We start from the raw sequence: 130,322 nt of genomic DNA, 5'->3' as shown, positions 1-130,322 counted from the left end.
ATCACAGGACACAGCCTTTACAGTACGACCTGTATCACAGGACACAGTCTTTACAGTACAGTACGACCTGTATCACAGGACACAGTCTTTACAGTACAGTACGACCTGTATCACAGGACACAGCCTTTGCAGTATGACCTGTATCACGGGACACAGCCTTTGCAGTACGATCTGTATCACAGGACATGGCCTTTGCGGTCACTGTTCTAAGTCTACATCATTTGACTGCCATAGCCATCAGTGTATGTGCTAGGAATGGGAAACTGCTCTGGCTTGCCATAAACAAGGCTGCATTCAGCACCAGTGTCACCCAGGGCCATTACTCTTTGTACACTAGCTAGTGACCAGTGAATTGCAAGTTCTACATGGGGCCTCTAGTCCCTGTTTGGGCTCAGGAGGGTGCCTTGATCTGAGCCCTACTCAAAGTGAAAAAGGGCGTCATCTAAAGGTACATCTTGGGTGCATGTAATCTTCTAACCGAACCACCTATATCTCTTGCTGTGGGTGTTTCCCGAACTTGGTAAACTTCTCCTTCAGTCTCAGTTGCCTCCATAGCTCTCTGGGCTATCAGTTTTATTTCTGTCAACTCCTGCTACTAGCAGATCAGCCCACATTTGCATTCTCATCACCTGGGTGGGGCTGTTATCAGTTTGGGCCCTTTTCAGGGTCCTCACACTTCTAATCCCATGTGCCTGTGGCCATCCCTCTATTTCTCCCAAGCTAGCCACCGTTGAGGTCACCGCATAGATGGGACGTCGCACATAGGGTACAAGAATAGCAGTCAGGGGTCCAAAGTGGTAGATGGGGCATTGTTCAAAATGGCATCTCGAATGCCACCAGTAAAATGCTCATCATCTAGGCCTCAGCATTTGGGTTAGATAGCTACTGCATCATGCCCAGTTCTCTCACCACTTGGGTCAACTCGGCATAGGTATGCCTCTTAGAGTATCCGGAGCGCTCCCGCATTCGACCACATGGTACAGATGGCAGCGTTAATCCATTCCATCAGGGTGTGTGCTTGGTTAGGCGCACCCTGCATGAGCCACCTAGCCTTCTGTAGCCTTTGTCTCAATGAGGGGTGAGTAGTTATAGATGCCAGCTGTTCTACCTTGTGCTTGGAACACAAGATACCGTCTACCCTGGTGTCCCCGAGTTGCAAAAGCCATCCATACTGCCAAGGGTTCCCTGTGCGTTTGCTGAAACTGCTTACCCAAGTCAACCAGCTTGACCTGAGTATACGGTGGATACCTCATTAACTCAGTCACATTGGAGCCCACTTGAGGATGCCCCCAGCCCAGGTCACAGACCGCTCATGCTTCCCTTTCTGCCGCACAACGGGCCTCACTGCCAAGTGGAGACCCGCAGTCTCACAGCGTGCATCACCACTGTCACTTAACGCCTTGCTGTCAGAAATGCTGGGTTCCCCGGGGCCACGGGGTTCTTGCCGCAATGCCAGTACACCTCTCCCAAGCATCTCTGCGTATTGCACACCGGTGTGGCATCATGGAGAGCACGCTCCATATTGGCCTTCAAGGCAGCCAGGAGGATCCACTGTATGGTGCCAGTGGCAGTCCGTGCCGCCTTGCGCAGCGGAGGGGAACTCACCGCCTGTTCGCCTTTTCAGTGCTGTCCAGGGAACTGCCCACCACTTCGCGGTCTTCCACTGGAGCCCACACCAAGAGGATCGCAGCCACACAGTACCACGTGCTATGAGATGGCCCCTGTCTTCCCCCATCCAGTGGAGCCTCAGGCTCTTCTCCCTTCTGGGTACCCTGCTGCCTCTTCTTAGGTGGAGCCTCAGGCTCCTCTCCCTGCTGGGTATTCTGCCAACTACACCAGTTTGTTGCTCTTCATCCTGTTCCTGACACCAGTTGTCTTGCTGTTCACACTGTCTTCACTGTTTGCTGCACCCAGGGTAGGCAAGGCATGAGCTAAGAGCCTGGAGGGAGACTCGAGGAGCTGTAGGAACTGCAGACATGTTTATTCTCCCCTGGCTGGCACAGCAGCCATAACACAGCCTCTCTCCTGGCTGATGCAGCAGCCGTAGCAGCCACAACATAACCATAGTGTAACCGTAACAGACTCACATAACATAATCATGACGTTGCTCCAGTGTAGCCCCAGTGCAGCAGCAGGCAGGGCTTTTATGGTGAAACTCACACAGCTGTACCACACACGCTAGCTCGCAACCAAGTGAGTACCTTGTGACGTGCATGCACAGGGCTATAAGTGATCTCAGCCATTGCACAACCACGTAAAGTCATTGTTTACAGAACGCGGGGCGAGGGGGTGAGAGCAGCGGGTGAGAGAGCCTGACTGGGGCCATCTTGTTAGTTTCCCCACGGTGGCAAAATATGACTGGAACATACTGTTGAAACTCTTTGTGTCTTTATCCTTTTTAAAAAATATTAATTAATTTATTTTAATTGGAGGCTAATTACTTTACAATATTGTATTAGTTTCGCCATACATTGACATGAATCAGCCATGGGTGTCCATGTGTTCCCCATCCTGAACCCCCCTCCCACCTTCCTCCCCATCCCATCCCTCTGGGTCATCCCAGTGCACCAGCCCTGAGCACCCTGTCTCATGCATTGAACCTGGACTGGCGATCCATTTCACATATGATAATACACATGTTTCAATGCCATTCTCGCAAATCATCCCACCCTCTCCCACTCTCACAGAGTCCAAAAGACTGTTCTATACACTTGTGTCTCTTTTGCTGTCTCACATACAGGGTAATCTTTACCATCTTTCTAAGTCCCATATACATGCGTTAGTATACTATATTGGTGTTTTTCTTTCTGGCTTACTTCCCTCTGTATAATAGGCTCCAGTTTCGTCCACCTCATTAGAACTGTCTTTATCCTAACTAGTGTAAATATCCATGGTTCGGTGCAGCAGTAGTAAAGCATTTGGTTACAGTGTACTGACCCAGACTCTATGTGATGTGTACTTTTACCTTTCCAAAGTCTAGAAAATTTTCTGAATTTTGAAATGCATCTGGGCCCAAGGAGTTTTAATAAACAGACTATGGTCTTACCTCTGTTTACTGGGTCAGCATCAGAGGGAACAAGAGGCTAAGTGGTGTGCCCCAGTGTCCATGCCGCAGAAGTAGGAGGTGGGGTTTGAATCCAGGCTGTCTGGCTCCATAAGTGCCTACTGCACTCTAGCCTGCGGCAGAGTGGGCACTGCGTTTAGCCATTGCAGCGTGTTTCTCCATCCAGCCTAAGTGGAGATGGGCATATGGAAACTGGGATGTCTTACCCTTGTTTGTTTTAGTCAGCTGATTACACAGAGGCTGAGGAGTTCCCTGGAAAAAGAACTTAGAACAATGTTATTTTTCATATTTAGGTTCATATTTAGATACACACATAAGTGGAATATCCACTTCCAGTGGTATTCCAAGAATATTCTTGCCTGGAGAATTCCATGGACAGAGGAGTCTGGCGGGCTACAGTCCAGGGGTTTGCAAGAGTCAGACACGACTTGGTGACTAAACCACCACCACAAGTGGAATAGAAAGACATGGCAATCCAAATTTCATGGGATTGTGTGACCTGGGGTATAAGCCACTTTGAGCAAAGGAATGTATATTGGACTCTCATCAAGGCCTGAGGGCTGAATGGTTCTAGGTACCAGTGTTGGTTTTTCCATGTCCTCAGATCTGGGGGGAGAGGAGCTTCCCAGGTTGCACAGTGGTAAAGAATCTGCCTGCCAGTGCAGGAGAGACATGAGTTTGATCTCTGGGTCGGGAAGATCCCCTGGAGAAGGAAATGGCAACCACTCCAGCATTCTTGCCTGAGAATTCCATGGACAGAGGAGTCTCGTAGGCTGTTGCCCATGGAGTTGCAGAGTTCACATATGCACGTGTGACTGAGCACATATGCACACAGAAATAGGGAGGCTGTATCCCAAGAAGTCCTTCTGTGACCCTTCTAAAGAGCTAATGACTCCAGGAGTAAGAGCCCTTTTGACTTCATACTGGAATGATGGAAATATGTCATTGATGGCAGAACTTCAGGCAGAGTTATGAGAAATGGATAGAACTGACTTGTGATAGTAGTGTGACATTCCTTTTGACCCTTCAGAGATATTAGATGGACCTTACCTGCCTCCTGAGAAATCTCTATAAAGGTCAAGAAGCAACAGTTAGAACTGGACATGGAACAACAGACTGGTTCCAGATAGGAAAAGGAGTACGTCAAGGCTGTATATTGTCACCCTGTATTTAACTTATATGCAGAGTACATCATGAGAAATGCTGGCTGGATGAAGCACAAACTGGAATCAGAATGTGAGGAGAAATATTAATAACCTCAGATATGCAGATGACACCACCTTTATGGCAGAAAGTGAAGAGGAACTAAAGAACCTCTTGATGAAAGTGAAAGAGGAGAGTGAAAAAGCTGGCTTAAAACTCAACACTCAAAAAACAAAGATCATGGCATCTGGTCCCATCACTTCATGGGAAATAGATGGGGAAACAATGGAAACAGTCACAGATTTTATTTTCTTAGGCTCCAGAATCATTGCAGATGGTGACTGCAGCCATGAAATTAAAAGATGTGTGCTCCTTGGAAAAAAAGCTATGACCAACCTAGACAGCAAAGCAGAGACATTACTTTGCCAACAAAGGTTTTTCCAGTGGTCATGTATGGATGTGAGAGTTGGACCATAAAGAAAGCTGAGTGCTGAAGAATTGATGCTTTTGAACTGTGGTTTTGGAGGAGACTCTTGAGAGTTCCTTGGACTGCAAGGAGATCAAACCAGTCAATCCTAAAGGAAGTCAGTCCTGAATATACATTGGAAAGACTGATGCTGAAGCTCCAATACTTTGGCCACCTGATGCAAAGAATTGACTCATTTGAAAAGACCCTGATACTGGGGTCATCATTCTAGTGGCTTTTAACAGAAGATTTTGTAATATTCTTTGTTCAAAGTTTGACCCTCTGTAAATGTCCTGCAAAAATACTTCACCTAAGTGCTGAAAGTCCATGTTTAAAGATATTCCTACATCACTGTAATAGCAACAGTAAAAAATTACACACAGTGTTGATCAGTAGGGGACTGACTAAACCATAATTGAGAATGAACAACTGTTAAAAATAAGTGGGTAGCATGAGTGTGCAATTGGCAAAATGCATACTAGGAAATATAGTCAAGGCTATGGTTTTTCCAGTGGTCATGTATGGATGTGAGAGTTGGACTGTGAAGAAGGCTGAGTGCTGAAGAATTGATGCTTTTGAACTGTGGTGTTGGAGAAGACTCTTGAGAGTCCCTTGGACTGCAAGGAGATCCAACCAGTCCATTCTGAAGGAGATCAGTCCTGGGTGTTCTTTGGAAGGAATGATGCTAAAACTGAAACTCCAGTACTTTAGCCACCTCACCTCCAATGAGAGTTGACTCATTGGAAAAGACTGGTGCTGGGAGGGATCAGGGGCAGGAGGAGAAGGGGACGACAGAGGATGAGATGGGTGGATGGCATCACTGACTCAATGGACGTGAGTCTGAGTGAACTCCGGGAGTTGGTGATGGAGAGGGAGGCCTGGCGTGCTGCAATTCATGGGGTCGCAAAGAGTCAGACAAGACTGAGCGACTGAACTGAACTGAACTGAAATGCTCTTCTCCCTCCCCCACAACAAACAGTAGAGGAAACAAAGGGATGGAGGCTGAACCTGAGATTTTAAGACTCAAAAGATACACCCACTTTTAAAAAATGAACAGATGACGTTAATGAATGTATATTTTGTGTTTATCATAGAAACCAAGGCAGTTGTTACTTTTGAAGGGAAGGAGGAGTCTGTGATCAGGCTGGGGCAAGTGAAGCTTGCTAGATAACAGAGTTTGGGATAGGTTTTAGTCTGGTAACTAGTAGTTAGCCTGTTAGTGTTCCATGGATGCTGGGAAAAGATATGAAACTCTTGAGTTAGAGATAGAGAACATCATTATTAGTGACCCAGCGAGCAGCGTTGAGCTTCAGGTTAGTTCTGGTTCCCCTTGCTCCCCAAGCCCCATGGGTGGCAAAAGGCCCAAATGAATGAGTTCATATGCAGTGAACTGCATTACAAGACAGTGGTCCTGAATTTGGGGAAACCTGCCAGTCTGTAACATGCTGTAAGCAAGCTACTGTCTGTCCCAGAGGGACACTACCTTTTCTTCAGTTTTTCTCACAGCAAATACAGCTCTGAAAAATGACCCAGGAGCAGAGCAGTCAGGCCCTTGGATACATGACATATAGCAATAAAGTGCAGGGAAACCTCAGGACCCACAGTGGATGGCTTCTCCCAACAGCCAGTCAGGTCACTGCAGGTGTAATTAGTTAAAACGAGGTCATACCGGAGTAGGAATTACTGGAGTAATTCAGTATCGCTTGTCCTTATGTTGTCCTCATTGTTGTTCAGTTACTACGTCATGTCCTACTCTTTGCGTCCCCGTGGACTGCAGCACGCCAGGCTTCTCTGTCCTCCACTTGTCCTTATATAAAGGAAAATTTGGAGATATACACAGGAGAATGCCATGTGAATATTGGAGTTATGCTGTGACAAGCCAAGGACTTACCAGAGGCTAGGAGAGAGGCCTAGAACAGGTCCTTCCCTAGCGACTTCAGAGGAGGTTTGGTCCTGCTGACAGCTTGATCTCAGCCTTCTAGCCTCCACACAGTAAATTTCTGTTTAAGCCTAGACTTAGTCTGTGGAGCTTTGTTACAACAGCCCTAGTAAAGGAATATAGTTGCTGTGTTACACTTGTCAAAATTAAGAACATTGCAATATTAGTGTTAGTATTAATTTTGGACTTCGTTTGGATTTCACCAGTTTTTCTGTTAATTTTCTATTGCAGAATCCAGTCCAGGATATCACCTGGCTTTTCTTTGTTGTGTCTTCTTAGTCTTCCAATTTGTGTACTTTATCAGTCTTTCCTTATTTTTCATGACCATGGCAGTTAGGAGGAACACTGTCTGGTAGCCTGTAGAATAGTCTCTAATCTTGGCTTGCATCTATTGTTGCTATTTGTTTTTTTAATAACTAGACTACAGTTAAAAGTTTTTGGAAAGAATATTACAAAGGAAAGCCACCTTCTCATCACATATCAGGGACTATCTGAGGGTTTTGACATATGGCATCCTCATGACAGCTGGTGATGCTGACCTTTATCAGATAGTTAAGGTGGTATTTGTCAGTAGCTCAGCTGGTAAAGAATCTACCTGCAATGCCGGAGACCCCGGTTCGATTCCTGGGTCAGGAAGATCCGCTGGTGAAGGGATAGGCTACCCACTCCAGTATTCTTGGGCTTCCTTGGTGGCTCAGCTGGTAAAGAATCCGCCTGCAATGTGGAAGACCTGGGTTCAATCCCTGGGTTGGGAAGATCCTCTGGAGAAGAGAAAGGCTATCCCCTCCAGTTGTACAGTCCATGGGATCACAAAGAGTTGGACATGACTGAGCAACTTTCACTGCTTTCTGAAGTTACTGTTTTTTTCCCTTTTCTACTCTGTATTTGGAAGCATGTCAGTAAGTTCAGCTCACACTCGGAAGGTGAGGGGGACTATGCTTTACCTTCTGGAAGGTGGATTTCAATAAATTATTTAAATTCTTCTGAGGGTGAGATCATCTCATCTCTCCCATTGATTTTTAAAAAAAATATTTATTCCATTTTTATTTGGCTGCATGGGGTCTTAAGTTGTGGTACACAGGATCTTTGATCTTTATTGTGGCATCCCAGATTTTTAGTTGTGGCTTGTGAACTCTTAGTTGCAGTATTTAGTATCTAGTTCCCTAACCAGCTTTGCAAGAAATGTTCCCTTGGTATCTCTAATTTTCTTGAAGAGATCTTTAGTCTTTCCCAGGAATGGTATGGACCTAATAGAAGCAGAAGATATTAAAAAGAGGTGGCAAGAATACACAGAAGAACTATACAAAAAAGATCTTAATGACTCAGACAACCATGATGGTGTGATCACTCAACTAGAGCCAGACATCCTGGAATGTGAAGTCAAGTGGGCTTTAGGAATCATCACTACAAACAAAGCTCGTGGAGGTGTGGCATTCCAGTTAGCTCTTTCAAATCCTAAAATACGATGCTGTGAAAGTGCTGCACTCAATATGTCAGCAAATCTTGAAAACCCAGCAGGGGCCACAAGACTGGAAAAGATCAGTTTTCATTCCAATCCCAAAGAAAGGCAATGCCAAAGAATACTCAAACTACACAATTGCGTTCATTTCACATGCTAGTAAAGTAATGCTCAAAATTCTCCAAAGTAGTCTTCAATAGTATGTGAACCGTGAACTTCCAGATGTTCAAGCTGGACTTAGAAAAGGCAGAGGAACCAGCAGTCAAATTGCCAACATCCATTGGATCATCAAAAAAGCAAGAGAATTCCAGAAAAATATCTCCTTTGCTTTATTGACTATGCCAAAGCCTTTTACTATGTGGATCACAACAAATTGTGGAAAATTCTTCAAGGGAAGGGAGTACAAGACCACCTGACCTGCCTCTTGAGAAATCTGTATGCAGGTCAGGAAGCAAGTTAGAACTGGACATGGAACAACAGACTGGTTCCAAATTGGGAAAGGAGTACATCAAGGCTGTATATTGTCACCCTGCTTGTTTAACTTATATGCAGAGTACATCAGGCAAAATGCCGGGCTGGATGAAGCACAAGCTGGGATCAAGATTGCTGGGAGAAATATCAATAACCTCAGATATGCAAATGACACCACCCGTATGGCAGAAAACAAAAAGGAACTAAAGAGCCTCTTGATGAAAGTGAGAGTGAGAAAGCTGGCTTAAAACTCAACATTCATAAAACTAAGACCATGGCATCTGGTCCCATCACTTCATGGCAAATAGATAGGAAAGCAATGGAAACAGTAACAGACTATTTTTCTGGGCTCCAAAATCACTGCAGATAATGACTACATCCATGAAATTAAAAGACACTTGCTCCTTGAAAGAAAAGCTATGACCAACCTAGCAGCATATTAAAAAGCAGAGACATTACTTTGCTGACAAAGGTCCGTCTAGTCAAAGCTATGGTTTTTCCAGAAGTCATGTATGGATGTGAGAGTTGGACTATAAAGAAACCTGAGCGCCAAAGAATTGATGCTTTTGAACTGTGGTGTTGGAGAAGACTCTTGAGAGTCCCTTGGACTGCAAGGAGATCCAACCAGTCCATCCTAAAGGAGATCAGTCCTGAATATTCATTGGACGGACTGATGCTGAAGCTGAAACTGCAGTACTTTGCGAGGTATCTTTTTATCAGTATATTCTTTTGTTCATCACGCTTTAATGTTGTAGCCCATTAATCCTTAATGTTTGGAAGGCACTGTGAGTCATAGACCAAGGGTGTGGTCCTCATAAGTGCTCCTGTCCTTTCTCTGGGGATGGGCTGCCCTTCCCTCCCTCACTTTTCCTTTGACTCCTGTTCCTTTTCTCCAACTAAACACTTAGGTCAGGAGGCTGTGGTTTTGAAATGCTTCTCCCTTTGGATTAAGGTTCTTATTTTGTAAACCTCCATCCTATTTCCCCACTGTGGAAGGGCTCCCCTAGAACAAGGTTTTGAAGTCCTTTCTCTTTCCCCTGCAGATTTAGCCTTTTGCTCTGTTTGTAAGATGAGGGAAAGGAATTTAGCTGTGCCTGATGTTTCCCACCCCCAGCCACCACCACACCGGGGAGCTTTCTCTAGTCTTCCCTGGGAGAACCTGATTGGTTTCCAGGAGGAAAAGCCAGCAAGAGTAAGGACCTCCCCACCCCCCTCACCCCCTGCCATCGGGAACTTCATACTATCAATTTGCCCACACTTGACCTCTCAGTTCAGTTCAGTTGCTCAGTCATATCTGACTCTTTGCAACCCCATGGACTGCAGCATGCCAGGGTTCCCTGTCCATTACCAACTCCTGCAGCTTGCTCAAACTCATGTCCATTGAGTCGGTGACTTGACCTCTAGCAAATCATTAGACATTCTAGTTAATCTTCCTTAGGGCTTCTGCCTGAGGTAAGCAAATATACTGGTCCTATACCTTCCTGAAGGCACCTCTCTCTCCAGACTTTATTATGGGACTGTGTGCCCTCTGATCTCCTGTATCTGATTGAGTCCATCAAAAGCACTTAATTTGCAGTCTCTTCACCCTTTTTTCTGTTAGAAGGTCAGGAGGTGCATCTTTTCAGTCTCAGCATCTCTGAGCTGAAACCAAATAATAGTCTTAAGATTGTCTCTGATATTAGGTGGTAATTTATGTTGTTGTTCAGTGAAACTTTTTTTTTTTTTTTTTGGACTGGCAAGTCTGACTTGGTTTAAGTAAAAAAGAAATTTAGTGTGGAGAGAGATGAAAGTTTATTAATACTTGTATGCAGCATGTTGTATAATATGAAAACTTTTATCTGTTTTACTTTAAAATTTAGAGTGATGTAGGTATCTGAAAACTGCAACTTTTTTGGTCTACCATCCGTTTTTTTGTCTGAGTAAGGGTTTAATCAAGGAAGTAGAACCACCGAGTACCGAAGGGGAGCAAAATTCGCCACCCCAAGATGTGACACTTGCCTCACTCAGCGTGGTGTCTGAGGCCCTTCTGGTTGTTGTTTAGTCACTTGGTCGGGTCTGACTCTATGACCCCATGGACTATATATAGCTCATCAGGCTCCTCTGTCTGTGGGATTTCCCAGGCAAGAATACTGGAGTGGGTTGCCATTTCCTCCTCCAGGAGATCTTCCCAATCCAGAGATCGAACCCGAGTCTCCTGCCTGGGCAGATGGATTCTTTACCACTGAACTGCCTGGGAAGCCTGGGTGAGGCCCTAAGAGGTTATGTATTAGGCATGTTCTTCTCTACTACTGTATATGATCTTGAGATTACAAGACACTTTTTCTGCCTACTTTCCTGTCATTTTCTCAATCAGCCTTTATTCCACTCCTGTTAAACATCTTAATATTACCAGATATTCATTGTTCATGTTTCAGCATGTGCTACTCTCCAGGATTTTCACTCCTTTTTTTCCTAGAGTACATCAAGGTCCAGCTCAAATATCATTGTTTTTTCTTTTTTCCAAGTTGTTGGTAGCTACTATAGTCAGAATTACTTGCCCTCTGTATTCATCTTTGATTTCCAAGTACCTAACATATTGCTTGGTATACAGTAATACAGATTTAAGAGTTATTTCATAGTCTAAGAAATTCTAGGACTGGGTTCTAATCAATTCACTAAGTTCACTCGAATAAAAATGAAGAGGTTTAAGAGGTATATATCTTTTTTGGAATTGTTTACCTACACTGTGTAAAGAACTTTAAGACACTTTGTCAGATGTACCAAGTTGTCCGTTTGATTAGCTGCTCTTAACATTGTGTGAAAGATTTGCATTTAATGTATGATGTTGATGTTGACTTGTGACAAAAACTTAATGAATTGTATCCTAAAGTTATTCTTTGTTTACACAGAAAATGTCTAATCACACAGATACAGCAGCAGAAGTCTTGTTGGAAAGAAAAGGTTGTGCAGGAGTGATAACACTAAACAGACCAAGGTTTCTGAATACACTGACTCTTGGTATGATCCGGCAGATTTACGCACAGCTAAAGGTTTGTCATTTTCTTGAAGCAGTCATATGGATCCTTTTAAAAGTGTGTCTTTATAGAACTTTCCTAGTGTTTTCTCCCACAGAATCGCTTCAGTGTATGGGCGCAGTGCCCAAGGCCCATTGCTTCTGGAGTCCTCAGTTCTTTCCTCAGTGGTTGTCCTGGAGCATCCCTAGTGACGGGGAGTTCATTGCTGCATGAGACACTCTATTCCACTTGAACATGGCTCCAGGTTCTGGTGGCTCAGATGGTAAAGAATCTGCCTGCAATGCAGAAGACCTGAGTTCGATCCCTGGGCTGGGAAGATCCCCTGGAGGAGGGCATGGCAACCCACTCCAGTATTCTTGCCTGGAGCTTCTCCATGGACAGAGGAGCCTGATGGGCTACATTCCATGGGGTCACAAAGAGACACGACTGAGTGACTAAGCACACCGCAAGTTTCTTCTTACATTCTGCCGCTCTTCATTTTTCCAACCTTTTGACCAGTAATGTTGGTTCTACCTCTTGGGTCATGAGTATACACATATAGTCTGCTTCTACATGACAGCTTTTTTGGTTGGAAGATGACTGTTTTTGAAGTACTTGTCCAGCCTTTTCTTGGAGAAGGCCTTAAGCTTTCCTATTCTAAGAAAACTGCATGGTGTAGTGGAAAAACATGACTTAGTCACACTACCTGGGTTTGAAATTTTGAATTTCTATTTATTAACTGTGTAGATTGGAAATGTTACTCTGTCTGTGTTCCATTTTCCTCAGCTGTGAAACAGGGATGGTAATTCATAGAATTGTTGTAAAGATGAAGTGAAATAGTATACCTGGTACACTTGGCCACAGAGGGGTTGAAGATGAGTTCTCCCCTGCTCACCAGTTCCTTACTTCTTCATTTGATGAGTCTTCTGTTCTTTATCTGTTTGGGCCACCTTATAATATGTACTTAAGTGTGATATAGAGGAATAAACCAGGTGTTCCAGATTAAAGTGGAAGAAAAGTAGAAACTTCCATGTTAGAATACCGTATTTCTATTAATGTAATCCAGTGTTGCGTTAACCTGTTGGACAACCACCTCTTCCCAGGTACATCTCTTCTTTATCTTGTATATTTTTATTCTCTAGTGTAGAATTCATGGAACCCTGGTTAATTCTTCTGACTCTGGGAAACTAATTTTTTATTTAGTCCATTGTTCTAGCCTTTTCAATATCCATTGGCTCTTGATTCTTTCATCCTGCTTATTTATTAGCTGTCCTTACCAACCCCAAAACACTTCTGGATTTGATCAGAAGTGTTTCCACTCTGTTATTTACAAATTTGTCAGTAGGACAGAGCCTTTATCACCACAGTAGAAAGATTACTGCTATTTATCTGCAATCTTTGGGCTGATTTGTTTATCAGATTTGTAAGCTTATGTAATATAAAAGGCCCGTATTTTTTTCACCGTGGTATCAAAGTTGTCATTATCAAATATGGATCACAAAATGTACTCATTTAGCAACTTTGGAATAGCTTCTAATTTATGTCAGAAAAGAAAATGAAGTTAGAATCCATTCTTCTGGATATGCTTTATAAAGCTTATGCTTTGCATATATCCATATATGTCTATATATACACATATGTGTTTATATGTATATGGATATATATCATTCATTTTTGTAATTTATTTTTTTTATTGACGAATAATTGCTTTACACAATTTTTGGTTTTCTGTCAAACCTCAATGTGAATCAGCCACAGGTTATGAGTTTCTATTTATAATATGCTTATACCATCTTCTTTTACATTTGACTAGAAGTGGGAAAAAGATCCGGAAACTTTCCTGATCATCATAAAGGGAGCTGGTGAAAAGGCTTTCTGTGCTGGAGGTGATATCAGAGGTAAAAACATTGCTCCCTTTCACCTAAATACTTTATTTCCCTGAATCATCTTGAATTTATGGTATGTGAATTCACTTTTTATTTTTGAATAGCTGTTATTAACAGCTCAGTTTATCACAGGCATGCATGCGTGCGTGCTCAGTCGCTCAGTTGTGTCTGACTCTGCGACCCCATGGACTCACCAGGCTTCTCTGTCCATGGGATTCTCCAGGCAAGAATACTGGATTGGATTGCCATGCCCTCCTCCAGGGGATCTTCCTTACCCAGGGACTGAACCCATATCTCCTGCATTGGAAGGCAGATTCTTTACCACTGAGCCACCTGGGAAGACTTTTCTTTAGGCAGTTTACCACAAATGCTTCCTGGTTATAGCTCAGTTTCCTCTCCCTAAACATTCATAGGCCTGACAATCTGGCTATGTTGAGTACTTGCCATTCTCCAGATATAACTTATTCTTACATATATCTATGACTTCGTCTGTGCTTTCCCACTGTTCATGATCCCAAAGCAAGAATGCACTTAATATAGTATTTATCCTGTTTATATTATCAATGTTTTTATGTTTAAATGCACATGTTGGGATAGTCAAAAAGGTTAATTTTCCTTATCTTGCTAATTATTTAGGTCACTCTGTACATATTTAACAGTTAAAGACAAAAGAGAGAAGAAATGTTGAGCTTGTAGGCTCCTGGGATTTTTTTTTTTCTTTTTAGTGTTTTATTTTTTATATTTGATTTTTTTGTATTGTGTTAAGATGATGTTAGGGTTATTCTGTTTACTAAATCTATAATTTTATGTAAACCATTACATTTGGAATAGAAAGAAACAATCTCTATTCAGGACATAATTTCAAATATCTGTTAAAAGAACTGAATCTTAAAATCTCACTTTAAAATTTTCAGCTGCTTAGGCTTTATCTTTGGCTGTGCTGGGTCTTTCTTGCTGTGGGCTCTCTCCAGTTGCAGTGAGCAGGGGCTGCTCTAGTTGTGGTGCTTGGGCTTCTTACTGCCGTGGCGTCTCTCGTTGCAGAGCATGAGTGCCCGGGCATGTGGGCTTCGGTAGTTGCTGCACACGGGCTCAGTAATTGCGGTTCTTGGGCTCTAGAGCACAGTCTCGATAGTTGTGGCACTGGCTTAGCTGTCCCACTGCACATGGGCTCTTCCCAGACCAGAGATCAAACTGACGTCCTTTCATAGAGAAAGTGTTAGTCACTCAGTCATGTCCGACTCTTTGTGACCCTATGGACTGTAGCCCAGCAGGCTCCTCTGTCTGTAGAATTCTCCAGGCAAGAATACTGGAGTGGGTAGCCCTTCCCTTTTCCAGGGGATCTTCCTGACCCAGCGATAGAACCTAGGTCTCTCCTACACTGTAGGCAGATTCTTTACTGTCTGAACCATCAGAGAAGCCCTAGCCTGACTTGTTAATTGAATTGTTTTTGAATTTATTTTTTTGCCTACAACTGAAATATTTTTAAAACACTGTTTTTCAGCCTAGAATTAACTTTTGCTCTAGAGTTGGGCCTTTGATCCTGTCAGTTTACAAATGAGCAGAGCCTTATGTGTTGATTTTAGCATCTTCTATTTTGGCATATGAGTTTTAACTTTATATTGCTGTTTGGGAATACATTTAAAAATTCTAGAATTATTCTCATTTACATGTATTAAGTAACAGATCTCAATTCCAAGAAATTTAGTTTCTTTAAACATAGTCTGAGATAGTAAGTAAGTACTCTGAAAAATAATTTAAATGATATTACTAAAACATCATTTAATTTATATGGAACTATTAATAATTGATTAGAATAAGATTAGAAGGCAATCTCAGAGGATTTCTGAAGTAAAAGAGATTTATTTCACCAGCAATACAATTTGTACTCCTCTTCTTTTAGAATTGGTAAGAAATGAAAAAAGATAATAGATAATAGTTTTAGGGATTTTATCAGTGAAAGCCTCAGAATGAGGCTCAATATCAAACCTTTTAAAAAATTTTTATGTTTTTAATTTCACTTTTATCACTATTAAATTCACTTTTAATTAATTAATTTGGCTGCACTACATGGCCTGTGGGTAGTTCTCTGACTAGGGATTGGACCTGGGCCATGACAGTGAACTCTGATTCCTAATCACTGGACCACCAGGGAGTTCCCAATCTTTTTTTTAAAAAAAAAAACAGGAAAAGAAGTCAATATTTGGTTGGAACATTTTGAAGGAAGCTGTATCAGTTCTGAAGTTTGTCTAAAAATCCAATAGTCACCAATTTTTATGCAGCTCTTTCCCATAAAAGGAGAAACATGTATATATATTTAGTTTATATTTTAGCAGGTAATTCTCATGGAGTAGGAAATGGCAACCCACAGCAGTATTCTTCTCTAGAGAATCCTGTGGACAGAGGAGCCTGGTGGGCTGCTGTCCATAGGGTCGCACAGAGTTGGACATAACTGAAGTGACTTAGCATGCATGCGTGCATTGGAGAAGGAAATGGCCATCCACTCCAGTGTTCTTGCCTGGAGAATCCCAGGGACAGAGGAGCCTGGTGGGCTGCTGCCCATGGGGGTTGCACAGAGTCGGACATGACTGAAGCAACTTAGCAGCAGCAGGTAATTTTCATAGGACTTAAAGACAGGAAAAGTATATGCACTTAGTAGTATATGGAAGAGAGTTTTAATGGCAGTTTTGACATTGACTATAGTAAGAGTGTAGTGGATGTGAACTCTGGATAACAGAAATGAAACCATTTGATTTTAACATCCTTATTTATTAATATCCATGAAAATATAATAAGAATATTACCATCTCATTTACCTCTCGAGCGTCACCTTTTACCATTCTCCTTTAGTCTTTTAGAACTACTTTTTCTTTACTTATTTCTTGATTTTATTCTTTCTTGCTGTTTGCCATTGTAGGTACTCCTGTCTACTCAGAGCCCCCAACCCCTCACTGCCATCATTTTCTAGGAAACCCTTACCTGTTGTTCACATTTGGCTCAGATGTCTCTCTTCTGGAAAGCCTTCTTTTAATCATACCTCTTCTGCTTCGATTCTTGTCGCATCCCAACCTTAGAGTGGGCATGGCACAGGGAGTATATTTTAATAGTCTGTCTTACTAGTCTGAACTCCAGGCAGCTGTCTTATAACAGCACTGAAAATAGCACACGGTACCTAGTAGATGCTCAACAAATGTTCCATGAAATGAATATGACAGACGTATTTAACTAGTCAGAATATATAGAACTCTGTGTGTGCATGCCCACATGTGTGCATTTATTCTTTGTGTGCATTTGTATAAGGTACTCTTTTTGGTTTTCTGGCCATGCTGCACAGCTTGTGGGATCTTAGTTCCACCACCAGGGACTGTGCCCCCTGCAGTGGAAATGTGAGTCCTAACCACTGGACTGCCAGGGAATTCCCTGTATAACGTATTTGTGTTAAGATATGATGCCAAAGAAAACATGTATACAGCAAATGTTTATTCAGGTGCTATAGAAAATAGTCAAAATAATATGTATTTGGTACCAATATATAACTTACAATTTGTAACACCTTGTAAGTTGTTCTAAATAAGCATTTTTGCCTTGAAGTTTTGACATTGAACTATGGATTTGGGGCTGACTATACTATGTCTGTGGTATGGGCGACTTCAGAACCTTAAGAAACCATTCTAGACTTTCCCCTTGGTGCTTTCTCTCATGGTATTTTAAATTTATCTGACTGTATTCACTGGAAAACACTTTTTTATATTTGTAATCCTTTTTTTTTCTTTTCTCATATTTTAGCACTCTCAGAAGCTAGAAATACAAACCAGAAAATGCTTCAAGATTTATTCCGAGAGGAATATATTCTGAACAACGCCATTGGTATGTGTGCTCTGCTGACAGCTTTGAAAATAGAATGAAGACAAAAGCTGCATCAGTTCAGTTCAGTTCAATTCAGTCGCTCAGTCGTGTCCGACTCTTTGCGACCCCATGAATCGCAGCACGCCAGGCCTCCCTGTCCATCACCAACTCCTGGAGTTCACTCAAACTCATGTCCATAGAGTCAGTGATGCCAGCCAGCCATCTCATCCTCTGTTGTCCCCTTCTCCTCCTGCCCCCAATCCCTCCCACCATCAGAGTCTTTTCCAATGAGTCAACTCTTCGCATGAGGTGACCAAAGTACTGGAGTTTCAGCTTTAGCATCATTCCTTCCAAAGAACACCCAGGGCTGATCTCCTTTAGAATGGGCTGGTTGGATCTCCTTGAAGTCCAAGGGACTCTCAAAAGTCTCCTCCAACACCACAGTTCAAAAGCATCAATTCTTCGGTGCTCAGCTTTCTTGACAGTCCAACTCTCACATTCATAATGACCAGTGGAAAAACCATAGCCTTGACTAGACGGACCTTTGTTGGCAAAGTGATGTCTCTGCTTTTCATTATGTTATCTAGGTTGGTCATAACTTTTCTTCCAAGGAGTAAGCGTCTTTTAATTTCATGGCTGCAGTCACCATCTGCAGTGATTTTGGAGCCCAGAAAAATAAAGTCTGACACTGTTTCTACTGTTTCCCCATCTGTTTCCCATGAAGTGATGGGACCAGATGCCATGATCTTCGTTTTCTGTATGTTGAGCTTTAAGCCAACTTTTTCACTCTCCTCTTTCACTTTCATCAAGAAGCTTTTTAGTTCCTCTTCACTTTCTGCCATAAGTTTGGTGTCATCTGCATATCTGAGGTTATTGATATTTCTCTCGCCAATCTTGATTCCAGCTTGTGCTTCTCCCAGCCCAGCGTTTCTCATGAGTCAACACGCTTTATTTAGTCTTTTATATACTTTGTGACAGAAATGAACTCAATTAGCCTGGCTGCTCAGTTCAGTCACTCAGTTGTGTCCGACTCTTTGTGACCACATAGACTGCGTCACACCAGGCTTCCCTGTCCATCACCAGCTCCTGGAGCTTGCTCAAACTCATGTCCGTTGACTTGATGATGCAGTGTAACCATCTCATCCTCTGTCGTCCCCTTCTCTTCCTGCTTTCAATCTTTCCCAGCATCAAGGTCTTCTCCATGGAGCCAGTTCTTTGCATCAGGTGGTCAATGTATTGCAGGCTCAGCTTCAGCATCAGTCCCTCCAGTGAATATTCAGGGTTGATTTCCTTTAGGATTGACTGGTTTGATCTCCTTGCAGTCCAAGGGACTCTCAAGAGTCTTCTCCAACTTTACAGTTCAAAAGCATCAATTCTTCAGCATTCAGCTTTCTTTATGATCCAACTCTCATATCCGTACATGACTACTGGAAAAACCATAGCTTTGACTAGATGGGCCTTTCTTGGCAAAGTAATCACAAACAAAGCTAGTGGAGATGATGGAATTCCAGATGAGCTATTTCAGATCCTAAAAGAGGATGCTGATAAAGTGCTGCACTCAATATGCCAGCAAATTTGGAAAACTTGGCAGTGGCCACACGACTGGAAAAGGTCAGTTTTCATTCCAGTTTCAAAGACGGGCAATGCCAAAGAATGCTCAAACTACTGCACAAATGCACTCATCTCACACACTAGCAAAGTATTGCTCAAAATTCTCTAAGGTAGGCTTCAACGGTGTGTGAACTATGAACTTCCAGATGTTCAAGCTGGATTTACAAAAGGCAGAGGAATCAAAGATCAAATTGCCAACATCTGTTGGATTATCAAAAAAGCAAGAGAATTCCAGAAAAACATCTACTTCTGCTTTAATGATTACTCCAAAGCCTTTGACTGTGTAGATCACAACAAACTGTGGAAAAATCTGAAAGAGATGGGAATACCAGACCACCTTATCTGCCTCCTGAGAAATCTGTATGCAGGTCAATAAGCAACAGTTAGAACTGGACATGGGACAACAGACTGGTTTCAAATTGGGAAAGGAGTACATCAAGGCTGTATATTGTCACCCTGCTTATTTAACTTAATATGTAGAATACATCATGCAAAATGCTGGGCTGGATGAAGCACAAGCTGGGATCAAGATTGCTGGGAGAATTATCAATAACCTCAGATATGCAGATGACACCCCCCTTATGGCAGAAAGCAAAGAGGAACTAAAGAGCTTCTTTATGAAAGTGAAAGAGGAGAGTGAAAAAGCCGGCTTAAAACTCAACATTCAAAAAACTAAGATCATGGCATCTGGTCCCATCACTTTATGGCAAATAGATGGGTAAACAGTGGAAACAGTGAGAGACTTTATTTTGGGGGGTTCCAAAATCACTGCAGTTAGTTACTCTAGCCATGAAATTGTCTTTTAATGCTTTCTCCTTGGAAGCAAGCATTGCTCCTTGGAAGAAAGGCTATGACCAACCTAGACAGCATATTAAAAAGAAGAGACATTACTTGGCTGACAAAGTCTGACTGCTCATTCCAGAACAATTCACACTTTATTATTAAATAGGCTTCCCTGTGGCTCAGATGATGAAGAATCTGCGTGCAATGATGGAGACCCAGGTTCTGTCCCTAGTTTGGGAAGATCCCCTGGAGAAGGGAATGGCTACCCACTCCAGTATTCTTGCCTGGCAAATTCCATGGACAGAGGAGCCTCATGGACTACAGTCAGGTTTAACTACTGTTTGCCCTATAACCAACATGGAATCATGGATTCTGATCATATGGTTGGGTTTCTTGGAAAACAAAAACATAGGGTCCCAGTTTTCTCTATAAAATGAAGTATCATTTCCTAATTCCTGAGAAACTCTGGGATGAAATTTCTTTATAGTTATCATTCCAGATTTCATTGGAAGTGAAGTAGTAGTTACTTTTATCAAGCATGTGTTTCAAAAGTTAAATTATAGTGGATAATACAGTGAATACTTGTATACCCACCAGCTCAGAGTGAATAAACCTCTATATTTTATTTCTGTTTGATGTTTTGAAACTTATTTAAATTAAATAGAATACTATGAATTTTTAAAATTACTGTCCAGTCTACTCTGTTGCTTGCTTCAGTGCCATTTCTTTCTCCAGAAGCAGCCTGATCCCTCCTCAGAAGAAACCATTGTCATTAATTTTTAGCACATTTGATTAGGCAGTACTTTATATTTTTACTATACATTTATGAACAAAAGTAGTATTCGTGTTTTTGAAATTTTCATAAGTACTTTCTTACTGCATATGCCAAAAGTTGTTTTTTTAATAGCATTGAATGTAACTGTTCTATATTATTCAGCTACCCAGTATTACTTATCTGTTTGACATTAATGGATATTTTAGATTATTTCAAATTTTTATTAATACAGATTGTTACATCCTTACATATAAATCCTTGGTGCCCATGTGCAAAAGTTTCTAGAAATAATAGAAGCCAAATGGATGGATCATAGTTTATACCTCTTCAGTATGTTTCCATATTCCTCTCCAAAGTACAAGACTGTATTTTCTGCATATCATTGCTATCACTTGTTTGGTTTTAAAGTTTGCATACTTGATATCTGATTGTGGTTTAATTTGTGCTTCATTGTAAGTGCATGAGGTAGAAGGTGTTTTATGTTAATCATTTAGATTTTCTTTTCAGTTTCGTCCTTTGTTTTTCTTTCTTATGGATCATTTTTTTCTTGATTGATTTTATAGGTCTTTATGTAAACACACTTCTCTCAGTCTGCTACTTTATCTTTTCTTATTTTTTGTTTGAGATGAAATGTATGGATTCTTTTCCTTTATGATTTGCATTCTTTTCACTAAAAGAAAAGAAAAACAATAACATGGGAGGGTTTAAGATGTTCTTTTACATTTTCATTTAATAATTTGTTTTTTATACTCTAAGTCCTTAATGTACTTGGACTTTTTTTGCATGTGACATAATCTTTTATTTTCTTTTTAGAAAACTAGATGTGTAATGTTTTTGACTGAATAGGCCTTGTCTTCCTCACTGGTTTTAAGGATACTTCTATCATATATCGAGTTCTTCTTTGTGGTCAGATCTGTTTCCGGACAACTTTATTCACTGGTCTATTTGTACTTATGATGAAACTATAGTGTTAAAATTATTATGGCTTTAAGATACATCTCTTTGTGGTAGGACAAGTTACCCTTGTTTTCTTTTAGGATTGTCTTGGCTACTCTTGGACTTGATTTTCCAGAAGGATCTTAAAATTATTTTGATGTTTAGTAAACTTATGCAGACATCACCATAAACCAGTTTTAGCACATTTTCATGAGATTGACTTTCATGTCCTTTCATGTTTTGTAATTTTCTCTATAAAGATCTTGCTGATAAAAATATGTTTTAAAGTGTTATTCTTAAATAGCTTATGTTTTGTTGCTTGTTACATTTCCTAATTGACTATTTCTAGCATATAGAAATATTTTTTATTTTAGTATTTTGTTTTTATAACCAGCAACCCTGCTGAAATTTGTTGTTAGTTTTAAAGATGTTTCTGTAGATAATCTTGGCTTTTCTATATAGGTAATTCTACCCTTTGCACGTGACTTTTCCCCATCTATTTCCAGTCCTTATATTTATGACTTTTCTTGTTATATTTGGTTAGAACCTCTGTTATAATACTGAATGATTGTAGTGTTGTCTTATTTCTGATATACATGGGAAAGCTTTTAAGATTTCATTCTTTAGTATAATCTTTTTGTAGATGCTTTTTTACCAAGTTACAGACATTATTTCTATTCCAAAGTTGTTCGGGGTACTTTCTTTTGTTTGTTCAGTTGCAATGGTCCAGTACTTGAGCATCCAATTTTTCTGACTTTTTGCGAATTTTTCCTCTTCTCTCCTGGGCGGGGACTTAGTCCCAGTATCAGCAGATAGAGTTTTCCTAGCTATATTTCACAAACCACATAGCTCTTATTACTATAAGGCTTTATGTAGGTAGCTCATTGCATGTTCTGTGTGGCCTAGAATTTGTTCCTGACTCAGAACAGATACACACACCCTTGCTCATAATCTTTGGCTGTAGCTTCCACACAGCTATTAGCTTTGAGTTTCTTGTATGTTTCTGGCACTTGGGGATTTCCCTTGTTTGGCTTTGAACTCGGATATACATTGAAAAAATCTTTTTTTCTAGAATTTCAGTGTCTTTGAAGTAGCAGTGGGGAAAAGAGGCTGTTTCCCAATTTAAGTGAGCCACTTTTAGTGGAGAGCTCTCATTTCTTTCATAATCTGTAAAATTATACAGATCAGATTCACTTAGAATGTTTTATTCATTCTAAAACTTCTTACCAGCACTGTCCAACAGTACTTCCTGGAATGATGAAAGTATTCTGCTTCTGTGCTGGGTAATGTGGCCACTGCTAGTCACACGTGACTGACGAGCACTTGGAATGGGGCTACTTGTGATCAGTAAGCTTAACTTTACCTTTGTTTAATTATAATTAATCTAACTATATTTGGCTGTTGGCTGGTATATTAGTGCAATTCTATACTAAATGAAAGAGGGGAGAAAACCTCTAGTTTGAAAAGAGTTTGGTAAAATGTTAATATACAAGAGAAAGCCTTCCAGACATAAATTTCTGTACATTATAATGACCTATCTTAATCATTAAGGAATTTGACAAATTTTGGCCTTGTGTTCTGTATCAGTTAGCTTTTAATACTTTATAACTAAAATATATGCATCTGTAGCTGAAACGGTGAATTTGTATTTATCTCCACCACAATCAATAGAGACAGTTTCTGTTGTTTCTAGGGAATTATAATTAAAAATTGAGGGCTGTGGACATGCTTGTGTATGTGAAGTTAGAATTGTACTTTGGTGGTTCATTTGGCAGGTTGGGAATATTTACAGAATTGCTAGATGGATCAAACCTGAAGTTTTATATTGGTCTTTGGTAAGGAAGTTATACTGGCCACAAGCTGTAGTAGAAGTACAGTGATGGATATGTTTATATTGTGGGTGACTCCCTTTCTCAGAGGAAGGAAAAACGAAAAAGGGAAAGGAGCAGAGTAAAAGTATGCAGAATTTTTGAGCTGAAAGGAACTTCTGAAGCAAGTCTCATTTAATAGATGAGAAAATGTATCTATGTATCATATACATGATATACACATGTATGATAGGCATATATACATATAGCTTACGTGTGTATATATGTATACAAATGTGTACATATATGGAAATGCCAGTATATAAGTAGAGACATCACCTTGCCAACAAAGGCCCATATAGTCAAAGCTGTGGTTTTTCCAGTAGTCATGTATGGATATGAGAGCTGGACCATGAAGGCTGAGAGCTGAAGAATTGATGCTTTTGAACTATAGTGCTGAAAGACTCTTGAGAGTCCCTTGGACAGGAGGAGATCAAACCAGTCTATCCTAAAGGAAGCCAACCCTGAATGTTCATTGGAAGGACTGATGTTGAAGCTGAAGCTCCAATACTTTGGCCACCTGATGTGAAGAGCCAGCTCATTGGAAAAGACCCTGATTCTGGGAAAGATTGAGAGAAGGAGAAGGGGGTAGCAGAGGATGAGATGGTTCAGTTCGTGTCTGACTCTTTGTGACCTCATGTGCTGCAACTTGCCAAGCTTCCCTGTCCATCACCAACTCCCAGAGCTTGCTCAAACTCATGTCCATTGAATAGGTGATGCCATCCAACCATCCCATCCTCTGTCGTCCCCTTCTCCTCCTACCTTCCATCTTTCCCAGCATGAGGGTCTTTTCCAAAGAGTCAGTTCTTCGCATCAGGTGGCCAGAGTATTGGAGCTTCATCATCAGTCCTTCCAATGAATATTTAGGACTGATTTCCTTTAGGATAGACTGGTTGGATCTCCTTGCAGTCCAAGGGACTCTGAAGAGTCTCCTCCAACACCACAGTTCAAAAGCATCAATTCTTCAGTGCTCAGCTTTTTTTGGGGTCCAACTCTCACATCTGTACATGACTAATGGAAAAACCATAGCTTTGCCTAGACAGACTGTCGGCAAAGTAATGTCTCTGCTTTTTAGTATGCTGTCTAGGTTGGTCATAGCTTTTCTTCCAAGAACCAAGCATCTTTTAATTTCACTGATGTAGTCACCATTTGCAGTGATTTTGGAGCCCAAGAAAATAAAATCTTTCATTGTTTCCCTTGTTTCCCATCTATTTGCCATGAAGTGATTGGACCGGATGCCGTCATCTTTGTTTTTTGGATGTTGACTTTAAGCCAGCTTTTTCACTCTCCTCTTTCACTTTCATCAAAAGGCTCTTTAGTTCCTTTTTGCTTTCTGCCATAGGGGGGTGTCATCTGCATATCTGAGGTTATTGATATTTTTCCTGGCATCTTGATTCCGGCTTGGGATTCATCCAGCCCAGCATTTCGTATGATGTTCTCTGCCTATAAGTTAAATAAGCAGGGTGACAATATACAGACTTAACATACTGCTTTACCAATTTGGAACCAGTCCATTTTTCCATGTCTGGTTCTAACTGTTGCTTATTGACCTGCATATAGATTTCTCAGGAGGCAGATAAGGTGGTCTGGTATTCCTATCTTTTGAAGAATTTTCCAGAGTGTTGTGATTAACACAGTCAAAGGCTCTAGCTTAGTCAATGAGGCAAAAGTAGATGTTTTTCTGGAACTCTCTTGCTTTTTCAATGATCCAGCAGATGTTGGCAATTTGACCTCTGGTTCCACTGCCTTTTCTAAAGCCAGCTTGAACATCTGGAAGTTCTTGGTTCACGTACTGTTGAAGCCTAGCTTGGAGAATTTTGAGCATTATTTTGCTAGCGTATGAGATGAGTACAACTGAGTGCTAGTTTGAATATTCTTTGGCATTGCTTTTCTTTGGTATTGGAATGAAAACTGACCTTTTCCAGTCCTGTGGTGACTGCTGAGTTTTCCAAGTTTGCTGGCATATTGAGTATAGCACTTTCACAGCATCATCTTTTATGCCTTGAAATAACTCAGCTGGAATTCCATCACCTCCACTACCTTTGTTCATAGTGATGCTTCCTAAGGCCCACTTGACCTCGTACTCCAGGATGTCTGGCTCTAGATGAGTGATCATACCATCATGATTATCTTGGTCATAAAGATCTTTTTTGTACAGTTCTTCTGTGTATTCTTGCCACCTCTTCTTAATATCTTCTGCTTCTGTTTGGTCCATACCGTTTCTGTCTTTTATTGATCCCATCTTTGCGTGAAATATTCCCTTGGTATCTGTAATTTTCTTGAAGAGATCTCTAGTCTTTCCCATTCTTTTGTTTTCCTCTATTTTTATGCATTGATCACTGAGGAAGGCTTTCTTATCTCTCCTTGCTATTCCTTGAAACTCTGCATTCAGATGGATGTATCTTTCCTTTTCTCCTTTGCCTTTTGCTTGTCTTCTTTTCTTAGCTATTTGTAAGGCCTCCTCAGACAACCATTTTGCCTTTTTGCATTTCTTTTTCTTGGGGATGGTTTTGATCACAGCCTCCTGTACAATGTCATGAACCTCTCTCCCATAGTTCTTCAGGCACTCTGTCTATCAGATCTAATCCCTTGAATCTATTTGTCACTTCCAGTGTGTAATCATAAGGGATTTGATTTAGGTTATACCTGAATGGCCTAGTGGTTTTCACTACTTTCTTCAATTTAAATCTGAATTTTGCAATAAGGAGTTTATGATCTGAGCCACAGTCAGCTCCCAGTCTTGTTTTTGCTGACTGTATAGAGCTTCTCCATCTTGGCTGCAAAGAATATAATCAATCTGGTTTCGGTATTGACCATCTGGTGATGTCCATATGGAGAGTTGTCTCTTGTGTGGGGAAGAAGGTGTTTGCTATGACCAGTGGATTCTCCTAGCAAAACTCTGTTAACCTTTGCCCTGCTTCGTTTTGTACTCCAAGGCCAAACTTGCCTGCTGCTCCAGGTGTCTCTTGACCACCTACTTTTGCATTCCAGTCACCTATGATGAAAAGCACCCCTTGTCTGTGCTCCAGGTATCTCTTGACCGCCTCCTTTTGCATTCCAGTTCCCTATGATGAATAGGACATCTTTTTTTTGGTGTTAGTTCTAGAAGGTCTTGTAGGTCTGTATAGAACTGTTCAGCTTCTTCAGCGTTTGTGGTTGGGGCATAGACTTGGATTACTGTGATATTGAATGGTTTGGCTTGGAAACAGAGATCATTCTGTCATTTTTGAGTTTTCACTAAAGCACTAAATTTTGTCTCTTGTTGACTATGAGGACTATTCCATATCTTTTAAGGGATTCTTGCCCATAGTTCATCTTCAAGTGTCATATATTTTTGCCTTTTCATACTGTTTTTGGGGTTCTCAAGGGAAGAAGACTGAAATGGTTTGCCATTCCCTTCTTGAGTGGACCACATTTTGTCCCTGGAGAGATGATTAGATAACATCATTAAATCAATGTACATGAGTTTGAGCAAACTCTGGGAGACAGTGAAGGACAGGGAAACCTGGCATGCTGCAGTTCATGGGGTTGCTAGAGTTGGACAGGACTTAGCGACTGAACAACAACAGCAATAAGTATTTAATACCAACATATATATTGAATATTGTTGAACTGCCAGTTAATGACAAAGCAGAGACTACAATTTGGGTCTTCTCACTCTCAGTCCATGCTTTTTCCTATATGCTGCACTTCTCTTTATATCCAGATGCTTCTTTAGATGCATAAAACAAATTATGTTCTTTAAAATACAGCTGTGTTAGATAAACATTCATGACTTATAAGGGAAACATTGTTTTTCTCAATAGCTGAATTATATGGCCTTTCATTTGTTTCAAATTGAGGTATTGAGTTATTTAATAACAGTGACTAGCTGATTAGGACTGTATATGAATTGATGTTTTAAAAAACATGTTTGTATTATAAGCTGTATATTTAATCTACCTGATATTTCATAGTTCATGTAACTTGTGATTTTTGGAAAAAGCAAATGTATTTTAAACATTGTAACTAATTACAACTCCATGTCTTTTAGATTCTTGCCAGAAACCATATATTGCACTTATTCATGGAATTACAATGGGTGGGGTAAGTAGCCTGCTCTCTCTCATCATTGTTATGTGAGTGGTATTAAAAAAAAAGTTGATTATTAAACAGAAGTGAGATGATGAATGTAATACAATAGAACTTGTTGAAACAAAATCATATTTGGAGCCTTGCAGGTTTGGGATTTAATATTTGCTTCTCTCAGAAGACTATGTTATATGCTATTTCTCCTTCTTCAATTAGTAATTTTTTTTAGCTGACAAATGGGCTTCCCTGATAGCTCATTTGATAAAGAATACCTGCAATGCAGGAGACCTGTGTTTGATTCCTGGGTCAGGAAGATCCACTGGAGAAGGGATAGGGTACCCACTCCAATATTCTTGGGCTTCCCTTGTGGCTCAGCTGCTAAAGAGTCCACCAGCAATGCGGGAGACCTGGGTTCAGTCCCTGGTTTAGGAAGATCTCTTGGAGAAGGGAAAGGCTGTCCACTCCAGAATTCTGGCCTAGAGAATTCCATGGACTGTATAGTCCATGGGGTCGCAAAGAGTGGGACACGACTGAGTAACTTTCACTTCACTTTAGCTGACAAAAATGATTGAGTCTTTTTTCTTTTGTAGAGCCCTTTTTCTACTTACAAGTGAACTGATTGTTTTCACCAGTTTCATGAAAGAAACTGGAATGTTGAGGTTTTTTTAGACTCTGTATAGGATGTGGTTACCTAAATTATATCTACTGCACAAAATCTCACCTTAGTGAAAGTGTGTGGATACTTTGTAAAGTTCTCTAAAAGTACATTTCTGTCAATTGACAAACCTTTTAATAACACAGATGCAAAATAAATAAGTCTTAGATGTCACTAGCCTTGAACAGCTTTATAAGGAGTTGGAGAAAACATGAAATAGTTACAGAAGAACTGTTCAAATGTAGACACTGACAAAGACAAACTTTTAAAGTGAGAAATCACAGTGGGTCTTTATGGCAGGAAAAGATAGGATTTAAGAAGGTAGTAGGAAGCTGAAGGGTGAAATTTCAGTGTCTGAACTTGTTAAGTGTTTCAAAGATTTTGTCAATGGGAAAAGTCTCCCTTCTTCTAGGAAGACCACACACTAGATGAGGTCTCTTGGGCACTTGGAATTGCTTAGATTTAAAAAAAAAAAATTATTTTTTTTGAAGCATAGTTGAAGTATACTGTGTTAATTTCTGCTGTACAGCAGAGTGATTCAGTTACACATATATGTACATTCTTTTTCATATTGTTTTCCATTATGGTTTATCACAGGATATTGAGTATAGTTACTGTACTGTACAGTAGAACCTTTTTGTATATCCATTCTGCATGTAATAGTTTGTATCTGCTAGTCACAAACTCCCTATCCATTGAAATTGCTTAGATTCGGCACATGATTTTGGAAAAGGGCTTCCATTAGCACATGTAGTTAGGAACAGGATCAAGGGCAATCTACATCTTTGTTAGTGGCAGGTATTAAGCCTGAGTTGATTATGCCTTTTTTGTCAATGAAGTGTTACCATGGGAAAAATGAGAAGTCCCTGAAAGAATTCTGCAGAACAAGAGGAAGGAGCATAATTGGAAGCACTGAAGAAAGAGCCCCCTGTGAATGTGAAATGAACTAGGAAAAAATGAAAACAAACAAAAAACCATTGGGCATACTTAATAACGTGCAAAATGATGTGGCTTCAATAAAATGGGAAAGATAGTCTGTAGGGAGACAACAGACTCAGATGAAAGGGCAGCAGTTTACACAGGGGAGCAGCTAACAGAAGGAAGGCTGACTGGAAACTAAAACACAATAGCAGAACCTGACATTCCACTTTGAAGGCCATAGATTAGGAGTCGAATTTAACATTACAGATAAGAAGTTGTGTCTGTGGAGGACAAACTTGACAAGCTCTCACCAAGAAAGGACAAGGATAAGAATGATGAGACCGAATGTTGTGAGGTAATGAATATGAAAGAAAGATAACTGGGAAACCAACAAAGAAATGATAACTATTCAGTGGGAAGTAAATCAAACAAATGGTCATCTATGACTAAAGATTACTTTCTTTTACTTAATTAAAAACATCAACAAACCCCTCTCTAACCTAAGATGTGTATAATCAAAGGAAAAACAGCTTTTCAGGTTAAAAAAAAAAAACAAAACACAAAACCTGTGAAAAGAGATCCACACCTAGATAAAAACGCAGGTAAGGTTTTTAGAATTGTATACTTTAGGAAACAATGCAAGTGTTCAGGCCAAGCACTGCTGCTGATGCCTGGGTGGTTAGTGGATATAGGTTATGTATTGGGTTGGCCAAAAATTGTGTTCAGTTTTTCCCATATGATGTTATGGAAAAACCCAAATGAAAATTTTGGCCAATCCTATACAAAGGAGTGTAAATCATTCTGGTTTTAGACTTTCTTGCACCAAGTGCCAGAAGTCAGTAGACAGAAAGTTGTGAAATAAAGTGATTGAGACCCAAGAATTTTCTACCCAACCAAATTATCGTTTTGTATAAAAGAAAAATTCTCAGAAATGAAAGGAAAATGTATTGCTAATATACCACTGTTGAAAATATATCAATAAATATGTGGTCTAGGTGACTGAGAGACTGCTCAAATTGAATAACACAAGGCTAGTTTTGATAAGAAAGGATTGGTGAACTGCCCCCCCCCCCTTTTTTTTTTTGCTATCAATGGACAGAACTTCCTTCTTTTCATAGGAACCTGAGAAAAATTGTCTTGGCATACCACATGTAAATGAATTCGCCATGCCTTTTGGCCTCTGTGACATGTATAGATTGGTATAGTGTTTGCATACATTCCTAGTTAACAGCCAAGAATATTCCATTTATTTGCAAAGAGAAGACTGCAGTAAAACAGACCAAAATTTTGTTGTCCTGAATAGAGGGAGTAAGCGGGATGGTACTTCTTCCTATGGGTCTTTGTTTTCTGTATTTATTTTGAGGAGTATAAATGCCTTTCAAAATGAAAATATACTTTATATTGGCTTTTCTTAACCAGAAACCACCATATAATTAAATTTTACTGCCCTGAGGCAAGAATTGTCAAGGCCTTAACCCTGTACCAACAGTATCAGTAGCATAGAATTTCTTAAAATGCAAAATTTTTTTTTTTTTTTCCTTCTGTGTAGCATAAGGGATCTTAACTCCTCAACCAGGGTCGAACCTGTGCCTCCTGCATTGGAAGCATGGAATGTTATCCACTGGATCACAGGGAAGTCCCAAAATACAAGTTCTTGAGGCCTACCCCCAGAGTCAAACTCCAAGGGTGGAGCCCAGCAGTATGTGTCTTGATAAATCATCTAAGTGATTCTGAGTCGTGTTAAGTGGGAACTAGTACCCAAGCCATCGATTGTATGTAGTGACTTAACTTCCCTCCTTCTGACTTCCCAGGTGGTGCTAGTGGTAAAGAATCTGCCTGCCAGTGCAGGAGACACAAGAGATGTGGGTTTGATCCCTGGGTCAGGAAGATTCCCTGCAGTAGGAAATGGCAACCCACTCCAGTTGCCTGGAAAATTCCATGGACAGAGGAGCCTGGCGGGCTATGGTCCATGGGGCCACAAAGAGTCAGTCATGACTGAGCGACTTAGCACACACAACTGCATTCCTATTTCTGCCTTTTAATTCTAGAATGGTACAAGTTATATACCATCCTTGGGAAAATTGAGAAAATAGTTAAGTCATTTGTAATTATCTGTGGTTCAGATGAGGAACCTCTCAAAGGGACTGAGGGTCCCCAGGGAATCTGACTTTAAAGGACAACGGGATTTGATTACAGAACTTCCACAGGACTAGGGGAAACAGAGGCTCTTTGAAGGCAAAAATAAAATCTTGTGCCCACCAGGACCCAGGGGAAAGGAGCAGTGACAGCACAAGAGACTGAGCCAGATCTGCCTGTCAGTATTGAGGACCTCCTTCAGAGGCATGGGTTGGAAGTGGCCTGCCACAGGGACAGGGGCACTGGCAGCAGCAGTCCTGGGAGGCTGTGTTGGCCCAAGTCCTTTTTAGAGGTCACCAGTAGCCCTACCATAGAGCCTGTAGACTCCTGGACTGTAGACTCCTCAGGCCAAACAACTAACAGGGAGCAAGCACAGCCCAACTTATCAGCAGGCGATTGGATTAAAGATTTACTGAGCATGGCCCCAAAGAAAGGCAATGCCAAAGAATGCTCAAACTACCGAACAATTGCACTCATCTCATATGCTAGTAAAGTAATGCTCAAAATTCTCCAAGCCAGGCTTCAACAATATGTGAACTGTGAACTTCCTGATGTTCAAGCTGGTTTTAGAAAAGGCAGAGGAACCAGAGATCAAATTGCCAACATCTGCTGGATCATCAAAAAAGCAAGAGAGTTCCAGAAAAACATCTATTTCTGCTTTATTGACTATGCCAAAGCCTTTGTGTGGATCACAATAAACTGTAGAAAATTCTGAAAGAGATGGGAATACTAGACCACCTGAGCTGCCTCTTGAGAAATCTGTATGCAGGTCAGGAAGCAACAGTTAGAACTGGACATGGAACAACACTGGTTCCAAATAGGAAAAGGACTGCATCAAGGCTGTATATTGTCACCCTGCTTATTTAACTTATATGCAGAGTACATCACGAGAAACGCTGGACTGGAAGAAACACAAGCTGGAATCAAGATTGCCAGGAGAAATATCAATAATCTCAGATATGCAGATGACACCACCCTTATGGCAGAAAGTGAAGAGGAACTAAAAAGCCTCTTGATGAAAGTGAAAGAGGAGAGTGAAAAAGTTGGCTTAAAGCTCAACATTCAGAAAACTAAGATCATGGCATCCGGTCCCATCACTTTATGGGAAATAGATGGGGAAACAGTGGAAACAGTGTCAGACTTTATTTTTGGGGGGCTCCAAAATCACTGCAGATGGTGACTGCAGCCATGAAATTAAAAGATGCTTACTCCTTGGAAGAAAAGTTATGAGCAACCTAGATAGCATAATGAAAAGCAGAGACATTACTTTGCCGATTAAGGTCCTTCTAGTCAAGGCTGTGGTTTTTCCAGTGGTCATGTATGGATGTGAGAGTTGGACTGTGAAGAAGGCTGAGTGCAGAAGAATTGATGCTTTTGAAGTGTGGTGTTGGAGAAGACTCTTGAGAGTCCCTTGGACTGCAAGGAGATCCAACCAGTCCATTCTAAAGGAGGTCAGCCCTGGGATTTCTTTGGAAGGAATGATGCTAAAGCTGAAACTCCAGTACTTTGGCCACCTCATGCGAAGAGTTGACTCATTGGAACAGACTCTGATGCTGGGAGGGATTAGGGGCAGGAGGAGAAGGGGACGACAGAGGATGAGACGGCTGGATGGCATCACTGACTCGATGGACGTGAGTCTGAGTGAACTCCAGGAGTTGGTGATGGACAGGGAGGCCTGGCGAGCTGGGATTCATGGGGTCACAAAGAGTCGGACACGACTGAGCGACTGAACTGAACTGAACTGAGCGTGGTCTTGCCCACCAGAGCAAGACCCAGTTTTCCCCACAACCAGTTCCTCCCAACAAGAAGCTGGCACAAGCCTCTTTTTCTCATCCATCAGAGGGCAGAACAGAAGAAGCAAGAGCTATAATCCCATAGTCTCTAGAATAAAAACCACAATCACAGAAAACTAACCAAAAGTGATTGCATGCATCACAACCTTGTATAACTCAGTGAAGCTATGAGCCATGCCATGCACTCAAGACGGATGGGTCATGGTGAAGAGTTCTGACGAAATGTGGTCCACTGAAGAAGTGACTGGCAAACTGCTTTAGTATTCTTCTTGAGAACCCAATGAACAGTATGAAAAGACAAAAAGATATGGCACTGAAAGATGAACCTCCCCAGGTCAGTAGGTGTCCAATTGCTACTGGGGAGGAGCACAGAAATAGCTCCAGAAATAATGAAGAGGCTGAGCCAAAGCAGAAACAATGCTCAGTTGTGGATGTGTCTAGTGGTGAAAGTAAAGTCTGATACTGTAAAGAACAATATTGCATAGGAACCTGGAATGGTAGGTCTTTGAATCAAAGTGAATTGGATGTGGTCAACAGGAGATGGCAAGAGTGAACATTGACATCCAATTATGGGGGATCGGGATGCAAAAGTAGAAAGTCAGAAGATACCTGAAGTAACAGGCAAGTTTGGCCTTGGAGTACAAAATCAAGCAGGGAAAAGGCTAACAGAGTTTTGCCAAGAGATTGTACTGGTCATAGCAAACATCCTCTTACAAAAACACAACAGACAACTCTACACATAGATTTCAGCAGGTGGTCAATACAGAAATCAGATTTATTATATTCTTTGCAGCCAAGATGGAGAAGCTCTCTACAGTCAGCAAAAACAAGACTGGAAGCTGATTGTGGCTCAGCTTATGAGCTTATTGCAAAATTCAGGCTTAAATTGAAGACGGTAGGGAAAACCACTAGATCATTCAGGTATGACCTAAATCAAATCCCTTATAATTATACAGTGGAGGGGACAAACAGATTCAGGGGATTAAATCTGGTAGAGTGCCTGAAGAACTATGGACAAAGGTTTATAGCATTGTAAAAGAAGTGGTGATCAAAACCATCCCCAGGAAAAAGAAATCCAGGAAGGCAAAGTGTCTGAGGAGGCCTTACAAACAGCTGAGAAGAGAAGTGAGACAAAGGAGAAAGGGAAAGATACACCCAACTGAATGCATAGTTCCAGAGAATAACAAGAAGAGATAAGAAAGGAACAAGGAGAAGAAATAGAGGAGATCAATAGAATGAAAAAGACTAGAGATCTTTTCAAGAAAATTGGATATACCAAGGGAACATTTCATGTAAAGATGAGCATGATGAAGGACTGAAATGGCAAGGAAATGACAAGGACCTAACAGAAGCAGAAGAGACTAAGAAGAGGTGGCAAAAATACACAGAAGAACTGTACAAAAGGGTCTTAATGACTTGGATAACCACAATGATATGGTCTCTCAATTAAAGCCAGATATCCTGGAGTGTGAAATCAAGTGGACCTTAGGAAGCATTACTATAAACAGAGCTAGTGGAAATAATGGAATTTCAGGTGAGCTCTTTGAAATCCTAAAAGACAGTGCTGTTAAAATGCTGCACTCAATATTCCAGCAAATTTGGAAAACTCAGCAGTGGCCACAGGACTGGAAAAGGTCAATTTTCATTCCAGTCCCAAAGAATGTTCAAACTACTATACAACTGGACTCACTTCACATGCTAGCAAGGAAATGCTCAAAATCCTTCAAGCTAGGCTTCAATAGTACATGAACAGAGAACATCTACATGTACAAACTGGATTTAGAAAAGGCAGAGGAGAAGATGGCAGGGAGACCACTTTCTCCCCCACAAATTCATCAAAAGAACATTTGAACACTGAGCAAACTCCACAAGACAACTTCTGAACACTGGCAGAGGACATCAGGCACCCAGAAAAGCAGCCCATTGTCTTCGAAAGGAGGTAGGACAAAATATAAAAGATAAAAAGAGAGACAAAAGAGTTAGGGATGGAGATCCGTCTAGGGAAGAGAGTCTTAATAGAGGAGAAGTTTCCAAACACCAGGAAACCCTCTCACTGGTGGGTCTGGGGGGAGTTTTGGAATCTCAGAGGGCAACATAACCAGGAGGAAAAATAAATAAAACCCACAGATTATGTGCCTAACGGCAACTCCCAGCAGTGATGTACCCCGGAGGCTCGCATCTGCCACCAGCAAGTGGGGGCTGAATGGAGAGGAGTGGGCTGCATTGTTTAGAGTAAGGACCAGGCCTGAATGCCCTGAGGGCAATCTGAGGGAGCTAACGTGAGATAGCAACCCAAACTGTGGGATAGCCAGAGAGAGAGAGAAAGAGCTATCCCACGAAAAGCCCTAACCTAACACACTGCCAGCCCGCTCACAGAACAAAGGACTGAGCGAATACCAGAGGGGAGCTATCCGGCTGCAGACTGGCCCATCCCCCACTGGACGCAGGGGCAGGCGGTGCCGGCCAGAGCCGGAAAGGGTCAAACTCAGCCCCAGAAACGGCGTCCTCTACCAAACTGCGAACAGGCTTCCAGTTTCTAACCAAGACTTCCTGAGATTCTGGGCGGTTGACATCCGCCTGCAGGGTTGCAGCCAGAGATTAGCTCCCCAGAGGAGACACACGGCACACAGGAGATGGTGCTCCCACTGCCACTCCAGAAACCAAGCGGCTGGGACTGGGGAGGTGATAAGACACACTGCACCTGGGGAGAGTGCAATCGCCAAGCACCTCGTCACACAAAACGCAGGCCCAACCAAGTCTGCGACTTTGTGGAGTACCCGAGAAACTGAACCTGAGTGGCTTAGTCCTGGGAAGTGCACACAGCCCAGGGCTCACTCTCTGCAGAGCAACCTGGAGGCTGAGCTGTGTAGACTGGGAAAGCACACACACTGTGAGCGGGGGCAAACCCAGTGTGGCTGAGACACTGTGAGCATTCCCCACACACGCCAGTGATATTTGTTTACAGTGTTCCTCCCTCCCACAGCATGGCTGAACAAGTGAGCTGAAACAAGAGACCACCTTCACCCCCTTGTGTCAGGGTGGAAATTAGACACTGAAGAGACCTGCAAACAGAACAAGCCAAATAGAGGGAACCGCTTTGGAAGTGACAGGTGCCACAGGTTAAAATCCCTGCAGTTAACACTGACTGCATTGGAAGGGGCCTATAGATCTTGAGAAGTATAAGCTGGAACAAGAAACTGTCTGAAACTGAACTGACCCCACACTGCCTGCAACAGCTCCAGAGAAATTCCTAGATATATTTTTTACTATTATCATTTTTTAATTAAATTTTTTTTCTTTTTTTAAGGCCTCTATTACTCCTTTAATTTTCATTTTTATAACCTACTAACATTTGCAAAAAAAAAAGACCCTATTTTTAAAGCAAACTTCATATATATTTCTTGTACTTGTGATTTTGTTGTTGTTTTTTTTAATACTGTATTTTTGAGAGTCTAACCTCTACTCTAGATTTTTAATATTTGCTTTTTGGTATTTGTTATCAATTTTGTACATTTAAGAATCCAGTCTTCAGTACCCATTCTTACTTGGGAGTGTGATTACTGCCTTGATTACTCTCTCCCCCTTTTGACTCTCCTTTTTCTCCCCCAGGTCACCTCTATCTCCTCCCTCCCCCTTCTCTTCTCAACCCAACTCTGTGAATCTCTGTGTGTTCTGGGCTGTGGAGAACACCTAGGAAATAGAGTACAGCCTAGATCTATCTCTCTCCTTTTGATTCCCCCTCTTCTCCACCTGCTCACCTCTATTTCCTGCCTCCTTCTTCTCTTCTCTATGTAACTCTGTGAACCTCTCTGAGGGTTCCAGACTGTGGAAAGGACATAGGGAGTTGATTACAGGCTAGCTTGCTCTCTCCTCTTTTGATTCCCCCTCTTCTCATCCTGGTCACCTCTATCTCCCTCCTCTCTCTTCTCTTCTCCATGTAACTCTGTGAACCTCTCTGGGTGTGCCTCACTGTGGAGAATCTTTTCACCATTAACTTACAAGTTTTATCATCAGTGCTGTATGGATGGAGATGTCTTGAGGCTACTGTAAGAATAAGACTGAAGTCCAGAGGCAGGAGGCTTAAGCCCCAAACCTGAGAACACCAGAGAACTCCTGACTCCAGGGAACATTAATTGATAAGAGATCATCTAAAAGCCTCCATACCTACACTGAAACCAAGCAACACCCAAGAACCAGTAAGTTCCAGAGCAAGACATACCATGCAAATTCTCTAGCAACGCAGGCACATAGCCCTGAGCTTCAATATACAGGCTGCCCAAAGTCACACCAAACCCACAGACATTTCAGAACTCATTACGGAACACTTTATTGCACTCCAGAGAGAAGAAATTAAGCCCCACCCACCAGAACAACAACACAAGCTTCCCTAACCAGGAAACCTTGACAAGCCACTCGTCCAACACCACCCACGGGGAGGAACCTCCACAATAAAGAGGAACCAAAACTACCAGAATACAGAAAGGCCACCCCAAACACAGCAATCTAAACAAGATGAAAAGGCATAGGAATACTCACCAGGTAAAGGAACATGATAAATGCCCACCAAACTGAACAAAAGCAGAGGAGATAGGGAGTCTACCTGAAAAAGAATTCAGAATAATGATAGTAAAAATGATTCAAAATCTTGAAAACAAAATGGAATCACAGATAAATAGGCTGGAGACAACGACTGAGAAGATTCAAGAAATGTTTAACAAGGACCTAGAAGAAATAAAAAAGAGTCAATTAATAATGAATAATGCAATAAATGAGATCAAAAGCACTCTGGAGGGAACTAACAGTAGAATAATGGAGGCAGAAGATAGGATAAGTGAGGTAGAAGATAGATGGTAGAAGTGAATGAAGCATAGAGGAAAAAAGAAAAAAGAATTAAAAGAAATGAGGACGACCTCAGGGATTTCTGGGACAATGTGAAATACCCCAACATTTGTATCATAGGAGTCCCAGAAGAAGAAGACAAAAAGAAAGACCATGAGAAAATACTTGAGGAGATAATAGTTGAAAACAAGTCCAAGAAACCCAGAGAGTCCCAAACAGGATAAACCCAAGGTGAAACCCCCCAAGACAATATTAATCAAATTAACAAAAATTAAACACAAAGAACAAATATTAAAAGCAGCAAGGGATAAACAACAACACAGAAGGGGATTCCCATAAGGATAACAGCTGATCTTTCAATAGAAACTCTCAGGCCAGAAGGGATTGGCAGGACAGACTTAAAGTGATGAAAGAGAAAAACCTACAACCCATATTACTGTACCCAGCAAGGAACTCGTTCAAATATGAAGGAGAAATCAAAAGCTTTACAGACAAGCAAAAGCTGAGAGAATTCAACAGCACCAAACCAGCTCTTCAACAAATGCTAAAGGATCTTCTTTAGACAGAAACACAGAAAGGGTGTATAAACTCAAACCCAAAACAACAAAGTAAATGGTAATGGGATCATGCTTGTCAGTAATTACCTTAAATGTAAATGGGTTGAATGTCCCAACCAAAAGACAAAAACTGGCTGAATGGATACAAAAACAAGACCTCTATATATGCTGTTTACAAGAGACCTGCCTCAAAACAAGGGACATATACAGACTGAAAGTGAAGGGCTGGAAAAAGATATTTCACACAAATGGAGACCAAAAAAAAAAGCAGGAGTAGCAATACTCATATCAGGTAAAATAGACTTTAAAATAAAGTCTGTGAAAAGAGACAAAGGACACTACATAATGATCAAAGGATCAATCCAAGAAGAAGATATAACAATTATAAATATATATGCACTCAACATAGGAGCACCACAATATGTAAAGCAAATGGTAACAAGTATGAAAGGGGAAATTAACAATAACACAATAATATTGGGAGGCTTTAATACCCCACTCACACCTATGGATAGATCAACTAAACAGAAAGTTAACAAGGAAAAACAAACTTTAAATGACACAATGGACCAGGTAGACCTAATTGATATCTATAGGACATTTCACACCCAAACAATGAATTTCACCTTTTTCTCAAGTGCACACGGAACCTTCTCCAGGCTAGATCACATCCTGGGCCATAAATCTAGTCTTGGTAAATTTTAAAAAATTAACATCATTCCAAGCATCTTTTCTGACCACAATGTAGTAAGATTAGATATCAGTTACAGGAAGAAAACTTAAAAATTCCAACATATGGAGGCTGAACAACATGCTTCTGAATAACCAACAGATTATTGAAGAAATAAATCAAAATATGTATAGAAACGAATGAAAATGAAAACACAACAACTCAAAACCTATGGGACACTGTAAAAGGAGTGCTAAGGGGAAGGTTCATAGTAATACATTCTTATTCCTTATTCCTCAAGAAACAAACAAACAAAAAAAGTCAAATAAATAACTGAACTCTACACCTAAAGCAACTAGAAAAGGAAGAAATGAAGAACCCCAGGGTTAGTAGAAGGAAAGAAATCTTTAAAATTAGGGTAAAAATAAATGCAAAAGAAACAAAAGATACCATAGCAAAAATCAATAAAGCTAAAAGCTGGTTCTTTGAGAAGATGAATAAAATTGACAAACTATTAGCCAGACTCATCAAGAAACAAAGTGAGAAGAATCAAATCAACGAAATTAGAAATGAAAATGGAGAAATCACAATAGACAACACAGAAATACAAAGGATCATAAGAGACTACTATCAGCAACTATATGCCAATAAAATGGACAACTTGGAAGAAATGGACAAATTCTTAGAAAAGTATAACTTTCCAAAACTGGACCAGGAAGAAATAGAAAATCTTAACAGACCATCAAAAGCATGGAAATCAAAGCTATAATCAGAAATCTTCCAGCAGCGAAAAGCCCAGGACCAGACAGCTTCACAGCTGAATTCTACCAAAAATTTAGAAAAGAGCTAAAGCCTATATTACTCAAACTCTTCCAGAAAATTGCAGAGGAAGGTAAAGATCCAAACTCATTCTATGAGGCCACCATCACCCTAATACCAAAACCTGACAAAGATGCCACACACACAAAAAAGAAAACTACAGGCCAATATCACCAATGAACTTAGATGCAAAAATCCTTAACAAAATTCTAGCAAACAGAATCCAACAACATATTTAAAAGATCATACATCATGACCAAGTGGGCTTTAGCCCAGGGATGCAAGGATTCTTTAATATCCACAAATCAATCAGTGTAATACATGACATTAACAAATTGAAAGATAAAAACCATATGGTTATCTCAATATATGTAGAGAAAGCCTTTGAAAAATTCAACATCCATTTATAACTCTCCAGAACACAGGAATAGAAGGAACATACCTCAACATAATAAAAGCTATATATGACAAACCCACAGCGAACACTATCCTCAATGGTGAAAAATTGAAAGCATTTCCCATAAAGTCAGGAACAAGTCAAGGGTGCCCACTCTCACCACTACTATTCAACATAGTTCTGGAAGTTTTGGCCGCAACAATCAGAGCAGAAAAAGAAATGAAATACAGATTGGAAAAGAAGAAGGAAAACTCTCAGTGTTTGCAGATGACATGATCCTCTACATAGAAAACCCTAAAGATCTACCAGAAAATTACTAGAGCTAATCAATGAATATAGTAAAGTTGCAGGATATAAAATTAACACTCAGAAATATTTTGCATTCCTATACACTAACAATGAGAAAACAGAAAGAGAAATTAAGGAAACAATTCCATTCACCATTGCAATGAAAAGAATAAAATACTTAGGAATATATCTTCCTAAAGAAAGAAAAGACCTGTAGAAAATGATAAAACATTGATGAAAGAAATCAGAGGACACAAATAGATGGAGAAATATACCATATTCATGGGTCAGAAGAATCAATATAGTGAAAATGAGTATAGTACTCAAAGCAATCTGTAGATTCAGTGCAATCCCTATCAAGCTATTAACAGTATTTTTCAGGGAACTAAAGCAAATAATTTCACAATTTGTATGGAAATACAAAAAACCTCAAGTAGCCAAGGCAATCTTGAGAAAGAGGAATGGAACTGGAGGAATCAACCTGCCTGACCTCAGGCTCTACTACAAAGCAACAGTCATCAAGACAGTATGTTACTGGCACAAAGATAGAAATATAGATCAATGAAACAAAATAGAAAGCCCAGAGATAAATCCATGCACCTATGGATATCTTATCTTTGACAAAGGAGGCAAAAATATACAATGAAGAAAAGAGAATCTCTTTAAAAAGTGGTGCTGGGAAAACTGGCCAACCACTTGTAAAAGAATGAAACTAGAACACTTTCTAACACCATACATGAGAATAAAATGGATTAAAGATCTAAACGTAAGACCAGAAACTATAAAACTCCTAGAGAAAAACATAGGCAAAACACTCTCTGACATAAATCACAGCAGGATCCTCTATGACCCACCTCCCAGAGTAATGGAAATAAAAGCAAAAATAAACAAATGGGACCTAATTAAACTTAAAAGCTTTTGCATAATGAAGCAAATTATAAGTAAGGTGACAGGCTTCAGAATGGGAGAAAATAATAGCAAACGAAGCAACTGACAAAGAATTAATCTCAAAAATAACAAGCAACTCCTGCAGCTCAATTCCAGAAAAATAAACGACCCAATCAAAAAATGGGCCAAAGAGTTAAACAGACATTTCTCCAAAGAAGTCATATAGATGGCTAACAAACACATGAAAAGATGCTCAACATCACTCATTATCAGAGAATTGCAAATCAAAACCACAATGAGGTACCATCTCATGCTGGTCAGAATGGCTGCTATCAAAAAGTCTACAAACAATAAATATTGGAGAGGGTGCAAAGAAAAGGGAACCCTTTTACACTGTTGGTGGGAATGCAAACTAGTACAGCAACTGTGGGGAACACTGTGGAGATTCCTTAAAAGCTGGAAATAGAACTGCCATATGACCCAGCAATCCCACTACTGAGCATACACACCGAGGAAACCAGAACTGAAAGTGACACATGTACCCCACTGTTCACAGCACTGTTTACAATAGCCAGGACATGGAAGCAACCTAGATGTCCATCAGCAGACGAATGGTACATATACAAAATGGAATATTCAGTTCAGTTCAGTTGCTCAGTCATGTCCGACTCTTTGCAACCCCATCAGTTGCAGCACACCAGGCCTCCCTGTCCATCACCGACTCCCGGAGTTCACCCAAACTCATGTGCATTGAGTCGATGATGCCATCCAGGCATCTCATCCTCTGTTGTCCCTTTCTCCTCCTGCCCCCAATCTCTCCCAGCATCAGGGTCTTTTCCAATGAGTGAACTCTTTGCATGAGATGGCCGAAGTATTGGAGTTTCAGCCTCAGCATCAGTCCTTCCAATGAACACCCAAGACTGGTCTTCTTTAGGATGGACTGTTTGGATCTCCTTGCAGTCCAAGGGACTCTCAAGAGTCTTTTCAGCACCACAGTTCAAAAGCATCAGTTCTTCAGTGCTCAGCTTTCTTCACAGTCCAACTCTCACATCCATACATGACTACTGGAAAAACCATAGCATTGACTAGACGGACCTTTGTTGGCAAAGTAATGTCTCTGCTTTTGAATATGCTATCTAGGTTGGTCATAACTTTCCTTCCAAGGAGTAAGCGTCTTTTAATTTCATGGCTGCAGTCACCATCTGCAGTGATTTTGGAGCCCCCCAAAATAAAGTCTGACACTGTTTCCACTGTTTCCCCATCTATTTCCCATGAAGTGATGGGACCGGATGCCATGATCTTAGTTTTCTGAATGTTGAGCTTTAAGCCAACTTTTTCACTCTCCTCTTTCACTTTCATCAAGAAGCTTTTTAGTTCCTCTTCACTTTCTGCCATAAGGGTAGTGTCATCTGCATATCTGAGGTTATTGATAATTCTCCCAGCAATCTTGATTCCAGCTTGTGCTTCAACCAGTCCAGGATTTCTCATGATGTACTCTGCATATAAGTTAAATAAGCAGGGTGACAATATACAGCCTTGATGTACTCCCTTTCCTATTTGTAACCAGTCTGTTGTTCCATGTCCAGTTCTAACTGTTGCTTACTGACCTGCATATAGGTTTCTCAAGAGGCAGGTCAGGTGGTCTGGTATTCCCATTTCTTTCAGAATTTTCCACAGTTTATTGTGATCCACACAGTCAAAGGCTTTGGCATAGTCAATAAAGCAGAAATAGATGTTTTTCTGGAACTCTCTTGCTTTTTCGATGATCCAGCAGATGTTGGCAATTTGATCTCTGGTTCCTCTGCCTTTTCTAAAACCAGCTTATTACTCAGCCATTAAAAAGAATACATTTGAATCAGTTCTATTGGGGTGGATGAAACTGGAGCCTATTATACAGAGTGAAGTAAGCCAGAAAGAAAAACACCAATACAGTATATTAACACATATATATGGAATTTAGAAAGATGGTAATGATAACTCTATATGCAAGACAGCAAAAGAGACACAGGTGTATAGAACAGTCTTTTGGACTCTGTGGGAGAAGGCCAGGGTGTGATGATCTGAGAGAATAGCACTGAAACATGTATATTATCATATGTGAAACAGATTGACAGTCCAGGTTCGATGCATGAGACAGGGTGCTCTGGGCTGGTGCACTGGGATGACCCTGAGGGATGGGATGCGGAGGGAGGTGGGAGGGGGTTCACGATGGGGAACACATATAAGCCCATGGCTGATTCATGTCAGTGTATGGCAAAAACCACTACAATATTGTAAAGTAATTTGCCTCCAATTAAAGTAAACAAAAAAATGCAAAAAGGCAGAAGAACTAGAGATGAAATTGTGAACATCTATTGGATTATAGAAAAAGCAAGGGAATTCCAAAAAACCATGTACTTCTGCTTCATTGGCTAAGCTAAAGCCTTTGACTGTGTAGATCACAACAAACTGTGGAAATTTCTTCAAGAGATGGGAATACCAGACCACCTTACCTGTCTCTGAGAAATCTGTATGCAGGCCAAGAAGCAACAGAACCAAACGTGGAACAATAGACTAGTTTCAAATAGAAAAAGCAGTATATCAAGGCTGTATATTGTCATCCTGCTCATTTAATTTCTATAAAGAGTACATCATGTGAAATGATGGTCAGGATGAACCTCAGGCTGGAATCAAGATTGTGGGGAGAAATATCAATAACCTCAGATATGCAGATAATACCACTGTAATGGCAGAAATTGAAGAGGAACTAAAGAGCTTCCTGATGAAGGTGAAAAATCGGGCTTAAAACTCAGTATTCAAAAAATGAAGATCATGGCAACCAGTCCTATTACTTCATGGCAAATAGATGGAGGGAAAGTAGAAACAGTGACAGTTTTGATTTTCTTGGGCTCCCAAATCACTGCAGACCCTGACTGCAGCCACAAAGTTAAAAGATGCTTGCTCCTTGGAAAGAAAGATCTGACAAGCCTAGACAGCATATTAAAAAGCAGAGATATCACTTTGCTAACAAAGGTCTGTATAGTCAAAGCTATGGTTTTTCCAGTAGTCATATGTAGAGGTGAGAGTTGAACCATAAAGAAGGCCAAGTGCTCGAGAACTGATGTCTTCAAACTGTGGTGCTGGAGAAGAGTCTTGAGAATTCCTTGGATAGCAAGGAGATCAAACCAGTCAATCCTAAAGGAAATCAACCCTGAATATTCATTGGAAGGACTGATGCTGAAGCTTCAGTGTTTAGGCTACCTGATGCAAAGAGCCAACTCACTGGAAAAGACCCTGATCCTGGGAAAGACTGAAGAGAGGAGAAGGGGATGGCAGAAGACGAGATGATTGGATGCCATTACTAAGTCAAAGGACATGAGTTTTGAGCAAACTCCAGAGATAGTGAAGGACAAGGAAGCCTGGCGTGCTGCTGTCCATGGGTTCGCAAAAAGTTGGACATAACTTCACAGCTGAACAACAGCAACATATTGTCAGCCCTGCCCCTTTAAAACAAAGGAACAAAAACATCTCTTTTCTTCTATCACGTCTGCTAACTACAGTGCCCCATATCTACTCTACTTATAATTCATCCTTAAAGACTGCAGTTCTACCCTATCTTTTTTAAGTCTTTTTTTTTTCTTTTTTAAGTCTTAAATACCACTGTGGTTTGATGTGATTTCTTTCTTCATTGACTTGGTTCATTCAAACTTTACTGCAAATATGGCATTTATTCTTGTTGTCAGTTATTATGAAATGTACCTAAGTATGTTAGATGGTTTATAAAGGCAACAACTACTTTTTAACATTTCCATAGCAACTAGTGAATACACAGTAAATATTTAACAAATTATTTATTGAAAATTTTACTTTAGATAATAAACATCTTATAGCCTTTGAAAGAGTAAAATTTATAGACTCGACACGAAGCAGTTCTTCTTGTAATAGGATTTTGTATGTATCTTGGTTTTGAAAGCTAACTGTTGTATTTTTTCACATTTCAAATAATGTCAAATTATTTAATCTATGATTTTGGTTGAAAATAATAATACAGAGTTAAAATCATGTCAAGGAAATAAACTAGGTATTAAACGTTGCATTGAAAGGGCATTTTGTTATTCTTAACATGGCAGTGTTCTCAAAATAAAATTACATTAGAAGTCCTCCAGCCTGGTCACACTTTGGACCTTACCTGTAACTGGTGGGGGTCCTTACTCTGGTACTCCATGGCTTACTAACATCAGACATCATGTTTGTATACCCTGAGAGGTGTGAAACTGAAATCCTTGCTCTCTGGTCCACTTTTCCATCCGAGTTAGTGATAAAAAGGTCATTGGCACCCTGCCTGCTGCCTGACCTGAACTGAGAACCAAATGCGCGTGCAGTGTTCTCAGTCTGTTGTTCTAGTCTCTACGTCTTTCTGAGGATCTTTCTGGCTCACTAAATTGTGAGATGGAATCTGAAAGCTTGTTGAGGACTCTTTTTTTTTCTGTTGTTCCTTCTGGCTATGCTTTTTCTTGAAGGCTAACTGTTCATGTCTCATTTACAAACATTGCTTAACCTAAGACTCCGTGAACTTTAACTTTTGAAAATGTAACCCCCTAGATCTGTGGCTCTCAACTTTGGCTGCCTTTTAGAATCACCTTAGAGATTTTCAGAAACCCCAGTGCTCGGGCTTTACTTATCTCCCAGGACCATTAATCGGATATTGGAGCAGGTCTGATGCATTTTTAAAGCTCTCTGGTAATTCCAGCATGAAGCATAAGGTAATGAACTGCTGATGTACTAGTGATTCCTGACTAGTAGTTCAGTGTTAGCTGTGGACTTTTTTCAGAATTCCCTGAAGGCAGTGGTTCTTACAAGTTGCCGCTGTTGCTGTTTAGTTGCTCAGTTTTGTCCAACTCTTTTGCAACCCCATTGCTCACTTTTATCCAACTCTTTTGCAACCCTATGGACTGTAGCCCACCAGGCTCCTCTGTCCATAGGAATTTCCAGGCAAGAATACTGGAGTGGGTTGCCATTTCCTTCTCTAGGGGATCTTCTTGACCCAGGGATTGAACCCATGTCTTTTGCATTGGCAGGCAGATTCTTCTTTTTTTTTTTTTTAATTTATTTATTTTTGACTGGAGGATAATTGCTTTCAATATTCTTTTGGTTTCTGCCATATATCAACATGAGTCCGTCATGAATATATATGTCTCCTTCTTCTTGAACCTCTCTCGCATGTCCTGCCCCATCCCCCAAACCCCCCAGGTTGTCACAGAGCACCAGATTTGAGCTCCCTGTGTCATATAGCATATTTACACTGGCTCTCTAATTTTACATATGGCACTGTATATGTTTCAGTGCTACTCTTTCAGTCCATCCCACCCTCTCCTTCCCTTCTGTGTCCACAAGTCTGTTCTCTATCTCTGTGTCTCTATTGCTGCCCTGCAGATAGGTTCATCAGTACCATCTTTCTAGATTTGCATTCCCACCAACAATACAATAGTGTTCTTTTCCTCCTCACCCTCTCCAGTGTTTATTGTTGATTTTTTGATGATGGCTATTCTGACTGTGAGGTGATACCTTATTGTAGTTTGATTTCCATTTCTCTAATAATGAGTGATGTTGAGCATCTTTTCATGTGTTTATTCGCGATCAGTTTGTCTTCTTCAGAGAAATGTCTGTTTAGGTCTTCTGGTGGGTGGATTCTTTACCACATCAAAATCCAAGGACTTGTTAAAAGGTAGATTTCCCATTCCAAATTCCAGTTTAGTCAGTTTGAAGGATGGCCTAAGAATTTGCATTTCTAGACGACCCAGACGATGCTGCTGCTGGTGACAGTGAGCCTGCCTCACTTTTGGAGCTGCTGCCTTAAAGTGTTGAGAGCGCATAGTTTTTATGCAAAGGGCCTTTTTATTTTCAGAATGTTTAGTAGAATTTTAGTATTATATGTAGTTGTTTTATGGATATGTTTTAAATCCTAATATAAAAGTATGAGAATAAGATAGGGGAAATGTAGCTTAAAAAAAAAAAGGTAGCCAAATAGTTTTGTCTCTGTCTTTATCTTGAGTCTGATCAATAAATTGTTTCCTGTAAGAATGAATTACAAGAAAACTTGAACAGTCCAAAAGATGGCTCCGTAGAGCTTGATTTTTAGTTTTTTCTTTTTACTATAGAAAAAAAAATTTTTTTTCAGTAAGGAGAATGACAGTTTTACAGTCTCTTAATGTTTACCATGAAGAGTAGAGAGGATGTCCTATGTAGAGAGGATGACTAAATTCTATTATGTTTCAGCTTTTGGAAATTCACAGTTTATTTGATATTTTGATATGCAGTAAAATAAAATGTTTCTGAGTGGTTTTCTACTTGGTTAATCAAAACTATGTAAGATTATATCTTTACAATGTTTCTGAAATATACCAAATTATTCTGAATAGCAATTTGAAAGAATAATTTATTCTGTTTCCAGGAAGAAAGAATTTTAAGTTCCTTTACCTTTTATTTTAAATATCTAAAGTCATATTTTCTTAAGTTAATATATAACAGGAAGGCAAACTTACTTTAAAATTAAAATTAATTTTAAATATATATAGAAGAGAAAAAAATCATTTCTATTTTGTATGTGTAAATGTACCTGCATTTCCTTCCCAACTGAATTGAATTTAAAGAACTTTTGATTCTTTTCTTTCTTTGTCCCTTTCTCTCTCCCTTCCTCCCTTTTCTCTTCCCACCAATGCATTTTACCATAGAAACAAAATTAGTTCCCCCAACTCAAAATATGTATACAATATGGTATTGTTTTTGTGTTTCTTAAAGTGTCCTGTAGATGCTGCCAGCAGAAGGATTTGTGATCAGTATAAATGGAAAATTAAGGTTTCAAGGCATACTTTAGAAGGGGCATATTCTGATGAATAGACAAAAAGTGGGAACTGGGTTGGAAGCACTGAGCATATACAGTCTCCGAAAGGCTTTCTGGGCCACAAACCAGACCCATGGAAAACTGACTAGTGCTCAGTTAAGTGGGACCTGCTGAGTCAGATTAAGTTGAGCCACTGATTAATGTCACTAAGACATGTTCTTGTGAAAAGAATTAATAGTCTCATAGATTGAATTAGCTTGATGTACTGCAAAGGTCTGTAAGACATCTTTGTTCTGTTTTATTTATTTTTTTCTTGCATTGCTTTTTTAAAAAAATAAATTTATTTATTTTAATTGGAGGTTAATTACATTGGAGGTTTCACCATACATTGACATGAATCAGCCATGGGTGTACATGTGTTCCCCATCCTGAACCCCTCTCCCACCTCCCTCCTCATCTCATCCTTCAGGGTCATCCCAGTGTACCAGCCCTGAGCACCCTGTCTCATGCATTGAACCTGGACTGGCAATTTGTTTCACATATGATAATATACATGTTTCAATGCCATTCTCCCAAATCATCCCACCCTTGCCCTCTCCCACATAGTCCAAAAGTCTGTCCTTTATATCTGTGTCTCTTTTGCTGTCTCATGTATAGGGTCATTGTTATCATCTTTCTAAATTCCATATATATGCATTAATATACTATATTGGTGTTTTTCTTTCTGACTTACTTCACTCTGTATAATAGGCTCCAGTCTCATCTGCCTCATTAGAACTGATTCAAATATATTCTTTTTAATGGCTGAGTAATATTCCATTGTGTATATGTACCACAGCTTTCTTATCCATTTGTCTGCTGATGGACATCTGGGTTGCTTCCATGTCCTGGCTATTATAAAGAGTGCTGTGATGAACATTGGGGTACATGTGTCTCTTGCAATTCTGGTTTCCTCTGTGTGTATGCCTAGCAGTGGGATTGCTGGGTCATATGGCAGTTCTATTTCCAGTTTTTTAAGGAATCTCCACACTGTTCTCCATCGTGGCTGTACTAGTTTGCATTCCCACCAACAGTGTAAGAGGGTTCCTTTTTCTACACACCCTCTCCATTTATTGTTTTAGAACTTTTTGATAGCAGCCATTCTAACCGGCGTGAGATGGTACCTCATTGTGGTTTTGATTTGCATTTCTGTGATAATGAGTGATGTTGAGCATCTTTTCATGTGTATATTAGTCATCTGTATGTCTTCTTTATTAACTATGTTAAAGAAGATTTTTAAAGAAGCTTTTAACTTTGGTATACCTATCCCCCCATGCCATTTAAATATCTTGATTACAAAACATTTTTATAATACTCTTTAATGTGTGTACATTGTAGTATGATGAGAACAGTGAGACTTTCATGGGCCATGCCATTTTTAAATGAGAAACCAGCCAAGAAGCTTTCAAAAGATCAGATATTATTAAGTCATTAACACAGCCTGGAAAACATTCTAAATTTACATTTTAGCCATTTCAGTTGCTCATGCTTGAGACTTTCATTGTGAAGGCTGTATTCCACCAACCAAAGAATGTTCTTTTTCATGCAATAAAGATAGAAAGGGCTATGCATAGAAAATCAATCATGTATTTGCTCCTGCACACCATTTATTAGTGATGTTTTGTTTGAAGACTAATTGAGAGGCCTAGCCATGTTACAAAAAAAGAGTTTAGAATGACCAACCTTCCTCCAGTGAAATGAAAATCATAATAATTCTTACAACTAGAATGAGGTGTAATTGATAGGTAAATTGCAACTGAAGTATGTAACTTGCTGATATAAATACATTGTGAAGGGAATATATTATGAAAGGATCCTCTGATCTTATTCATCTGATAACTTTTGTCTTTTTTGTCTCTTTTGTTTGTGTCTGTTAAACAATGTCTTCATATTTTCCCCACTGCCGAGTCCTGGCAACCTCAGTTCAAGGCTCTGAGTGTATGAATCATACTTTTTGTTGTAGTTGTTCCTCAAAATAAGTGATATTACCCAGTATTTGTCTTTCTCCTCTGGCTTATTTCACTTAGCATAACACCCTCCAGGGTTATCTGTATTATTGCAAATGGCAGAATTTCCTTTTTTAAGATTGAATGATATTCCAATTTTATATATATATGTAATTTATACTATGTGTATATTACATAATCACTATATATAATATGCTATATATTCATATTATATATGTGTGTGAATACACACACACCACATTTTCTTTATCCATTTATCTATGGACAGGCATATAGGTTGTTTCACGTTTCACGTCTTGACTATTGTGAATAATGCTGCAGCAAACATGGGAGTACAGATAACTCTTCAAGACAATGACTTCATTTTCTTTAGATGTATACCCAGAAGTGGAATTTCTAGATAACATGGTTAAGTTCAGTTCAGTCGCTCAGTTGTGTCTGACTCTTTATGACCCCATGAACTGCAGCACGCCAGGCCTCACTGTCCATCACCACCTCCTGGAGTCCACCCTGCTTTTAATTTCTTGAAGAATCTCCATACTATATTACATAGGGGCTGTACCATTTTTCATTGCCACCAACAGTACAAGTGTTCCCTTTTCTCTACATCCTTGCTAGTGTTTATCATTTGTCTCTTTAATGATAGACATCTTAACAGATGTGAGGTGATACCTCATTGTGCTATTGACAGATGTTGAATGCCTTTTCATGTACCTGTTGGCTATTTTATATACCTTCTTTGGAGTAATGCTCAGGTCTTGTGCCCACTTTTCAATTGGATTGTTTTTTTGCTATTGAGTTGTGTGAATTTTTTGTATACAGTTGCCCCTTTGGAGAAGGAAATGGCAACCCACTCCAGTGTTCTTGCCTGGAGAATCCCAGGGACGGGGGAGCCTGGTGGGCTGCCGTCTATGGGGTTGCACAGAGTCGGACATGACTGACGCGACTTAGCAGCAGCCCCTTTGTATCCACAGGGGATTGCTTCCAAGACAATGCCCCCTCCCCTCTGCCATGGATAATAAAATCTGTGGATGCTCACTGATGCATAGGTGGTTCAGTGGTAGAGTTCTCGCTTGCCACACGGGAGGCCTGGGTTTGATTTCCAGCCCAGGCAGCTTCAGTGTCCCCTTTGGGTCCTCTGTTGGCTCAGATGGGAATGAAGCTGCCTTCAGTGTTGGAGACCCAGTTTCCATCCCTGGGTTGGGAAGATCCCCTAGAGAAGGGAATGGAAACCCACTTCAATATTCTTGTCTGGAGAATTCCATGGACAGAGGAGCTTGGTGGGCTATAGTCTGTGGGATCACAGAGAGTCACAACTGAGCGGCTAGTCCCTCACATAAATGGCATAGTATTTGCATATAACCTATGCATATCTTCTCATAAACTTTGAATTATCTCTAGGTTACTTATACCTAATATAATGTAAATGCTGTGTAAATACAATGTTAATAGTTGATGTTGCACAGCAAAATTCAAATTTTGCTTTTTGGAACTTTTGGAAATTTTTTCTTCCAAATATTTTCAATTCAGTTGGTTGAATCTGCAGGTATGGAGAGCTAAGTGTATTCTGGATATTAACCCCTTATCAGTTATATGATATTTCTCCCATTTCAGATGGTAGATGATTTCAGGTCTCCATTCTAGTCTTTAATCCATTTTGAGCTGATTTTTGTGTGTGGTGTGAGGGACTTAGTTTCATTTTTTCCCATTCCAGTTTTCACAACACCATGTATTAAAGAGTTTGTTCTTTCCCCATTGTAGATTCTTGACTTTTTTGTTGAAAATTAATCAACCACATTGTATGGCTTTATTAATATTTATAGGCTCCCTTTACTTTTTTTTTTTTGAGTGGGGTTCCATTGATATGTGCATCTGTTTTTATGCCAATACCATAGTGTTTGGATGACTATAGCTTTGTAATATGATTTGAAGTCACAAAGTGTCATCCTTCTAGCTTTTGTTTTTCTTTCTCAAGATTGCTTTGGCTGTTTGGGGTCTTTTGTGGTTCCATACAATTTTTTTTTTTTGTTGTTGTTGTTTTTTTAATTATTATTTATTTATTTATTTATTTTACTTTACAATACTGTATTGGTTTTGCCATACATTGACATGAATCTGCCATGGGTGTACATAAGTTCCCAATCCTGAACCCCCCTCCCACCACCTTCCCCATACAATTTTTAAGATTATTCTATTTCTGTGAAAAATGCCAATGGAATTTTAAGAGATTATGTTGACTCTGTAGCTGCTTTGGGTATATGGACATCTAAACAATGTTAATTCTTTCAATTCATGAGCACAGAATATCTTTCCATGATATGTGTCTTCTTCAGTTTCCTTCATCAGTGTCTTATAGTTGTGTAAATGCAGCTCTTTCACCTCCTTGGTTAAATTTATTCTTAGGTAGTTTTTGTTGATTCAGTTGTAAATGGGATTGTTTTTTAGTTTCTTTTTCTGAAAGTTATTTGTATACAGAAACACAACTGACTTTTGTGTATTGATTTTGTATTCTGCAACTTTATTTATTGAATTTGCTAGTTTGAACAGTTTTTTGGTGGCATCTTTAGGCTTTCCTATATATAAGATCATGTCATCTTCACAGATATTTTACTTCCTTTCTGCTTTAGATCCTTTTATTTCTTTTTCTTGACTAATTGCTTGGAGTAGATTTTCTATGGTGAATAAAAGTGGTGAGAGTGGGCATCTTTATCTTATTCCTGATCATAAGAGGAAAGGCTTTCAGCTTTTCACTATTGAGTATGATATTAGCTGTGGGCTTGTCATATATGGACTTTATTATGTTGAGGTACATTTCATCTCTATTTAACTTGTTGAGGGTTTTTATCATAAAAAAATGTCAAATTTTGTCAAATGCTTTTTCTGCATCTATTGAGATGATCATGTGATTTTTATCCTTCATTTTGTTAATGTTGTATATCACGTTGATTGCATATGTTGACCATTCTTGCATCTCAGGAATAAATCCTACTTGATCATGATATATGGTTCTTTTATTGTTGAATTTGGTTTCCTGATATTTTGTTTCTCACATGTGTGTTCATCAGGAATATTGTCCTGTAATTTTCTTTTCCTATAGTGTTTTTGTCTAATAAAAATGATAGACATTTTTATTGCTAAGCCTATTTGTGTAGATCAAGGTTACCTGATTTCAGACACATAAATCTGAGACAAGTATGCATTGAACTATGATTGACCTTTATGGGCTTAGGGTGGAAGCAGTCAGTTGCAAGTATGATGGAACTAGACTTGAATGTGCAAGGATAAAGGATGATCAGTCAGAGGCTAAAGGAAGGTATTGCAGTGCATTTGCCCTGGGAAGTTAAAAGAACTGTATTGACAGGCAAAGTTGTCTTATGGAAAAAACGTAAAGTATATTAAGAGAGGGAGAATAATCAGACAAAAAAGGATATGGGGAATTCCCTCGTGGTCCAGTGGTTAAGACTAGGTGCATTCACTGCCACGACCCGAGTTTGAGCCCTGCTCAGGGAATTAAAATCCCACAAGCTGCATGGCATGACCAAAAAAAGAGAAAAAGAGCCTTTTAAAAGAATGAAGATTGGTAACATGGCAGGATCTATGAAAGGAAGAATAGAGAGGAAATTTTCCTTGGATTTCTAAGTGTTTAGAATAAACTGTACATTCATTTTCATTTGTGTTCACTAATGAAATTTTTTCAAAGAGATGAAGATCTTTTTCTTGATAGAGAGGGTTAAGTTCCTATCCTCCCCCCATAGGATTCTCTCTACTTATATTTTGTTCTGCTATTTTAGGAGAGAGTAAAGATTGCTTTTATTTGCAGAATTTCTCATAATAGATTTTTAAGGTTATCTCATTTCTCAGCAAGCCTTTTTCATAGGTAAGCATGGGGTTCTGTTTTTCAATATATGATGGATTACCCTCTAACAAATGTTTCTCCATCGTTTAACCCCGTGTCACCCATTGTCTGTCTTATTAGATAGGGCCTTTTAGTCTGTCCTTTCCTCTACTCTTTTTCACCCTGGCTTTTAGCCCAGACATATCTAGTACAGAATTGGGGAGTGCTTCCATTTACTAACCAGGAATTTCGCTTTACTGCTTGGGGCTTGCCCTCTGCTCAATCCCTATCCTCATTTTAAGGTACTGATTTCTGGGAAGTAGGAGTTTTAACTTTCCATGTATGTGGGTATTCTTGGCAACTTTTGTAGACTTGCAGATTCTCAGATCTACAGGGAATTCTTTTCCTTTTTCCTTGGCCATTCCCTGTGGTCCGAATGGTCAGGATTTTCATTCATTTCCCTTTTAACTGTGAAAGTGTTAGTCACTCAGTCGTGTCTGACTCTTTGTGACACCATGGACTGTAGCCTGCCAGGATCCTCTGTCCATGGGATTCTCCAGGCAAGAATACTGGAGTGAGTTGCCATTCCCTTCTCCAGGGGATCTTCCTGACCCAGGGATCGAACCCTGTTCTCCCACATTGTGGGCAGACTCTTTACTGTCTGAGCCACCAGGGAAGCATACTAGGTCTTGGTCTGTGCCATTCTCATCCTGCCTCTATTTTACCCCCATGATGCAGAGTTGGATGATTTGTGGTCTAGAGGGCTTTGTGCCTTATTCATGCTTCAGATTATTTCACAGAGAAGAAAGGGATAGAGGAGCTCCACTTGCCAATAAAATGAGCTCATTCTCCTAAGGTATATGGACACAGGAGGTTTAAGACTAACTGGAGGTTCATTTTGATTTTAGGCATAATGTGAGGTTTCTCTCAGCTGTTTGAACAACTAGCAAAAGTTATTGGATGTACTGGTTAGGCTCTGGTGATAAGATACTGAGCAAGATAAATCTGTTTTCTTTCCTTATGGAGCTTACTGTCTTGTAGGCGGGTATAAGGTGGTCTGGAAATACATGAGTACCAGCCTTAACTGTGTATGTATGTGCAAGCACTTTAGTAATGGGGATGGTGTAGGGAAAGGATACTGGAAGAAGTTTTATTTAAGCTGAGACTTAAAGAAAAGTCAACCAGGAACAAACAAGTTGGGAGAGTGGAGAAATGTGATATAGTTGATGTAGGTGTGTTAAAAGGTTGATGGAGTATAGAAGATAGTGTGTAAGAAGACAATATTAATAGTATATGTGAAGCTGAGAAAATTCATGTTTGGGAAAAGTTAAGTGTGCCTAGATTTGAGGTTGTGAAGGAGAAAGTGGTTCAGTTCTTTGGTTAGAGAGGAAGGCAAGAAGCTAGATCAGTCCTCTTATATAAGATATATTAAGTTTATCCTGATATCAAGAGGGAGAGCCATTTTTAAGTGCTTTTAGCCAGGGAAATGGCTTGAATGGTGAATTTTAGACAGAACTTTCTCATGGGAAGAACAGGTGTAAGGGGCATGGATAGGATTGGATGTAAAGAGATTATTCAGGAAGCTATTGCAGGGATCCAGGTGAGTGATTGTGGTGATGTTGAGCTAAGGTAGAGATAATGAAGGGGGAGAAAATTAGGTTTAAGGGAGATACTTAGGAGGAGACTTGTGGGATTCAGTGATGTATTGGGTGTGAGAGATAATGGGAAGAAAAAGGCAAGGATTAATTCCAGATTTTTAGACTGGGCAGTGGGATGAACAATGGACTATTTAAGATTTGGGAGGAAGTATGATTTGGGGAGTGGGTTGGAGAGAGAGTGAAGGGAGATGAATTTAATTGGGGCCTTGTTAGCAGTGGCACCCTACTCCAGTACTCTTGCCTGGAAAATCCCATGGATGGAGGAGCCTGGTAGGCTCCAGTCCATGGGGTCGCTAAGAGTCGGGCACGACTGAGCGACTTCACTTTGACTTTTCACTTTCATGCACTGGAGAAGGAAATGGCAACCCACTCCAGTGTTCTTGCCTGGAGAATCCCAGGGACAGAGGAGCCTGATGGGCTGCCGTCTGTGGGGTCGCACAGAGTCGGACACGACTGAAGCGACTTAGCAACAGCAGCAGCAGGTGTGAAATGCCTGTGGGCTTATCTGTGTGGGAGGGTGTTGTCTGAACAGCAGTGTTTCATCAGTTCTGCAGGTCTGGAGCTCAGGGTGAAAAGGCTATGGGTTTATCCGTGTGGGAGGGTGTTGTCTGAACAACAGTGTTTCATCAGTTCTGCAGGTCTGGAGCTCAGGGTGCTGCCTAGGTAGGAAGTGTAAGTTGAGGACTCAGGCACAGTATGCTTCATGTATGCTTCTGCAACATGAATTAAGTCATAAGTGATTGGTAATGGGAAACTGATATTAGGACAACGCAAAGATTAGATTGGTCCGAGTGCCGTTTTTTTCCTCTTCCCCTAGGCAAGGAGAGAGAGGATAGGCAGCAGATGTGTGATCATCTAGTGGAGCTTCCCTGGTGGTTTAGACGGTCAAGAGCCTGTCTGCAATGTGGGAGGGAGACCCGAGTTCCATCCCTGGGTCAGGGAAGATCCCCTGGAGAAGGAAGTGGCAACCCACTGCAATATTCTTGCCTGGAGAATTCCACTGACAGAGGAGCCTGGTGGGCTACAGTCCACAGGGTCTCAAAGAGATGGACACGACTTAGCAACCAACATTTCAGACAGGAAAAGAGCACTTAAGTAGCTCACTCATTGTACTGTGAACAGGAATTTTCTTGTCTGTATTTTAAGAAAAAAAAAAAGAAAAACCCACAGAGACAAATGCCTGTAGCTCGGGGTGGGGGACCTCCTCCATTAGGCGCAACCCCAATTTCTGGCACTTGGTGTTTAATGGCAGTTCCACTGGCTCATAGCTACACTTCAACCACTTTGTCTCAGTATCTGCCAGTCCTGCTCTGATTAAAGTATTGTCATTCTTTCCACTTTATTTTTGTGCATTTTAAATATTGCTGTGGCATTCTTTATTCATAGTGAGCTGGCGGTCCTAATCAGGTCCCTGGGACCATTTATACTTTCTTTTAGCCCTCAGATTACAAAGCTGTGTAGGTTTTGAGCAGACTGCTGAAACTATTTTTCTTATAAGATCTGCCCAGTTTTGTAGAACCTGAGGATTTTTTCAGTAACTCATGTTATAGCAGAGATACTTGTGTTGAAAATTTGTCAGTAGAAAAGATTGTGCAAGGAAATGTGACAAAATAGAGTGAGAGCCAAAATAAGTCCAGACTGGAATACAAACGTTTATTGGCCAGAGGCAGAACAAGGAGCCTAAAAAGACATTGAAAAAAGGGGAGCTCAGAAGATTGGGGCAAACCAGAAGGATGGACTTGTCCTGGAAACCTTCATGTTGGTTTCTGTACCCCCAGAAACCTTTGATAGTGTGCTTTGTGGTAAAGAACCGTATTCCAGGATTCACCAGAGTTAGAAATCAGCTGTTTTTCCAAGGATGGTTAGCAATTATATTCTTCGTCGTTGGTGTTTAGTCACCAAGTCGTGTCCAGCTCTTTTGCAACCCCATGGACTGTAGCCCGCCAGGCTCCTGTGTCCTGGGATCTCCCAGGCACGAATACTGGAGTGGGTTGCCATTTCCTTCTCCAGGAAGATACCCTGCATTGCAGGCAGATTCTTTACCACTGAGCCACCAGGCTGGCCCCAGTAATAGCCTGGGCACTCGTTAAGTTTGTAATTGTTTTCTAGGCTTTTTTTTTTTTAAATTTATTTTTTATTTTACTTTACAATTCTGTATTGGTTTTGCCATACATTGATATGAATCCACCATGGGTGTACATGCGTTCCCAAAGAGAACTTAGAATGTGTTTTGTTTTTAAGAGAAAAATAGATCCTAAATTGAATACTTCCTATTCAAATTTAGATTCTTAACTCCTTTGATATTTGTATCTTTCTTCCCATATATGTTGAATATCTTGTTTTTTTTAAAAAAATAACATTTATATGGCTGAGTCTCTCTGCTGTGTACCTGAAACTGTCACAACATGGTTAATCAGCTATACTCCCAATATAAAATAAAAAGTTAGAAATAACATTGTGACAAATTTGCTTTGTCCTAATGTGTGTAGTAGTTTCAGAATAACAATATCAACGTTATTATGAAGAATAGTCACTTGAGATAATTGCTATCTTTGCCCTATACCAGTTTATTTTAGTAACTTAGCTTTTTCATATTTTCCCAGAGTGTTTGATTCTCATGGAACAATTATTTATTTATGACTGTTATTTGGTAAACTCTGAACTCAATAGATCAGAGAGGTGAAAGTCGCTCAGTCGTGTCCAACTCTTTGTGACCCCATGGATTATACAGTCCATGGAATTCTCCAGGCCAGAATACTGCAGTTACTTTTCCCTTCTTCTCCAAGGGATCTTCCCCACCCAGGGATTGAACGCAGGTCTCCTGCCTTGTGGGTGGATTCTTTACCAGCTGAGCTGCAAGGGAAGCCCAAGAATACTGGAGTGAGTAGCCTATCCCTTCTCTAGGGGATCTTCCCAACCCAGGAATTGAACCCGGGTCTCCTGCATTGCAGGCAGATTGTTTACCGACTGAGCTATCAGGGAAGCCCTGTATCAGGCATATCAGAGAGTAGCTTTCAGGATGCAAATATGGATATTAGTTAATGTTTTGTGGAGTTAGTAGAAATCTTTGGTAAATCTGAGGTCTATTAAGAGTTCCTCTAAAATAGCCCTTCTTGTTTGAATATATGATATAAGGCAGTGGTTTCTTAGAGCCTCTCTTTTTAAGCATCTATTAAATATATAGGGGCTTCTCTGGTGGCTCAGACAATGAAGAGTCTCCCTGGAATGCAGGAGACCTGAGTTTGACCCCTGGGTGGAAAAGATCCTCTGGAGGAGGAAATGGCCACCCACTCCAGTATTCTTGCCTGGAGAATCCCATGGACAGAGGAGCCTGGCAGGCGACAGTCCATGCAGTCACAAATACAGACGTTTAAATATAATATGTGATAATGTTATATTGGGAGAATGTGGTTATTGGGGTAAAAACCTCGAGTATGAATTTAGGAGGCATGTGTAAGAGTTATTTCTAATTTATGTTTTAAAGTATGATGTACCAAAATTCATATTTCTACTCACTGGCTTTTTTATTGTGACATAATTGATGTATAATTAGTTTTAGATGTACAGCATAGTAGTTTGATGTATGTATATGTTGTAAAACAATGTTAATACTCATCACTACACATACTTGAAAAAAGTGTTTTTTTCTTTTGATGAAGACTTTTAAGATTTATTCTCTTAGCAACTTTCACATCTCTCCTTTTCTTTTAAAGCAGAACTGTACCTCCAAGGATGTTAGACTGTTAATTCATAAATAAGTTAAATATTTCTACCTCAATTATTTGTTTCTGTTGAATGTGTTTTGTCTAAACATAGCATGAACTATGTGCATCCAAAGCAGAATAAAAAAATATGTTTGGTGTTAATCTCTGTAGTCTATCAGTATACATTAATGTTACATAATCAATATGTTAATATCACTAATATGCAGTATTAGCCTGTTAATATTAACGTGAGAAGTATAATAATTAGTCATTGTTTTTACTGTGTAGGCTGCTAATTTAAAGCATGTGGACCTGAAGATACATTATGAAACTTATGATATTAACTTTCATACCATAGTGAGATACTGTGTGATGAAAAATCTATTTGAATTTCTAACAAAAATATCTAATTTCAAAACACCATTTATAATCGTGAATGATGGTGATGGAAGACTCCCTCACATACTCTCTGATACCGTGATGCACTGTTCATTCTGGACAGGCGCTTGCTCATTCTCTCTGATTGTAATTTAAATTCATGACTTTGTGTGTGAGCATTAGTCACATCACCCCATTGTATGCCTTTCTGACTTTGTTGTTTTCTTTACTGTGGTTGTTGGTGCTGGTTATGCTGGAACATTTATTTTTATTTTCATTTTGGTTAAAATGACTGTTTTATTGTGAAACAACTGTCAAACTTACAGAAAAGTTGCAAAAGTAGTACAGAGAACTCTGATGTATCTTTCATCCACATTCCCTGTTATTTCCACAGTTGCTTTATTTTCTCTTCTCTCTGAAATGTGTCTAGTTTCTGAACCATTTGGGAGAATGTTGAAGACATGATAATCCTCTGTTTCTAAATTATTCACTATGTATTGCCTTGGAATAAGGACACCAAAATCAGGAACTTTAATACTGAAATATCTGAAACATGTCTTTTTCAGCTACCAAACTAAATTGTTCTACATGTGGTTTGTTTGTTTTGTGTTGGGGGATTAATCTTGTCTTTAGTAGAAATTATGGAACAATTGACTGTATTAAATTAACTTTAAATACCTGTATAATTTTCAGTTTTTAAAAGTTAATATTGCTTTTTTGTCTAGAATAGCAATATTGAAATACAGAAGTGATGCTTATTTTTTCTAAAGCATCAGATAAACCGATTTGCATTTTGAAGGCTTTAATTTGGGGCTTCCGTGGTGGCTCAGTGATAAAGAATCCACCTGCCAATGTGAGAGATGCAGGTTCGATCCCTGGATTGAGAAGATACCCTGGAGAAGGAAATGGCAGTCCAGTACTCCTGCATAGAAAATCAAAGGACACAGGAGCCTGGTGGGCTGTAGTCCATGGGGCTGCAAAAGAGTTGGACACAACTTAGTGATTAAACAACAACAAAATTTTGCTTTCTAAAGTAATTCTAATGAGATCTTCTTTAAAAGCCTTAAAGCTATACCAGCCTTTCCCATCTATTAAACAGTCTGGAAACTCACCTACCTACGTCTCTTAATTTAAAAAAAGTTTTAGATTGCCTAAGTTTTGCCTTTAAGAATGTGAAACTTAAAGTAGGTTACAAGTTTGCCTACATTCATATATTCAGTTATTCATGCTTATCCACATTAGTATTCTCTATATGAGATTATAAATATGGATCAGACTCATTTTACTTTGTCTGCACAATGTTCATACAGTATTGCAATTAAAATTATTTAATAATAATCCAACTAAAAAGCAATGTCAGAATGCTTGCAATATCATAATTGTAAGACCCAGAAAGATTAAATGTAAAATAATAGGAAAAGATACTATACCAATACAAAATAAAGCCAATAGTTATTTTTATATCAAATAAGGGATGTGCTTGCATGTGTGCTAAGTTGCTTCTGCTGTTTCTGACTCTTTGCCACCCCATGGACTGTAGCCCGCCAGGCTCCCCAGTTCATGGAATTCTCCAGGCAAGAACACTGGAGTGGGTTGCCATGCCCTCCTCCAGGGGATCTTCCCTACTCAGGGATCGAGCCCACATCTCTTTTGTGTCCTGTATTGGCAAATGGGTTCTTTAGCACTAGTGCCACCTGGGAAGCCCCCAAAAAGGTACATTTTATGGCAAAAACTTGTACTTGGTTTAGAAGAACATTTCACAGTTATAAAAAGTTAGGTATAACAAATCTAAATTTGTATGTCTTGTGAATCTTTCTATTGTATATTTTTCTTATTAGGCTTTAGTCATGTGGTCTTATGTTGGATTATTTCTAATCAAGTGCTGGTTATTTATGATTGGGTTATTTCTACTTCAGTATTATTTGAGCCTTAAGATATAATCTCCTGACCTTTGTATCTAGTAGTCTTTAGGCTAAGGGCTCTAGCATCCCAGATCATCTCAATTCAGTCAGGAATGAGAGGCTTTGAAGCTGATCTTCATTTCATGTGAAGGATTATTTGAGTCCAGGCCACGGTAACTCATAATGTGTAACATTTGGGGGCTCAATTCAGCAAGCCCTAAATTTCAGCTCTTGTTCTCTCAGCAGGTAGGACTTAGTTCAGTTCATTGAAAATTGTTCAGCCTTTCTCCTTAAGATCAGTGCGATTACATTCTGAAAGTAATCTTATTGATTATAATCAACTATAGAAAGATATTTTATAAATATTGTGTAAAACTGTTTCTAGCAATGAAGCAGAACAGAATTACTTAATGAGTTTTGTAACATATGACACTGAGAAACAGTGGGAACAAGCCTCTGCTTCTTTGAGATAACTCTGCTGGTATGATATTTTCAAACATTTAAAAATGTGTGGTCTTTCAAAAAACTGGAAAGTCCTTGAAGGAGAAATAGACAAAATCACAATCCTAGGAGAAGATTTGAATATACTAATTTCAATAACAGATGAAACAGTTAAACAGTATATATATGTATGTACACGATCATTTTACATACACACACATGATTTGAACATTGTTCAGTAATCTTGATCCAGTTAATATGTAATCAGTAACTTTCATGTTCATTTCATATGTGCATGGAGCATTTACCGAAATTGGCCATAGAGTTAGTCTCAGCATATTTCAAAGGATTAATCTGATAGGCTGTTCTCTGGCCCCAAAGGAATTAAGCTAGTTTTCAATAACAAGTGAAAGTGTTAATCTCTCAGTTATGTAAGACTCTTTGCAACCCCTTGGACTATGGCTCACCAGGCTCCTCTGTCCATAGAATTCTGCAGGCAAGAACAAGCCCTAAGTGGGCCTTAGGAAGCATTGCTACAAACAAAGCTAGTGGAGGTGGTGGAATTCCAGCTGAGCTATTTCAAATCCTAAAAAATGATGCTATGAAAGTGCACTCAATATGCCAGCAAATTTGGAAAACTCAGCAGTGGCCACAGAACTGGAAAAGGTCAGTTTTCATTCCAATCTCTAAGAAAGGCAATGCCAAAGAATGTTCAAACTACTGCACAATTGGACTCATCTCACACACTAGTAAAGTAATGCTCAAAATTCTCCAAGCCAGGCTTCAACAGTATATTGAACCATGAACTTCCAGATGTTCAAGCTGGTTTTAGAAAAGGCAGAGGAACCAGAGATCAAATTGCCAACATCTGTTGGATCATCGGAAAAGCAAGAGAATTCCAGAAAAACATCTCCTTTGCTTCATTGACTATGCCAAAGCCTTTGACTGTGTGGATCACAACAAACTGTGGAAAATTCTTAAAGAGATGGAAATACTGGAGCACCTTACCTGCCTCCTGAGGAATCTGTATGCAGGTCAAGAAGCAACAATTAGAACCGGACATGAAACAATGAACTGGTTCAAAATTGGGGAAGGAAAACATCAAGGCTGTATATTGTCACCCTGCTTATTTAGCTTATATGCTGGGGTGGATGACTCACAAGCTGGAGTCAGGATTGTGGGGAGAAATATGAATAACCTCAGATATGCAGATGATATCGCCCTCATGGCAGAAAGTTAAGAGGAACTAAAGAGCCCCTTTATGAGGGTGAAAGAGGAGAGTGAAAAACCTGGCTTAAAACTCAATATTCAGAAAACTAAGATCATGGCATCTAGTCCCATCACTTCATGGCAAATAGTTGGGGAAAGAATGGTAATAGTGACAAACTTTATTTTCTTGGGTTCCAGAATCACTGCAGATGGTGACTACAGCCATGAAATTAAAAGAGCCTTGCTCCTTGGAAGAAAAGCTATGCAAACCTACACAGCATATTGAAAAGCAGAGACTTCACTTTGTTGACAAAGGTCCGTATAGTCAAAGCTATGTTTTTTCCAGTAGTCACTTTTCCAGACTTCACTTTGTTGACAAAGATCCGTATAGTCAAAGCTGTGTTTCTTCCAGAGTTGGACCATAAATAAAGCTGAGCACCGAAGAATTGATGCTTTCAGACTGTGGTGCTGGAGAAGACTCTTGAAAATCCCTCGGACAGCAAGGAGATCAAATCAGTAAATCCTAAAGGAAATCAGTCCTGAATATTCACTGGGAAGACTGATGCTGAAGCTGAAGCTCCAACACTTTGGTCACCTGATGCGAAGAGCCGAGTCGTTCGAAAAGACCTGATGCTGGGAAAGATTGAGGGCAGAGGAGAAGGGGACGACAGAAGATGAGATGGTTGGATGGCATCATCAACTTAATGAACATGAGTTTGAACAAACCCTGGGAGATAGTGAAGGACAGGGAAGCCTCACGTGCTGCAGTCCATGGGGTTGCAAAGAGCTGGACAAGACTGAGCAACTGAATGACAACAAAAACATTGTGATAGACAAAAGTGCAGAGTAGAATGTGAGGCAAGGGTTCTTACAATAATACAAAAAATTATTAATAAAACGTGCATGTGTGCGTGCCAGTTCGTTTCACTCATGTCCAACTCTTTGTGACCCCATGAACTGTAGCCTGCCAGGCTCCACTCTCCATGGGGTTCTCCAGGCCAGAATACTGGAGTGGGTAGCTGTTCCCTTCCTTCAGGGCATTTCCCAACCCAGGGATTGAACCAAGGTCTCCCACACTGCAGGCAGATACTTTACCATCTGAGCCACCAGGGAAGCCAGAGATAGAATTCACTGGTTCAAAAGGACTAAGAATGAGTAGATGTTTTGAATATTGTGAAAAGAACATAACATAGGAAATGTATGTCACAATGTGAGCATTGATACAAACTTGGATTCTTTGTAATCACGTGTATACCTCTTATTTTATTCAAATATGTCTGTTTATTCCAGAGATGTCTCTTAAGTTTGTCCTTTTCAGTGTATTTATCAAATCAGAAAAGAATTTCAGCCAAATCTTTTTATTTTGTAAAACTTTTGCTTACTAACCAATTTTAAGAGTTAAACAGTTCCTAAGTGGTATGTCTGAGAAAAGTGTTGCTAATTTTATTTGATGGAATAATGTGAATAAATAAAATGTGTGACTGTTCTATTTAAGGCCACTAAAATTTGCTAGAATAGCTTGGTTATGCTTTTTTGATGATCTGTCCCACTGAGAACAGCCAGTGGTTCTGGGAATAGTCAGTACTCTGAAATGCTGAGTCTAGTTTGAAATGAGAAGGAACTGGGGGAGAGGATATGAAGCAGAAGACAGGACACTGATGAAAGGTGGCTTGCTGCTAAAACAAATCTCTTCCATATATCAGGGATACCCATGTATCTTTTTGCTTAGTAAGTTCTGAAATTGTGCGGTTTAGGTTTTCCCTCTCATCTGTCTCCTGAAATTTCCTTTAAAGATATGCTTTATGAGGAGTTATATGTAATACATATTACATATATCTTTATATATAATATTTAGGGATAATTTACTTGGCTTTTAATGTTTATAAATGTGAGAGTTTAATTGTTTTTTTTTACCCCCACATTATTTTTAAGTAATTTTTTGCCTTTTTCCTAGGGAGTTGGTGTCTCAGTTCATGGGCAATTCCGAGTGGCTACTGAAAAGTCTGTTTTTGCGATGCCAGAAACAGCAATAGGTAAACTAAAACAAAAACTACCACAATAATTACTTTTAGAATGATCATATTTTGATCCTTTTCAAATTACATTGTTATTAAGGGAATTGATGGAATTTTGTGTGAGCTACAGCAAAGAAAGAACTTTTAAAACAAAATTATTATAGGAAGATACCTGAGAGTTTATATTAGCTCATAGGTTTATCTGAAAACACAAAAGAAAGCATATTTAACTGGAAACACTAGCACATTGTAGTTGATTTTATTTATTTATTCTTATTGAAGTGTAGTTGATTACAGTGCTGTGCTAAGTTCTGCTGTACATATATTTAATTTTAGATAAAAAATTATTAGAGGAAATATTCTTACATTCAGATCTAGTCTCAATTTGGAATAAACTTTTTATGTGGTGTGAGGTGTGGGTCAAAGGTATAGATCAAAGTTTAGGTCACAGGTATAGATCAAAGTTTATTATTTGCTTACGGAGATTAAAGCATTCCCACATTATTTTTTGGAAAAGCTAGTGTTTCTCCACTGATTGCCTTTATGCCTTTGTAAGTGCCGATCATGGTGCCAATGCCCTGCTGTTTTGATTACTGTTGCTTTACAGTAAGTCCTGATCAAGTACTGATAATCCTCTTAATTTTGTTCTGTTTTTTCCCCTCCCAAATTGTTTTGGCTATACAGATCATTTGTATTTCTATATGAATTTTAGAGTTGTCAGGCGAGTGTATTCTCCTCGGTTCTGTCTCATCACAACAAAGATTTGGAGTGACGGACATTAAAGCCCTCGGCGCGTCACAGCTCTTGGGTCTTGAACAGACCGTGTTATTGCTCTTAGACAGATCAGTGTTACAGCTCCGTGTTACAGCTCTATTTTATTTAGAAAATAGCAGGAAAATCCATCCTTGAGGCGTGAGGGCATGCCAACCGGAAGACGCGAAGAGACGAGAGTGGGGGAACGCGTCAGTGCGCGGGAGAGAGACCTAGCCCTTTGGCTCTTCTTTTTATATGTTTTTTCCTCCCCCTGGGTCTGTGCTATGTAAATTGGGCTAGCCAGGAGTGCTGTTTGTTCTACCTGAGGCCCTCACTCTGGTCCTCGGACCTTCCTTTGACCTTCCTTTGTTCTATTTTCGTGGGCTTTTCCTTTCCTTGTCTTTTAGCCACCGCCATTTTGGACTCCTGTTTCCTATTCTAACTACCTAACAGAGTGATTTTGTAAGTTTCAACAAGAAAACCTATTAGAATTTTTATTTGGCTTGTCTATGATCTATCAATTTAGGCAGAATTGACGTCTTAACAATATTGAGTCTTTAAACTTGTGAGCAAGGTATATCTTTCCATTTATTTAGATCTTTAATTTCTTGAAGCCAAATTTTGTAGTTTTCAATTTCTTATACATCCTTTGTCAGGTTTTTCCTTAAGAATTTAATATTGTTCAATGATATTATAAATGATATTTAAAAAAATCTAGTTCTGATTGTTAGTTATGGATATATAGAAATTGACTTTTGTACTTTGTATCCTGGGAGAAGGAAAAGGCAGCCCACTCCAATATTCTTGTCTAGAGAATCTCCATGGACAGAGGTGCCTGGAAGGCTCCAGTCCATGAGGCCGCAACAGTCAGACACGACTTTGCAACTACGCCACCACCACCACCTCATATCCTGCAATGATACATTCACTTATTATTCTAGTAGATTTTTTGTAGATTGAATTGGAGTTTCTAAATATAGTTATGTTCTTTACAAGTAAAGTATGTTTTACTTTTTTTCTTTCTCATCTGGATACTTTTTATTTTTTCTTGTCTAGGGTAGAACCTCCAATACAGTGTTGAACAGATATGTTGAGAGTGGACCTTCAAACATTCAGTCTTCACCAATTAAGTATAATGTTAGGTATAGGTTTTTCATAGATGCCCTTTATGGAGGATGAGGAACTTTCCTTCTATTGCTTGATTTCTGGGGGATTTTATTAGGAACGGATTTTAGATTTTGTCTTTTTTTCCCTGCATCTGTTCATATGACCACTGGTTTTGTTTTTGTTTTTTTTTAGTTTTTCTTTTTTAGTTTATTGTTAATGGTGAATTACTTGATTGTTTTTTCAACATTAAACTAACTCTGCATGCTGGAATAAATCTCACTCTAGTATGTTGTGTTCTACTTTTTATATGTTGTTGGGTTTGGTTCACTGAAATTTTACTTGGAATTTCTGCATCTGTGTTCATGAGGTATATTGGTCTATAGTTTTCTAGTAATATCCTTGCTTCATTTTGATGCAGGATAATGCTGGCTTCATTTCTTGAAAAGTTTTTGTAGAATTGGTTCTTTTTATTTTTCTTCCCCCACTGGTTTGGTAGAATTCACCAGTGAAACCATCTAGGCTTGGCATTTCCTTCTCTAGGCCTGGTAAGGTTTTTAGCTCAAATTAAAATCTTTAATAGATGTAGAATTTTCAAGTTGTCTATTTCTTCTTGCACAAGATTTGGTCATTTGAGTCTTTTAAAAAGTTTGTCTACTTACTAGCCTAAAGTTAATTTCCTTATTATCTTTTCAGTATCTATAGAACCAATATCTGGGTCTCTCATTCTTGATATTAGTAATTGTGTCTTCTATTTTTTTCTGATCAATCTAATTAGCATTTTGTTAATTTTATTGATCTCAACCTTTTTTAAATTTATTTTCTATTTTATTGATTTCTCCTCTGATATTTATTACTTCTTTCTACTTTCAGTTTCACCTCTTTCTCTAGTCCCCTAAGGTTAAACCTGAGGTTAGGTATAGAATTCTGTTCTGACGTTTAAATGTGATCTTACCCTTATCTTTGTTCCTCTGTGGGTTTTTTTTTTTTTTTTTTTTTTACTTTCTATGGCTGCTCTTAAAATTTTCTATTGGTCATTTGATGATGCTGTACCTTTGTGTAGCTTTCTTCATGTTTCTTATGTTTGTGTGTATATGCTTTTTAATGCTTGTGTTTGTCTAGTTGTGTTTATAGTTTTTGTCAGATTTGGAGATTTTGACATTATTTCTTCAAATATTTTTGTGTTCCACTGTTTCCTTTTCAGGAACTCCATTTAAACTTTTCTTAGGCTCACTCATGCATCGTTCATTTTTAAAAATTTTCTATTTTTCACCTTGTTGTTCATTCGCTAAGTCGTGATACTTGCTATTCCTATATCTTCAAGTTCACTAATCCTTTCTTTTACAAAGTTAAAATTGCTCTTAATCCCATTTAGATATTTTTTTAGCTTATACATTCATCTTAGTTTTCATCTGTAGTACTATCATGTGGGTGTTTTTTAAAAATATCTTTTTTGTTTTTAGCTTTTTGAACATAAGGGATATGTATATTATAACTGTTGATCTCCTTGTTTGCTAATTCTCCTTGTTTGCTAATTCTCATGTATATGTCAGTTCTGAGTCAATTTGGATTGTTATATCATGTCATTATGGGTAACATCTTCCTGGTTTTAGATACCTGGTATTTTTTTTATTGGATTCTAGACATTGTAAGCTTTACTTTGTTGGGTGCTGGCTACTTTTGTATAGATGATTCCTAACTTACGATGGTCTGACTTATGACTTTACAATGGTGCAAAAGCAATATATATGTAGTAGAAACTGTTCTTTGAATTTTGACCTTTTCCTTGGCTGGCCATATCTGGTACCATACTCTTGTGATGCTGGGCAGTAGCAGTGAACCATACCTCTTAGGCAGTCATCTAATCACTAAGATAAATATCTGGTACTTAGAACCATTTTGTTTTTCACTTTCAGTGTAATATTCAATGAAATTATATGAGATATTCAATCAGTTCAGTTCAGCCGCTCAGTCGTGTCCAACTCTTTGCGACCCCATAAATCGCAGCACACCAGACCTCCCTGTCCATCACCAAATCCCGGAGTTCACCCAAACTCACGTGCATTGAGTCGGTGATGTCATCCAGCCATCTTATCCTCTGAGATATTCAATATTTTATTATAAAATAAGCCTTGTGTTATATGATTTTGCCCAACTGTAGGCTAATGTAAGTGTTCTGAGCACATTTAAGGTAGGCTAGGCTAAGCTGTGATTTTTTGATAGATTAGGTGTATTAAGTGCATTTTTGGCTTATGGTATTTTCAATTTATGATGGATTTATCAGAATGTAACCCCTACACCCAACCCCAATGTAAGTTGAGGAAGATATGCATTCTTGTAAATGTTCGTTACTTTGTTTCTGGGATGAGGTTAAGTTACTTGGAAATAGTTTGTTCAAGTCTTTTAGGTTTTTTGGTTTTGTTTGTTTTTAATGTAGGATTGGAGCAGTGCTCACACTAGGGCTAATTATTTCCTACTACTGAAGCAAGACCCTTCTTTGCATTCTACTCGGTGCCTCCACGAATCCTGAGCTGTCATGGTCTGGTTTGTGGAAACAGGTACTATTCTCAGCCCTGTGTAGGTTCCCAGTACCGATCTCTGTAATCCTTGCCTGTGGTTCTTCCCTTAACCTCACAGTGTCTTCATTGAACACATGTTTTTGTCAGTACCAAGCTGGGGACCTATGGGAGACACTCTGCAGATCTCCAGTGTTTTCTCTCTCTGCAGCTCTCTCCTCTCTGGTACTCTGTTCAGGGAATTCTTTCTGCCTCTGTCTCCCTGTATTTTTAGCTTCATTCCCCTCAAATCTAGGACTGTTTGGGGCCTGGACAGTCTCTCCAGGCATTAAGATGGAGCTTTTGTAGGGCTTGTTATTGTTTAGTCTCTTCATTGTGTCTGACTCTTTGAGACCCTATGGACTATAGCCCGCCAGGCTCCTCTGTTCATGGGATTTCCCAGACAGGAATACTGGAGTGGGTTACCATTTCCTTCTCTAGGGGATCTTCCAGACCCAGGGATCAAACCCATGTCTCCTGCATTAACAGGTGGGTTCTCTACTACTGAGCCACCAAGGAAGCTTTTAAGTAGGGTTTACCTCATTTGTTTTCAGATATTCAGACATCACTTTCCTTTACTGCTTGGTGGTCCAGTATGTTGAAAACTTATTTCATATACTGCAGTTGTTTTTCTATGCTTATTTCAGGTGAAGAGTAATTCTGTCACTTTTACTCCATCTTACTCAAAGTGTAATTCTCCTGAATGGCTATTTTAGCTTCAGTTCAGTTCAGTCACTGAATTCTGTCTGACCCTTTGCAGCATGCCATAGACTGCAGCACGCCAGGCTTCCCTGTCCATCACCAACTCCCAGAGCTTATTCAAACTCATGTCCATAGAGTTGGTGATGCCATCCAACCATCTCATCTTCTGTCTTCCCCTGCTCCTCCTGCCCTCAATCTTTTCCAGCATCAGGGTCTTTTCAAATGAGTCAGTTCGTCACATCAGATGGCCAAAGTGTTGGAGTTTCAGGTTCAACATCAGTCCTTCCAATGAATATTCAGGACTGATTTCCTTTAGGATGGACTGGTTGGATGTCCTTGCAATCCAAGTTATTCTCGAGTCTTTTCCAACACCACAGTTCAAAAGCATCAGTTTTTCAGCACTCAGCATTCTTTATAGCCCAACTCTCACATCCATACATGACTACCATAGCTACGGAAAAACCATAGCATTGACTAGATGGACCTTTGTTGGCAAAGTAATGTCTCCGCTTTTTAATGTGCTGTCTAGGTTGGTCATAACATATCTTTCAAGGAGCAAGCGTCTTTTAATTTCATGGCTGCAGTCACCATCTGCAGTGATTTTAAGAGCCCAAGAAAATGAAGTTTCTCACTGCTTCCATTATTTCCCATCTATTTGCCACAAAGTGATGGGACTGTATGCCATGATCTTAGTTTTCTGAATGTTGAGTTTTAAGCCAAGTTTTCCCCTCTCCTCTTTCACTTTCATCAAGAGGCTCTTTAGTTCTTCACTTTCTGCCATAAGGGTGGTGTTATTGCATATCTGAGGTTATTGATATTTCTCCTGGCAATCTTGATTCCAGCTTGTGCTTCCTACAGCCCAGCATTTCTCATGATGTACTCCGTGTATAAGTTAAATAAGGAGGGTGACAATATACAGCCTTGACGTACTCCTTTTCCTATTTGGAACCAGTCCATTTTTCCACATGCAGTTCTAACTATTGCTTCCTGACCTGCATATAGATTTCTCAAGAGGTAGGTCAGGTGGTCTGGTATTCCCATCTCTTTCAGAATTTTCCACAGTTTATTGTGATCCACACAGTCAAAGGCTTTGGCATAGTCAATAAAGCAGAAGTAGGTGTTTTTCTGGAACTCTCTTGCTTTTTTGATGATCCAGCGAATGTTGGCCATTTGATCTCTGGTTCCCTTGCTTTTTCTAAATCCAGCTTGAACATCTGGAATTTTACAGCTCATGTACTGTTGAAACCTGACTTGGAGAATTTTGAGCATTACTTTGCTAGTGTGTGAGATGAGTGCAATTGTGTGGTAATTTGAGCATTGTTTGGAGTTGTCTTTCTTTGGGATTGGAATGAAAACAGACCTTTTCTAGTCCTGTGGCCACTGTTGAGTTTTCCAAATTTGCTGGCATATTGAGTGCAGCACTTTCACAGCGTCATCTTTTAGGATTTGAAATAGCTCATTTGGAATTCCATCACCTCCACTAGCTTTGTTCGTAGTGATGCTTCATAAGGCCCACTTGGCTTTACATTCCAGGATGTCTGGCTCTAGGTGAGTGATCCTGGTTATCTCGGTCGTGAAGATCTTTTTTGTATAGTTCTTCTATGTATTCTTGCTACCTCTTCTATTCTGCTTCTGTTAGGTCCATAATCATTTTCGTCCTTTACTGTGCCCGTCTTTGCATGAAATGTTCCCTTGGTATCTGTAATATTCTTGAAGAGATCTCTAGTCTTTCCCATTGTATTGTTTTCCTCTATTTCTTTGCATTGGTCACTGAGGAAGGCTTTCTTATCTCTCCTTGCTGTTCTTTGAAACTTTGCCTTCAGAATATATCTTTATATATTGGGATATATCTTTCCTCTTCTTCTTTGCCTTTTGCATCTTTTCTTTTCTCAGCTTTTTGTAAGGCCTCCTCAGACAACCATTTTACCTTTTTGCATTTCTTTTTCTTGGGGATGATCTTGATCCCTGCCTCCTGTACAAGGTCACAAACCTCCATCCATAGTTCTTCAGACACTCTGTCTATCAGATCTAATCCCTTGAATCTATTTGTTACTTCCACTGTATAATCGTAAAGGATTTGTTTTAGGTCATAAGCAAATGGTCTATTTTAGCTTAGATGATTAAAGACATTGTCCATAGTGATGTCTTTAAGCTGAGATTTGAATGACAGAAAGCAAATATCTTTTATAACAGAACACTGTGCATTAAAAGTTAGTTTAAAGCAAGAATAAAGCCTTACTTTATTTGTTTGAGGAACCAAATAGCGTCTGCTGTCTGAATCGGGGGCAGAGTGATACACTGTGCTCTTCCAGAGCTACACAGGCAACTCAGGTGAAGAGTTTGGATTTAAACATAAATGTTATGGGAAAATGTGGGAGAGTTTAAAGCAGAGAGTGATGTGGTCTGGTATACATTCTGATACCATTCTGACTGCTTTAAGGAGAATGGATTGTATGTGTGCAAGAGTAATGGCAGAGAGGCTTGTTAGAAGGTTATTACATTAATCTAGAGCTCTGTTATCTAATTCTGTAGCCACTAATCACATATGACTATTTAATTTAAATAAATTCAGTTCCTCCGTTGCACCAGCCACATTTCAAGCATTTAATAGCAATATCTAGTGGCGGTATAGATTACAGAACATTTTTATCATCAGAGAAAATTCTATTGAGCAGCACAAGTCTAGAGAGAAATAATTTTAGGCTTGGAGTGATAAGAAGCTGTAAAGTTGGAATAGAGAGGATGTATTTGGAAAATGTTTTGGAGTTAACTTGTGATGTAGTGAATCAGGAATAACTCCAAGATATTTAGCTAGTGCTGCTAGATGGCTATAAGGGCACTAGAGAAGGAGCAGTGTGGTTGGAGGAATGTGACTCAAGGCTTGTGTTTGCCATGTTACGTCTGGGATGTCTATTATCTGTATGGTTAAATGAAGATATGAGAGTTCATACCCAGGAGAGAAAACCATAACTAGATAGATAGACTTGGGTCTGTATTGGGCTGCCATAGCAAAATACCAAGACTGGGTAGCTTAAACAACATTTAGTCCTCCCACTTATTCCTCCCGCTGGAAGCGGGAAGTCCTATATCAAAGTATTTGCAGATTTGGTTTCGCCCAAGGCCTCTCTCCTAGACTTGTAGAGAGCTGCCTCTCTCTGTATCCTCTCATGGCCCTTTGTCTTGGAGTCTTTCCTCTTCTTATAAAGACACCAGTCCTATTAGATAAAGCCCCACCCTTAAAACCTCCTTTAATCTTCAATTCAGTTCAGTTCAGTTCAGTTGCTCAGTCGTGTCCGACTCTTTGCAACCCCATGAATTGCAGCATGCCAGGCCTCCCTGTCCATCACCATCTCCCAGAGTTCACTCAAACTCACATCCATCGAGTCAGTGATGCCATCCAGCCATCTCATCCTCGGTCGTCTCCTTCTCCTCCTGCCCCCAATCCCTCCCAGCATCAGAGTCTTTTCTAATGAGTCAACTCTTCGCATCAGGTGGCGAAAGTACTGGAGTTTCAGCTTCAGCATCAGTCTTTCCAAAGAACACCCAGGACTGATCTCCTTTAGGATGGACTGGTTGGATCTCCTTGCAGTCCAAGGGACTCTCAAGAGTCTTCTCCAACACCACAGTTCAAAAGCATCAATTCTTCGGCACTCAGCCTTCTTCACAGTCCAACTCTCACATCCATACATGACCACTGGAAAAACCATAGGCTTGACTAGACAGACCTTTGTTGGCAAAGTAATGTCTCTGCTTTTGAATATGCTGTCTAGGTTGGTCATAACTTTCCTTCCAAGGAGTAAGCGTCTTTTAATTTCATGGCTGCAATCACCATCTGCAGTGATTTTGGAGCCCCCCCAAAATAAAGTCTGACACTGTTTCCACTGTTTCCCCATCTATTTCCCTTGAAGTGATGGGACCAGATGCTATGATTTTAATTTTCTGAATGTTGAGCTTTAAGCCAACTTTTTCACTCTCGTCTTTCACTTTCATCAAGAAGCTTTTTAGCTCCTCTTCACTTTCTGCCATAAGGGTGGTGTTATCTGCATATCTGAGGTTATTTATATTTCTCCCGGCAATCTTGATGCCAGTTTCTGTTTCTTCCAGCCCAGCGTTTCTCATGATGTACTCTGCATATAAGTTAAATAAGCAGGGTGACAATATACAGCCTTGACGTACACCTTTTCCTATTTGGAACCAGTCCATTTTTCCATGTCCAGTTCTAACTGTTGCTTCCTGACCTGCATATAGATTTCTCAAGAGGCAGGTCAGGTGGTCTGGTATTCCCATCTCTTTCAGAATTTTCCACAGTTTCTTGTGATCCACACAGTCAAAGGCTTTGGCATAGTCAATAAAGCAGAAATAGATGTTTTTCTGGAACTCTCTTGCTTTTTCAATGATCCAGCGGATGTTGGCAATTTGATCTCTGGTTCCTCTGCCTTTCTAAAACCAGCTTGAACATCTGGAAGTTCACGGTTCATGTATTGCTGAAGTCTGGCTCGGAGAATTTTGAGTATTACTTTACTAGCATGTGAGATGAGTGCAATTGTGCGGTAGTTTGAGCATTCTTTAATCTTAGTTACCTCTTTAGAGTCCGTTTCTCCAAATTGTCGCATTGTGGGGCTAGGACTTCAGCTTAAGATTTTGGGACACAATTTGGGATACAGTTCACATCGGTGTTACCTAAAGCTGTCAGAGCTAAGGAAACGTGTGTAGTGGGGAGCGCATAGTCTAAGATGAGGCCTTCAGGGTACAGCAGCGTATAGGCCCAAGGGAAGTGAAGCCAGCAGAGGTACTGGAAGGAAGCAGCCACTGAGGCAAGGGGCGAAGGGAGAATGTGGGGCTCTGGAACAGATGAAAGTGCTTCAGGATAGAGGTGTTTTTGCTTGGACAGAGTGCTCCTGAAGTTCAGGGGTAAGTAGGAATGAACGTTGAGGAAGAGAAAGATGACCAAAGTGCCTGGGGTAGAGTGAGTGAGTGGTAAGAGATATAATTGAGAAAGTGATAAGGGGTCTTGAAGACAGCTAAAGGTGTTAGTTTTAACCTAAAAGAAATGGGCAGTCATGGAAGACTTAAGCAATAGAATGCAAGCCTCATCAAAATTTGTGTTATTAAGATAATTTAAAAAATTCAATCAGACAAGAACATTAAAAAAAGATTTGTGTTATTAAAAAGATCACTGGCTGTTGTGTAGAGAACTGTCTAGAGGAGGAAGCAACATCATAGTTGTTGATGGAGGGTTAAGGGGGTGGTACAGGAGGAGGTTGGAGTCTGGATAGTTGTACCCTTTAGTGGGGTGGGTGATACTGGATGACAGTGTTGGCGGGGGTGGGCAGGGTTTATGAATTCAACTTTAGGCCTATGTTGTTTGAGATGTTAAGAGATATTTCTATTTATAGTAACATGCCACTGATGCTAGGAATTTTTGGCAAGTGGACCTGGAAAGAATTTGAATGCTTGTATTTTTATCTCGGCTTAATTAATTGAAGCGATTTTGAAATAGATAGCTTTTAAACCTAGAGAGTCAAACTTGTTTAGGAAGCTCTTAAACACCAAAAAGTAGTATATTGACAAGTATTTTCGTATCTGCTGTTTTTAGTTGTTGCCAGTAGAGAGAATAAGGGAATTTTTAAAATACTCATGATTAAGAAAAGAATAGGTGCAAGTTCTGTTGATTAGGTATAAACTTGTTCATTTACTTAAGCTAATGGTTATCACATCACTTTAAGTACCTTGAATATTAGATATTTGACTGTTTGGAAATTGATTAAATGGTAATAATAATTTATCACATAATAGCCACAGATTACATTTTTTTCTGTGCTAATCGTTTCGACAGGAAATATTTGTTTTCAGTCTTTACCTACATTGGAGATTCTTAAAAAGTAGTAGTTGAGATAAGAAATTTAGGTAATATTTATCAAGTACTTACATGTAAAACACTGTGTCATCAAATCCTTTATTGTCGTCTATAGAAATGAAACATGAAAAATTTGAAAGCTATCCCAATTAAGTTAGCACAATTTGTAGCAAGTCTTTCGTGATATTGGTTGCGTTGTATGTGTTGCGTTATAGTACCATGGTATACTCATAATATTTTTAATATAGATTCAGACTCCAGAGAAGAATGGCTCTTTGATATAAAGTAAGAGAGCTGCAGTTATCTCTTTCATTTGAATCATTATCTCTTTTTGTTTTACAGGGCTATTCCCTGATGTGGGTGGAGGTTATTTCTTGCCACGACTTCAAGGAAAACTTGGGTACTTCCTTGCATTAACAGGATTCAGACTGAAAGGAAGAGATGTGTACACAGCAGGAATTGCTACACACTTTGTAGATTTTGAAAAGGTAATTACGTGGTTGGCTGCACTTTGTGGTGTTGGAATAACTCATATTGCATGGGGAGGTGGTATAAGTGTTTGGGATAACAGGCTTTTGGCAAACATGGGTCTGAATCCTTCATCTGCCGTTAAAGCTGTGTGACCTTGGGGAAGGTGCTTAAGCTCTTCAATCCTCAGTTTTCTTGTATGCAAAGTGGAGACAATTATATCTAGATCCAGGGCTGTTTTGCCTACCTCTAGTGAGTATCTTTTAATGAATAATTATAGTCTGTGTAAAAAAAAAAAAAAGTAATATTTTAAGAAAGTCTAATATATAAAAATCTGAATTTATAAAAGAAGAAGGCTGAATGCTGAAGAATTGATGCTTTTGAACTGTGGTATTGGAGAAGACTCTTGAGAGTCCCTTGGATAGCAAGGAGATCAAACAAGTCAGTCCTAAAGGAAATCAACCCTGAATATTCATTGGAAGGACTGACGCTAAAGATGAAGCTCCAGTTCTTTGGCCACCTGAAGAGCCAGCTCACTGGAAAAGATTCTGATGCTGGGAAAGATTGAAGGCAGGAGGAAAAGGGGGTGACAGAGGAAGAGATGGTTGGATGGCATCACCAACTCAATGGACATGAGTTTGAACCAACTCAGAGAGATAGTGAAGAACAGGGAAGTCTGGTGAGCTGCAGTCCATGGGGTCTCAAAGAGTTGGACACGACTTAGCGACTGAACGATAACAGTGGCTTTTGTAAAAATATTTTTGAAAGGTTCTCTTGTTAGTTTCCCCAATGCATTTAAAAGTTTGTAAAATATGATCTTAAAAACTCTTCTAAAAGGGTATTTGTTGTAAGGAACCCATATTTCTTATCTTGGTCTTACAATTTTTTTTTAAGCCACATGGTCAGTTTTCTTAGCACAGGATAGCATGGTGGCAAAGGATGTGCAGATGAACAGTCTGGTTTTAAATCCTAGCTTGAATTTAGCCTCTTTAGCTCCAGTTTTCCCATCTCCAAAGTGAGGACAGCAGTTTTACCATAGCAGTTGAAACTCATTGTGTTACATGTAACAGAAACCACAGTTCAAGTTGGTTTTGGCTCAGAATTCTCAGCAAGAGATTTGAGATTTATTCTTCAACTAGTTAGCTCAGTCTGATTCAACTGGCTTGTATAACGCCTGAACCACATGGGTGGGTAGAATATATTGACTAATCTGTCCCAACTCCAGGAACTGTGAGAAGTCAGCTTCCCAGAAATTTCTGATCTTGAGGGCAGGATGTTAGGGGATAAGGGAGGGAATGTTATTAAAATGTATGAAAGTATACAAAGTTGAAGGTTGCCCCTGTAATGCTGACGTGAGGGCCTTTCATCACATTTGCCTGAATTTTCAGATCTTTATGGGCGTCTTCGGTCACATTGAGTAGGTGGCTGTCTCATTCTTTCCCAAGCTGTAACAGGGAGCAAACAGGGGCACTCTGTTATTTATTCTGGAAGGACACTCTTGATCATAGTGGAATTTGGTTAAGGCTGGTGGGGAGAACTAATCCACAACCCTTCCTTTTTTTGTCAGTCTGCCCAGTAATATCTGCAGGGCATAGGCTACCATTTACAGGGCCTGAAGCAGATAATAGAAATGAGTAATATACATTGAGAATGGAGCTAGAGGTAAAAGAGATTAAAAACCACCTGTATCATCTGACAGAGTAAAGTATGATAAGTCCACAAACAGGATACAAAGAAAGGATTCAATGGACTGAAAGGAGGAAGAGGTTACTTATAAAAAAGGACTGAAAATTTTCTCTTAGAGGTTGCAGTTCAACTTGAATCTTAACAGGTCAACTGGGCCTTAAGTCAGGAGAAGGTTTTCTGGATAGAGGAAGCTTTAATGAGCAAGCCCATAGGGTAGGAAAGCATTAGCTTTGTTTTAGAGGCAGTAACAAGTACATTTGGCTGAGCTTAGGAATAGGTATGTGAGGGATATAGATGGAGAGCTGTTGGAAGAGAGGGAACAAAAAGTACCCACCAAACTGGGACAGTATCTTGAGACCAAAAAAAATGAGGCAGGTGTCTCCATATAATCATTGGATCAGTTTATTATAGGGTAACGTACTCTCAGGGTGGGATCAGGCGGACAGTGATCTGGCAGCATTCACAGCTGAGGAGCCACTGGGATGGTTTTATAGTTGACCTTTGGGTATGGAGGTGTGTGCTTGGAAACAGGACATGCATTCCTAAATCAGGATTTATGAATGGTTAATTCATTTCTGGGCTTCCCTGGTGGCTTAGGTGATAAAGAATCTGCCTGCCATGCAGGAGACACAGGTCCTATCCTTGGGTTGGAAAGATCCCTTGGAGAAGGAAATGGCTACCCACTTCAGTATTCTTGCCTGGGGAATTCCATGGTGGGCTTCCCAAGTGGCGCTACTGGTAAAGAACCTGCCTGTCATTGAAGGGGATGTAAGACGTGGGTTCAATCCCTGGGTTGGGAAGATCCCTTGGAGGTCATGGCAACCTACTCCAGTATTCTTGCCTGGAGAATCCCATGGACAGAGGAGCCTGGCAGGCTACAGTCCATGGGGTCGCAAAGAGTCAGACACGACTGGAGCAACTTGGCACACACACATGAATTCCATGGCATCTCTTGGGCACTGGGAATGTGTTAGCGAGAGTCTTCATCATCGTCTGGGGACTTAACAGAGCATGGAGACCACCTGGCCTCAATGATTATTAAGTGAGGTCTGTTAACTACAGAGTGCTTGATAGAGAAGGGGTTACTGCACAGCACAGTCCTGGTGGGGTTGGTGGAAGAGCAGAAGAACCTGTGTGGGCGCAAGATGGCATCAGTTATGTTAACAGCTGTTCAAGAGTTAAATGTGGCTATATTGTAGAGCTGCGCATTGACTACAGTAACTGTTAGTCACAAGTGGCAGTTTTTAATTAAAATTGATTAAAGTAAAATTTATAGTTCAGATCTTTGGTTTGCAGTAGCAGTGCTCAGTAGCTAGAGGGAAACAAAGATGAATGTCTCCATTTCTCCTCTTCAGTTTTTTTTTTCATCTTTATCCACTCCTTGCAAGGCAGCATTTGCTTTGTGGGAATGTGTGTGCCTGCAACTTCAGTGAAAATTGCCTTCATTGACTCAGCTGAAAAGCGAGTGTCATAATTTTCAGACAAGGATTTTTATTAAAGAATAAGATTTCTTTAAAAAAAAATTGTGTTTCTATGGGTTTTTAAATGTTTTCCTTTTTTTTCCACCTGTAGTTGGGCATGTTAGAAGAAGATTTGTTAGCCCTGAAATCTCCTTCAAAAGAAAATGTTGCAGATGTCTTAGAAACTTACCATGCAAAGGTAATCTTATCAGTATTCTAACCTCAGATTTTAATTCATGGGAAAGGGGAAGTGACTGAAAAATTAGAAGTTGATGAATATTATAGTTTGTGAATATAAATAAACACACTGGGATTTATTTACTTTAAAACCTGATGGGAGTGTCAGTGTTTCACAATTGTTAGGATGGCCATCTGAGAAGATGACTTCTTTACCTGCAACTACATGGCTTGTTTTCTCATTGCTGGTGAATTTCAGGGCATAGCCTTGTGACTGACCCTTGCAAGGGCTTTTTACAACACACTGTGACTTTTCTATAATGTAGGTTCAATGTAGACGCTACTTGTGGAGCTGCTAAAGTGAAAGTCTGGTATCTGTCTGAATATAATAATGAAGTACATTGCAGTGTTTTCTTTTAATTGCTTATGTAGTCTACCTTAAGTTTTCTTTTGAGTGCTGAGAATCTATAAACATGCTACATGACTAATAGTTAAAAATGATTGAATAGATGCTCTCTCCTGAACCCCACTAAAATTATCATAAAGGAATAGAAAAGGCAGGAATCCACAAAGAGAAGTAGAACAGAAGAGGAGACAGTGGCAGGTATGAGATGTCACTATTTTGGAAGCTTGGAAGTGGAAGGATGAGGGCAGCTACTTATCCTTCAATGGGGGAGGCCAATAAGCAAACCAGTTCTTGCTGTAGACTCTTTGTAGGTACCAGCCTCTGACAGGGCCTCACTGGCTAAGGGCAGGGTAGATGAGGTGTTCTACTGAAAAGATGCAAAACGTATTAAATGGGAAGAATGCTGGCCTCTTTTCCTGGTTGGCTCCTAGAATTCTTACATACCACCTATCTTAGTTTGGGAAGCCATAACAAAATTGCTGTAGACCTGTGGCTTAAGAACAGAAGTTTCTCCTGGTTTTAGAGGTTGGCAAGTCTGCGATCAAGGTGCCAGCTGATTAGGTTCCTGGTGAGGGCCCTCTTCCTGTTCTGTGTCCTCACACAGCAGAGAGAGACAGTGAGCTCTGTCAGGGCTCTGTGCATAAGAGCACTAATCCCATCCCAAGGGCTCCATCCTCTTGACTTAGATCCCTCCCATAGGCTTCACCCCCCACATACCATCACACTGGGGTTAGGGTTTCAATGTGAGTTTTGTGGGGACACAAACATTTAGTCCATAGCACCATCCCAGTCCCAAGCAATTCATTAGAAGGAAAAGAAAACGTGTAGCTATTGACATTCGAGGACCCCTCTAATGAAAGAAACATTCGGGCCTTTGTGTGATCATCTCAAAATGTATAGATAATTGACACTTCTATAATTGCAATTGACATTACAAAGCTTCTAAATTTTAGTACCTCACACAGAAAAACAAGGATTGTCAGGCATTAAAAAACAGAGATTGGCCCAAAAAGGTACTTGAAGGGAGTAGACAGTGCAAGGAGAAGGAAATGAAGCAATTATAGATTTGGCTGTGTGTGTGGTTTTTTTTTTTTTTAATCTTCAGATAAGAGAAAAATATTTTATCTGTGAAATAAGAACAGTTGATACTAAGAGAAATAGTTAAAGAATAAAAGGGATATTTAAAATATGACAGTGAAAGGGAGAAGAAAAACCCACAATCGATTAGACTAAACTTGGTGGATGAGGAAAGCTCTAAGAGGATCATACGATGAAAAATGAAGAGAAAAGAGGATTATTCCAGGAGGCCCAATATCGTAACTGTCAGGAATGTGTAATAGAGGACAGGAAATATTTAGAGAAGTCGTTCCCCCTCACCCCACAATCACCCAGAACTGAAAAACATGAGTAGAGAGTCATGGGCCGTGAACACTTAGTGCTGTGAATATGAATGCAAGCATGTGAACGTTTCATCGGAGTTCATCAAAGCGTTTGACAGTCTCTTATGTTGTCAGGTTGGATAAATGTGGGATGGATTATAGTGTGTGGAGGCTGAAAGGCCTTACCAGAGAGTTCTGTAGCTGTTGGTCTGTAAGTAAAGTCATCTTGGCCTTATTCAGTGTTTTTTTTCCCCCAGTTATTTGGATAAGAATGTTGATGGCATTTTGATCAGACTGATTTGAAACTAAGAAAATAAGTTAGGTAAACCTGTGGGCAGAAAAAAAAAAAAAAAAGCGCTTCCAGTTCAGAGTAGTATGTTTAATAGTAAAAACATGAAATTTGATCGGTATGTGGGGAAGCATTCCGTGTTTCCTTTATTCTCTCATTACTGCCGTGTTCACGACAGGCCTGACACCACATGTGTTTGCTTTCCATGTATTAGGCAGTTCTGTACAACACCAGCGGGGTGTCTTATGACTCATTGCAGTGCTACCACCTACGTGAGATTACGTAATCATCAGATCACACCACTCACGGGCCCGGTCCCACAAGATGGACCGTCTTTCAGACTCCAGTTATAAATCTCAGGTTGTCACCTGTACTTCTCACTGACTGGCAGTAAACTGGGGTTCTCATGATCCCCTCCTCGGCTTTGATAATTTGCTAGAGTGACTCATAGAACTCAGGGACACACATAACATTTATTGGTTTATTATAAAGCACGCAATGAAGGGTATGAACGCACAGCTCAGTGGACAAATACTTGGGTGAGCTCCAGAAGGGCCCCAAGCCCAGGAGCTCTGTCCCCATGAAGCTGGGGTGAACCACTCTCCCTGTGTGCCTATCACCTGGCAAGCTTTCCAGACCCCATCCTTTGGAGCTTTTTCGGAGGCTTCACTACGTAGGGACAGTTGATTAAATCACTGCCCACTGGTGATCAAACTCAGTTTCCAGCCCCTTTCCCTTCACTGGAGGTGGAGAAGGGGGAGGTGTGGGAGAGTGTGGACGGTGAGGGATGAGACTCAAAGTTCCCTTGCTTGGTTCCCCTGACACCTGGGGGCTTTCCTCAGGAACAGAAACAAAGGTATGATTGAAAAGGGCTTGTGAGTAACAGAAGACACCCATTTCACCTTCATTTCAGGAACTGAGGACAAAAGACCACATATTATAACAAAAGGTGCTCCACTTAGGGATTTCCATGGGTTTTGGGAGCTGGGAGCCTGGAATAAACGGCCAAATATACATGTGAAGACCAGACACATGGTTTTATTTTAAATCGCAGTGTCACAATAGAGTTAATTGAATTTCAGTCCAGGGTACCAAATTCATAAGTACAGGATGGGAGAAATGTAGCCTACAGTTGCACCAGTTTAAAAAAGGCTTAACTGTTCAGTGGAAACCAGTAGCATAAGAAGACTGCCCTGAAACTAAGCCAGAGTTGTTGCAGGAAGGGGGACCCCTTCCAGGGCCTGAGAGTGGGCTCTTGTCTAATGCTCAGAAATGAATTTTTGAGGAGACACACGTGCTGACAAAGCAAGAGATTTTACTGGCAAGGGGTGCCCGGACAGAGAGCAGTAGGGTAAAGGAGCCCAGAGCGGCTCTGCCTCGCGGCTCGCAGCCTTGGGTTTATGGTATGGGGCTAGTTTCTGGGCTGTCTTTGGCCAGTCTCTCTGATTCAGAGTCCTTGCTGGTGGGGTACGCATTGCTCAGCCAAGGTGGATGCCAGTGAGAAGGAGTCTGGGAGATGGTAGCACACGTAGCACCTCCTTTTGATCTTTTCTGAACTCTTCGGGTTGGTAGTAACTTAGTTCTGTGTTCCTTACTAGGGCCTCCTGTCCTAAAACATCTCACACACTTGGTTACGGTGGTGCCTAGCCAGGGTGGGCGGTTCCTGTCAGTGTGCTTCCCCTAACAGTTAGTCCTGTTATATAAAGCATTGTTTCCAAAACAAGCAAGGATGTGCAGAGCCTTGTTGTACTGTGCTATGATTCAGCCACACCTGCAGCTAAGGTACTGTACCACACTTGGAGAATAAACTGGGACTTGTACATAGGCAGCTTTGGATTGTAAGGGGACTCAAAACTGCACTGTGCAAGAACTAGAACTATGAACAGGAGATGGTGGATTTTGGGTCCAGATTTTTTTTTTAATCCTAATTATAGTTTTTCATGCACTCATGAGTTCCTTTCTGAGGTAGTGTTTTTTCCCCGGGAGGTCAATGCTGTGGGGACATCAGAGATGTGGTAGGAATTTCTGTATCAGAAATTGGGGCAGGATGACTTCTCAGGTCCCTTGCAATCCTTAAATTCACTGACAAACTTTGATGATGACATCATCATGTATAATGCCTACAAATAAAAATACAAGAACATTTTTTTTTGCTGTGGATACTTTTATCAAGTGTTAGTCTGGAATAATACATAGTCTGACTTTTGAACATACAGTGTTAGTTATTTATGAGACTGGATGTAGTTTTGACTGAAAGTTATAATTTCCCTCAAAATATATCATTAAAATGGTGAAAATTTTAAAGATTTTATAAAGATTTTTATTACTTCAAATTAATTAAAGGTTTTCTTTTCAAACAGTCAAAGATTGATCAAGACAAGCCTTTTATACTTGAGGAACACATGGACAAAATAAACAGGTACTTAAAGAGAAATCTCAATTATATCTGTTCCTTTGGAGATACTATATTAAATTGAATTTACTGACACTGTAATTGTGCTGACAGTGCACCGAATTCTGAGATCAGGTAACATAGTGTTTTTCTCACTTACCTTTGAAAGTGGCTTCGTGCCCACTCTTTCAGGGGGAAATAAATTCATTATATTTAAGTAATCTATCATGTTGTTTCATTTTATCACAAAACATCTTTCTTTTTCTTTAATGGGGAAGGGAGGCTAGAAAATAACAATTAACTTATCTGTTATCTTCGTGAAGTCATCTTTTCTGAAGGTCTTATCAAGCTGATCAGCAAAAAGTTTTGTGCAGTGTTTGCGAGACTGACAGACTGACTGAAACATAAGAGGAGGGAAAAAGCACTGGAATATAAGGCAACTATCTTTATACTTTAGAAGCATCAGTTTTTTTTTATAGTTCAGACATCATTTATGTATATATAATAGATTCAAGAAAGCAGAAGAGAAAATTTAGGCTAATTCATATTAGTGAAGGTAGGTTGCAAACACATACCCAGAGAGGCAGTATTTTATTTCATCATCCTGTAGTATAGGTTGGAAATTTTTTCATTTTTGAAATAAGGTTTAAGGGAAATCTATGTTTAGATTCGTTGCTATCATGGAAAGAAGAAATCGCTTGCATGTTGTTGAAGTCATATGTTTCCTTTTTTTTAATAGTTGGTTCTCAGCTAATACTGTGGAGCAGATTGTTGACAATTTACAGCAAGACGGTTCATCTTTTGCCCTGGAGCAGCTGAAGGTAACACACAGACTGTCTCTGCCTGGAGTGTGGTGAGCTCGTGACAGAGCAGCCTCTGGGGGTGTCAGAGCTCTGTGCTGGGGACGTGGCCCACTGCACAGCATTTTTTCTGAGCTCCATTGAGCATCAGAGAGTAGTTCCACAGAGCCTTTACCTAAACTCAGATGCCCTGTCTACCCACTGGATAGTGACAGCAAAGCTAAGCTGTTTTTAGGTTCTTTGAATGGAATAGAGAAGGACTTCATAAGCATGCTTCATCTCCAGTAGTCCTTTTTGTCTTGAGGGAGAAATGTTCAGGGACATTTTTATAAGGGCTGGATTGATGGACAACAGTCACCTTATAATTTATTGCAGTTGTGACATTAAAATGTAAGTTCTGTTAAACTTGCAACACGTCAGAATATGGTCTTTTTAGCAGGAAGTTTAATAAGAAAGTGACCCCTTTAAAACCAGCAAGAGGCTCCATCTTCAGCCACAGCTGAGTGCTAAATGGTGTTCCCCAGTGTTAGTACACTTCATCTTTCTTCAACATGACTCGCCTTGTGACAGCAGGAGAAAAGCTGTTTTTGTGTAAATGAGTGCACATTGGATACTGACATTTGTGGAACCGTCATGTGACTGTTAAACTTGGTTTATTTTAGGCTTCTAGACAAAGGAAAGAAAAAATGTTTCCTTATCCTGAAAAGAAAAGGTGGTTTCTCATTATCTGATAGAATTTTTCAATTTATAGGTATAGCATTTCAGTTGTCAGATAACTTACTGACAAAAATTTAAGTTAAATCTTACCTGTAAAGATGAAAACATTTCCTCATTCTTGAGGGAATGTTAATTTGTCACTTAGGATCTTATTTAGTATGGGGATTTTATTAACTTTCAAAGTGAAAGTGAGGTTGCTCAGTGGTGTGAGACTCTTTGTGACCCCATGGACTGTAGCCCAGCAGGCTCCTCCATTCATGGGATTTTCCAGGCAAGAATACTGGAGTAGGTAGCCTTTTCCTTCTCCAGGGGATCTTCCCACCCCAGGGGTTGAACCCAGGTCTCCTGCATTACAGGTGGATTCTTTACCAGCTGAACCACAAGGGAAGCCCAAAACAGCCGTATGTTTCCCTAATTCACAATAGTAATGTTACCATTAACAACTCTCAGAAATGTTTGCATAAATGTAGGTAATCATTTTATATTTCAAGGATTCTGACTTGGAAGTTGATTCTCTTGGTTTCAGAGCAACACAGAAGCCAGCATTCCTGGCCCCCCTTCCCCTGCCCCCCTGCAAGAGCGTTAAGTATGCACTTGGCAGTTTCATTTGAAAGCAGTCATGGGGCAGCATATTATCTCATAGGCTATATAGCACCACTTTAAGGCAGTACAGAAAAGCAACTAGCCATATTATTTTAAAACCACTGGCCTACCCCAAAACTGAGGAATGGAACTCAGATCTGTTTTCCTCCCATTCCTCTGGCAGTAGGTTTATTCTGCATTCAGAGGAAGCTACTTGGCAAGTCACCTATCCCAGCCAGGGTCAGCACTGAGCACTCTCACTGGAAGGACTGATGTTCATTTTTATTCAGTTGACCTGCTCTGGTGAATGAATGTGCGTCCACATATTAGTATCTGCTGGGCATAACATGATATGAGGATCAAAAGTTCCCACTGAGTTTTCCCTGACAGAGTTTAGATATAGGGCTCCTTTTAATTATGTCAACCGGGGCACACACCAGAAAACAATCCCGAAGGAGGAGATAGTTGTTAGTGCTTCAGTGACAGGTTTGCAGAGCATGTGTTTGAACAAATTTTAAAGAAGATTCTAACTCTTTGTCAGTAAACCTCAAGGATTGCTCCTAACCCAGTGGGCTCTTCAGGGATTCCTGTCTTTCTTCTGCAAGCCCTAGTGATCTAGTCTGTGTTGATGTTGGAAGTTGCAAACATCTGCTCTGTCTTAGGGGTTCTTTTCTCTCCAGGATTGTCCATAAGGAAGGACAGGATTCTTTTCAACATACTTGCTTATCATTAAGTAACATAAGGTTTTTCTTTAATCCTTTCTTTAGATTTTTAACTACTGATCACTGTTGGGCTTCCCTGGTGGTTCAGCTGGTAAAGAATCCACCTGCAATGAGGGAGACCTGGGTTCACTCCCTGGGTTGGGAAGAGCCTCTGGAGAAGGGAAGGCTACGCACTCCAGTATTCTGGCCTGGAGAATTCCATGGACTGTATAGTCCATGGGGTCACAAAGAGTCGGACACGCCTGAGCGACTTTCACTTCTGCTATAGGATAACATATGGACTTAGAAAATAATAAATAGGGAAGTTGTAAATTCTTTACAACTGATGGAATTTTCTTAGTACCTTGTTTTATGGCTTCTAATGTGCTTTCTTACATTTTCCTAAGTTCCAGTATACCATTTTTCATTATTTAAATCATGCTTAAGGTTGGAATTCATCAACTCTCCTATCCTTCTTAAGGGGTCCATTGTTCATGGTGCCAAGCAAATTTATTTGGCTGTGTCGAGTCTTAGTTGTGACATGCGGGATCCTTATTGTATTATGTGAGATTTCTGTTGTGGACTCTCTGGTTGTGCTGCACGGGCTCTGGAGTGTATGGGCTCAGTAGTTGCAGCATAAGGGCCTATTACTCCACAGTATATGGGATCCTAGTTCCTCCACGACAGGTTGAACTGGTGACCCCTGAATTGCAAGGCAGATTTCCTGGACTGCCAGGGAAGTCCCTTCTGGACCACTTTTAAGCGTACAGTTTAGCATTGTTAAGTATATTCACGTTGTTGTGTCGCCAATCTCCAGAATATTTTCAGCTTGCAAAACTGAAACATTATACCCATTAAACCATAACTCCTCATTTCCCTCTCCTCCCAGTCCCTGGCAACAACTATTCTACTTTCCTTTTCTGTGAATTTGGCTACACTGGACACCTTGCATAAGTGGACTCATGCAGCACTTTTTCCTATTGTGACTAGTTTATTTCATGTACCATGATGAAAGAATTCACTTATTTCACCTACCATGATGAAATACCAAGGTTCATCCATGTTGTAGCTGGTACCAGAACTTCATTCCTTTTTAAGGCTTAATAATATTCTATTTATGTTTATGCCACAGTTTGTTTATCCATCCATCTGGAAGCATTTGGGTTGCTTCTGCCTTTTAGCTCTTGTGACTAATGCTGCTATGAACATGGGTGTACCAATTTGTGCTTTTAATTGTTTGCAGACATACCCAGAAGCAGACTTGCTGCATCGCATGGTAATTCTGTTTTTAATGTGTTGAGGACCTCTGTACTCCTTCCCATAGCAGGTGCCCCACAGACAACAGTGCACAGAGGTTTCAATTTTTCTGCATCCTTGCCAACACTTGTTATTTTGTCTTTTCTTTTTTTCCTCATAACCATCCTAATGACTGGGCGGTGATCTATCATTGTGGTTTTTATTAGCGTTTCCCTAGCGGTTGGTGATATGGAACATCTTTTCCTATGCATATTGACCATTTGTATTTTCTTTGGAGAAATGTTTAAGTTCTTTGGTCATTTTTAAATCAGCTGTTTGTTTTCTTGGTGTTCAGTTGTAGGTCGTGCTCTCCTGTTTCAATCTCCCTTTTCTGTTAATGAGATGTGCAGGCTTGCCAAAGTAAAGAAGGTTCTTGGGGGCCAATCAGAGAAGTATTTCTTTTCCAGGATTACAAGTGATGTCAGGAATCAAAGGAATCATAAGGAGAAGAGGTCGAGACTACCTGCCTCACCTCAATTCTCAGCAAGAACACTAAGCCAAGAAAGGGATTTAAATGAGTCGCCAGCCCTTAGGAGCACTGAGGAATGAAGTCCGCACAGCCAAGAGAGGCAGAGAGACGAGAGCAGGGAGCAGGGAGTCAGATTCGTGTCCAGGAAGGTGGTCCTGAGCAAAGGACCAGGGAATCCAGCGTTGCTTTCGACTTGTCCTTTGGGTGTTTTCTGGTTATTGATGTAGGACAGCCTGCTGTGTTACAGGCTTAGAGAGAGGACATGTACTTTCCTTTTCCAGTACTAGCAAATTTATTAGATTCTTAGGTATTTCTTCTCTTTAGTCACCAATGTGAGATTTATGTGTGTTTTTATTTTACAATGCTCATTTCATGAAGAATAAAATGAAACTGTTTTTACTTGAAGAAGTTAACATACCCCAATTTGACAAGCCTCTGTAAAGAATTCGTGTACTGAAAAATTGAAGGAAAAATAGGAAAACTGAGAACATTAACCAGGGCATAGACTTTAAGAAAGAGTAGTAGCAAAGTATTAAAAAGAGAAACTTAAAAAGTTACTAATCTTTCTGTAAGCTTTGAGAATTATCTGTACACTGTACTATTTAAGAATAAAATGAACTGTATTCAGAAAATTTGCTACAGGAATTGTTCTTCTGCTGTAAACAACTAGAGACCTGGACAAAATGTATGAAACAAGTGTTTATAAACATTGGACAAAGCTGGCAGCGCATATGATTCCTAAGAGAAGGGAAACAAACAAGAGAGCCCTAAGATCGATTCAGCTTTCTTCTCAGAGGAATTTCCAGGATATTGATCTATAAACATTACAGGTAAAACTCCACAAGACCAGGGAAAGAGTCACAGGAAAACAACAGTTTGAATAGTTAGCAAGGCTCACACAGGTCTGGGAAGTGTTCACACTGCCATGACCCAGAAGCTTTACACTTGAGCAGTGGGGATAAATTAATACTAGATTGAAACTTGCTTTGAACTCCCAGGATAATTCAGTGGGGAGAAGAAAGTCTTTTCAACAGATGGCTCTGAAACAAATGGATATCCATATGCAAGGAAAAAAAAAAAGGTTACTGGCTCTTACTTTGCCCTTGTAGGAAGGAAAAAATCCTCTATCCTGTTAGGTTCTCTGGCTGGTCTGAGAATCACACTGACATAAGACAGATAAATGGGAAAAGAATATACAGATTTTATTAAATTTTTACAGATACATGGATGTCTGTACAAGAGAATGAAGATGTGAGGGATGACCAGAGCAGGAAGCTTTCATACCTTTTAGATAAAAAAAGACAATCAATTTGTGAAGAATTGACAAGACAAAGAACTTTTGGTTAGGAGTAGTACATGGTGAAGAAGTAAACAAGGCTTATTTGTACAGATTTATTGGCCCCAGTGGAGAAGGAAATGGCAACCCACTCCAGTATTCATGCCTGGAGAATGCCAGGGACAGAAGTGCCAAATGGGCTACACTCCAGGGGTCGCAGAGAGTCAGATATGACTGAAGCGACTTAGCACTCACGCATTGGCCCCAAACTCCGTTTCTGGCGATCAGGATTTCTTCCTTCCTCCTGGCACAGGGAGGGTACCTTTCACGTGGGGGTTGCATCTCCTGCTTTCAGGAAGAAAAGGAGGGTCAGAGTGCCCTTCTTATACCTATTGTTTCCCAAATGCCTTTTACTCAAAATAATCAGTATGCTAAGGTGGCATATCTTGGGGTAACATGCTTTGAGCTCCTTCATACCAGATGCAGTTCAAAGTGGATTACAGACCTAAATGTAAGTGCTAAAACTGTACCACTCTAAAGGAAAGCATGGGAGAAAACCTTGGTGACTTTGGGTTCGATAAGATTTTCTTTTAATGTGAAAAGCTGGAATTGCAAAAGAAAAACAGTTGATAAATCTTTATTACAGTCAAACACTTTTCCTCTTTGAAAGACACTATCAGGAAAATGAAGCAACACTTTGGGAGGAAATATTTGTAAAACGTGTATCTTATAATAATACTTAAATCCGCCATATATGAAGAACTCTTATGACGTAAGAATGTAAACACAACTGAAGATGGGAAATGTGGACATTTCACCAAAGAAGATATGTGAACAGATGGGAAGCACATGAGAAAATGCTCAGCATCTTTATTATTGTTGTTGTTATTAAAAAAATATATCTATCTGTGCTGGGTTTTAGTTTCGGCTTGATGGATTCTTAGTTCCCTGACCAGGGATTGAACCCAGGGCCCCTGCATTGGGAGCATGGAACCTTAGCCACTGAACCACGAGGGTAGACCCTCAAGATCTTTAATCTTTAGGAATATGCAGATTAAAGACATGATGAGATGCTGCTGAGCATCTATTAGAATGGCTAAGATTTAAAAGGTTGATAGTACCAACACTTAGTGTGGGTAAAGATGTGGAGCACCTATATGTCACATATTTCCAGCAGGAAAGTAGTTTGGCAGTTTCTTATGGAGTTAAATGTATACTTACTGGAAAAATCCAACAATCCTGCTTCTAAGGATTTACCAAAGAAAAATATAAACATATGTCTACACAGGTGCTTGTACTTACATGTTCGTAGTAACTTTATAGTTGCCCCAAACTGGAAACAATCCAATCCCTGGTGGTGTTGAATGAGTAAACAGATTGTGATAAATTCATACAGTGGAATATTATATTCAACTATAAGGGATGAATTGGTACATTAAAAGCTTGGATGTATTTCAGAAGCATTATGCCAAGTGAAAGAAGGCAGACACAGAGGATTACTTAATGTATGATTGTATTTTTATGAAATTCCAGAAAAGCCGGAACTGTAGGCACAGAAAACTGTTGCTCAGTGATAGAATTGAGGGAAGTAGAACTCTTTGGGGTGATGGAAATGTTCTATATCTTTATTGTGGAGGTAGTTGTACAACTGTATACATCAAAATTTGTAGACCTAAATTCACTTAAATTGAGTCAATTTTATCATATGTAAATTATACTTCAGTAAAGCTAATTATTTAAAAAATAAAATGATATGCCAAATTATGTTTTAAAGTTTGCGCTATAGAAGTGGGCATTAAATTTGCTGCAGTTTTGCTTTTGCTAGGACATTTGAGGTTATTTGTAGTTTTTTACTGTTAGAAATAATGCTGCTATGAACAATTTGGTCTATGTCTTCTGGTAACAAAGATACGCATTTCTGTATGCACCTAGGAGTAGTTCTGCAAAATCACATGTGTTGTTAAAAGATACACTGAGGCATATTAAAATTTTTAAGAGTTTGAGCAAAAATTGATGCAAATGGGGCAAAGTCTTTTATGGAAAGGAGGTGGAAGCAAAGCTTATTTGTTTGGCTGTAGCTTAAGCAGTAGCTTTATTTGGGAAAGCCTAAATTGGCTGTTTATGATTGGTTGTCCTTAAGTTTTTATTTTTAAACTTGAGGCATTACAGGTTCAGATTTTGGTTTGCTTACAGGCTACTAAAGCATTAAGGGCACTTCAGTTGGTTGGCCTCTATTTAATTTAACAGTATGTACATTTATGTTGGTTACTGTCAAGAAGTTTTCCAATATGGTTGTACCAATTTACATTGCGTAGTAAGTTGCTCTACATTCTCACCAATGCTTGAGATTATTTGTCTTTTTCATTTTAGTCACTTTGGTATATGTAAAATAGCATTGCCTAGTGGTTTTAATTTGCATTTCCCATGATGACTAATGAGGTTGAGTATTAATTCATACCTTTATTGACTGTGTGGTATCTTTTCTTGTGAAAAAAAAACCAGGTCGCGTCAGTCATGTCTGACTCTGTCCGACCCCATAGATGGAAACCCACCAGGCTCTGGCCCTAGGATTCTCCAGGCAAGAACACTGGAGTAGGTTGCCATTTCCTTCTCCAATGCATGAAAGTGCAAAGTGAAAGTGAAGTCGCTCAGTCGTGTCCGACTCTTAGCGACCCCATGGACTGTAGCCTATGAGGCTCCTCCGTCCATGGGATTTCCCAGGCAAGAGTACTAGAGTGGGGTGCCATTGCTGTTAAACCTTTTATTATTACTGTTAATATGTAGGAGTTATTTGTATGTATGTGGATATTTTTATCCATATTAAGTCCTTTATCCAGTACATAAGCTACATATATCTTCCTCCTATCTGTTACTTGCCTTTTTTCTCTCTTAATGGTGGCGTTTATTTCTCTTCAAAATGTGTGAAGAAGGTATCCTGAAGATTTGGGGCAGACCCATAAATGGGAGATTTCATTAAAGACTCTTTACATTAATCAACTATAATGTAGGATAGGAGTTTGTTATTTTGTGGTTTTGATATCTGTTGTTTTAACTATGTTATTATTCTTATTAACTTCTTAAAAAGTGATTGGATATACCATTTTAAATTTTTCTTAAAAAAATTAAAAATCCAACTGTATACAGTGTCTCTAATTAGTATTCCTTACTTTTTTATTTTCTAAGTGTCATTTCCCCTTGTAGAAAACATTACTCCTACTCAAAATGGTTTCTATACTTTTTTAAATAATTTGTTTTGACCTGTTTAGCACTGATTTATTTCTCTTGTGCATTGCAAGTATTTTAAAGTATCTGCTATTCAAATTAAATAAATAATTTCTATTGTATGAACAAATGATTTATTCTTCTTCTCTGACCTCTGTAATTTGAAAACTACATTGAATACTTAAGTGAATACTGCCTGTAACTTACTATAACTTTTCTCCATGGCATTTTTAACAGTTCAAAGAAAGTTTTTATTTTTTTAATTAATTTATTTTAAGCTGACTTTTTTCTTTTGTATAATTATTTATTTATTATTTGTTATTTTTGGCTGTGCTAGGTCTTCCTTGCCATAGGGGCTTTTCTCTGGTTGTGGCAAACAGGGACTGCTCTTCGCTGTGGTGCGTGGGCATCTCATAGCGGTGCCTGTTCTTGTTGCAGAGTGCAGGATCTGGGGTGCGCAGGCTTCCCTAGTTGCTGCACGTGGGCTCAGGAGTTGTGGCTTCCGGCCTCTGGACCACAGGCTCAGCATTTGTGGCACATGGACTTAGCTGCTCCGCGGCACGTGGGATCTTCCCGGATCAGGGATCAACCCTGTGTCTCCTGCATTGGCAGGCAGATTCTTTAGCACTGAGCCACTAGGGAGGCCCCAAAGACAGTCTTTTAAAGTAGTGATTTTGGTTTTTTGATGGAAGGATTAGAAAGTTCATCTCATAGTATGCTAATAGATTGGGAATATTCTGTAGTCTTTCATTAGAAGAGAGCAGAATTATATGCATTTATATTTTTTCCTACACCTGTATATATTCTTTTGAGTTAGATGAAGAATAAGCCAATTTGTTGCCTTTAATTAGCTTCTTAAGCTCTCAGTTCCTGTTCATTGTCTTTACCCTCTGTTTAATGTCAGTATCAGCTCCATTTTTTAGTGCATTTTTAAAGAGTAAAATGATCTAAATTTACTTGAATTTCTATTAGTGTTCCTTCTTTTGAGATTAAATCTGACAGAATTTAAACTTTAGAGAACATTATACATATTTTTTTTAAATAAAGAAAAAATGATCTTTGTGGTACTAGACTAAAAACTTTTGTTTGGTGCTTTGCCACGATTAGACTAAGGCATAATCTTACATTTGTGAGATTTTGTTGTATGAAGGTATTGTTAAGGAGCAAATTTTAATGTGATTTGTATCAAAACTCAGCTAGTTTATTATTTAAAAGTAAAGGAAATATTGGGTTAAAGCTAGTAAAAAAATTTTTTTTTTCTTTAATAGGTAATTAATAAAATGTCTCCAACTTCGCTAAAGATCACACTAAGGCAACTCCTGGAGGGGTCTTCAAAGACCTTGCCAGAAGTATTAACTATGGAATATCGGCTGAGTCAAGCTTGTATGGTAAGAATTTTTCTTTAAAGTAATTTCATTTTCTAGTTGTGAAAGTCATATATGTTCATTATAGAACATGATAAATATAGAAAATTTATAAACAAGAAAATTGAAACTGTCTGTGAATTTACTCTGTGAAAATACAGTGGACCAGTTAGCTTAAGGTGTGTGGAAATACTAGATTGTTAAGCCTTTATGAAATACAATTACATTTGCATGTAATTGTAAGAAGGACTCTAACCTCTTGAAATTCAAGTAGAAATTATAACCATTTTCAGAAATTATATGCCATTTTCAGGCATAGGCAAGAAGCATAAATTCTCTAAATCTAAATATATATAAAATGCACAAAGGGAAGTTATTAGTCAGTTACGTGTTTCAGTTAATAGACTAGCATTAAAATGCCATTATGGATACACTTAAAATAGGCAATAATCACATAGAATATTACTGATTTCATGAAATATTTTGGTCATAGTGATTTCTTCTTCCAGATAAATTCTTTTAAAGCAAAATTACCTCTTTTTGTTGTTGTTGTTATGTGTAGAGAACCTTTGCATTAATAAACTCATCTAAAGGGAATATTATGTTTACTATCTAGGAAGCAGATATACCTAATAGACTTCCATGTCCTGGAATATCATTGTGAAGATACTCAAAGTAGTTCATATAACCATAAATTAAGCTCTATTAGTCACATCTTCAGAGAAGGCAATGGAACCCCACTCCAGTACTCTTGCCTGGAAAATCCCTTGGATGGAGGAGCCTGGTGGGCTGCAGGCCATGGGGTTGCTAAGAGTTGGACACGACTGAGTGAATTCACTTTACTTTTCACTTTCATGCCTTGGAGAAGGTAATGGCAACCCACTCCAGTGTTCTTGCCTGGAGAATCCCAGGGACAGGGGAGCCTGGTGGGCTGCCCTCTATGGGGTTTCACAGAGTCGGACACGACTGAAGTGACTTAGCAGTCATATCTTGAGGTTACTCCGTAGTTTGTAAATTGCAATGAGGTCTTTTATTATAAGTCAGTACTGTGCTTGGTACTTTATATGCATTCTCTCCATTAAATATTACACCATCTCTAGAAAGCAGGTATTATTATTGTTTCCACTTTGCAGATGAGGAAACAGTGGCATAGAAGAGTAACCTACCTCAGGTGATGCAGCTATTAAGTGGCACAGACATGGCAGGTGAAGCCCAGTGTCGAGTCTTGACCACCACCCGATATACCTCACACAGTCCCTCTTTTCCACTGTACATTTAGCGCACTGACTGGATGGATTGGTTCCTTCCTACCGTCATTCTCCCAGCAAATACGCTAGCCATATGCCAGGCACTGTGCTGTGCATTACATTGTTGTATGTCCTTGTTCTCATGTAATTTATGGTTTCCTGAGACTATAAAGGACAAATAAAATAAGTAAAATAATCACCAGTTGTGGTAAGTGCTCTAAAGGAAACATACAAGGTTGGTGATAGCATGATGTGGGAAAAGAGGGAATGGGGAAGCTTTAGATAAGTGGGTCCAGGAAAACATCTTGAGATGTTAGCTCACCTGTCACCTGAAGGGTGAGACATGAGCATGCTGAAAAGCCTTATGGGTTTCAGCAGGGGGTGATTTGGTTTGATTTGTTTCAAGAAGGTAATTTATTCCTGCTGAGTGATGATGGGGTCGGAGGGCTTTCAGAGCGGAGGTGAAGATCAGATATGAGTTTACTGCAGTAATCCAGGCGCAAAATAGTAGTGGCTTAGACACAAGTGGTGGCGGTGGTGAGGAATAAATGGATTTGAGATAGATGTAGGAGACAGATAGGCCTTGATGGATATGAAGGACAGAACACATTTAGGAGTTGGAGTTTACAGGTGTGGGTTAGAAATTTAAGTCTGAAGGACTGCACCAGTTTAAAAACAAACAAACAAAACTTTGGAGATTTACTTATTTACTTAACAAATAAGTGCTTATTACCATGTGCTCAGCATGAATACATAGGTGAACAAAACAGACATATCCCTCCTCTCATGGAACTTACTTTATAGTGGGGCAGATAAACTATAAATAGATAAATCTGTCAAATATGTAGTATATTATTATAAACACTAAGGAGAAAAAGTAAATTGGGAAGAAGGGTATGGAATAAGGAGGACAGAAGTTGAACTTGTAGATAGGATGACCAGGGAAGACCCCACTGAGATGGAGATCTTTGAGTGAAAACCTGGAAGAAGTATGGTAGTGAGTCATGCACATACCTGGAGGGCACCTGCGTACAAAGCTCTGAGGGGAGTGAGGGGTGGCCTCGTGGATAGAGTGGGGCAGGGGTGGTCAGTGGGTGAGAAAGAGCAGAGCTGACAGGGTGGGGAATGGCTGTGCAGAGCGTAGGGGCCTTGGAGGTCTTTATAAGACTTCATAAGATTGCTGCGGGGGTGCCATAATTCTCATGGCCTGCAACCGGAAAGGCAGGAACGTGGAGTAGAATTGCTCTCATGGCATTTTATGGGATCATGTCCATACAGTACCCAGGGCAGAAGAATGAGTTTCTGCGAAACTGAAGTTAAATTCATAAAAGACTTAATCGATTTTCTCTCCTTTTCACTTCACTTCAACATGTGGCTGTAGGTAGGGTAGTAATCTTCCCTGAACATTTCCTGTACAGTAGTCATCTGTTTTAGCTATGTCAATTGCTTGCTTTTGTTCTGAGTAAAATGGGGAGGCACTGGATGTTCTTTGAGCAGTGGAGGGCCAGAATCTTATATGTTAACAGAATTGATTGCTTAGGCACTGCTGTGTTGAGTTTAGAGTGGATAAGATCATATCCTGATGCTGGGAAAGACTGAAGGTCAAAGGAGAAGGGGGCAGCAGAGGATGAGATGTTAGATAGCATCACTGATTCAATGGACATGAATTTGAGCAAGCTCCAGGAGAGAGTGTAGGACAGAGGAGCCTGCTGTGCCGCAGTCCCTGAGGTCACAAAGAGTTGGACATGACTTAGCGACTAAATGACAAGAAGATCGTATAGAAGGAAATGAGCAGTGGAAGAGGAGGACAGAGGTGGAAGGAGCAGGAGAGCATGGTGTCATGAAAGCAGGAGAGGAGTGCCCCAAGGAGGAGGAGTGCTGCCAAAGCCTCTGGTAGACAAGAATAAAGGCATACTATGCGACGGCAACACTGAAGATACAGGTGACTTTGGCAGGCCATTTCAGGGGTGTGCTGAGGCAAAAGTTACAGTGTGGTAAGTTGGGGAGGGGAGGGGAAGTGAGTAAATGGGATGTGAAGAAGCGAAGACTGTGTTCACAGCCTTTTCTTCTTGAAAGCGAAACAGGGTAGAAGCTGAGGCTGTGAAATCAAGTGAGATTCCTTTTTTATTTTGAAGGTGGAAGTTACTAGGACATGTTTGTAAATGATTGGGAATGATCCAACAGGGGAAAAGGATTATGTTGATGCTACTAATAATAGTTAACATTTACTGAGCACTTACTGTCTGTCAGACATTGTATTGGGATATTGATATAAAATAATCGTGGAGAAGGCGATGGCATCCCACTCCAGTACTCTTGCCTGGAGAATCCCATGGGCAGAGGAGCCTGGTGGGCTGCAGTCCATGGGGTCGCTGGGAGTCGGACACGACTGAGCGACTTCCTTTTCACTTTTCACTGTCATGCATTGGAGAAGGAAATGGCAACCCACTCCAGTGTTCTTGCCTGCAGAATCCCAGGGGCAGGGGAGCCTGGTGGTCTGCTGTCTATGGGGTCGCACAGAGTCAGACACGACTGAAGCGACTTACCAGCTAAGCAGCAGGATGGAGGCATTATCATTTCATATAAAGAAACTGGGAAGTAGAGAAATTACTGGCCCAGGGTCACATAGTTACCAGGAGATGAGCCCAGATAGTTGAAGTGTAGGCACTTAACCACTGAGTTATACTGTGTACATTGACCACGCCAGGAAGAGAGAGAGAGAGACCTTCTCGGGTATAGCCCTTGAGAAGAGGGCAGATGAATGGGAAGGCAGGGGAGGACTGGCCTTTGGCAGGGGAGGGTCCCTTCTGCCTTAGTTGGGACTCAGAAGGCATGGTGCAGATGGCTGTAGTTGGACTGCAGGTTTTTCGATAGTGAGAAGAGAATGTTCATGTCTTAGGGCTTCTCTTTCTTTTTTTAAAATAAAGGTTAAGTCATTAGCTGAGAATATAGTGTAGGCGGTTAAATCATTAGTTGAGAATCTAGTGTAGAGAGTAGAACTTGCCTAGGGGTAGACGTTGAGAGGACAAAGACAGTGGAAGTCATATCTAGCAGTGGGAGAAAGCACGGATTGTGAGGCAGTTTTCTGTGCCTTTGAGGTTTGTGATCATGACTTTTACGGAGCCAGTCACAGCCTTATGGTTCGTCTGCAGTGAGATTTAGCTGTGTGAACGCAGGCAGAGATAAATGGTGGGGTTTAGCTGGTGCTGAGATTTTGGCAGAATAGAATAAATGGGAGAAAAAGGTTTGAGGGAGATGAGGGCATTTTCAAGAAAAAAATGACTGCATTAAATAACTGGGGAAACTGGGCTGGATGAAGAGCAAAGTGAAGCCAGAACAAATGGTGAGAAAGTCATAGGTCACTGGAGCTCAGTAAGATTGGGGGTTTGAAGCAGTGGAGATACTTAGCAAATAAGAATAGGAGGAGGTGATCAGAGGTGGTCCAATCTCTGAATGTCGTGGCTCAGGGTGTGGCCATGAGAGTGGGGACTAAAGGGGCTGGAAGAGCAGGGCTCGTCAGGAAGGAGGATGCCCAGAAATTCTTCTTTGAATCTTGATTTTCTTTCAGAAAGGCCATGACTTTCATGAAGGCGTTAGGGCAGGTAAGTGACACTTGTTTCCTTGGCTATTATGGAAACGGGATTTTTGAGCATATATTGTTTAAAAAAGACAGTTGTTTTATTAGTGAAAATCAAACTTTTGTAAAGATTGAAAAAAAATTTTAATATTACCAACTGACACATGAGGGAAGATCAATCTTTGAAACCAAAATTGTTTTAAAAATTCCAGTAGCCTTGTCGCTGTTCCCTAATGTATATATAAGAAGTAATCCTGCTCCTAGCAGTCACACGGACTACCTCTGCTGAGTGCAGTGTGGGTTTGTCAACTCATTCTGCAGCTGAAGCCTTTGAAAGATGCCTTTGTTCTCTTGCAAAAAGCCCTGAAGTTCCTGCTTTTCTTTTGTACTGCCTGGTGAAACCCCAGCCATGTTGAGCCCTGCCATCTACCACTTTGCCTGTACCTAGCAGCTCAACATTGCCTTGAGAAAAAACTGAATGACATAATTAGCAGCATCTGCAAATGGTATTAATTCCTATTTTTGCTTGTCATCTTCAATCAGAATATTAAGAAAAAGCAAGCAATTGATTTTTGTTCTAGCAAATTTGCAATCATTTTTTTATGTATGAGCTCATATCCCTATAAACAATAGCTGTCATTTATGTTGTATAAAATGAGTTCTTTCCCTCTGCATGTATTTTACATATTTACCTTTCTTGTGTTTTTATCACTTTAATATAGTACAGACTCTAGATATACTTTATCTGAATAAAAGTTTATATTCTCTGAGCGGTAAGCTTCAGTAAACACTAGTCACTATGGTAGAATTCTCTTCACTTCTGGCATGATATAGTATAAGAAATAAAAAATCCTTTTAGAGAACACATGGAGCTGACTCAGAGGAGATGGTTATATGTTTAATAGAAAACATACATTCATCCCACTGAATCCCTGCAAATTCTTGCTGCATGTGGATCAGAGCTTACACCTCTGATTTGAGGAGGATCCATGTGCTACTTTGGAGAAGGCAATGGCAACCCACTCCAGTACTCTTGCCTGGAAAATCCCAAGGGGGGAGGAGTCTGGTAGGCTGCAGTCCATGGGGTCGCTGGGAGTCGGACACTACTGAGCAACTTCCTTTTCACTTTTCACTTTCATGCATTGGAGAAGGAAATGGCAACCCACTCCAGTGTTCTTGCCTGGAGAATCCCAGGGACGGGGGAGCCTGGTGGGCTGCCTGTTTGTGGGGTCGCACAGAGTCAGACACGACTGAAGCAACTTAGCAGCAGCAGCGGCAGCAGGGTGCTACTTGGGTTATGCTGCTAAAGTGTTCAATGTATGTTAATAGAAGCCCTTCTTAACTTAAGAAAGGTATTATTTTTAGGTATACCGTTAGATATTTTAAGGAAAAAGGACTGAAACCAAGTGACGTCAAAGTTCTAATTCACAGGGCAGGGGCTTATCAAGCTACTTTTTAATGATGAGTAAGTATGCACCCTCATCTTTCAGCATAACCTCTTTATTCAGAAAGCAGAGTCTATTCTGAGTAAAACTGTTAAAATGTTCTTGCATAACCAAATGTTTGTTACAATTTGCTAATTATAAAGTATGTTAGCAGATTAATTAAACTACCAAATTAGAGGAATGATTGTCAGAAATGCTCTTAACGTCGAGAATAAACTTCTTCCATTAGAACTTACAAAAGAATTTTAAAAGGATTAACTCAGATTTGCTAGAGTTACCAACTGGAGTTTTGAGTGAGTACCTCATGAAACCTTCTGAAAAACCTGAGTTTCCTACATGGCACGAATGTTTTATCTGTGCTGGATGAAAAATGTTGTTAGTCTGAAATTAAGTAGCATTGAAGATTTGAGTAATATTCTCTTTGCTTTTGTCTTTCAGTAGACTGTTGAGAAGGTATATAGCATTGACTTGAGAGCTTAAAAGAGATTCTTGTAGAAAGAATGTTCCAGGATTGTTTTTATTTACTCTGTCCAGGGAACGTAAAACTTTCAAATTGGCTGGGATCATAGCATCAATGTTCAATATCACCATTGATCAGATACTGGAATCCTGTAGTCAGGTGGCTAAACCTTGGAACCCTACAGTATCCACATTTAATTATGCATAAATCCCCCTTCCTTCTATCTCCTGAGGCAGCCTGCTGCCTTTGGTTCCCAGATTGCTTCTTTAATTATTTAGCCTTTTAGTGATAAACTTATTTTTTAATGTCGGCCGGTTGGCCTTGTATGTTTAAATATTTTCATTCCTCACAAGAATTATGCACATTCTAAGCATGGTTGAAATTCCCTACCACAGCGCATTCTCTTTCTTGTTTTTAATTTTTTTGAGATAATTGTAGATTTACATGTAGTTTTGAGAAATAATATGGAGAGGTCCTCCATACCTTCTACCCAGTTTCCCAAATGGTAACATTTGTATAACTGTAGTATGTGATCACAACCAGGAAACTGACATTTTCCTCCCTTTTAGAAGGAGGTTATGGATTGCTTCATACTTAAAATCCTGTGGGGATACTGTGTGACTATGCTAAGTGATGACTATACTTGAAATAAGAGAAGTAGAGCTTCTCGTGATAACCTGAGGTGGTCTGGTGTTTTAATTCAGTGTGAGCAAGATGATTCAGCAAAACAGCAGTATGCATATTAATTATGCATAAAGTCCCTTTCCCTGTACCTTAAGTAATTTTCCTCTCAGTTCAGTGTAGAGGTTAGAAGACAGATCTGGGCCCTCCACCCTCCCCTGCCTTTTTTACCTCTTTTACAGCAGAGATTTCATTTATAATTTTATTAGAAAAAGTTTGAAGGCTTAAATCACTGGATGAGTTCAGTAGACTGTATTCAAGTTAGAAGCATCAGGCTTAGCATGTTAGGTCATCATCCAAATTCTGTGGGGGCTTAATTTAAGGGGAGTAGGGGAAGGAACATATACAAAAATTTCAACTTTGCAGAAAAAGATGTGCTATAGAAAAATATGCCTAGTCCAAGGTAGTTTGTGTCAATTCAGTAATTAAAATCTGGTAATACCAGAAAAAAAAATATTAACATTTCTTATGTCTCTACTTGACAGTTTTAATAGATAAAGACCAGAATCCAAAGTGGAAACCAGCTGACCTAAAAGAAGTTACTGATGAAGATTTGAATGATTACTTCAAATCTCTGGGAAGTAATGATTTGAAACTTTGAAATGATTGGATTTTTAAAATATTATTTTGGAGCAGAGGTTGCCAAACTATGGCACATGGGCCAAAGCCAACCTGCTGCCTGTTTTTTTATATATTGCTCAGCTAAGAATGGCTTTTGCATTTTTAAATTTGGGAGAAAAGAAATCAAAGACCAATATTGTCATGGCATGTAAAAATTACATGAAATTCAAATATGATTGTTTATAAATGAAACTTTATTGGAACATGGTTTTACTCATCTGTTTACATATCTATGGCTGCTTTGAGTAGTTGCAGTAGAGATTGTAAGGCCTGCAAAGCCTAGAATATTTACTTATCTCGTCCTTTTCACTGGAGGTTGGGGCTGGTGCACTGGGACGAACCAGAGGGATGGTATGGGGAAGGAGGAGGGAGGGGGGGTTCAGGATGGGGAACATGTGTATACCTGTGGCAGATTCATGTTGATGTATGGCAAAACCAATACAATATTGTAAAGTAATTAACCTCCAATTAAAATAAATAAGTTTATATTAAAGAAAAAGAAGTTTGCCGAAGGTCTTTAGAGATTCCTGAGTTAGCATATCTAACTGAAATGGGAATTTTATGTTTTGGCTCTGGATATTGGTTTTTAATGTTCAGTTCAGTCATTCAGTTGTGTTCAACTCTTTGCAACCCCATGGACTGGACACACCAGGCCCCCCCTGTCCATCACCAACTCCCGGAGTTTACCCAAACCCATGTCCATTGAGTCAGTGATGCCATCCAGCCATCCCATCCTCTGTCATCCCCTTCTCCTGCCCTCAGTCTTTCCCAGCATCAAGGGCTTTTCCAGTGAGTCAGCTCTTTGCATCAAGTGGCCAAAGTATTGGAGTTTTCAGCTTTAGCATCAGTCCTTCCAATGAATATTCAGGACTGATTTCCTTTAGGATGGACTGGTTGGATCTCCTTGCAGTCCAAGGGACTCTCCAAGAGTCTTCTCCAACACCACAGTTCAAAAGCATCAATTCTTCGGCACTCAGGTTTCTTTGTAATCCAACTCTCACATCCATACATGACTACTGGAAAAACCATAGCCTTGACTAGACGGACCTTTGTCGGCAAAGTAATGTCTCTGCTTTTTAATATGCTGTCTAGGTTGGCCATAACTTTCCTTCCAAGGACTAAGCTTTTAATGTTAAGTTTAATGTTAAGTAAACTTATATGTAGGTTATAAAATGTTTTTTGGATACTTTGTTAACACTTCATAGAATTTCAAAGTATAAAAATCTATTTTAAAGAATTCTGTGTTACTGTAGCTGAAGTGTTCCTTTTATAACATTAGAAATCTCAAGCAGAGAGAAAAAGGTTATTATGATATTGTTTCTTCATTATTAACTCAGTCTTGGCCTTCCCTGAAGTTAATCAGAATCCCTTCCTATGGTGAAAGTAAAAGCATTATTTCTTGTTGCTTGCAATATTTGCTAATCTGGCAGAATGAGGTATTAGAAAATTCTTATCTCTTAAGATAGACACTCTGCAATTTACATCCAGACTTTGGTGTGATAATAGTAATTTGTCCTTACAGTAGTTCAAATCAGGAGAAAAAACTTGAAAACCCTCTGGTTTTCTGATTTCAAGAAAATACTTGAAACCCTATGAAATACCTTCAGTAATTGCTACTGTTGACAAAATAAGTTTAAGGTACACAACTGTCAAGGCTAAGGTTTTTCCAGTAGTCGTGTATGGATGTGAGAGTTGGAAGGCTGAGTTCTGAAGAACTGATGCTTTTGAACTGTGGTGCTGGAAAAGACTCTTGAGAGTCCCTTGGACAGTAAGGAAATCAAACCAGTCAATCTAAAGGAAATCAACCCTGAATATTTATTGGAAGGACTGATGCTGAAGCTAAAGCTCTAATACTTTGGTCACCTGTTGTGAAAAGCCGACTTATATGAAATGAGCCTGATGCTTGGAAAGACTGAGGACAGGCGGAGAAGGGGGCGATGGAGGATGCCATGGTCAGGTGGCATCATTGACTCAATGGTCATGAGTTTGAGAAAACTCCAGGAGATGGTGAAGGACAGGGAAACCTGGCGTGCTGCAGTCCATGGGGTCACAAAGAATTGGACACAACTGAGTGAACGACAATACAACTGTGGATATCCCAGACTTGGAATGTTAATGTCTAGGTAAGAATCATCTTTAAAGATCAGCTTATAATTTATTTTATAACTTGGTTCAGTTTTTCCTTCATTCCAAACCCCTCAGAAACTAAGAGAGCTTTAGTTTTGAAAACTGAAAAGCAGGCAGAACTGAAAAAGACAAAGATTATATCCAGCACTCTTTTCATAGATGAGAAAATTGCAGACCAGAAGGATTTGCTTTACAGTTTCTGTTCTTAGTATCTTTAACATGAATCATCCCTCCCTTCCCCCAAAATTAGGAACATATTTGGAAAAAAGATGCCATAGTAATGAATGAACATGTTTACGTTTATATTCTTTTGTTTGTTTGTTTTGGCTGCCCACCACTGCATGAGGGCTCTTCCCCGACCAGGGATCAAACCCATGCCCTTTGCAGTTGACACATGGATTCTTAGCCACTGGACCACAAGGGAAGTCCTACATTTATATTTTTAAAGCTCCTAAATGTGGATGCAAATGATCTAGGAAAATATTTTGTATAAATGGATTTTTATTTTCTTTGTATTTGCTAGAAATGCAGAAAATGTTAAGTCCTTTATGTTAAAAAATTTTGAAATCGCACAATGGGAAAAGGCAGTTGCTTGCATCAATTAAACAAGAACTCATAACTAGTTAATTGCAACTGGACTTTTATTGTACAGTTAGGAAAAGTGTTTTCACAAAAATATTTGGAAAAAATATACCATTTCATAGGTAAGTCTTACAGTGAACAGAATTTGCTAACAAATGTCATTTCAAGATGTAGGGAGTACGTCTGAGCTCGTGCCCACTGCTCCAGGGAAGACATGTCCAGTTTGGTCACAAAGATACAGGATGAGGGCATTATGATTAAGCAAGCCATTTATTTGTTAGAACTTTGTTTCTAAATTACTGCTCCTTGATATTATAATTTGTCTCTTAACTTCTGATTTCTAAAACTATATAATTACAAAAGTATAGTTCCCCTATCTCATAAAATGCCAATGATACCAAGTGGGCTATATCCGTGTCATGCTACTTGATTCATTCAGCATGTCTCTCTAATACTAATAAGGCAGTCTGACACAAACGATTCCTTTGGGACTAAGGTCACGTTTATCCTCTTCAAAATTGTGCTTTAAGTGCTAATAACCATAGGTAGTTTGCAAAGAACTGATAAGGCAACAAAGTGGGGTGGTTTCGGATCAAAGGCCTGTGCATGAAAGGTGGTGACTAGCACTGAAGAGAGGCTGCACGGGGAAGGGAGCGGTGAGAGCGCGTCTGGGGGTGTGCGGGCTTTTAAGTGAGGAACTGGCGCCGCTTCTCTGCTCATCTGCTGCTTCCACAGCCGCACCTGCAGGTACTCCGTCATCTGCTGGCACTCATCTCCCCCCTCCACTGGGTGTTCTTGAGGTAAAAGATTGAATGGTTTCGCGCATGTCATGTAGTAACCAATGGAGTGGTGGGCGGGGGGCGGGGGTCTTGCCCCCAAATAGCAATACTGGAAGCTTGTTTTTAGAGCCTCATGAGAGTGTTGTTTCTTGGTCCCTCTTTCCCCCACTTTCCTTTTCCTTATAGTTTGGTCACTATTCTTATTTCTTCGTGTTTGTGATCTAAGTTGGAACAAATGTTTTCAGTTCCAGTAGCTAATAATTCTTTCATCTTGTTTTATTATTGTCTGTCTCCTTCCTTCTCAAACAGCCTTTCTACTTTGTTCATGAAAGACCTTCAAATGGAGGAAATCTGATAAATATTAAGGCAGGGTAGAAGTTGAATTATCCTGTCAAAGATGTTCTTGTTTATCTTGCCATCACACCAAACTATATCTTGATAACAGTCATATGCAGTACATTTGATCCAGCTGTTGCTTGCCTGCCCCCAACATGGTTTATCCACTAACTCACTGATTATACAAACTTTAAGTCTCTGTGTCACAAGCTACTATAACTCTGTTAAAATGAGTTGGGAGGGAGGGGCTGGTGCTCAGTGACAAAGCCATAGAATCAGAGAGGGTGGCAACAGAGATTAGGCTTCTAGCTAGATTAAAATCTGGCAGACATCCTTGTATTACTCCCCTGGAAAGTAAAGGCCCAGGGCAAAGGAGGAACCTGAGGTTAAAATATTTAGGTATAATCAAAGCCTCCTAGTCTATATCCCTATGTATGCTGAAAAATCTAGTGTAATGCACTTTCATATGGCTTTGTGTTTTCACCATAATATGTATTATCTTATATACTTAATTATATCTTTTAAACAGCAATGACCTTGTAGTGAAAGTATATGATGTGAGATATAAAATGAATGAAAAATGACAACATCTAGGCTTTTGTCTGAGTCATTAGTATAAACACTCATGAAACTAAAATTTTCTGCATGAGCTGGAAATATGTTTTGCATGTTTTGGAAACTTTCTATTCTTACACTTGTGACTTCAGATCTTTGTATGAATGGGGTGGTGGTTTTTCTGTTTTGTAAAGTTGCTAGATTATAAGTACAACAGTACAGTACAAACCCTGGGAGTAGGTGAAGGTTAAATGACCAGTTTCACAAATGCAACTGAAAGATGACACGCCTGTCACTTTGAAGAATTTTCTTTGCCCATTTACCTTGGAGAATTTAGTCTGTTTGACTGTGGGCTTCAGGGTATAATGCTAAAATTAGAGGTCGCAATTCTGCCTGCTCATAAGGTCATATACATTTATGTCATTAGAGGTCACAAGCTTTTTTTCTGACTTTCTTTACTTTTGATTATAAGGGTCTACTGTATCTTAGTAAAAGGATCTTATAAGGTATCAGTTTTCTTGCAAGTTATATCTTCTCGGTATCTTCTTTCTGCTTTCCTGAATTTTCCATCACTATCTTAAACTAATCTTTTTTTTTTTTTCAGAAAACTTCCCCCAAAAGCCAAATTTATGAAAATAGTATAGTATATGGCTGTAAATGCCCCCATGGGCTTTTTTACCAGTAAAATATATATGTGAGTATTCCCTTTAAAGGAGTATTTGATCTTTTGTAATAACTATAAATCTCATGCATAATCTGAATAGTAATCTGAATGGTGCCTGTCCATGTGCCAGTAGTCCCTTACATCTGGGAGACAGTAAAACTTAACACACGTGCAGCACTGAGACTGGGTTCTTCTTCCTACCTTGCCAGCTAGGGTTTCTGTTACTTTATAGTTTTCTGGATTGCTGTTTATAAAAGCTATGCATGCTTGTTTTCTTATCTAGAAATATCACTGGGCTACCTAATTCAATGCAGTAAACATTGTCATGACTTCTATAAATTGTATCTTGTTAAGACGCTTATATGCAAAGTCTGAATTATCCAATAACAGCTGTGATTAGTTAGGGCCCTGACTAACTATCCAGGTGATAGTTATGCTTTTCATCTACAAATGTAAATATTTAATTAAGGACAGGGTTCATGGTAGACCTCTTCCACATGGGTTGCTTTCTTATGTTTGACCATTTGTGTTAAGGAGGGATCCAAACCTTGACCCAAAAGGTTTTAACAAACAAAACCCATCTTTAACCACTCTGGCTTGAGTGCCGTTCCCTTACCCAGGCATTTCAAGAAAAATCCTTTCATACCTTGTGGTTTTTGTTTAAATTGACAGTTATTTTAAAGAAATGTCTTTAAAATAACCATTTGTAAACCCAAGGTGCTTTTAAAATTCTTATTTCTTTGGTGATGGCATTACTGCCTCTGGAAGAAAGTGGTGTGACACACAGCTGATTGATTCCTGTGGCTCCAGAGGACTTACATTTAAACCTTTAATGACAAAAATCCAAGACCAAGCAGAGAGAAACTGCTGTTAATGTAGAACTGCTTAAAACACTTCATTTTATGTATTAGACTCTTGAAGCTATTGTAATATTTTTCTTTACACCCAGTGGAGTTATTTGTATTTATTCACACCCGTTTCTGCTATTGTTTCATGTATTTAAACTAGCACCAACTTTATCCACAGTTCAAGAAAGTGTTGTCATCCTACACATAGAATCAAGGCCCTTCACTCTCAATATATGGGATGTCATAGTACTTGAGGTTGTTGCCTGCCCACTGCTGCAAGGCATCACTCAAGATTTCCTGGGACAGGTGCTGTGCAAATTCGAAGACAACAATTTGAGGCCCTGGGGGTTCCTTCACTTCCTCTTTGACATTAACTAGAGAAGGTATCCTGGGTAGAAATTTCTCTTCAGGCATAAAGTTTTCTTCACTCACATGCCTCTTCTCACTCTCAAGTGTGGTGGGAAATGGGAAAGTTTGCTTTGATTTCATGCAGCCCATGTTATGAAGAGCTCTGACTGAGTGAAGGAAAGCAGTAGCAAAGACTACTTCAATAGCATCTTTGGAAAACACCAAGCATTGTCCACTTGATACTGACCAGTGTTTTTCCTCTCCAGGACACTTCAGAAATCAATATTCCCTTTCACCAATCTTCACATGTAGTGTTTTATCTGTCAAGAGAAGGTAAATTTCATTTTGAAGTCATATAATGCAAATACTGCCCACTTAGGTAGCAAGTAGAAACAAATCTTTATCACTTTACTAAGGTATCAACAGTTTTATCTTATCAATAGAAAAGATAATCATTCAAAACTGGCAATTAAGAAATAGGAAAACATTTTTTCAAGATCATGAAACTTTTATAAAACTGAAAACAGTCAAACTGTTGTTACCTTAGATTTTTTTTATGTACACTAGGGTTCAGCAAATAATATATAGCCTTTGGTTGTAGTTCACTGGAGGGACAAGAACACAGGTGGCCACAGTCCTGGGGAAAGCTCACTGGTATGAGCTCCTTTGGCCAGGTGAGATGCTGAGAAAGACTGAAGGCAGGAGGAGAAGGAGATAACAGATGATGAGATGTTTGGATGGCATCACTGACTCAATGGCCATGAGTTTTAGCAAACTCCAGAAGATAGTGAAGGACAGGGAAGCCTGGAATGCTGCAGTCCATGGGGCTGCAAAAAGTTGGACACAACTGAGTGACTGAAGGACAACAGTGAGCTTTTCTGGAGGTGGCCATAGAGAGAAGTGAAGAAGAGAAGTGAATGCGTTCAGTCGTGTCTGACCCTTTGTGACCCAGTGAACTGTAGCCTGCCAGATTTCTCTGTCCATTGGCTTTTCCAGGCAAGAATACTGGAGTGGGTTGCCATTTCCTTCTTCAGGGGATCGTCCCAACCCAGGGATCGAACCCAGGTTTCCTGCATTGCAGACAGACTCCTTACTGGTTGAGCCACAAGGGAAGTTCAGAGGTGATCATTTTCTCCCCCAAACCTGGCCCCACCCCCAGACCCTATAGGCTCCCTTACTGGGAACCCTCAAGGCAAAAAACCAATAGGGTGGGAACACAGACCCATCCATCAGCAGACAGGCTGCCTAAAGTCTTCATGAGCCCATAACTGCCAGCTAAACACACTCCTGGAAATAGCCCTGCCCACCAATGGACAGGAACTAGTTCTTCCCACCAGGAAGCCTGCACAAACTCTTAGACTGGCCTCGTGCACCAGGAGGCAGACAGCAGGAGCAAGAGGAACTACAGCCCTACAGCTTGTGAAATGGAAAGGGCAATCACAGAAAGTCAGACACAGTGAAGATGGCACAGGAATATGTCCCAGACAATGAACAAGATAAAGGGCCTAAACAACAACCAAGGGAAGTGAAGCTAGGTCGTCTACCCCCAAATAAAGAATTCAGAGTAATGACAGTACAGATGATCCAAAGTCTCAGGAAAAGAATGGAGGCACAGTACAAGAAGATACATACATGTTTAATAAAGAGCTAGAAGATCTAAAGAGATGAACAATGACAATAACTGGAAATACATGAGAATAAATCATCAGAATAAATGGGCAGAAAAATGGATGAGTGTGAGTTGGAAGACAGAATGGTGGGAATCAAAGAAAATACTAAAACAAGGGAAAAGCAACAAATAATATAGAAGTCAATTCCCATAAAGTTTTTCAGCAGAAACTCTGTAGGCCAGAAGGGCATGGCATGATAGATTTACAGTGATGAAAGGGAAGAACCTTCAACCAAGAATATTCTACCCAGAAATTCTCTCCATTCAGATTTGACAGAGAAATCAAAAGTTTTACAGACAAACAAAAGCAAAAAGAATTTGACACTATCAAACCAGCTTTGTAACACACTAAAGGAACTTCTTTAAGCAGGAAAGAAAAAAAAGCCACAACTAGAAATGAGAAAACTATGAATTGAAAAGCTCACTGGTAAAGGCAAACATACAGTAAAGGTAGGAAACCATCCAACACAAATACAGTATCATAACCAGCAATTGTGAGGAGGGTACAAATGCAGGATACTGGAAATGTATTTGAAATTAAAAGACCAGTAACTTAAGACAATCTTGTTTATATATAGAATGCTATATCAAAACCTCATGATAACTGCAAACCAAATATCTACAATAAATTCACTCAAACACACACAAAGGAATCCAGATACAGTACAAAAAGTCACAAGAGAAAAGAACAAGAGGAAGGGGAGGAAAAAAAAAACCTACAAAAAAACCCCCACCACAATTAACAAAATGGCCATAAGAACCATATATATTGATAATTACCTGAAATGTAAATGGATTAAGTATTCCAACCAAAAGAAATATATTGGCTGAATGGATTAAAAAAAAAAAAAAGGACCTTTATATATGCTGTCTATAGGAAACTCACTTCAGATTTAGGGACACATACAGTCTGTAAGTGAGGGGATGGAAAAAGATATTCCATGCAAATAGAAATCAAAAGAAAGCTGGAGGAGCAATACTTATCAGATAAAATAGACTAGAAAGACTGTTACAAGAGACAAAGGACACTACATAATGATAAAGGGATCAATCCAAAGAGATATAACAAGTATAAACATATATGCACCCCAAATAGTATTTGCCTTATATATTCAGGTGCTCCTAACAGCTATAAAAGTAGAAATTGCCAGTAACAATAATAGTGGGATATTTTAATAGCCCACTTTCATCAACACACCAGACAGAAAATCAATAGGGAAACACAGGCCTTAAGTGACATATCAGACTAGATGGAGATAATTGATATTTAAAGAGCATTCTGTTCAAAAGCAGAATACAGACTCTTTAAGTGCACATGGAGCGTTCTCCAGGATTGATCACATGCCGGGCCATAAGGCAAACTTCCTTAAATTTAGGAAAATGGAAATCAGATTAAGCAGCTTTTCTGACCACAACACTATGAGATTAGAAATCAACTACAAGAGGAAACTTGTAAAAAACACCAACATGTGGAGGCTAAACAAAATGCTACTAAAAAATCAATAGATCACTTTAGAAGTCAGAGAAAATAGCTACAGACAAATGAAAACAAAAGCCACAATGACCCAACAACTATGGGGTTGCAGGAAAAGCAGTTATAAGAGGAATTTTATAGCCATACAAGTTTACATCAGGAAACAAACCTAACCTTACACCTAGAGCTACTAGAGAAAGAACAAACAAAACCCAGTTAGTAGAAATCATAAAAACCAGAGCAGAGATAAACGAAAGAGACAAAGAAAACAATAGAAAAGATCAATGGAAAAAAAAGCTGGCTTTCTGAAAATATAAAATGGATAAACCTTCAGCCAGATTCACCAAGAAAAAAAGGGATCATCTTGAGATTCCGCCTGGGGCATCTTCCAGCATTAACACTACAAGGCTGAATCCCCCGCCCACCTCCCTCCCCATACCATCTCTTTGGGTCATCCCAGTGCACCAGCCCTGAGCACCCTGTGTCCTGCATCGAACCTAGACTGGCGATTCGTTTCTTATATAGTATTATACATGTTTCAATGCCATTCTTCCAAATCATCCCACCCTCTCCCTCTCCCACAGAGTCTAAAAGACTGTTCTACACATCTGTGTCTCTTTTGCTGTCTTGCATACAGGGTTATCACTACCATCTTTCTAAATTTCATATATATGTGTTAGTATACTGTATTGGTGTTTTTCTTTCTGGCTTACTTCACTCTATATAATAGGCTCCAGTTTCATCCACCTCGTTAGAACAGATTCAAATGTATTCTTTTTAATGGCTGAGTAATACTCCATTGTTTATATGTACCACAGCTTTCTTATCCATTCATCTACTGATGGACATCTAGGTTGTTTCCATGTCCTGGCTATTATAAACAGTGCTGCAATGAACATTGGGGTACATGTGTCTCTTTCAATTCTGATTTCCTCAGTGTGTATGCCCAGCAGTTGTATTGCTGGGTCATATGGCAGTTCTATTTCCAGTTTTTTAAGGACTCTCCACACTGTCTTCCATAGTGGCTGTACTAGTTTGCATTCCCACCAACAGTGTAAGAAGGTTCTCTTTTCTCCACACGCTCTCCAGCATTTATTGCTTATAGAGTTTTGGATCACAGCCATTCTGACTGGTGTGAAATGGTACCTCATTGTGGTTTTGATTTGCATTTCTCTGATAATGAGTGATGTTGAGCATCTTTTCATGTGTTTGTTAGCCATCTGTAACTCTTCTTTGGAGAAATGTCTATTTAGTTCTTTGGCCCATTTTTTGATTGGGTCATTTATTTTTTGGAATTGAGCTGCAGGAGCTGTTTGTATATTTTTGAGATTAGTTGTTTGTCAGTTGCTTCATTTGCTATTATATTCTCCCATTATGAAGGCTGTCTTTTCACTTTGCTTATAGTTTCCTTTGTTGTGCAGAAGCTTTTAATTTTAATTAGGTCCCATTTGTTTATTTTTGCTTTTATTTCCATTACTCTGGGAGGTGGGTCATAGAGGATCCTGCTGTGATTTATGTCAGAGAGTGTTTTGCCTATGTTCTCCTCTAGGAGTTTTATAGTTTTTGGTCTTACGTTTAGATCTTTAATCCATTTGAGTTTATTTTTGTGTGTGGTGTTAGAAAGTGATCTAGTTTCATTCTTTTACAAGTGGTTGACCAGTTTTCCCAGCACCACTGGTTAAAGAGATTGTCTTTAATCCATTGTATATTCTTGCCTCCTTTGTTGAACATAAGGTATCCATAGGTGTGTGGATTTATCTCTGGGCTTTCTATTTTGTTCCTTTGATGTATATTTCTGTCTTTGTGCCAGTACCATACTGTCTCGATGACTGTGGCTTTGTAGTATAGCCTGAAGTCAAGCAGGTTGATTCCTCCAGTTCCATTCTTCTTTCTCAAGATTGCTTTGGCTATTCGAGGTTTTTTGTATTTTCATACAAATTGTGAAATTATTTATTCTAGCTCTGTGAAAAATACCGCTCGTAGCTTGATAGGGATTGCACTGAATCTGTAGATTGCTTTGGGTAGTATACTCATTTTCACTATATTGATTCTTCCAATCTATGAACATGGTATATTTCTCCATCTATTAATGTCCTCTTTGATTTCTTCCACCAGTGTTTTATAGTTTTCTATATATAGGTCTTTAGTTTCTTTAGGTAGATATATTCCTAAGTATTTTATTCTTTTTGTTGCAATGGTGAATGGAATTGTTTCCTTAAGTTCTTTTTCTACTTTCTCATTATTAGTGTATAGGAGTGCAAGGGATTTCTGTGTGTTGATTTTATATCCTGCAACTTTACAATATTCATTGATTAGCTCTAGTAATTTTCTGGTGGAGTCTTTAGGGTTTTCTATGTAGAGGATCATATCATCTGCAAACATTGGGAGTTTTACTTCTTCTTTTCCAATTTGGATTCCTTTTATTTCTTTTTCTGCTCTGACTGCTGTGGCCAAAACTTCCAGAACTATGTTGAATAGTAGCAGTGAAAGTGGGCACCCTTGTCTTGTTCCTGACTTCAGGGGAAATGCTTTCAATTTTTCACCATTGAGGATAATGTTTACTGTGGGTTTGTCGTATATAGCTTTTATTATGTTGAAGTATGTTCCTTCTGTTCCTGCTTTCTGGGGAGTTTTTATCATAAATGGATGTTGAATTTTGTCAGAGGCTTTCTCTGCATCTATTGAGACAATCATATGGCTTTTATTTTTCAATTTGTTAATGTGGTGTATTAACTTGATTGATTTGCAGATACTGAAGAATCCTTGCATCCCTGGGATAAAGCCCACTTGATCATGGTGTATGTATGATCTTTTTAATGTGTTGTTGGATTCTGATTTCATTTTTATTGATTTGATTTTTCTCCCTTTGTTTCTTGATGAGTCTGGCTAATGGTTTGTCAATTGTATTTATCCTTTCAAAGAACCAGCTTTTGGCTTTGTTGATTTTTGCTATGGTCTCTTTTGTTTCTTTTGCATTTATTTCTGCCCTAATTTTTAAGATTTCTTTCCTTCTACTAACCCTGGGGTTCTTCATTTCTTCCTTTTCTAGTTGATTTAGGTGTAGAGTTAGGTTATTTATTTGACTTTTTTCTTGTTTCTTGAGGTATGCCTGTATTGCTATGAACTTTCCCCTTAGCACTGCTTTTATAGTGTCCCACAGGTTTTGGGTTGTTGTGTTTTCATTTTCCTTTGTTTCTATGCATATTCTGATTTCTTTTTTTGATTTCTTCTGTGATTTGTTGGTTATTCAGAAGCGTGTTGTTCAGCTTCCATATGTTGGAATTTTTAATAGTTTTTCTCCTGTAACTGAGATCTAATCTTACTGCATTATGGTCAGAAAAGATGCTTGGAATGATTTCAATTTTTTTGAATTTACCAAGGCTAGATTTATGGCCCAGGATATGATCTATCCTGGAGAAGGTTCTGTGAGCACTTGAGAAAAAGGTGAAACTCATTGTTTTGGGGTGAAATGTCCTACAGATATCAATTAGGTCTAACTGGCCTATTGTATCATTTAAAGTTTGTGTTTCTTTGTTAATTTTCTGTTTAGTTGATCTACCCATAGGTGTGAGTGGGGTATTGAAGTCTCCCACTATTATTGTGTTATTGTTAATTTCCCCTTTCATACTTGTTAGCATTTGTCTTCCATATTGCGGTGCTCCTATGTTGGGTGCATATATATTTATAATTGTTATATCTTCTTCTTGGATTGATCCTTTGATCATTATGTAGTGTCCTTCTTTGTCTCTTTTCACAGCCTTTGTTTTAAAGTCTTATTTTATCTGATATGAGTATTGCTACCCCTGCTTTCTTTTGGTCTCTATTTGCATGGAATATCTTTTTCCAGCCTTTCACTTTGTCTGTATATGTCCCTTGTTTTGAGGTGGGTCTCTTGTAGACAACATATATAGGGGTCTTGTTTTTGTATCCATTCAGCCAGTCTTTGTCTTTTGGTTGGGGCATTCAACCCTTTTATGTTTAAGGTAATTGTTGATAAGTATGATCCCATTGCCAGTTACTTTGTTGTTTTCGAGTTTATACACCCTTTTTGTGTTTCCTATCTAGAAGAGCTCCTTTGGTGGTGCTGAATTCTCTCAGTTTTTGCTTGTCTGTAAAGCTTTTGATTTCTCCTTCATATTTGAATGAGATCCTTGCTGGGTAATCCAGGCTGTAGGTTATTTTCTTTCATCACTTTAAGTATGTCTTGCCATTCCCTCCTGGCCTGAAGAGTTTCTATTGAAAGATGAGCTGTTATCCTTATGGGAATCCCCTTGTGTGTTATTTGTTGTTTTTCCCTTGCTGCTTTTAATATTTGTTCTTTGTGTTTGATCTTTGTTAATTTGATGAATATGTGTCTTGGGGTGTTTCACCTTGTGTTTATCCTGTTTGGGACTCTGGGTTTTTTGGACTTGGGAGATTATTTCCTTCCCCATTTTAGGAAAGTTTTCAACTATTATCTCCTCAAGTATTTTCTCATGGTCTTTCTTTTTGTCTTCTTCTGGGACTCCTATAATTCGAATGTTGGAGCGTTTCATATTGTCCTGGAGGTCTCTGAGATTGTCCTCATTTCTTTTAATTCGTTTTTTTTCCCCTCTCTGATTCAATTATTTCTACCATTCTATTTTCTACTTCATTAATCCTATCTTCTGCCTCCATTATTCTACTATTTGTTGCCTCCAGAGTGTTTTTGATCTCATTTATTGCATTTTTCCTTATATATTGACTCTTTTTTATTTCTTCTAGGTCCTTGTTGAACCTTTCTTGTATCTTCTCAATCCTTGTCTCCAGGCTATTTATCTGTGATTCCATTTTGATTTCAAGATTTTGGATCATTTTTACTATCATTATTTGGAATTCTTTCTCAGGTAGATTCCCTATCTCTTCCTCCTTTGTTTGGTTTGGTGGGCATTTATCCTGTTCCTTTACCTGCTGGGTATTCCTCTGTCTCTTTGTCTTGTTTATATTTCTGTGTTTGGGATGGCCTTTCTATATTCTGGCAGTTTGTGGAGTTCTCTTTATTGTGGCGTTTCTTCACTGTGGGTGTGGTTGTACGGGTGGCTTGTCAAGGTTTCCTGGTTAGGGAAGCTTGTGTCTGTGTTCTGGTGGGTGGAGCTGGATTTCTTCTCTCTGGAGTGCAATGAAGTGTCCAGTAATGAGTTATGAGATGTCAGTGGTTTTGGAGTAACTTTGGGCAGCCTGTATATTGAAGTTCAGGGCTGTGTTCCTGTGTTGCTGGAGAATTTGCATGGTATGTCTTGCTCTGGAACTTGTTGGCCCTTTGGTGGTGCTTGGTTTCAGTGTAGGTATGGAGGCTTTTGATGAGCTCCTGTTGATTAATGTTCCCTGGAGTCAGGAGTTCTCTGATGTTCTCAGGATTTGGACTTAAGCCTCCTGCTTCTGGTTTTCAGTCTTATTTTTACAGTAGTCTCAAGACTTCTCCTTCTATACCACACCATTGATAAAACACCTAGGTTAAAGATGAAAAGATTCTCCACATTGAGGGACACCCAAAGAGGTTCACAGAGTTACATGGAGAAGAGAAGAGGGAGGAGGGAGTTAGAGGTGACCCAAATGAGATGAGGTGGCATCAAAAGACAAGAGAGAAGCTAGCTAGTAATCACTTCCTTATGTGCACTCCACAGTCTGGACCACTCAGAGATGTTCATGGAGTTATACAGAGAAGAGGGAGGAAGGAGACAGAGGTGGCCAGGAGGATAAAGGGGGGAATCAAAAGGAGAGAGACAGATCCAGCCAGTAATCAGTTCCCTAAGGGTTCTCTACCATCTGGAATACACAGAGATTCACAGAGTTGGGTAAGGAAGAGAAGGGTGAGGGAGGAGACAGAGGCACCCTGGTGGAGAAAAAGGAGAGTGCAGAGGAGAGAGCAGTCAAGCCAGTAATCTTGCTCTCAAGTAAAAATGGGTACTGAAGATTGGGTTTTTGAAGGTACAGAATTGATAACAAATACCAAAAAACAAAGATTAAAAATCTAGAGTAAAGGTTGGATTTCAACAATACAATATTAAAGAAAAGAAGAAGAAAAAAAAAACAAAGTCACAAGAATCATTAAAAAACATATATATATGAATATATAAATATATGAAATTTGCTTTAAAAATAGGGTCTTTTTTTGAAAAGTAATAGGTTATAAAAATGAAAATTAAAGGAGTAATAGAAGACTTAAATTTTTTTTAATAGTTAAAAAAAGAAGAAAAAGAAAAGAAAAGAAAAAAAGAATGATCGTAAAAATAGTAAAGATATATCTAGGACTTTCTTTGGTGTTGTTGTGGGCAGTGTGGGGTCAGTTCATTTTTGGATGGTTCCTTGGTCCGGCTTAAATTTCTCAAGATCTATAGGCCCCTTCCTATGTAGTTGGTACTAACGACAGGGTTTTAATCTATTGCACTTGTCACTTCCAAGGCGGTTCCCTCTGTTTTAGCTTCTTCTGTTTGCTGGTCTCTTCAGTGTCTGATTTCTGCCCTGACACAAGGGGGGCGGTGGTGGACACTTTTTTTTTTTAGGCTCACTTCAGTCGCGCTGTGGGGAGGGAGGGACGCTGCAAACAAATAACACTGGCATGTGCTCGCAGTGTCTCAGCCACACTGGGCCTCCCCCCACTCACGGCGCACACAGCTCAGGCCCTACGTTGCTCCACCAGAAACCGTCTGAGGCCAGCCGTGGGCTGCATGCACCTCCCAGGTCTAAGCCGCTCAGGCTCAGAAACTCAGTTGGTCCTCAGAGGTGCAGACTCTGTTGGGCCTGTGTTTTGTTCCCTTCCCAGGTCCAAGTAGCTCAGGTGTTTGGTGAGCGCGGTCGCTATGACTTATCGCCTCTCCTGTCCCTGCTGCTCAGTTTTCTGTGTGTACAACTGGCGTGCCTTCTCAGGTGGATGATGACTGTCCAGAACCCCAAGAAGTCTTAGTTAGCAAAGAAGCCTGTTTGCAGTTTTGTAGTTAATGTCTCTCTGGGGCTGCGATTGCCCGCTTCGGCCCTTCCTCTCTGGCTGCCTGTCACCGGAGGGGGGATGGTCTGCAGCTGGCTAATTCTGTTCCGGCCTTTGTTCTGTGCATGGTCCTGGTGGTGTCTTATGTTAGAGCTTTTCGCTTGGTAGCTATCCCACAGTCTGGTTTGCTAGCCCAAGTTAGTTCACTCTGGTTACCCTGGGGGCATTTGGGCCCGATCCTTAAAAAGCAATGCAGCCCGCGCCTCCCTGTCCAGCCCCCGCCTCCCTGTCCAGCCCCCGCTTGCTAGTGGCGGATGCAGGCATCTGCACTGCTTCTCTGCTGGGGAAGTTACCATTGGGCTCATAATCTGTGGGGTTTAATTATTTATTTATTTTTCCTCCCTATTATGTTGCCCTCTATGCTTCCAAGGCTCGCCACAGACTCGGCAGTGAGAGTGTTTCCTGGTGTTTAGAAACTTCTCTCTTTTTAAGACTCCCTTCCCGTGATGGAGCTCCCTCCCTACCTCTCTTGTCTCTTTTTTTGTCTTTTATATTTTTTCCTACCTCTTTTCAAAGACAATGAGCTGCTTTTCTGGGTGCCTGATGTCCTCTGCCTCAGAAGTTTTGTGGAATTTACTCAGCATTGAAATGTTATTTTGATGAATTTGTGGGGGAGAAAGTGGCCTCCCCGTTTTATTCCTCCGCTATCTTAGGACCGCCCCCCCTAACATATTGTTAATTAAGTTTGCTGCTGCTGCTGCTAAGTCGCTTCAGTCGTGTCCAATTCTGTGTGACCCCAGAGATGGCAGCCCACCAGGCTCCCCCATCCCTGGGATTCTCCAGGCAAGAACACTGGAGTGGGTTGCCATTTCCTTCTCCAGTGCATGAAAGTGAAAAGTGAAAGTCAAGTCGCTCAGTCGTGTCTGACTCCTAGCAACTCCATGCACTGCAGCCTACCAGGCTCCTCCATCCATGGGATTTGCCAGGCAAGAGTACTGGAGTGGGTTTCCATTGCCTTCTCCGATTACTCCAATGTAAAAAAAGACAAAATGTCCAATGATAAAAAATAAATTTGAAACTTTTCTATTTAATGACTGTTTTAAACAGTGTTCCTATATGTTTGTCACTACAGCATCCTTAATTAATCTGAACATGGGTAATAAAGCTTCTTAAAAACGAAAACCCCTTCACCAAAAGCCATCAAGGAGTTCAGGGGTTTTGACCATGATCTGTTTATTCTCCTTGCTTGGCCCCACACTAGGCATCTTGCAATAAACACTACTCTCCTTCACCACAACCTGGTGTGAGTTGCTTAGCTTTGCTGTGCATCAGAAAAGCAGACCTAAATCTGGTTTGGTTGAGGGCTGGGGTGTGTATATACAGAAAACATTTGCAAGAGTTAGCAAATGAATACCTGCTCTGGGACTTAGAATTGAACAGTGATGCTATAAGTTCAATAGTGCTAGGGAATTCCTGAAGTTCCACACCAGCGAAAGTGAAGAAACCTCACTGACTACTTGAGGCATTTTGCTACCACTTTATGTGACACTTTAGGAGTGAACCCTCGAGCAGATTTTAATGAAACTTTTCACTAAAGGGCTAGATAATATATATAGTAAGTCCCCTACATACCAACAGATTCCATTCTGAGAGCACGTTTGCTCCTAAGCCCAACAAAATTAGCCTAGGTACCCAATTAACACAATCAGCTATGTAGTACTGTATGTGATAGGTTTATAATACTTTTCACACAAATAATGTATGAAAAATAAAACATTTTTGAAAATGGCAGAGTAGAAGGAGATGTACTCATCTCTTGTGAGAGCACCAAAATTGCAAATAGCTGTTGAATAACCATTGATGAGGATGCTGAAACCCACCACAAAAAGAAACCCCACGTCCAAAGACAAGAAGCTGCAGCAAGTTGGTAGGAGGGATGCAATCACAATAAAATTAAATCTCATACCTGCCAGGTGGGTGACCCACAGACTGGAGAACAATAATACCAAAGAAGTTCTTGCACTATTGTGAAGGTTCTGAACCCCAAGTCAGGCTTCCCAGCCTGGGCATCCAACAAAGGGACTGGGATTCCTCAGGGAATCTGGCCTTCAGGGCCAGCGGGATTTGATTATAGGCCTTCCAGAGGACTGAGGGAAACAGAAACACTCCAGTCTTAGCACAAACAAAATTTTGCATGCACCAAGACCCACAGGAGAGGAGCAGTGACTTCACAGGAGCCTGAACCACCACCACCTGCTAGTGTTGGAGGGCCTCCTGTGGAGCATGGGTTGGCAGGGGCTCACCACAGGGATGGGGCACCGGAAGGTCCCCCTTGGTGTAAACCCTCTTGGAGTTCACCATTAACCCTACCATAGAGCCTGTAGACCCCTCAGGCCAAATAACTATCAGGGTGGGAGTGCAACCCCACCCATCAGCAGACAATTAGATTAAAGCTTTACTGAGCAAGGTTCTGCCCACCAGAACAAGACCTAGTTTTTCCCATGCCAGTCCTTCCAATCAAGAAGCTTACCCAAGCCTCTTAGCCTCATCCGTTAGAGGACAGAGAGAAGAAGCAAGAAGCACAGTCTCACAGCTGCTGAAACAAAAACCATATTACAGAAAGTTAATCATGATGAAAAAGCAGAAAGTTATGTCCTAGATGAAGGGACAAGATAAAATCCCAGAAAAACAACTAAATGAAGTGGAGACAGGCAACCTTCCAGAAAAAGAATTCAGAATAATGATGGTAAAGATGATCCAGGGTCTCAGGAAAAGAATGGAGGCAAAGATTGAGAAGACGCAAGAAATGTTTACCAAAGACCTAGAAGAACTAAAGAACACGCAAACAGATGAATAATACACTAGAAGGAATCAACAGCAGAATAACTGAGGCAGAAGAACAGATAAATGACTGGGAGGGGAGGACAGAATGGTGAGAATCACTGCCACAGGAAAGGATATAGAAAAAAGAATGAAAAGAAATGAATACAGCCTAAGAGACCTCTGGGACAACATTAAACACATCAACATTCACATTATAAGGGTCCCAAAAGGAGAAGAAAGAAGAAAGGACCTGAGAAAATATTTGAAGAGATAATGGCTGAAGACTTCCCTAACATGGGAAAGGAAGTAGTCAGCCAAGTCCAGATAGCACAGAGAGTCCCAGGAAGGATAAACCCAAGGAAGAACACACTGAGACACATAGTAATCAAACTGACAAAGACTAAAGACAGAGATAAAATATTAAAAGCAACAAGAAAACTCCCATCAAGCTATCAGCTGATTCTCAACAGAAATGATACAAGCCAGAAGGGAATGGCATAGCATATTTAAGGTGATGAAAGGGTAGAACCTAGAACCCAGCAAGACTCCTTCAGATTTGATGGAGAAATCAAAAGCTTTCCAGACAAGCAAAAGTTAAGAGAATTCAGCACCACCAAACCAGCTTTACAATCAAAGCTAAAGGAACTTATCTAGGCAAAAAACCCAAGAGAAGGAAAAGACCTACGAAAATAAACCCAAAACAATTAAGAAAATGGTTAATAGGATCATGCTGCTACTGCTGCTAAGTCGCTTCAGTCGTGTCCGACTCTGTGCGACCCCATAGACAGAAGCCCACCAGGCTCCCCCGTCCCTGGGATTCTCCAGGCAAGAACACTGGAGTAGGTTGCCATTTCCTTCTCCAATGTGTGAAAGTGAAAAGTGAAAGTGAAGTCGCTCAGTCGTGTCCAACCCTTAGCGACCCCATAGACTGCAGCCTACCAGGCTCCGCCATCCATGGGATTTTCCAGGTAAGAGCACTGGAGTGGGGTGCCATTGCCTTCTCCGAATAGGATCATATATATTGGTAATACCTTAAAATAAATGGATTAAATACACCAACCAAAGACTTAGACTGACTAGTCGATGAAAACATGTGCATGTATGCAGTTCAACTTCCCACATAACTCTGCTTGACGCCCCCCCCCCCATTGTATGTAATTATTTTATATTGTTAACTTAATCATGTTCCCATTATGACTTAGTTATAATTATCTTCTATTTTTTGCTTCTTAACTGTACCAGCTACATCACTGCTGCTTTTCTGCTTGCTTCTGGACATCCTAAACTTGAAATAAGGATACTGTACTAAAACTGTGTACAGTACTGTGCAGTAAAATATGCAAAAGCAGAACCACTTGCAGAGGGTTACACATGTAGGCCAGACATGGGAACTAACAAGTGACAAGACACGTTTGTATCTTTGAAAGTTCACAACGTGAACTTTCGCATATAGGGGACTTACTGTGTATAATTTAGTTTTGTGAGCCATATGGCCTATGTTACACTACTCAGGCCTGGTATTATAGTGCAGAGGCAGCCATAGATAATTTGTAAACAGACGGGCAAGGAGTAAGTTCCAATAAAACTTAATTTTTAAAAAACAGGCAGCCAGTCCAATGGGCCATATTGGACTAAGTTTGCACAAACAGTTCCATTTGAACAAAGGATAAAATTCAATACTATTTAAAGGGAGATAGCATAATCTAAACTCCTACAAATTATCCACAATGTCTACCACATAATAAAATATTACTAATAATGCAAAGAAGCAGGAAAATGTGGCTATTCAAGAAATAAAAGTTACTAGAAACAGATCCACAGATGACCAAGCACTTGGTAATTAACAGAACTTAACAGAACTTTAAACAGCAATGTAAATAATTTCAAGGCTCAGATGGTAAAGAACCTGCCTGCAATGCAGAAGACCCAGGTGCAATGTCTGGGGTGGGAAGATACCCTGGAGAAAGGAATGGCAACTCACTCCAGTAGCATTGCCTGGAGAATTCCATGGGCAGAGGAGCCTGGTGGGCTACAGGCCATGGGATCACAAATAGTCAGACACGACTGAGCAACTAACATACACACACAAGGACATAAAGGAAAAATGATCATTGAGTGAGCAAATAGAGTATCTCAGCAGAGAAATAGGAATTGTAACAGAACACACAAGGAGTAAATTCAAGAACAAATGAAAAACTCATTATATGGACTATGGGGCAGTGGAGAAGAAAGAATAGTAAACTTGAATATAAATCCATAGATACAGCCAATCTGAAAAAGGAGGCGGGGGGGAAGATTTTAAAAAACTGAACAGAGAACCCATTAAAAAGATAATGTAAATGTGGCTTAAAAACAATGAGAAATTAGATATATTTAACCTAGAAGAAGGCAGGAAAGGATGAACATAGGAGGAAAAAAAATAATGGGACAATTAGAAAACAAACAGCAAAGTCGCTGACCCCTAGATATCAGAAGTTACTTAATGAACTAAAAATTTGAATTAAAAGGCAGACTAGGTAAATAAGATCCACATGTAGTCAGCTAATCTTTGACAAAGGAGCAAAGATAATAGAGCAAAGACAGTCTTTTCAATAAGTACTGAAACAACTGGACATTCATTGTAAAAAAAAATAAGTTTAGACCTAACACCTTTCACAAAAGTTAACTAAAGTGAGCCACGGGTCTAAATATAAAGCAAACTGTAAAACTTAAAAGATAAAATCCAGGAGTTAAATCTAGAGAAATCTAAATGACCTTGGGTTTGGCAATGACCTTTCAGATACATCGGAGGCATGATTCATGAAAGAAAGGATTGATAAATTGGACTTTGTCAGAAGTACAGATTTCTGTGTAACACACTGCCCAGAAAATGAGAAGACAAGCCACAGACTGGGGGAAAGTATTTGCAAAAACATATTTGATAAAGGATTGTTTATCCAGAATATACAAGAACTCTTTAAAACTTAATAAGAAAACAGGTTGATTAACAAATGGACACTAGATCTGAACAAACATACCTCCCCAGATAAGACAAATGGCAAATAAGCATGCGAAGGGATATTTAACATCATGTATCATTAGGGAGCTGCATTTTAAAACAACATTGTGATATCAGTACAATCCATATGAATGGCAAAAATCCAAAACACTGACAGCACAAAACGCTATTAAAGATGTGGAGAAACAGAACTCTTATTTATTGCTAGGGGAAACGCAAAGTTGCACAGCTTCTGTGGAAAATAGTTTGGCAGTTTCTTACAAAATTAAATATACTCTTTCCATATGATCCATCAATTACACTCTTTGGAATTTACCCAAATGAGTTGAAAAACTATGGTGACACAAAAATTCATAAATGGATGTTTATAGCAGTTTTATTTATAACTGCAAAAACTGGAAGCAACCAAGATGTCCTTCAGTAGGTGAATGGGTGAACAGTGGTATATCCAGACAATGGAGTATTATTCAGTGTTAAAAAGAAATATGTTATCAAGTCATGAAAAGAAGTTGAAAACCCTTAAATGCATATTACTAAGCTCTAAAGAAGACAATCTTTCCAACTGTATGACAGTCTGAAGAAGTGAAAATTATGGAGACAGTAAAAAGCCCAGGGGTTACCAGCAAGTAGAGAGGAGGGAAGATTGACTAGGTGGAGCACAGAGAATTTTTAGGGTAGTTCTCTGTGTGCTACTATAATGACGGATAATGTGCCAGTTGTCAAACCCACAGAATGTATAGCACCAAGAATGAATCCTAACGTCCAGTAAAGACTTGGAGAGGTCATATGTCAGTGTAGATTCATTGACTGTAACACTCAGATTGGAATGTTGACAGTGGGAGAGGCTGTGTGTGTTGCAGGGGATGAGGGGAGTGGGAAGAAGGTAACTATATTTCCTGCTCAACTTTGCTGTGAACCTAAAACTGCTCTAAAAAAGGAAGTCTATTTAAAAAATCTAACTATATGCTAATTATAAGAGATATACCTTACATACAAATATACCAGTTGCAACGAGGTGAGAAAGGATATACAATGCAAACAAGTACAAAAAAGCTGCTGTGGCTATATGAATATCAGACAAATCAGACCTCAAAGAACCAGTAGTATTACAAATTAAGAGGGACATTTTATGTGTCAATGAGGAGAAGACATTATAATCATAAGTGTACAGGTAACTAATAACAAAGCTTCAAAACACATTAAGAAAAACTGATAATTAAAGGCAGAAACAGTATTCTCTCAGTAACTGATAAGACTACCCAAAGGAAAAAAATAAGGAATTCAATTTTTTAACAACACTATAATTCCGCTGGACTTAACTGACATTTATAGAAGATTATACCCAACAACTGTAGGATACACTCTTAGAAAATGAATATAGAACAATCACCAAGACAGACTAGATGATAGTCTCTACAGATTTCAAAAGCTTGGAATCTTAGAGTATATTTTCCAACCATCACAGAATTAATAAATAATAAAATATCCAGGAAAGTCCCAGATACTTGAAAACTAAACAAAAACCCATGGGGCAAAGAAGAAATCATAAGGAAATTAACATATTTCAACCAAGTAATAGCCACATCATATCAAAAATTTTTAAATGCACTCCTGAAAGTTTAAAGGGAAACTGATAGACTTAAATCCTTGTAACAGAAAAGAAGAAAGCATTAAGTCAGTGATCTAAGCTTTCACCTTAAAAGGCTAGAAAAAGAAAAGTAAATTAAACCCAAAGTAAACAGAAGGAAGGAAATAGTATAGATGAGAGCAGAAAAAAAAGCAAAGGAAAAAGGCAAATAATGGAGAAACATCAATGGAACCAATAGTGGTTCTTAAAAGAACATCTCATAAAATAGCTAAGTCTGTGTCTAGTCTGATCAAGAAAATGAGAGGACACACATAACCAAGAAGTGATGGGGGAAAGGACACTACTGTATATTCCTTATGCATTAGAGGACTAAGAAGGGAATATTATAAGCAACTTTGTACACACCAAATTACCAGACTGGCACAAGAGAAAACAGAAAGTCTGACAGCCCTATATAAATGAAAGAAATTGTATTTATAACTTAAACCTTCCCAGGTAGAAATCTCTGGGCTCAAATGGCAACTCCGAAGTTCTAAATTCTTTCAAATGTTTCAGAAAGAAATAGTACCAATCTTACCCAAACTCCAGAAAATAGAGGGAGAGGATTCCATATTCATTCTGTAAGAAGTCAGGATCCCCCTGCTACCACAAGCAAAGACAGTTCAAGAAAAGAACACTCTGCAAGTCAATATCCCTCATGAATATAGACTCACATAACATTTTTTTTAATGGCAAATTGAATCCAGCATATATATATATATATATAGTATGGTTGCTACATCATGACCCAAGTGGGATTTATACCAGAACACGATGTAAATTTTGATTGTAACATTCAAAAGTCAATGAACATAATTCACTGTTAATATAAAAAAACAGCCAGATGATTATCTCAATAGATGCAGTAAAAGCATTTGATAAAACAACCATTCATGATAAAAATTCTTGGCAAACTAGAAATAGAGACTTCTTCAAACAAATATATAACAGTGAAAGACTGAATAACTTTAGCCATGATGGGAACAAGGCAACAGTGTTTATTCTCATAATTTCTATTTATTTTGCAATTTTTACTTAATATTGTACTAGAGGGAAGAAATACAAAGCATAAAGTTTGTCAGAAAAAAACCTGCCTTTAATTGCAGATGACATGACTTGTATATGTATGTAAAAAATCCAAAGGATTATATATGAAAAAATTACTAGAATAAATGATTTTAGCAAAGTCTCATGATACAAAGTTAATATACAAAATTTAACTGTACTTCAGTATGCTTAGTAACTGAAGGATGAAATTAGTGCCATTTGCCATATAAAAAACTGAACAGCTAGGGATACATTTAACAAAATATATGAAAAACTACATTGTATATGCCATATGTAAATAATATAAATTGTAAACTAAGTAGATAAAGTGTTCATGATCTCAAAGATAATATTGTTAAGATGTCAGTTCTCCCCCAATTTATATATATATAAATTTACATATAAGCACTATTCCAGGAGGCTTTTTTGTAGAAACTGACAAACTGATTCTAAAATTCCATTCAAAATCCCATGAGGATTTGTTATAAACACGCCAAGTCTAAGCTCACTATGGAAATGCAAAGAAAGAAATTAGAATAACCAAAACAATTTTGAGAAAGATCAAATTTGGAATACTCACATTACCTACTTTTAAGAATGATTAAAAGGCTACAATAATCAAGACAGTGCTATATTGATGAAAGGCCAGACACACAAATTTTTGGAACAGAAGAGTCCAGAAATAGACCCACAGAAATATGGTCAATTGAGTTTTGACAACTGTGCAAAAATAATTCAGTTCAGAAAGGCCAATTTTTTCAATGACTGGAACTAGAAACAACTGGGCAGTCATATCCACCGTCTCAGAGATCTATACCTTACCCTTTATATAGAAAATTAACTCAAAGGAAGTCATAAATCCAATATAAGACTTTCACAAGACATTACAGAGAACATTCATGATCTCGGGTTTGACAAAGAGCTTCTAGATATGACACCAAAAGCATTAACCATAAAAAAAAAAAAAACTGATAAACTTGACTAAAGAAAAATTGAAAACTTTTGTTCTGAGTAGAACACAGTTGAGGAAATAAAAAGATGAGCCCCAGATGGAGAAAAAAATATTTGCACATCATTTGTCCAACAAATGACTTCAATCTAGAATGGTCAAATACCAAAAGTCAACAGTAAGAAAACAATCCAATTTTTAAAGGATGTGTAACAGAATTTTCATGCAAGACATCATCTATGGATGGCAAGTAAGTACATGAAATGAAAGTGAAATTGCTCAGGCATGTCTGACTCCTTGCGACCCCGTGGACTGCAGCCTACCAGTACATGCTCAACAATACTGGCCATTTGAAGAATGAAAACCATGGTATGATACATCTGTACATCTATTAAAATGGGTAAAATTAAAAATATGCAATACCAAGTGCTGGTAAGTATGCAGAGCAATTAAAACTTTCATAATTGCTAGTGGGAATGGAAAATGGCACAGCTACTCTGGGAAACAGCTTAGCATTTCTTATAAAGTTGGAATATCCACTTATCACATAACCCAACACACCTAGGTATTTAGACAAATGAAATTTGTGTTCACATAAAAAGCTTTATGTAGTAGATATTTATCCCAGTTTTATCCATGACTGCCAAAAATCGAAAGTAGCGAAGATACTGATACCAATATGGATGACTCTAAAAGGCATTATGCTGATTGAAAGATCCCAGTCTTAAAAGGTTTCATGTTGCATGATTTTATTTATTGCATAGTGCATGATTCTGGAAAAGGCAAAACTATAGGAACAGACAACAGTTGTGGTCTTTAGGAGTCAGGGTAAGAGGAGAATGTGACTACAAAGAGGCAGCAAAAGGGAACTTTTTGGGGGTGTTAGAACTGTTATGCTTACTTAACTTATACGCAGAGTACATCATGAGAAATGCTGGGCTAGATGAAGCACAAGCTGGAATCAAGATGCTGGAAGAAATATCAATAACCTCAGATATGCAGATGACACCACCCTATGGCAGAAAGCAAAGATGAAAGTGAAAAAGGAGAGTGGAAAAGCTGGCTTAAAATTTAATATTCAGACAATGAAGATCATGGCATCTGGTCCCATCACTTCATGGTAAATAGATGGGGAAGCAATGGAAACAGGGACAGACTTTATTTTCTTGGGCTCCAAAATCACTGCAGATGGTGACTGCAGGCATGAAATTAAAACACTTGCTCCTTGGAAGAAAAGCTGTGACAAATCTAAATAGTGTATTAAAGAGAAGAGACATTACTTTGCCAACAAAGGTCCACCTAGTCAAAGTTATGGTTTTTCCAGGAATCATGTATGGATGTGAGAGTTGGACCATATAGAAAGCTGAGCGCCAAAGAATTGATGCTTTTGAACTGTGGTGTTGGAGAAGACTCTTGAGAGTCCCTTGGACAGCAAGGAGATCCAACCAGTCCATCTTAAAGGAAATCAGTCCTCAAAATTCATTAGAAGGACTGATGCTGAAGCTGAAACTCCAATACTTTGGCCACCTGATGCAAAGAACTAACTCATTGGAAAAGACCCTGATGCTGGGAAAGATTGGAGGTGGGAGGAGAAGGGGACGACAGAGGATGAGATGGTTGGATGGCATC

General features: G+C 39.5%; 2 protein-coding genes across 2 annotated transcripts; one reads left to right on the top strand and one right to left on the bottom strand.

Moving 5' to 3' along the window:
* Positions 1 to 9,044: 9,044 nt before the first annotated feature.
* HIBCH (3-hydroxyisobutyryl-CoA hydrolase) lies at positions 9,045 to 103,137 on the top strand. Its single transcript, XM_040227857.1, has 13 exons — positions 9,045 to 9,247; positions 11,431 to 11,571; positions 13,349 to 13,433; positions 17,205 to 17,285; positions 27,271 to 27,323; positions 65,178 to 65,256; positions 76,552 to 76,697; positions 79,936 to 80,022; positions 84,435 to 84,493; positions 85,206 to 85,287; positions 94,798 to 94,917; positions 99,709 to 99,742; positions 102,789 to 103,137. The coding sequence occupies exons 2-13, from the start codon at positions 11,434 to 11,436 to the stop codon at positions 102,902 to 102,904; spliced, it is 1,080 nt and encodes a 359-aa protein (XP_040083791.1). The 5' UTR covers positions 9,045 to 9,247; positions 11,431 to 11,433; the 3' UTR covers positions 102,905 to 103,137.
* A 5,793-nt stretch (positions 103,138 to 108,930) lies between these two features.
* On the bottom strand, positions 108,931 to 109,405 carry CUNH2orf88 (chromosome unknown C2orf88 homolog). The gene has a single exon (XM_040227866.1). The coding sequence runs from the start codon at positions 109,311 to 109,313 to the stop codon at positions 109,026 to 109,028; it is 288 nt and encodes a 95-aa protein (XP_040083800.1). The 5' UTR covers positions 109,314 to 109,405; the 3' UTR covers positions 108,931 to 109,025.
* Positions 109,406 to 130,322: the final 20,917 nt, after the last annotated feature.

The sequence above is a fragment of the Oryx dammah genome, unplaced genomic scaffold, assembly GCF_014754425.2.
Source record: "Oryx dammah isolate SB20612 unplaced genomic scaffold, SCBI_Odam_1.1 HiC_scaffold_27, whole genome shotgun sequence".
NCBI lineage: Eukaryota > Metazoa > Chordata > Mammalia > Artiodactyla > Bovidae > Oryx > Oryx dammah.
This window is presented reverse-complemented; position numbering and strand designations above follow the sequence as displayed.

What these genes read in the sequence shown, in the direction of transcription:
- HIBCH (XM_040227857.1), top strand. Translation starts at nt 11,434, where the DNA reads ATGTCTAATCACACAGATACAGCAGCAGAAGTCTTGTTGGAAAGAAAA. An exon ending in ATGGAATTACAATGGGTGGG is followed by an intron (nt 27,324 to 65,177) that starts GTAAGTAGCCTG and finishes CCTTTTTCCTAG; the next exon opens with GGAGTTGGTGTCTCAGTTCA. An exon ending in CACATGGACAAAATAAACAG is followed by an intron (nt 84,494 to 85,205) that starts GTACTTAAAGAG and finishes TTTTTTTAATAG; the next exon opens with TTGGTTCTCAGCTAATACTG.
- CUNH2orf88 (XM_040227866.1), bottom strand. Translation starts at nt 109,313, where the DNA reads ATGGGCTGCATGAAATCAAAGCAAACTTTCCCATTTCCCACCACACTT.